Source organism: Lolium rigidum, chromosome 5 (genome assembly GCF_022539505.1).
Source record: "Lolium rigidum isolate FL_2022 chromosome 5, APGP_CSIRO_Lrig_0.1, whole genome shotgun sequence".
Classification (NCBI taxonomy): Eukaryota; Viridiplantae; Streptophyta; class Magnoliopsida; order Poales; family Poaceae; genus Lolium; species Lolium rigidum.
In genome coordinates, this window is record NC_061512.1 from 98,150,227 (window position 1) to 98,282,249 (window position 132,023).

Genomic DNA, 132,023 nt, shown 5'->3' on the forward strand with positions numbered 1-132,023 from the left:
GCATATCTCCTTCATACTCCTGCCCCTAGCTCATCAAAGCCAGAGGTCTAGTAGAATGCCTTATCTTTTTCTATTTTTTATTTTCTTGTTCCTTCTGAAGTTGTCGCCACAGTAACTTTGGCTACAACTATCATAGTAGTTCTTTTGAAGACTCCTCCTGTAATATCTATGTGAATGTCTCGAGAATCAATGGAATTCTTTTTTGCGTGATCATTGATACTGAAATTTTGCTTTTCCAGTTGATATTTGATAACTACTCCGCAAATCCTCATCCTGCCGACGTTTTTCCTGCTTCCTCCTTTTCGAAGAAAACGCTTGTTGCTGATGACCTTGTCGAAGATTCTTCAATTAAACACTCCCCACAAGATTTGCAAGAACTTCGCCAACAACTTCAGTCCATGAAAAAGCAGACTCTTGCGATGATGGAACAATCTCGCAAAGCATCCGAAATGGAAAAGATTGCCCTTCAATAAGCTAAAGAAGCCATGACTTCCAAGGAAGCTGCTATTTCGGAAGCTGAAAAAGCAACTGCTCGAGAAAATTTGATGCTTGATTTGATGATTGAAGCTAGTGCGGATATGTCAGGTATGCTTTTGCAAACCCAGACTCCTTCTGTTTTTCTCGTTATTTCTTTTCCGAAATTCTTATGCTGTCGCCGAATAGGTTCCTTTCTCGACGCCGCTACAGAAGACGAAAGGGTAAATGCAAGGACAAATCTCCTTGTTAGCCTTTCTCTTGACCACGGTTCTCTTTTCTGGGCCACTCCAGAACGTACCCGACAGATTGTCAGGTTCCAAGATCGTTCATGCCACGTTCGGGGATTTCTTGAGTTTTGTTCCAGCACTTTATCCAAGATTTTCAATGCTATGTTTCCTCGGAATGTTCAACCAAAATCTCTCCTCGAACTGATGGAGAAATTTAAGGATGTGCAGAAGATCCATGGCTTTGTAAGGGCTCAACCGATAGCCGGTGCCAAGGTTACCCTTATTATGCTTCAAATCTACCACCCCAAACTTGATATGACAAAGGTGGTGGAGATCGTGCATACTAAGCCGAGGCAACGGCGAAGAGGTGTTGATAAAATCAATGCACGGATCGCCCCAGTAGCTGAGGAAATAATTGATGATCTTCTTCGGATGGACGCCGACTTTTTTTCAGACGGCCATTATGCCGACTTTTTGGGTGCTGCTCCCGAAGAAGCCAGAGTAAATATTGACGACTTGTTGGGTCGTAACTGAGTTTGTATTTGTCGATAAGATCTATATCTTCGCTGTGTGTACATTGTAAGTTGTATATACTTTTCTTCATTCAAGCCCCCGAGTGTTTCGATATTGAATCCTTGTGTTGTATGTGCGAGGTTTTAAACCAAAGCAACCGGGTTTTTGTACTATTTTTGCGGGTACTAGCCCCCGAGTGTTTTGCTCTGTTTTGACTGCTATTTTGTATCTTTGCTTTATCTGGCGAGGTATTTGGTACCAAGGCGACATAGCTTTGTCAGCTGAACCCATCTATATTGTATACTATCATTGTAAGCTTCATGACCGATGTCGACGAACAAATATATGTTTCCACTATCTTTATTATATTGCAGCACCGCGAGCCCGCCTCATTAAAAACCTTTCCCGGCCCCACTCGATGCCCCGAAAAAGGAAAAGAGTGCGTCCGAAAACTCGCGGGCGTTTCAAGCACATTGTATTTTTACAAGGAGAGCTATATTTTGATACTAGGCGTAGAAACGCCTTAGCCGCGCTACGTTCCAGGGGTTTTTCTCAGGAACCCCTGTCTTCTTATCTTTGATCATGTATGCTCCTCCTTTGATTACTTCTGTGACGATGTAAGGGCCAAGCCATGGTGACTCGAGTTTTTCCGTACGATCTTGATTGAGTCGCAGAACTAAGTCTCCAACCTGAAAGGACCTTGGTCGCAAACGTCGACTGTGGTAATTTTTGAGGTCTTGCTGATATTTAGTGACCCTTGACAGTACTTCGTCTCGAGCTTCGTCGAGTGCATCAACGTCGTCTTCCAATGCTCTTCTGGAAGTTTCTTCATTGTATTCCGTGACTCTCGGAGAGTCGTGCTCTATTTCTATCGGCAGTACTGCCTCTGCCCCATGGACCAGAAAAAAGGAGTCTCCCGTGTCGCCGTATTTGGCGTTGTTCGGATGCTCCATAACACGCTCGGCAGCTCTTCCGGCCAAGTGTGTCGAGCTTTTTCCAAAGGGCCCTAACGTACGCTTCTTGATGCCATTGCAGATGATACCATTGGCTTTCTCAACTTGACCATTGGTTTGAGGATGCGCGACTGACGCGAAGTGCAATTTGATACCTACTTCCGCGCAATATTCCTTGAATTCCTTGGATGTGAAGTTACTTCCATTGTCTGTGACGATGCTATGAGGTACCCCAAACCGAAAAACAATGCTCTTCACGAACTTTATGGCTGACGCTGCATCTGGTGAATTTATCGGCTTCGCTTCTATCCACTTGGTGAATTTGTCGACAGCGACGAGCATATACTCGTATCCTCCTGGCGAGGCTTTGTGTAACTTTCCCACCATGTCGAGACCCCATTGAGCAAAGGGCCAAGATAAGGGTATTGGCATTAATTCCGCTGCCGGAGAGTGAGGCTTTGCGGCAAATCTCTGGCACGCATCACAGGTTCGCACTATTTCCTTCGCATCCTCAATTGCCGTTAACCAGTAAAATCCAGCTCGAAAACCTTGGCCGCGATAGCTCGGCTACTTGCGTGATGACCGCATACTCCTTCGTGTACTTCCTTCAGAATTACTTTTCCTTCTTCGGGTGTAACGCACCTCTGTAGCACACCCGAAATACTTCGCTTATACAACTCCCCTTTGACCACAGTAAAAGCTTTAGAACGTCTAATTATCCGCCTTGCTTCAACTGGATCGTCGGGTATTGTTTTCCTTAGGATATATGATATGTACGCTTGCATCCATGGGATTTGCACCATCATAACTAGCTCCTGTTCCTCTTCTTCTTCGTCCAATGATTCTTTTGCAACATCCGAGGGTTTTGCATCCTTCTCCTTCTTTTTTGATTTCATCGGCTTGGTGGATCTCTCGCTTATTTCTTCCCAAAACACGCCTGGAGGAATCACCAGACATTGCGACCCGATATTTGCAAGAACATCGGCTTCATCATTGCTCAATCTATGATGTGATTTACCTCGCATCCATCGAACAGTTTTTCTAGCTCATTATACATCTCCTTGTATGCTATCATACTCTCGTTGACTGCATCACATTGGTTCATGACTTGTTGGGCCACCAATTGTGAGTCGCCAAAGATTTTTAGTCGGGTTGCGCCACAGGCTTTCACCATCTTCATCCCATGTATAAGAGCTTCATATTCTGCCTCGTTGTTGGACGCGTTTGGGAATGTCATCCGCAAGACGTACTTTAATTTGTCGCCTTCAGGTGATATGAGAATTACGCCTGCTCCAGCTCCCTCTAATCTCTTGGATCCATCGAAGTTCATGGTCCAAGTTCTCGATAAATCCGGAGGTCCTGTATTTTGCAACTCCATCCACTCGCGATGAAATCTGGCAAAATTTGCGACTTTATTGCCTTTCTTTTTTCATACGTGATGTCCCGAGGGGAAAGTTCTATTCCCCAAAGGGAGACACGGCCTGTAGCTTCTGGATTGTTTAGTATGTTGGATAGGGGAGCCTTGTTAACCACTATTATCGGATGCGCCGAAAAATAGTGCCGCAATTTTCTTGCGGTTGTAAACACCCCGTACGCTAGCTTCTGGTACTGCGGGTACCGCTGTTTTGAAGGCGATAAAACTTCACTGATGAAGTATACCGGTCTCTGCACTCCGTGGAGTTTTCCTTCTTCTTCTCTTTCGACAACTAGTGTCGTGCCGACCACTTGGGGTGTAGCCGCAATGTATAGCAGGAGGGGTTCCTTCTTCTTTGGCGCCACCAAGATTGGTGGTGTCGAAATTGTCCGTTTAAGATCCTCGAAAGCCCTGTCTGCCTCTTCGTTCCACTGGAACTTTTCTCCTTGCTTGATTAAGGCGTAGAACGGTAGCGCCTTTTCTCCCAGCCTGGCGACGAATCTGCTTAAAGCTGCGACTCGCCCAGTTAATTGCTGTATTTCCTTCAACTTTGTTGGCTTCCTCATTGTTACGATAGCCTGGATTTTTTCGGGATTTGCTTCAATCCCTCTTGCTGAGACTAGGAACCCCAGAAGTTCTCCCGCAGGAACGCCGAAAGAACATTTCGTTGGATTCAGCTTGAGACAAAACTTGTTGAGGTTGGCAAAAGTTTCTTTCAAATCCTCGATCAATGTTTCTCCCTCTTTTGAAGTTATGAAGACATCGTCGATGTAGACTTGTACGTTTTTTCCAATTTGTGTTGCTAGGCATTTCTGCATCATCCGGTGATATGTTGCTCCCGCGTTTTTCAAACCAAAAGGCATTGTTCTGTAACAAAACACGCCATACGGTGTGATGAATGCTGTCTTGGCTTCGTCGTCTTCCTTTAATCGGATCTGGTTATAACCAGAATATGCGTCCAAGAAGGAAAGACGTTCGCATCCCGCCGTGGAGTCGATAATTTGATCGATCCTTGGGAGGGGAAAGTGATCCTTTGGACAATGTTTATTGAGGCACGTAAAGTCGACACACATGCGAAGGACTTTCGTGTTTTTCTTCGGCACCATCACTGGGTTAGCTACCCACGTGGCTTCTGTAGATATCTCTTTAATAAAACCAGCATCTTTGAGTCGATCAATTTCTGACATCATAGCTTTGCGGTTTGGTTCTGAAAACGCCGCAAAGGTTGTTTGATTGGTCTCGCAATAGGATCCAAGTTTAGGTGGTGCTCGGCAAGTTCCCCGGGTACTCCTGGCATGTCAGCTGGACACCATGCGAAGATTTTCCAGTGCTCACGGAGGAACTCGACGAGCGCGCTTTCCTATGCGAGGTCCATATTTGTTGCAATGGACGTCGTTTTCTTCGGGTCCGTTGGGTGAATCTGCACCTCTCTTGAATCCTTCGCCATGTTAAAGGTTGGTTCCCTGAGCGGCCTCCCTGTGTCTGGCAACACATCATAATCAGTAAGCCTTGGCGCCATATATTCTGCTTGCATCCCGAAAGTTTCTGACAGTCGATGAAAATCTTTGTCGCACTTATCAGCTAGCGCGAAACTTTCCTTGACTGTAATTGGTCCTTTTGGTCCAGGCAACCTCCACAATAAGTACGTGTAGTGAGGTACCGCCATAAACCTGGCATATGCTGGTCGTCCCAACAAAGCGTGATATTGCGACGAGAAATCCACGACTTCAAACTCCAATTTCTCTATCCTGTAGTTTTCTCGGGTCCCAAACTGAACGTCGAGATTGATCTTGCCCAACGGGTAACTTGGCTTCTCTGGCGTGATCCCGTGGAAACGTGTATCGGTTGGTGTTAAATTTGGCAGGGATATGTTCATCTTCCTTAATGTATCTGCGTACATAAGGTTTAAGCTGCTGCCGCCATCTATGAAGACTCTCGACACGTCAAAACCAGCAATTACTGCGGGTAAGATAAGTGCGGATTGCCCTGGTCGAGGAACCTGTTGTGGGTGATCCGCAATTGTGAAGCCAATGTCCTGTCCCGACCAATTTAGGTACTCGACTGTTGGTGGAGGCATCTTTTCTGCCATGAATACTTGCCGCGAAATTACTTTCGCGCCCGTTAGATGGCCTAGCTTTCGAATCATCAAGACCGCACCATTAGAATTAGGGTCGACATATGGAGGTGGTTGTGGTGCCGCCGCTATTCCGAGCTGGTGTCGATTTTCGTCCGTAATTGCGGGAGGAGGTGGGAGATGTATCTCGCTCCTTGGCCCCCGGGGGTTTCTATTCATCGCTTGAGCGTTGGCCATTCCTCGCGGCTCGCAACATTGCTTGAAAATTTCGACAATCCTTCCGCAGATGTCCCGATCGCCTCTTCCCATTATTATCAAGGTAGAAATGCATCTGACATGGTCCGTTCATCATTTCCTCGGGAGACACATATGGTCTCTGAAACCTTGGTCCACTATTTTGCCTATTACCACGGTAGTCACCTCTGTTGTCGCCTTGTTGCTCGTTACTTCTTTGGTAATTATCTTGATTGCTTCCTCCAGAGTTTCCTCGGAAACCAGCCGATATGTGGCCAGGAGCATCATTATTATAGAACTGGCGAGAAAATCGCCTTCTATTTTGAAAATTTCGACTGCGGTCCTCCTCTGGCGACCTATGTCGCTTGTTATGTATAGCATCTTCTCCATCTGCCCACTTGTTTGCTATTTCCATTAGTGCTAATATTGTTTTTGGGTTGGTTCTTCCTAGGTCCTCGACAAAATCTCCTCGTCGAATTCCTGCCACGAACGCATCTATTGCCCTCTCGTCAGATATATCTTCTGCCGAGTTTTTGATGATGTTCCACCTCTGTATATATTTTCTCATAGATTCGTCGTGTTTCTGTCTACACGCCCTCAACTCTTCCAATGATGCTGGTTTCTTGCAGGGAGACCGAAAATTTCTCACGAAGATGTCCTCGAAACTATCCCAGTTGTCGATGGAACCTGGGGGAAGTTTCTTTATCCAAGAGCGTGCGGCTCCACTTAGATGTACCTGGATGCTCTGCATGGCTGTTGCCCTGGTTCCTCCTATCAACTTCACCATCTCGAGATAATCCACGAGCCAATCTTCAGGATCCTGTAGACCGTCGAATTTCTTGAAATTTTCCGGTAGCTTGAACCCTGACGGGACTCGAGTTTTTCGGACTCGTCTCGTAAAGCACGGTAGCCCGCACAGATCTTCATCGGCAATTTCTGGTGAATGCCAATGTTCTCTTCTTTCTTGTCGCGCTCTGTCTACCCTTGCTTGAGCCGTTGTATCTCTTGCTCCACTTGTTCTCGGTGGATCTTGCACTGTTGTAGTGGGTCGTGGACTATTTTGCCTTGCGGTTCCTTCGGGAGGTGTAGCCACGAACGCTGTTCCCATGACTCCAACTCCAGCCATTGCAATGTTAAACAATGCTTCTCTCGGGTCTCCGGGGGGTGGCCTGGACGCGAGGATATAAGCTTGCGTTGCCATGTACCCAGCCTTCGGTGTTTTAGGGATAATATTTCCCCCGGTGTCGATAGACATGAAAGACATGTCGAGGTTTTGAACTAAATTCGCCCTCTCCGCTTCGGGTATATTTTGCGGCCGAGATTGTGCTCTCCTTCGAGCTTCTCTGTGACTATCTCCCGAATTTCCTGATTGTCGACTTAGTTCTGCTCTTCGTCTGCTTGACGCGGAAGCTGCTTCCCTTCTTCTGTTCAGGGAAGCTGTTTGTTTTTCCAACTCCCTACTCATACGAGCAAGTCTATATTGATAGGCCTGTAATTCTTCGATAGTAGCAGTTGTGGTCATTGGTTCTGTACCGTCCAGGGCTCTTGCGGCTCTATCCCACGCTGCTTGTGGGAGTTGAACTCTTTCACGAGGCGAAGACCCGACATATTTAGTGCCTAGGCCTCTTCTAAGATCAGCGGGATCGACGTATGGGTTTCCCAAATCGTCGAAAGCCTCTGACGTCTCTGGTTCTGCTCGGCTTGCCTCCTCGATTGCATAGACTTGATGATATTTTGGGTGTTGGTTTTTGTCAAGATTGGTGACACCATCATAGAGATTGGTGAAGACCTTTCCGATGGCAGCAGATTTGTCGATGAAGTTGAAGTCAGTCGACGCCGTCGGAGTCGCTCGCTTATAAAGGAGTCCGCAGACGACCCGAAGGATGTGTCGTCGAAGATCTTGGCGAGCTTTCCGCCTGCCTTGGTGTTGATGAAGCGTGGCGACGAAAGCTCTTCATCGCTTGATGAAAAGTCGAATCGATCGCCGAAAATTCCGACGAGATCGGAACTTCGAGACGATAAGATCCTTCCTTGTTGACGCTAAATCGGAATTCTCCGAACGTCATGACGATGGGCTCCTCCAGATACGCACATGCATCCAAACGGGAGGGCGGGTGAGGAATAAAATCGACTAGATCAGTTTTTTCCCGTTTACCTCGATCCATCGCATTGCTTGCTACCGACGAAGTCGACGATTCTGGACGTGCCATCGAGATCAGCTCCTTGCAATCTCTAGATCCCCATGGTCGGCGCTAATTGACAAGGGATTAACTTGTCAATGCCTACGGATTGTAGACTAGGGTTTAGTTAGATGTAGAGGGCAAGTAGATCTCGAAGGTTTCAGCCGAAAAGTACTCGACGAATATGAAACTAGGGTTGTGTTGACAGTCAATTCGATCCTTTCTTTGTCCCTCGACTCCCCCTTATATAGGAGGCGGAGCCGAGGGATTCGTGATACACAAGTTTGCAGAGTCCGGGAGGGTTTCTAACCCATCTCGCAAGATTACAAACGATGACTCCTATTACAACTCTAGCTTTGCTTAATAATATCTTGGGCTTCCGAATCTTCTTATTCTTCGGATCATGGGCCTTCAGTAAACCCCGGGTACCATCTTCGGCAGGTCCATTGGTATGCCTATGTCACCTGGAGAAACTGTCAAACTGGGTGTTCCTCCGGGGCCTGTCTCGGGGGTGCTTTAAGACCCTTGCTACGCAAAAACGCGACTGAGCCCAGGGAACCAAACGACCCGAAAAATGTTGAGCCAATGCGAGCCAAGGGACGTCCAGGCTACCAAACACACACTAGTTGAATGCTCGTGCATTGCCACGATCTAACATAGTGCATAAATTATAACTTATGACATCATTGTGACCGATGATCACTCTTTAGAAACAGGTCCCTCCTAGATCATGGCCCCAATAATAATTTGGTCCTACGCCAGTGGTCTTACACGCTTAGATTTTCTCCTTTCCGCACATTAAAATAATGCAAGTATAATTATATGCATACTCATGCTTGTGTAGCAAATGATTATGATCTTGTTACGAATCTCTCCAAAAGATACTACTCGTGCTTGTGTAACCAATGATTATGATCTTGTTACGAATCTCTCCAAAAAAAAAAAAAAACCACTCACATGGAGAAGTAGCGTACCAGTTAGGCAGATTCCCTTTACAGCGTTCGACCGCGCCAGCGATCGTTTCTTGCCGCGCCACCTCTTTCTATTTTGTCGCTTAGCTGTAATTAATACCGAATTCCCTTTCTTGCGTGACCCGCCCCAGTTCGCACCAGCGCCAGAAAAAATTACATGCTCCGCGGGGATTCGACCCCACAACCTCTCCCCCGCGCGAGCAATGAGCTGACCGCCTGAGCCACTATTCGTTTTTGCTAGAAAACAGAGACAGATTTCTTTTGTACTAACAAATGTACATGTTGTAAACGTATAAATATTAACTTTTTTTTCGTGAATTCCCTTTTGTGATATTTTTTATTTGTATCAATTATATTTGATTGCGTAAACATATTCCAAATTTAACCTAGCTATGCAAAAAAAATCAATTTCCTTTGTACAATTCCCTTTTAGAAATTTAGTACTCCCTCCGGTTCACATTAATTGACTCTAATATGGATGTATCTAGACACATTTTAGTTCTAGATACATCTATATTGAAGTCAATTAATATGAATCGGAGGGAGTATCATTTTTTCTCCATATTGTTGTTACTTTTGTATAAAAAAATCATGTTATTTGGACTATTTTTTTAATTTCCTTTTTTGGGCTAGTGGTTTTTAAGAGGGAAAAAATAACGGGTGGGAGAACTACTTGCAACTCAAATGAACCACCACTTGCAACTCAAATACGTACACTTGCAACTCAAATAAATATAACTTTCAACTTAATTAGATTTTGGGTAGGTAATTTTTCACATTTAGCGTTGATAAATAATGGGCAGAGGGGTTGATAAATTGTGAGCTAAACATTTCTAATATATTGTAAATAGAATTAACTATTTTGGGTTGATAACTCTTCACATTTGCCATTGCTAAATAACGAATAGAGGGGTTGATAAATTATGAGCAAAAATGTTCGCAAAAATATTCTTGATAAAACTAGGTTTTCGGGTCGATAAGTTTTCACATTTACCTCTGATAAATAATAGGCATAGCGGTTGATAATTTGTGATCTAAAAATGTTCCCAATATATTCTAAATTACATTAACTTTTCGGATCGATAATTTTTCACATTTACCGTTGATGAATAACGGGCATAGGAGTTGATAATTTTGAGAGCTAAAATGTTTCCAAAATAATATAAATGAAATTGGCTTTTTCGGGTTGATAACTCTTCACATTCGTCATTGCTAAATAACGAACATAGGGGTTGATAAATTATGAGCTAAAAATATCCTCAAAAGTATTCTAAATAAAATTAGCTTTTCGGGTTGATAACTTTTTACATTTACCATTGATAAATAATAAGCATAGTGGTTGATAAATTATGAGCTAAAAATATTCCCATAATATTTGTATGTTAAATTAGTTTTTGGGTCGATAATTTATCACATTTACCATTGATAAATAATAGGCAAAGGGTTAATAAATTTTAAGCTAATAAAAAGTTGTCAAGATATATCAACATGGATGCTAGTTTCATGGTTTGCTATCTAGCTTTTTTAGTTTTAGACCGTGTTTTCTTCTTTTTATCTCAGCCGTGTTTAGTTTTAATATAAATATAGTTACGTCCGCATGGATGACACAAACAACTGGTAGCTTAGTTGGTCATCACCACTCTTTGGCCCGCCCGGGCTCAGCTGGAGGTCTCTGGTTCGAATCCCTTCCTTTTGGCGCAGCCAACAACGGCTTCCCCCGCCGGTCGCTGCACGCGTGGGAGGGGCACCTCCTCCACCAGACGGGGTACCCCTGCCCGCCGGACACCAGGCCTCCCGGCGGCGGGTGGCGGCGTGCCAATCCCGCCGCCGCCCCAGGGCCACGCCCTCGACGCCGCCATCGAGGAGGCTCGGATGGCGATGACAGAGGAAGAGAGCGCCGACCCGCGCCACCACCCCGACAATATCACGCGGTGGAATTCCTTTTTCCTCCGGCGATGGGAGCGCGAACTGGCGTCCTACGACGGCCCGCCGCCTCCGCCTCCGCGCAACAACGCCGCGGGTCGCCGGCGATGGTGGAGCGCGCCGAATAGGACGCTCCACAACGTCCTCGAGCACATCGAGGGCGGCAACACCCCGCCGCTCACGATGCCCCCTCCATCGAGGGCATCGGCAAACCACCGCCGGGGAAATAGCTGGCAGCCACGGTGCATGGCTGCCAGCTCGTCGTTTTCCGATACGGCGTCGAGGTCGCTCTCTAGGTCGACGCCATCCTTGGCGCCGGTGAAAAAGGAGCCGGCTTCGCCGCCGAGCAACCGCACGCGCGGTGGCGGCATCGTCATCCGCGAGCCCTCGGCTTCACAAGGACGCCTCCGCCCGAAGCGCGAACGGGACACCTCCGGCGAGCGGAAGCGCAAGCCGGCGAAGGTGAAGGTGGAGGAGGCCGAGAGCGCCGAGGACGCGGCCATCCTCGAGGCCGTCATCGCGAGGTCCCTCCAGGACCTCGTCCCCGCTCGAACGCCATGCCGCTCGACCGAGGCCTGCGCCTGGTCGAGGGAGCAGTGGGAGAAGGAGGAGGCGGAGCGGCAGGCGAGGCTCCTCCAGGACGTCGCCCGCTACCGCCGGCCTGCGACTCCTCCATTCGGCGCCGCCGTCCCCGTCGTCGACCTCGAAGCCTCCGACGACGACCTGTACAGGCCATCGCCGTCCCCGCCTCGCACCAGTGGCCGGTGGGGAGACGCCGGCCAAGGCAGCAGCCAGGGGGCTTCGGCGCCGCCGCAGTTCGACGACGCCAGCTCCGACGACGATGGCGTCGACGGCGACTACACGGTGTTCTACCGCCATTTCGGCATGTAGAGCGCCGTGTTTTAATATTTACAGTTGTATTCCCCTAGCCGAATTCGAAATATAGTCGAATTCGGTCCTCTATGTATGAACTTCGTCCTCTATATAGTAAATATCATTAAATTTAGTCTAAATTCGACCATTTTATGCCGTAGTTTGTCAAGTTTCCGTTTTTCAAATTTAGATCGCTGTCTTCGCCTGAGATCGCGGCTGGGAAACTACTCCTCCCCACGCCAAATTTACATCCAATCCGGACGTAAATTTCCCCGAATTTCGGCGTGGGGAGGGCAAACGAGTGGAGATGCTCATCAAGGCCACTTGCGGCCACCTGATACAGCCAAGGCTAATAAAAAAAATTCTCAATGCAAATTACTGCTTGCCCCTTTTTATTCTTTGAGCAGCTGAATAATACTTAGATTTGTCTGTTGAAAACATTCGGTTAAATAGTATCCACTCCAACTTACTTGACACGAGCACAGAGATCCATGATACAACTACTATACAATCAGGGAAAGAGAGAGAATCAACACTCTTTATTAGTCAAAATTTCAAGTTAAACTTAATTATAACAAAGTCTGGTGGTATGAAATTCGCATCAGCATAGTACTTCTGGTGAATAATGTACATTTGCTCATTGTGATCCTCTATGCGATTAACAGAAGGTGACTCCAGATGCGGCACTGTTTCCACCTTAAAGAAATGCCACAGGATCCTCCCATGCAACACTTTTTTCCTCATGTAACAGCAGAGTGAAAAATTTACGGAGAGATGGTTAGGTATCATGGGTTTGAATTGAATTATAGGTAGAACCTTAGGACTAATGCAATTTTAGTATAGACCAAGTTAAATATTAGAACAAATCATCAAATATTATAGCAGATCACCAACAATGCTTGTCTGTAAATATAGTAGAGATATTTCATAGCTTAAATAATAAATAACCAAGGTCCCTTGTAAACATTGTTTTTGTTACTGAAAGCCGTTGTTCATAATGCATATACATTGGAATTTCCCAACACAAATCACCATAAATACTTCCAATTATTTTGATTAGCGAACAGTAGAAAAGAACCCTAAGCTTGATGAAGAAGAATAGGTTACAAAAACAAGGACAACTGATAAATTAACATTGCCGTCAAATTTAAACTTATGACGAGTACATATAGATTACTGTATATAGTAGCCATACAAATCAGTTAAACAAAGAAAATATACAATTGTTTGGGAATTCATGGGTGTATTGGAGGTTTTAGGTAGGTGTGCTGGAATGAATATGCGGTTTACATGCTTCCTGTGAACACTGATTCACTGCCTTCCTAGCATCACCAGGTTTCTAGCCGTAGGAAGGACCGTTGATGCCCCCATCTTTGCACATGTGACCTCCATAACAACTGAAATATGAAAAAGGAAAATGTGAAATAAGCTAATATGACTTTATTCATTTAGGACTTTAACTCGCAAGAAAACTATACCAGTTAAAAGTAATATATCACTGGCAGAAAACTTCATTTGATACGTACCTAGACCAGAAGGAACGATGATGAACGCCATGGTAAATTTTAAAAAAGAGGAAACTTCTACTGTAATATTTTAAGAAGTTGACGGATACCTGATTCTACAATCCTATGTTTAATCAGGATATCAACAAGTCTGACAGTCCTATGGTATAAATGTATTTCTAAACACGAACAACTGAGTTTCCAGTAGGTGAGCCTTTTTCAGAAATTTTTCAAGCTTTCATGTGAAAAGAGAGCACACGGCAGATGAATTCCGAAAAATGAAGCCTTTGTTTTAACTCCACTGTTTGCATCGATTTAACATAGCATCGAAAGACAGGTGCATTTTGAAAGCTTAACCTAACCTGAACAACAAGCAATATATTCAATCCAACTGTAATCAAGCTCAGAAAGAGTTGATCTCTGAAACTCCTGTCCAGTAACATTACTAATTTAGGTAGGAGTACTTCTAAACCTCTAAGTTACACTTTTGTTCTTGCATGTACTAAGAACATGATGTGATACTTAAGAGTGAAAGGTACAGCAAACTTACTAAGCTGTGTCCTCTTACCAGTTACCGAACACATAATTCAGCATCTCGACTTCTATTGCCAAATCCAGTTTCTTAAAATCTGCAGGTAAGAAACCCACCGGTATTTAGATTGAGCATGGTACAACCTTGTTCTAATCATCACCAAATGGGTAGCCTGCTGAAAACTCACTTGTAAGTGTTCGCTATCTACACAAATAATACAAATACTGTATGTAGTGTCAGATGAAGGAAAACAAGACCAAAGAATATATCGGCGCTTATTTCTACATGGCCATCATGTACTTTGAGAACCGTCTCTTTTTTAATGTATAAGGTAGAAACATTGTTTCACCACCATTTGCTTCAAATATATATCATGATTTCTCTGCCAGATTCGCTTTGAAACCCAGTTATGTAATGTGCATCCTGATTTTAACCATGTAGTAAAAACAGATGCAAGGAAAGCAGAGTGTGCGTCTGTACCGAGTATGCCAGTGATGAGCCGGCCATATCGGAACCGGCCGGTGGGCTTGCCGCTGAGGAAGCTCGTGCCGTAGGTGGCCCTCATCACTGTATGCATCGGGCGGTTGTTGTTCCTGGGGTCCACCGTCGAGTCCTGAAACACCAGCATTGTCGTCCAGCCAATTGAGAATAAGTAAAGGCGCGTTTGGCAGGCTGTAAGCCCTTTGGCTAGCACATGGTGATGGTTTGCAAGACCGTGGCGGACCTCACGTCACAGATAGCCAGACTGACGGTTAAGGCATCCCCTCATGAATCTGTGACGACACGCCTAAGCCCGGAGCCCGGCCAGCCCATATCGTCGTGACGCTAAAATCCGTCATGGTGTCGGTTCCCCCGTTCGGCGACCATTGCGTCAGGTGTGCCAGGCTAATGATTGAGGTGTCCGGTCTGTCGGGTGATATCACCTTTGTCATTTACGATGACATCCGAAATGTGGACGTACCAAGATTAGCCAAATGAGCCAATCAGACTAACACTGCAGCGATTACTGTGTGGGCACGTATCCGTATTGCAGGATGCCACGTGTCACAACTTTCCTGACCGAAATAAGCGTGTAGCTGGCCCAATGAAAGGGTGACACGTGGCTCAGCTTTTTCGCAGATCGGACCAGTAACATGCGCGTACCTGTGCCAATGAAAAATTGACACGTGGCACTAGGGCGTGCTTGCACCGCCCATGAAAGTGCGACACGTGGCACTAGGACGTGCCAGTAGCGCCAATGAAAGTGCGACACGTGGAAACACGAATGCGGCCCAATTAAAATATCTTCCATAAGACCCGTAGATATTAATAAAAAATCAGGCACATTTAAGATTTCTCGTATCAGGCCCATAAATATTAAAGAAAATGTGGCCAATTAATATCACTTACTGGGCCTGAAGATCGTAATGTCAAAAGCAGCCGTGTGTTGCGGTCAAAAACCCACCGGCGAGCAGCGACGGGCAACACAGTAGAGCCGGGAGGCTCCCAGGACTGCGGCTGGCCCTGGTCCCTCCGAGCGACGGCCCGCAAAGACTCGGCACGCACGTCCGATGCTGGTGCAAGGGCGTGCCACCCGACCTATACCCGGTCGGGAAGGTGTTGGATTTTCCTCGCTTAGTTTCCTGCATGGCATACACGTAAACATTAAATACGAGCCTCGATCGGCTCTCAGGTTGTCCTATGAATCGGCTCAAGGAGCCGATCCACCCATGATCCGTACGAGGTGTCCGAATATATGGTGGTCCTGCTTGATCAAAGTAAAGCTAAAACGACCTACTACGATTTAGGGTTTTCACCACATAATCGGAACATCCTACTCGTGATTGAGCCTGGCGGCCACGCACGGTGATCGTAAGCCGACCCTAGACAAGGCCTAAAAATCAACATGAAGTTGATCCCCGGAACATCCTGTCTAGGGCTAGCAAACTACACCCTACGCGCCACTGGATCCTTCAACCCGTTTGTAAGGCCTAACTATGCAGATATTAAACTAATACTTGAAGAACAAGGAGCAATCATAACGGATCGGATCTACTAAATAATGATCAAGCGGGGTGCCGCCCTTACACCTAGGATAGGTGTAAAGGCGGCTAGACGTCTAAGGGTTGCACGGACGAAAGCATATGATACGATGAAGCAATGCTAACCCTAACACATCTATGATAACTACGTTGCTCGCCATCAACAAGGCTTCGAGCACGAGCAACGCATGAGCAACGAATAAACGTGTATCGCCTAGATCGCAAGATGCGATCTAGGCGACATGATGCTTACCCGGAAGAAAACCCTCGAGACAAGGGAGTTGGCGATGCGCCTAGATTGGTTTGTGGTGAACGTGATTGTTGTTTATTTCATAAACCCTAGATACATATTTATAGTCCGTAGACTTTCTAACGTGGGAATAATCCCAACCGGGCACGAGCCAAATTCTATCTAACCGACACGTATCCTACTATATTACAGATACACGGGCAAACTAGCCAAACTTTGCATATAAGGCCGATTCATGTATTTCTTCCATGTATATTCTTCAAGCCCATCTCCAATCGCGGCCCACCTCTGATCCGGTCAAATTCTGGTGATAACACATGCCCCCCTGGTTTTGGAAATGACAATTCCAAAATCACTCTGGTTTTCTTCGTCGGGTCATGTCGTAGCAGAGCAGAACCGTCGCAGTATCCCTCGTAATGATGCCTTGCCTCCTCCACTTCTCCGCAAGATTTGATAGCTTTAACATCACTTCCTCGGAAACCGTAATGGCATTAAATCTCCACTATACCCCCTTTATTCAACTGTGCCGAATGGTTTGCCACTTCATCCCCTTGCTCTGTTCTGGCCATCGGCACCCAAAAAACCCTCTTTCCCTGTAGCAAGGACCAATCTTCCCTGTAGAAATGTCTTCCTCTTCCTCCATCTCATCAGGCCTCTCCTTCCAATCTTCTTCCTCGAGCGAGCAGGAATCGAACTTTGACCACGTGCCAGATGGCCCACCCGAGGCACTCGTCGGGTCAGATGGTGATTTACCTCTGACCGATGGGGAGGACGACCTCCAGTTCCTCATCGAAGGGGAGCTGAAGAGCGAGAGCGAAGACGACCTCCACTCCTGGGCGAACCCCACCTCCTCCGATGAGGAGGAGGAAGAAGAAGAAGCGGAGGAAGAGGAGGAAGAGGAGGAAGAGGAGGAGGATGATTCCTCCTCCTCCGCTGGGTATCCGCCGGCGAAGCGCTTCCGCGCTTGGGCGGACAGTGAGGATGATGATGATGACGAGGAAGAAGAGGCTCCAGCCAAGGGCTGGGGCAGCAGCGACGAGGAACTCTCCGGAAGCAGCGCCGATGGTAGCTACGATGCCGACGACGAGGCCAGCGAAGATTAGTAATGTAGGATTAGTAGTTCCTGAGCAATCGGCTCCTCTTTTGTTCTTCTTTTCTTGAGCAATCGGCTCTTCATTGTAAAAAAAAACCCTCCTATTAATGAAGAAGACATTTCTCAGTTGATTCTGTCCCTTTTCCAATTTTGCCGATTGCTAAAATAAATCCACACATTAAGAGCCGATGGCAGCGCATCGGACCTTGCCATGAAACGCGAGCAAAGTCAACTCTATTGTCCATCCAAATGGTAATCTGCGACTTTGTCCGAAAGAGCAAAACTCAAATTCCCAAATCGCCGCTTGAACAGATCCGACCTACGGCCATATGAACCTCAGATATCAATCGCGCAGGTTCGCAACTGCAATGGATCCACGGGCAACATCATCCAATGCCCACGCCATGGTCTCCGGCCTGGCTCTGACCCTGTAGATGATGACGGCTACCCTTTCAGGCTCCTTTCAGCAGCTCTGGTGGTCTTCTTCTGCAACAACTCACCGCCTTCGAAGAAGGTTATGATGCAGGGTCAGCCGATGACACCCCAATCGGCTTCTAAAAACAGATCACCTGCCAGGTCAGGCTGCCCCCGAGCCTCGGTCAAGGCGAAAACGGTGGTGAGGACACACAATTCGGACCAATGGACCCGAGCTCGAGCAAATCGGAGAAAACCACCATGCAGAGCCAGCCAGAGCCGAACACCTTTCTTCCGTTGAAAACCGATGTTGCAGATGATCACCAACGGCTTAATGAGCAAAAGGCTGCCTTGTACATCAAAACTGACACCTCTGACAGTACTGCTGAACTGGCGACCTTGCGCAAGGGGCTGGAAGTCCTCGAAGAGACGGTTCGGGCACCAAAATCGGCTCATTGCAGCCGAGGAAGTTCTCATTGTTCACTCCCTCAAGGAAGCAGAAGGCCTCGAAGCTGAACTGAAGACCGACTTGCACGGACACACAGCTGGTAGATCCTGTGTAATTTGTACTAGAGTCGATGGCTGTGCATCGGCTTTGTTCCTTAGTTCTAAAGTCGATGTCCGTGCATCGGCTGTACATCATGAGAATTTTTTTTACTGGCCGATTTTCTATCGGCCCCCAATATTTCACTGCACATGTATCGCACATGTTCATCTGATTAGGTGCCCCCCGAGCCGAATCTGCTAGGTAACTGCGGATATCGGCTCTGTGGTTAGCCAAGGCACTGTATTTGGACGTCGGCTCCGTTAGGACCAATGTTGACTTCTTCCAGCTCATCAGCCGACGTAAAACCGCTGCCCATTAGATCGACGTTGAACACGGGCGGTGGTATGGTGAGGATAATTTTGGCCGATTGCTCGGAATCGGCCTCCATGTTGATTGAATCGCTCAATGAAGGTTTTGCAATGTTCGTCCATAGATCTTTGGGGCCGATCACAAGGATCGGCCTCGCCACGTTTGTCCATAGATTTTGCTCTCGTTACACGGTCAGGCCGGTGGATAAGACCAGCCTAACCCCGTCCTTCGTCACGTCGATGCGCTCGCAGTCGTCCAAATTGATGCCCGAGAGTGGCTCTTGGCCTCGTTGTCTCCCAAACGTTCATGCCGGCCGTTGAGATCTCGGCTGAATCATCTCGCATGGACGACCTCTACTTCATCTCCATCCCATCTGTATTAAGCATTGGTGCATTGTGGATGGAATGCAACGATTGGCGTGGATCCAATCTCTTCCTAGTAGGACAGCATAGGTGCTCTTGCTCGTCGACAATAAAGAACGTCGTAGGGATGGTTTTCCTTCTTACGGTCGGATCCACGTTCGGAACACCTTGTGCGTCGGATGCTTGGCCGTTGAAATCGCTCAATGTCACGTTGGTCTTGATCAGATCCGAGCTAGAGCGTCCCAACCGACGTAGCATGGAGTATGGCATAATGTTGACTGCCGCTCCGGTGTCCACCAGCATCTTGTTGATAGGCTGCCCATTGATATAACCTCGCAAGTACAGGGCCTTCAGATGTCTGTAGCTTCTTTCTCGTGGCTTCTCAAAAATAACTGGTCGTGGGCCGCAGTCAAGTTGTGCCACAGGTGCTTCGTCTAATCCTGGAGCACTAAACTCCGTCGGAAGGATGAACACCATGTTTGTGCCGGCCCGATGTCTCATCATCGGTTTTCTTTTGTCCGGGGCGCCACTCTTTCCTTTGTGGCCGACCTTCTTCGTCCGGGGTTCGCTTAATTTTAGCGGCCGGATCAGGCCGCGCCTTCCTCAACGTGTGCGGGTATAACCTTTCGGCTTCCTCCAAACCACGTAGTCGGCCGAACCCTACGCTTTTGGGAACGGTTGAGTCCATCGGGGCACCACCTTGGCCGGTGGTACTTATCTTCTTCTTCATCATCGTCTTCTAGTTCCTCGAGATCTTCTACCCGAGAGGACTCGGCGTGCTTGTTCCGAGGCGGGAGAGGCCCTAGACGTTTGAACACGGACATGTTAGCTGCATCCTTCTTCTTCGTCTACATTACGGGCGACTTGCCGATTGTAGGCAATCGGCTCATTCCTGAATCCCGGCGGTGTACGGAGAAGGGACAGTCCCAGTGCCTATCCACGTCGTCTTGCTCTCTCGACTTTTCCTTGGCGTGGCGCTCATATCTCTCCTCGTCGCGATCATGCCGACGGTGTCTCCTGGCGTTCCTAGCCAGACGATCTCTTTCATCATCGTTGTTATATCGTCGGCGTTGGTCGTATTGACTCACACATTTGTTGAGGAGGTGATCAGAGAGAGGTCGCTGATATCTCACATTCCTCACTTCTCCCTCTGTGATGTAGCGCTTGCCATCGTTCCGGAGCCGATCGCGTGGAACGGCTTCCTCTTTGTCGTTGTCATGAGAGCAGCTTCCCTCGTCTCCGTCCTTACCAGAGTGGTGCCCAGGTCCTACCATGTTGATATTGAACGAGAATCCTGGCTGGCACCCTCCAGGGTAAGTGCACTCCACCATGTTAACGGCGGGGAAGGGGTGTGTGTCGACCTTCATGGCGTATTGGCTGAAAATTAGGCGCCCTTGTTCTATCGCCATTTGGACCTCGCTGCCACCACACCCTGCGGTCGTTGGTGGCATGGGTGAACGTGTTATGCCACTTGCGGTATGGCTTTCCGTTCAGCTCTCGCGCCGTGGGGATCTTGTGGCCTTCGGGTACCTTTAGCTGCTTCTCCTTAAGTAAGAGGTCGAAAATTTGCTCAGCTTTGGTCACGTCGAAGTCAAACCCTCTTGGAGGACCTTGTGGCTTAACCCACTTACAGGACACGGGGCTTGCCCCCCGAGTCCATTCAGCCACTCGCTACCTCTTGATCTCCCGCGAACCTTCATCTTCATCCGCCTCAACCAGGACCACCGCACGCTTGAATTTATCCTGGTATACATCCGGGTGGCGCCGTTCATATGCCGACGGCCTTCGCACCATGTGCGCCGGTGAAGGGTAGTCTCGCTTGGGAGGCCACGTCCTTGATCGGTGATGCGAGACCCACCACCGCCAACTCGATCGCTTCTTTTCAGTCACATGAGCCGAATAGCATCGGTTCCTAACGGTCCCGAAGCGCTGGACGTATTCCGACACCTGTTTCTCGCACTTCGTCGTACTTGTGCTAGATCGGCAATGCCGCCTCGGAAGCCTCTCGAGTGATACCGCATGTGGAACCGCTCTTCCAACCGCTTCCAAGTCCGGATTGAGTCCGGTGGCGGCGATGTGTACCACCCGAAAGCCGATCCTCGTGAGGGACTCGTGCGAAGAACCTCACACGCAGCTCATCTCGATGTTGAGATCGTGCCCAGCTCGTGCCAAATATCGGCTCACATGCTCGATGGAGCTGGAACCATCTCGATCCATTAAACTTGGAGAAATCGGGGAGCCGATATTTGGGTGGTAGCGGGATCAACTCGTACTCGTTGGGGTACGGCTTGGAATAGCCGATTGTCCTCCTTTTCGGCACCATGCCAAACTGGTCTCTCGAGATTGTACCGATCTGATCCGCGGTATCGGGCTGCAGGGAGTCGAACTCCGAAGATTCGCCGGAGTGGCATACTTAGCCAGCCATGCTTGCTTTTCCAGCTCCGAGCCAACCGCAGGAGCTGAGCTCCGGAGGTTTGTCGGAGTGGCATACTTAGCTAGCCACGTCCGCTTCTCAAGATCTGTTCCCGAAGTTCCTCCTGCTCGTTCCGTAGTTCCTCGCTGTGTAGCCTGCGGTTTGTGAGTGCCCAAGTTACTGCAGTCTGGCACGTATGTGCACGTGTATCAGTGAGGGATCTCCTTAGGCGCCTCATGCAAGAACTGGTAGTCACTAGGGTCACCACCGATCTTGTAGACGACGTATGCTGGTGAATTCAGCACTTCTGGTGCTGCCAACGCGAATGGCAGCGGTGGACGGGACTGGAGTGGCATCTCTCCTTGGTGAGTCCCTAGAGCTGGTCGTGACGGAGAGTACTGATGCCTCATGATTTCCTGGATCACCCGAAGAGCGACACGCTCCAAAGTGTTCACCAGGCTCTCAGAATGGCGGTGCGAGCGAATGAGCTACCATGAAGTTAATCTCCCGACGCATGGACCTGGTGCGTTCTTCGACGGGGCGGACAGGTCCACTCCATCGAGCGCGCCTTCGGGTGAGAACCCTTTCCACCTGATGCCATGTGAGCGGGTTCTGTGAAAAGAGCCGATGAGGTCGGCTTCGAGGATTGCTTTGACCTCGTCATACTTCTTCTTGAGCTCCTCGGTCAGATCCTCGTACGTGACTGGAGTGCCTTCCGCCATCTCATATGTACATGGCGATGCGGTTGATGTCGAAGACTGTCCCACCGGGCGTGCCAGAATGTGTTGCGGTCAAAAACCCACCGGCGAGCAACGACGGGCAACACAAGAGGAGCCGGGAGGCTCCCGAGATCTGCGGCTGGCCCTGGTCCCTCCGAGCGACGGCCCGCAAAGACTCGGCACGCACGTCCGATGCTGGTGCAAGGGCATGCCACCCGACCTATACCGGTCGGGAAGGTGTTGGATTTTCCTCGCTTAGTTTCCTGCATGGCATACACGTAAACATTAAATACGAGCCTCGATCGGCTCTCGAGGTTGTCCCGTGAATCGGCTCAAGGAGCCGATCCACCCATGATCCGTACGAGGTGTACGAATATATGGTGGTCCTGCTTGATCAAAGTAAAGCTAAAACGACCTACTACGATTTAGGGTTTTCACCACATAATCGGAACATCCTACTCGTGATTGAGCTCGGCGGCCACGCACGGTGATCGTAAGCCGACCCTAGACAAGGCCTAAAAACCAACATGAAGTTGATCCCCGGAACATCCCGTCTAGGGCTAGCAAACTACACCCTACGCGCCACTCGGATCCTTCAACCCGTTTGTAAGGCCTAACTATGCAGATATTAAACTAATCCTTGAAGAACAAGGAGCAATCATAACGGATCGGATATACTAAATAATGATCAAGCGGGGTGCCGCCCTTACACCTAGGATAGGTGTAAAGGCGGCTAGACGTCTAAGGGTTGCACGGACGAAAGCATATGATACGATGAAGCAATGCTAACCCTAACACATCTATGATAACTACGTTGCTCGCCATCAACAAGGCTTCAGCACGAGAAACGCATGAGCAACGAATAAACGTGTACTGCCTAGATCGCAAGATGCGATCTAGGCAGCATGATGCTTACCCGGAAGAAAATCCTCGAGACAAGGGAGTTGGCGATGCGCCTAGATTGGTTTGTGGTGAACGTGATTGTTGTTTATTTCATAAACCCTAGATACATATTTATAGTCCGTAGACTTTCTAACGTGGGAATAATCCCAACCGGGCACGAGCCAAATTCTATCTAACCGACACGTATCCTACTATATTACATATACACGGGCAAACTAGCCCAAACTTTGCATATAAGGCCGATTCATGTATTTCTTCCATGTATATTCTTCAAGCCCATCTCCAATCGCGGCCCACCTCTGATCCGGTCAAATTCTGGTGATAACACCGTGCTAAGATTATATTTACTGGGCCAAAATTCGAAAATCGGCCCAACTAAAATTCCTTCTATCAGACCCATAAATATTTGAGAAAATGAGGCCCAATTAATATCACTTTTACATGGTCCAAAGATCGTAATGTTAAAAGGGACCTTATTAAGATTACATTTATTGGGCCGAAAGATTGTAATGCTAAAAGAGAGCCCAATTGACATCCCTCCTATCAGGCCCATAAATATTGCCCATAAATATTTAGATAGGCTTGCATGGTCAGCCCCATTCGGCTCAGCTTGCATGGTAAGCACAAATAATACAGCATTTCGATAGGCTTTTTGCAGCCATTTAGTTTTAAGGCTCAATAGCTTAAAAACAACCAACCGTAACCACGTCAGTTAATTTTAAAACCTAACAATGTAAGTTGTTATTAGTTATCTATACCTAATAATAAAGGAGCTAAGGTTTCTACCGAAATTTTTGTTGGACTGTTTTACCCTCCCACCATAATACTACAGATGCCACCTACCGGTTCGTTCGGCCTCGCTCGATGATACCTAATCGTCCCTCACCCACCCGTGCCCGACACAATTTCCTTTCTCCTCCGCCACCGCAAACCACCTCTACTTAGGGCATCTCCAACCGGGCGACCCATCCCGCGCCCGCGCGTCCGGATGGGTCGAAACGGACAAAAACGCGGCCCGGCGCGGACCCATCCCTAAAACGGATGGCCGCGGCGTCCGGGACGACCCAAACCCGGCCCAAATCTTGGACAGGTTTGCGTGGCCGCGGACGCGAAAGGCTGGTCGCTCGCGTCCTCCCCTTGTCCGCCCGGCCCGCCCGTGCTCGCCACCCAAAACACAAGGCCGTCGCACACATCTCCCCACCGCTCCGCCGCCACCCACGGACCGGCGATTTGGGAGCGCGTCGACGCCGGCCATCGTCGTCGAGACGCCGGCAAGCGGGGCGGAAGCATAGGTCGAGGTCCCGCGCTGCTTTCGCCGCGTCGTAGCAGGGTCGGAGGACGCCGCCGCCGGCGCTGTTGTCCTCTCACCGTCGCGACACCTCCCGCCATTCGCATCCGCGCCGTTTCCGCCGGAGGTGAGCTCTCTCCGCACCGTGTTTCCGGACCGCAAGTCGGCTGAGACGGCCATGGCTGCAGGTCCCTAGAGAAGCATTTGGATCGCCTCCGCCTGCGAGGTGTTCGTTCAAATGCTCGAACTAAAATGTGTCCCTTTTCAGATCATGGTGGACAACGACGACGAATACTACTTTAAGAACTTCATCGACACGTCGTCAGAAGAGGAGTCCGACGACGATTTTTTCACGGATGCTGCGCTGCTCATCCACGAGCACATTGTCTCGCAAATCCCCGTGTTCCAGGGGTCCTTGCCGGGCGCGCGGCCGCCTTGGACCGCAAAAGAGAACGCGGCCACGACCAGCTCTACAACGACTACTTCCAACCCACTCCATTGTTCGTGCCGTCCTTGTTTCGCCGTCGTTTCGGATGACCGAGCCGGCTGTTCCGCCGGATAATGGATGGCGTCAAGATCTACGACGACTACTTCGTGCGAAAGTGGATGCAATTGGCAAGGTAGGCCTCTCTTCGTACCGAAATACACGGCAGCGATTAGGATGCTCGCATATGGCGTTGCCGGTGATTTCGTAGATGAGTACACGCGCATGAGTGAGTCAACCGGCTTGGAATCGATGTACGGGTTCACGCAGAGCGGTGATCGGTTCGTTCGGAGAACGAGTACCTCCGGCAACCTAATGCGAGAGGACACGGCTCGTCCGTTGTCTATCAACGCTTCCGGGGGTTTTCTCGGGATGCTTGGCGAGCATAGACCGCATGCACCGGGAGTGGAAGAACCGCCCCTTTGGTTGGCGAGGGGGCATACGGCCGGCCATTCCGAGGGGTGCACGGTCATTCTTGAAGCCGTTGCTTCCCATGACACATGGATTTGGCACTCATTCTTCGGAATGGCTGGCTCGCACAATGGCATCAATGTCTTTGCGGCGCTCTCCGGTGTTTGATAGGCCGGCGTACGGTAAGTCCCCGATGTGGATTTTGAGATCAATGGCCACCACTACACCAAGGGGTACTACCTTGCCGATGGTATCTATCCACCTTGGGCTACACTCGTGAAGACAATCCGAAACCCCAACTCGGAGCAGGAGGCAAGGTTTGCCAAAGAGCAGGAGGCAGCCCGGAAAGATGTCGAGCGGGCGTTTGGCATCCTCCAAGCTCGTTGGGCTATCGTCGGACACCCGCCGCAGCCCGGGATGTGCAAACTCGTGGGAGGTGATGACCGCTTGTGTAATCATGCATAACATGATTGTTGAGGTAGAGCGGGATGATTCACTATTTGATAATGACTGGGAAGGCCAAGGAGAGTTGGTTACTCCTCAAGGTGCTCCGGCATCATTCTAGGACATTCTTCATGCGCACCATGAAATTCGAGATCTAGCCGTACACAACCAGCTTCGAGCTGATTTGGTCGAGCACATGTGGCGAGCATGTAGGCAACAATGCTGCAAACAACAATGATGAAGGAGATCCTTGAGCCTAGAGCATTTTGTATCGTTTTTTCATTTTATTTGAATAATACTTTATCCTTGATTACATGGACTATGTAATGTGTAATACATTTTGAGCATTCGAACTATTTTATATATTTTTTCTATAATTTATTTTGCGTTTTTCTAGTGAATTTACAAGAAAAACATACCATGGGGCGCCGCGACCCAAATCTGGCGCGTTGGGCGCAGCGCGCGACCCAAACAGACGCGCGGACGCGGGGCTCTGTCCGCGCGTCCGCTCGGGCACGCAAACAGCCCAAAACGGACGGTCCAGCGCCGTTTGGTTCGCCCGGTTGGAGATGCCCTTATGCACGCGCCCGACCCCGTCTATCCGTCCAGCCTTGCCTCAATGGCGTACAAGCGGATCCTCGAGGAGCTAGGATTCATCCCCCATCTCCGTCACCTGAATCCTTCACTACACGAAGAAATTGACCCCAAATAGACAGATCTGAGACATGGCGCGCAGCAGACCTTCTGCCCGCATCCCGGTCCTCCGACCACTGCGGCTGGGCGCCCTTAAGTTGCGACAAGGACGGCGGCCAATCCGAACTCCTGCCCAGCTTCTCGCAAACATGAACAACACAGCGCGGTGGCAACGGCGGCCATCGCCAACGGCCGGGCAGCGGCATGGCGACGCCCTCCTGGCTCTTTCCGCGCGCCGCCGCCGGAGGGAACCCATGCGTCGGCCCCTGCCCCTCCGCACGCACGCCGTCACGAGGTGTTCCGCTGCTCACGAGGTGCTCCGTTTGGAGGCCATTGGGGAAGAGCGTGGAGGATGGTGGTAGGGGATGAGGAGTGCAGGCGGAAGATGAGTTGCTCCTTGATCTGGATTCACCGCTTCCTCCTCTTTTCCGGCAGCAATCGATGGGGGAGGTGTTGGACGGGAGCAACATCGGCGCTCTTTCCAGCCAGGAACTGCGAGCACATCCACGCGAACATCGGCCTGCTTCACGGTACCAATTAACTGTAGCAACAACACGGAGGTCAGCGGGGAAATTCTCGAAATCAAACCAAGCAGCTTGAGAGAAACTGATTCGATCTACAGAATCAGTTCATACTAAAGTTTCAAAAACTGAAACGAAGCAGATCCATCGACTTACCAGATAAGCCTCGTGCTATCTAGCTCCGTATTATATATGCCATCATTCCTTGAGTTATTAGACAGTGTCTTCCAAGAACGACTGTAGGTTCGAGAGCTTTGACAATATCTTCCAGGTCCGTCGGCCGAGTTCTTTGACAGTATCTAACGACGACAGCAACATGAAGTGGGAGACAGAATCTTCCAACGACGGAGTATTTAATTAGTTCTTCAGTGTCGTTATTCCCATTTTTCAGCTCCACGAGTTCTCCTTTGTGTATTGCTCTGGTTGCTTTCATTCGATTCAAAACTCAGGAGCATTGCGTCCTATAATTGGATTGCTGAGGTAAGCACCGGAGAGGGAGACAGTAGAGGGGGACAGCCAGCAATTAAGGTCATGGCTATGGTGGAGGAGGAAAGAAGGAGGGACATCATAGTTATAAAGTGGAGTGGTTCAGTGGTGTGGGGATTGAAAAGAAGATATGAGGATAAACCAAATAAAAATATTCTTTCACCGATTAGTAATAAGACTGAGGAAGTAGTATATTTCAAAACATAATTCAAAATAGTTGATTAAGAAACAAAACAACCATGAAGTATAGATGAAATTAAAAAATTGAGGAGTAAGTTTGATTAAATGGGTCAATCGACTTTGAGCCAAAATTTTAGTGACGACAGTTTCAACAAAAAGCTACTTTTAAACTTCGGATACATCGTTTGTAATCATCATCCTTTGATCCGTGAGACGAAGTGTATATTAGACACGAGTGTTACCCACAATCATTGCAAGTATGTGGATTCTCGCAATCTAATATTCTTAGGATAAAATATATGGTCGATGGTAATAAAATGGAGAAATGTCAACACAAATTATTTATTGAAGTGATTGATTTCTTCCGGTGCAACGCACGGGCACTTTTCCTAGTAATAACTGAAGTGGTTAGGATTCAAAATGTCAGATATTATTAATTATCACAAATTCCATCAAAGCACTCGCGTCTTCCCGGTGCTATCCCGACGAGGTTTCTCACTCGAGTCGGTGACGTGGCTGTCGGAGTTGGAGGTGGTGATGGAGCCGCCGGCAACTGCGCGGCCAGCAGCCGGAGCTTCGGCCAAAAAAAAATCAGCGGCATGGATGGCTAGATGTTTGGGGCCGTGGTGCGGTGCCAGAAAGCCGGCGGAGCAATGCGGCGGGATGGGTGCAACACTACGTGGCGAGGCGATGTTGCGTTGGAGGGAAATATGGACGGCGGCGCTGCTAGCTGTGTCAGATACTCAGATAGAAGGGGAGAGGTGGGTGGAGGCGTGGAGCGAGCGAAGACGAAGGCATGTGGAGTGTGCGGAAACGAAGGACAGGATAAGGTATGGACTGTGAGCAGCGTTGGTGGGGTCACACGATCCCCCGGAGGGAAACCAGCATTTTCCATTATCAATTCCATTTTGGACGAAATAAGAGCATCTCCAGCTGCGTTCCCCTAAAGCGTCCCTCAAACTGGCGTCAGATCGAACGTTTGGGGAACGCATTTTCTTCGTGCCACGTTTGGGGGACGTCGCTCCCCAACCGTGCCCCCAAACGCGGCCCCAAACATAAATTCAATTAGTTCACATTCAAAAGAGATCGTTCCCGCCAAAGCCACCACGATCGAAGTAGCCACGATCAAAGTACTGGACGTGCGATCACATACCGGTGGTGCAAGCTAAACATAAATTAGAAGAAGGGGTTCGGTGATGCCGACGGCGTACCCTGAGTCGGCGTAGGCCCGTCGATCACGACGACCTCGTCGTGCTCTGCCCGGTGTGCCTGCTCCGTCGCCAACGCCGAGGCCGACGCTGATTCTGATGCCGATGCTGATGCCGCGGACGCAGATGTACTAGCAGACGATGTCACCGACGCGCCCGCTAGTGCCGACTCTACCTCCGTGGGTGGGATTGTTGCCGCTGCCTCGGCGGCCGTCATTTTGGCTTCGATGTCGCCGAGGATCATGCCTTTGTAGAAGTTGTGCGCCGCCAGCGTCTGGGGAGACATTCCAGCTATCGATGCGGTCAGCAGGGACATTTCCTCCTTGCGTTTCTTGAGCTCCATCTTCTCTTCTTGCCTCTTGAGCAGCGTCGCCCACCTTTCGTCGGTCTTTTTGTCGCGAAAGAGCAGGGTCGAGGAGACCTCAGCGAGGCACTGTGTGATCGACGCCTGCGTCTTCTCGGTCGCCAAGGCGGCCTTGGCAGCCTTGTTGCCGATAGGGCACCCTGCCGATGTTGCGAGCGGCGCATCTAGATCAATGGCATCTTTCCCCTTCGACAAGGAAATACGCATCAACCGTCACTTCTCGTTCATTTTGAGCTTGCTATAGCAATGCAGCAGCGAGTTGTGTTCTTCCGGTAAATCCCCATGGCGCGGTCGACTAATCAAAGGAAGCGCCAATGGACTATCAGATCGTGATTAAACGGGGCGCTAAACTTTTGGTAGAAAGAGGCGTACCGTATCACCGGTGTTCATGCCGTTGTCGCCTCTGTTCTCGAGCTCTCTATGGTACCCCTGGAACATGTTGACAGACGCCTGGATGATGGCCCAGCGCGTCGACGTTTCCTTTTGGCTCCTCTTCATTGTCATCGTGAGGTAATCCTTGTTGACTAGCTTGCCCTCGTCGAACTCTACCTTGATCCTCGCCCAGTACTTCCCATACTTTTGGTTGGCGTCGATGACCGAGTCATGGCTCACCGTCGACAGACACTCGCAGAGGCATTCATCCTCCAGAACCTTCCACTTGGGGCCTCGTGTGCCCGAGGCCGCCTTCTTCTTCCTCTTCTTCCTCACGCCGTCAGCGTCAACCTCCACGAGATCCTCTGCATCCTCGTCCTCATCGTCCTCTTTGTCGCCGCCCTCTTCATCATCGTCGTCGTCGTCCCCCACCCCCTCGTCCTCCCCCTCCTCCTCTTCCTCCTCCCCCCGAACGAACCACCGGCACCCTCGAAATCGAGCAAACCCCTGCGGCCAGTGAACCGGGCGCCGTCTGCACCGGGGCCTGGCTGGCGCTGGGTCTTACGTGGGGGAGTAGAACATGGCATTGGGTTTGAAGCCGCCATGCGGCAGCGCATTGTCGTACCGCGGTGACAAGTTTGGTGTCACGCACCCAGGAGTCGCATATGGGCCCTCGTTGAAGAAACCGGGTGTCGACGGGGACGCCACTCCCGAAATGTACACGACGACCGACGTACTCCATGGGCTCGCGTTGGAAGCAGCGATACACGCGGCCAGCGCGGCCTTCTGGTGCGCATGCACCGCCTCCGACTTCTTCTCCTGCTCCACCACACGCCGTTCTCTCCGCTCCGCCATCGACAACTTGCGCTGCAGGCAGTCTTGCTCCCACCTTTCGTCGGTCCAGCCTTCTGGCTTCTTCCTCACCGTCGGCGCCTTCCGCGGCTTCGCAAAGGGCACCTTCGGCCCTTTCGTTGCTGCCTCATTGCCCGACGGCTTGGTGGCCGCTGTCTTGGCCATTTTTTTGGGGCCTGTCGGCGGCGCCATGGATGGGAGAGGGTAGCGGCGGCGGGAGGGAGAGAGTATCAACGGCGGGAGGGAAAAATGAATCGGCAGGAGAGGCAGTGAAATCATTTGGGTGGGCAGAAATGAGCGACTGGAGGGCGGGTTGTGGCGGGAGAGATGTGATGTGGCGGGAGGGGGGTGAAATTTTTATGTGTGGCTGACGTGTCGGGCCCGCCACTCCCCGACTCGCTTCTCATTGTGTCCGGAGCGTCCCCTGTGGACTGGGGACGGGTTCGGAGCTCTGGACACCGTATTGGGCCATGCCGGGCGGAATGAGGCTTTGAGACGTGCGGCTGGGAACGAAAAATTACCAGACGGGCCCCAAATACTTTTGGGGATGCTTTAAGGGACGCGGCTGGAGATGCTCTAATGGTTATAGCAAATCCACAACAACGTCACTTAATCAGGCATTCAGACCAGTTGCAGAGCTCGGGCTAATTTGCCTCCTATCGCTTACATGTATGACCAAGCTTAATATTGACGCTGCGGTATCTAGAACTGAAGCTTTTTTTTTTTTTTTGAAACCTAGAACTGAAGCTAATGGTGCAGCTGGTGCAATTTGCCGAGACAGCAATGTAGTAGTTACATGGGAGCATCTGTGGTTGTTTTTGACGGGATTTCAAATCCCGCTAGCCTGGAACCTCTAGCTTGTAGCTTGTAGGTATGCCCTTGCCCTAGCTGAAAACCTTGCTCTACAAAAGTTACATGTTACATCCAGCAAGTCAGTCATCACTGACATCAAGGAAGGAACGATGGGGAAATATAGTTAAATCACTAGAGGAATTTCTGCTTTGGCCGAGAATTTCCAAGAGTGCGCCACATGTAAAATATAGTCCATGAAGAGCTTCCAACTTTGAAGCTCATAACCTAGCTAAGCATTTGTTATCACTTGGAGTAGGACGCCACATGTGAATTTTTGGTCTTCCTAATTCTATTTATATCCCTGTAAGCATTATGTTGAATCAACAGAGCTTGGTAGGTTGTCTAAACCAAACCGATATAAAATGTAGGGAGGCCTTCGGACATCCTAGATCCTATCTTTGTGCTTATGTTTGGAATCAAGTCATGGACCATTCAAACCAATGCATAGAAAAGTTCTACGGGGACATGAAGATACTCCGGATGGATCTGGATAAGCAACTGCCAAAAGAAACAGTCTTCTTCAGGCTCTTATTACATGACAGAGTAAACACAAGAGACGTGCTACTACACAGGAAAGCCTTTTTTCTTCCTGATTACAAACAGTCTTCTTCTGGCTCTTATTACGTGTCATGTGGAAGATTTGCCAGGCACTCTTCTTATTAATTGTTCTTGTCCTAAAGTTCACTGGACCTGAATTAATCAAGCATCAATCCATCAACGCTGCTGCTCCTCAATTGAGCACCACCTACAGCACCGGCATCATCATCTTGGCAACCTGGAGGATCTGAGTAACATGAAACAATTCAAAAGAAGTCAGGTGTCTCTGCATCTTTGCAAGCAGTCCTTCGAGAATGAAACTACCTTGTTATCCATTGAGCAAGCTGGAAAAGATTACTAGCCCTTAAGCATGTACATACCATAATCTGTAATCTTTCTTTTCTTTCTACATATGTTCGTACATATTTTATTTTAATATCTTTGCAGTAGCATACCCTCACACTGTTTCCCCTATAAATTGTTCTATTTATGTTCTCTCTCTCCGTCCGAATGAAGCAGATAAACCGCCCCATCGAATGTTATGATCAATGAACTATCTGTGACTGCATATACTTTCATTCTATCCAAATTAGTTGCTACTCCTAACTTATCAGAATATCCTGCCTGCAATTTTTAGTAGTGTTAATTTTTATTTGTCTCCCAGTGTCTGTCTACTGAAATTTTGAGCAATGGTGAAATGTTCTGTCCATTGTTGGATAACCCATGGCATTTGGTTCCTGGACTTGCAAGACAAGAGAGCAGCATGTAAAAAGAGGTCTGTCTACTGAGAGTGCTCCTTAATCATATTAATAACCCTGATGGACCCAGTTGCTGGTTTCGATTGTGAACGTTCAGAGTTTTCGGCTACAAACTCCAGTTCCTTTATGCAATTCTTTCTCACAAGTTCACGCCAAGCTATCAGTACTGATTATTTTCATTTATACCAAATTTTCAATTAGGTGTTATATACAGTGACCTGAGTTAGTCTCTGCATTTTCATAATAAGTATCACCTATTAATAATGGCAGCTACCTTCCAGAATCTACTGGTTAGCAAGTGGCAGTTCGACCGCAATAGGCTACCCATTGATCACCACAATAAGGAGCTTTCCTTTGCAAATAACGCCTTATTGGAAAGGGGAAGTATGACTAGTAGCATAGACAGACATTTAAGGTTTTGATGTTGCATTGGCCACTGATTTCCATTTTTTGTTGGCCTACATTTCTTGATCCAGGAGGCTAATAAACAGAGGCTACGATCTATCAAATTTTGGGGGCCTAAATCCTGGAGGCCTAAATAAATTTATGCCACTTAGCTAGGTGGTACCTCATAATTGTCCTACGAACAGTGTGCTATTTGGCTCTTAACAGCATGGCCCACCTAGGAAACCTTGATGCTGAATTATATTCTTTTGATGGTTCTGAAGATGAAATTTCAGCAATATAGTAAGAACTGAGATTAGATGTGTAAACTAAGGAGAAATGAAAGGATTTGCAACTGGTATTGGTACTGTATATTTATATTAGAATAAAGGAATAAATTTGGTATTTGGTTAGAAATTTTCCTCACCTGCTGCTGGTTTCAACAATCTCGTCGTCGTTCTCAGCAGTGGAACTCAAAGCTTCAAGACTCATCCTCCATTCCACCAACTCATTCAAAAACCGCTTCACCTGATTGACAAAAACATCAGTGACTGTGTTGGAATCTAAGATTAGTGTAATAGTACTCTAGTAGAGTCTAGAATGCTCTAGGGGAATTGGAGATTAGTAGTCTCCTAGGAAAGTCTAGAATATTCCAGTAGTGTGCTAGAATCTAAGTTAGTTTATTAGCAAAGTCTAGAGTATTCTAGGGAGTGTTAGTATAGTAGTAGTGTCTAGACTATTCTAGTGTATGAGTTAACATGTAAGCCTAAGTTGAGCTATATATATGAGAGGGTGTGGAGGTCCAAGTGACCAACCCATCCACAATTTCCCCAAAAGCCTACATGGTATCAGAGCTAGAGGCAGTGATGGTGTGTGCTACGGGCTGCCTGTGGTGATTCGGTGGAGTGAGGTGGAGTTCCGCAAAATCCAGGGGAAATACAACAGACGGGCAGAGGAGTGGAGTGCTGCCCAGGTAGAAGTGTTGATGTGAGCTGCTGCAGAGGTGCGGAGCCAACCGTCTGCAGCGTTCGGAGTGGTGGTGAATCTTGCAAAGTTCGGTGTGGTGGTGAAGGGAGCAGCTGGGTGAGGTGCAGCTGCTTGTGGCTTGCAGTGAAGAGGGAGAAGCAAAGGTGCTGATTTCTGCGTGTGCGAGTAGAGGACAGAGGAGAGACCTAAGCTGCGTGTGCAGCCGGAAGAAAGATCCAGAGGGGTCGAGAGATCTGCAAGAGTAGGTCAAATATAGCAGAGAAGAGAAGAAGCACATAAGCTGGTTTGTTGGTGATTTTCAGCAATATTGATCAATGGGGGAGAATCAAACAATTGAGAAGCTACTTGAGAAAATGACTCAATTGCTCAAGGAGATTGAGAAGTTGAGACAATCAAGGGAGAATGCAGAAATTCCAAAACAAAGTGGAAAAACAACTGTCCTAGGAAATTGTGTGAATCTTGCACAAACGAAGAAGCAATCTCAAGTCGGGCTCCCGCATTAAATGGAACTTGTTCAAATTGGATTCTGGATTCGGGAGCATCAAGCACATGTCACGGGTAAGTGGAGTGAGTTTGCATCATATACTCCACATCCACCCATGCATAAAGAGACAATCCAAACAGCCGATGGAACTTATCAACATGTGAAAGGGGTCGGCACAGTGAAATGCACTCCGTCCATTACATTATCTTCGGTATTATATGCTCCATCGTTTCCGGTGAGTTTGGTGTCTATGAGCTCTTTGGTTGATGATACTGATTGTCGAATAATTGCCGATCGATATAATTGTATAATTGAAGAGAGGAAGACTGGAAGAAGGCTTGGGATAGGTGTGAGACATAAGGGATTGTGGTACTTGGATAGAAGGGAAACCGATGAAGCATTGTGCACTGCTCTCACAGTTGTTACCAATGATGATGAGGCAAGGTTGATACTCCAACATTGTCGATTGGGCCATATGTCCTTTGATACTATGAGTAAGATATTCCCTGAAGAAATGAAGAAGGTGGACAAAGAAAAACTTGTGTGTGATGCATGTGAGTTTGGAAAACACACCAGGACATCATATGTGAGTCGTGGACTGCGGAGCACGTTGCCCTTTGTACTGATTCACTCGATGTATGGACTTCCCCGGTGGTCTCTCGTTAGCGGGATGAAGTATTTTGTCACCTTCATTGATTGCTACTCCCGAATGACTTGGATATATCTTCTGAAACATAAAAATGAGGTGCTTACATGCTTCAAGGACTTCTATGCATATGTCCAAAATCGCTTCAACGCTAGTATTCAAATTATCAGGACAGATAATGGGACGGAGTATGTGAACAATGAATTTGGCAATTTTCTTTCCCAAAAAGGAATACTTCATCAAACTTCATGTCCTGATACTTCTCCACAGAATGGAGTAGCTGAAAGGAAGAATCGTCATCTGCTGGAGGTGGCTCGATCACTTATGTTTACCATGAATGTGCCCAAATTTTTGTGGAGTGAAGCGGTTATGACTGCTACTTATCTCATCAACCGGATGCCCTCAAGAGTGCTTGGGATGAAGACTCCATATGAAATGATCTATGGCCAAAATGAGTTCATCGTTCCGCCAAAGGTGTTTGGGTGTACTTACTTTGTTAGAGACCATAGACCTTCGGTGGGAAAATTGGATCCTCGTGCTGTGAAGTGCATCTTCATTGGATACCCATCTGGACAAAAGGGCTACAAGTGTTGGAGCCCTAGTGAGCGGAGAACATTTGTTAGCATGGTTATGACATTTAGAGAGTCTGAGCCGTTCTATGGAGAGAAGACGGACCTCAGCTCGTTGTTTGACTTTGACTCTCCTAGCACAATCGAAGCTAGTCGAGAGGGGGAGAGTGAACTTTTGAGGACAAAGGAACATGAACCATCCAGAGTTGTTGTTGGTTCAATTCCATCTCCTACGAGTGAAGAGAGATGGACAAAGCCAAATGAGGAAGAAAATCTAAGGGTGTCTACAAGGAGACAAGCTACAAGTGAAGAGAGATGGAGAAAGCCAAACGAGGAAGAGAACTTGAAAGTGTATACACGGAGAAAATCGCAGCATGAGCAGCAGCAACAACGAGTTCCCACGACAAGTGACACACAGAGTGCGGGGGAGAAACATGTGCAACAACAGGTTCCCACGACAAGTGACACACGAGTGCAGGGGGAGCAACATGCTCCAACAGGTGTTGAAACTGATGAATTGTCTGATGACGCAGGTCCATCTATTACGAGGGATTCAATGGACTTGCCCATTGCCTTAAGAAAAGGAACCCGAGCTGCAGCTAGAAAACCTCCAAATTGGTACCAGGAGGAGCATGACATTGCTAATTATGTATCATATGCATCTCTATCTACGAACTACAGGGCCGTCATCGCATCATTGCAATCTGTGGTGATCCCAAGATATTGGAAAGAAGCAAAACAAGACCCAAAGTGGTACGAGGCCATGTTGGAGGAAATGAAAGCTCTTGAGAAGAACAATACATGGGATCTTGTTACTCTTCCAGCTGGAAAACGTCCGAGTTACTTGCAAATGGGTGTATTCCGTGAAGCAATCCCCGAAGGGAAAATAGAACGATACAAGGCAATGTTGGTGGCAAGGGGTTACAGTCAAACATATGGGATTGACTATGACGAGACCTTTGCGCTCGTTGCAAAGATGAGTACTATAAGAACTCTTATTTCTTGTGCTCGCTAACTTTGGTTGGCCCTTGCATCAGCTCGGATGTCAAGAATGCTTTCTTGCATGGAGCTCTCCGGGAAGAAGTTTATATGGACATTCCACCTGGCTTTAGTAACTCCAACACCCGGGGAAGGTGTGCAGATTGAAGAAGTCTTTATATGGTCTCAAGCGAGTCACCAAGGGCATGGTTTGATAGGTTCCGGAGAGCCATGCGCAATATGGGTTACAAGCAATGTAATAGGGATCATACCGTGTTCTATAGGCATTCGTGGCGTCGTATTACCATCCTTGCAGTTTATGTGGATGACATTGTTATCACCGGAGACGATAATGATGAAATAAGCCGATCTGAAGATGAGATTGAGCGAGAGAATTTGAGGTTAAGGATCTAGGACAACTCAAGTATTTCTTGGGTATTGAGATTGCGAGATCTCCTAAAGGAATAGTTATCTCTCAACGGAAATATGTGTTGGATCTACTCAATGAGACTCGGTATGCTTGGGTGTCGGCCTGCTTCAACTCCTATTGAGCAAAATCACCAGCTATGTGCTCAGTCAGGAGATCCAGTTAATAGAGAGCGCTACCAACGGCTTGTTGGTCGAATTATCTATTTATGCCATACGAGACTTGATATATCTTATGCCGTGAGTGTGGTGAGCCGCTACATGCATGACCCAAGAAGTGGACATCTAGAGGCAGCTTATAGAATTTTACGCTATCTGAAAGGAAGTCCTGGAAAAGGTCTATGGTTCAAGGCCAATGGGCACTTGAGTGTGGAGGGATATTGTGACGCTGATTGGGCAAGTTGCCTTGATGACAGAAGGTCAACATCAGGCTTTTGTGTCTTCGTAGGAGGAAACTTGGTATCTTGGAGGAGCAAGAAGCAGCATGTGGTCTCAAGATCAACTGCAGAAGCAGAGTATAGAGCAATGGCGGTGTGTTTGTGTGAGATGTTATGGATGAAAGGCCTCCTATCAGAATTGAAGCTACTGCGGAGAGGGCCATTGAATCTTTGGTGCGACAACAAGTCAGCAATAAACATTGCTAACAATCCCGTTCAGCATGACCGAACAAAGCATGTGGAAATAGATCGATTCTTCATTAAAGAACGGCTTGACGAAGGAACCTTGAAGTTAAGCCATGTAACCTCTAGAGAACAAATAGCAGATTGTCTAACCAAAGGATTAGGTAGTAAGGAATGTTTGTTGGCATGTAACAAGATGGGAATGATAGATATCCATCGCCCATCTTGAGGGGAGTGTTGGAATCTAAGATTAGTGTAATAGTACTCTAGTAGAGTCTAGAATGCTCTAGGGGAATTGGAGATTAGTAGTCTCCTAGGAAAGTCTAGAATATTCCAGTAGTGTGCTAGAATCTAAGTTAGTTTATTAGCAAAGTCTAGAGTATTCTAGGGAGTGTTAGTATAGTAGTAGTGTCTAGACTATTCTAGTGTATGAGTTAACATGTAAGCCTAAGTTGAGCTATATATATGAGAGGGTGTGGAGGTCCAAGTGACCAACCCATCCACAATTTCCCCTAAAGCCTACAGACTGTTTGACTGTACATAAGCATGAGGCTTAGTGTATTACCTCTAACGGATTCTTCAGTGAGTATAGTGCTTTACTTTCCCTTGGTTCTTCTGAGATGAGAACTCCGAACCCAAGTTTTTTCTCACGGAGGACCTGGTGAGAGCAGCACAAGGGTGAAATTATCTTTTACTAAAGCTTTAAGGAATATGAGAATTTATTTTCTAAAATGATTTTCTGATAGAACCTCACCTCAAAAGCATCTTCATCTGTGACATCATCTCCAAAATACATGGGTAGGACTTCTGACCTATCAAGACCAAGTTTGCCGACTATATGGTTGATTAAATACTTAACTGCGGTTCCTTTGTTCAATCTGGTCTGTGCACGGAGCTCTAAGACCTACATAATTGAATAGACATACACAGCGATGAATATAGTAAGACACATTTAGATCAATGGTTAGCCAATTAAATCGCTTACCATATGACCGCGGGTCATTTCGAGCCCCTCGAAAGCAGCCTTTGCATCTTCAACAAGTTTCTCGACCAATGTCCAGTCCTATAGAAAAGATATGCAAAGGTCATACAAAATTTTCTGGACTGAGGAAATTTCACATATAGTACCGAAAATTTGGTCAGTTCAGATATATCACTCAAAGTGCCACTTTTCCAAATGTACCACTAAAATTATGAACTGGTCCAAATATGCCACCACCATCTGTTGAACGGGTGTTGCTTGTCTAACAGAACCAGAGGCTCGCAGGTTTTAAGACATATTGACAAAATATACCATTTGTACAATCTTCACTGGTCTACGGAATGCTGTTTGGAGAAGCACGCATTGATGAAATAATTGTGCCGTTCGGTGGCATCGAATCGATACGCGCTCTGGGAGCTCTGGCGCTCGCGCGGGCGACAGTCCGCCGCAGGCGCTCGACCGCTCGTCGACCCGCGCCGCCCCAACCCTAGCCTTAGGTTCCGTGCCCTCTAGCCTCCTACTACCCACACCCACCACCGTGCACGCCGTGTCGCTGCTGGCTGCGTCGCCGGGCGCCTCCGCCGTCCCCGCGATGGTAGGGGCACTGGTGGCTGGAGCTCCTGATACCGACGCCACCCCTCCGTGCTCGGCCTCCCTAACTAACGTCCCAGGCGATCCCGGCGGTGCAGCACCCAGGCTCGCGGCTGCTCCCGCATCCAGAACTGCCGGCGTGCCGCGCCTCTCGCCAGGTGCGCGCTTCCTCGACTCGATTCTTTCTATGTTTCACTCTATGGTCGCGAATCCGATCGGTGGTTCGTGCGAGTATGTTCGATTCTGGATCATGCCTACTAGACTCTCCCCCTGGATAAACAAGTAATGTGTGGCCAATGCTCTGAATTACAACTTCACGGCCTCGCCGGACTCCTTCTTGGTTCGGAGCCATGGCGGAGCTAGGTTTTCAGCTCTGGCGGCTTCGGAGTTCATTCTCTCGTGTAAAACCTGTCGGCTCGGTAAGTCCATCTTCCTCCTGCACCATGATGGTCGCGCGGCGGCGGCGGTCGCTTCCCTCCCTCCATGGCCGCCGTGCTGGGAGCTGGTGCCATATTGTGGTGGCTAGGATGGTGGTCTCACGGCGAGAGGATCCTCCCTACCTTCGGACGAAGTTTGCGTCGCGCATGCATGCGACGAGGTGGGCCCAGGAGACTCGGTGGTTTCCACCGACAGAACCTTGGACGTGGCATGCGACCGGTCAAACCCCACCGGTCCCGTGCCTGGCCCCACCATCACGCGTGGCCCAACGAACCCTCTTTGGGCATCTCTTGGTCATCCCCTTTCCCCTGCATCCTCGTTCTCTCCCCATTCTTCCCGAAATCGGCTCCGCCCCGAGCCCATCCCCTGCCCTACGCCTACCTGCGAGCTTAGCCCTCATCCCGCGCCTCCACCCAACTTTTCAGAGCAGCAGCGCAGCGAGCTCGCCCGTGAGGTACTGTCCTGGCCTCCCTTGTTTTCTCCACCCTCACAAGGTCAGCGCGTGCCCCCGTTGCCCGACAGCGAGCGAATCCCAGAGGATGGCAACACGGGCACGCTGCACCGGGCGCAGCACTCCAACCAGTCCGTCGCCGGCCCTCCTAGCCCAGATCCAAAACCTCCCTCTCCGCCATCCTCCTATAAGGACGCCCTCCTTTCTCCTCCACCACAGCACCACCGATCTGCAGCGCCGAAACGCCTCGTCTTCTCGCCGGTCAAGGGGAAGCGCTTGTGCTACCGGTGCCTCTCCACCCATCAGTGCGTGGGGGACTGCCGGGATCCGCTTCGCTGCGGCCGCGTGTGGTCGCATCGGCCACGAGAGAAGAGGATGTGAGTTGCCCCCACTCACCTTCTCCCGCTCTGCTCCTGACCTCTCTGCCATGGCTCACCCCTCTCCTCCCTCACCCAGGTTGCGCCGCTCCGTCGCCCGGACCTCACCGCCACCGTCCCCTGGCCGTGCAGCGGCCGCGGTCACGCCGCTCGCTGCTGTCACTGGTCTCCGCCGCGGGTTCCTTACGCATCCACCAACACTGTACCCGCATGGTGCGGCTGATGCCCTGACCCCTGCCTCCAGCGGGCAGCGCGCGGCGGCTGCCAACCACTGCGGCCTGCCCACGTTTGCCCCGCTTCCCTTCCGCTCTTCCCCTGTGCCGGTCACCGCCACTCCGGCTCAAGCGCGGCAGGAGGTCGCGGAGGTGTTCCTGCCTCGCTCCGTTGGAGCAAGCTGCGAGAGGCGCTTCGCCTTTGCGAGTTTCGAGCCGGCCGCAGCCTCGCCGGGGTTCCTCCTGCGACGTGCCCTGGAGCAACGCGGTGGGAACCCGCACGCGGCTCTCGCCGCCAGTGACTACGGTGCGCTCCTGGTCGTCTTCGCCTCGGCGGAAGATCGGGAGGCCACGCTGTCCCATTTCCCCTTGGTGCTCGATAGCCACACCATTGCGCTGGAGAGGCCGGAAGATGGCTGCAACAGGGCGGCCTGGGCCTCGTCGCGCTTCGCCCTCCTGTCTACCACTGGCTTCCCACCGGAGCTTTGGACGAGAACTGGATCCGCGCGGCGTTCTGCACCATTGGGAGCGTCTGCTGCGTGGATCCTCTCTGTCTCATGTCTCAGAGAGCTGGACAACTCGGCGCTCCGCCTGGTGCTCAAGCTAGGGGCGTGCGGCGCCGTGCCTCCGGTGCTCCTCCTCCACGACGCCTACGCCAACAGCACCACTGAGGTGCGGGTGTGCGTTGTCCGCTCCTGGGCTGGAGAGGACGACGGCTCCTCCCCTCTCTGCATCCACTTCGACAATGACATTTGCGGCGCGCCTCTGCCTCACACGACGATCGCTGCCCTTCACGGATGAGCGACATCGACGATGAGGTTGTTCACGGTGACTCGTTGTCGCCGGTGCAGCCCGTACCGGCCCCTAGCTCTTCTGTCCTTGGTCTATGGAGCCGCATCGTTGCTCGGCGCCAAGCAGATGCTGCACGTGTTGTCGTCCTGGACGCCGTGGACGGGATGCCGGCGGACTCCGCCGTCCCCCTTCCCGTGCCAAGCCCTGCTTCCGTGGTCGACCTCTGGGACCGCATTTTGGCCCGTCGCCTGGCCGGGCAGTTCCCGGAGACTGGCTTGAACACCGACCAGGTAACCTCCTCCCCAACCTCCCCTACCACTCCTTGCGCCATGCCCGCTCTCAAACCCTCTCCTCTCCTCCTGCAGTGGTACGACACCTTGCAGGTCCCTGCCACTCCCCTGGTACCTGAGTCCAGCGACGTGGAGGCTTCTGCCCCCGCCCCTCCCGCGCTTCCAGTGGACGCTGGGTCGGTGCGCAGCGACACCGCACCTGCCCTGCCCCTCGACGGCATGGAGAACGTCGACAACGCCCCTGCCCTGCCCATTGACGATGGCGTGGACGAGCACGAGGACTCCGCGCGCAAGCAGCGCGTCCGCATGAAGAGGGCGGTGGATTCGGCGTTCAAGGCGCGGCGCCAGTGGCGGACCTACCGGGGGGGCGAGCAGGGGCGGCCGCCCCGGGTCTCCCGGCGCGGAGCAGGGCACCCCAGCGGTCAGCTCATGGATTAGGAGTTTAGGACGGCCGCCATTGACGAAGAACTGCCCTGTGACATTTTCCCATCGAAGCGATACGTGCAAAGGGGAAGAAAGGAAACTACTGGGCTAGTTAGCTGATGGACTATTGGGCTGAAAGGGCCGTTCATAATTTTTGTACTTCCGAAACGCCACGCACCCAATCGGCCTTGGCTCTATCGTTCCTAATTGGAAAAGTCCCCACACATTTGCCCTCGATTCCCTAGTGCGCGCTCTCACTGCTTGAGGGCCGGCATGCATCGCTGCACACGCCGCCGGCTGGGGCGATGCTTCCAGAAGCTGAGCGTCTGAGCTCATGATCTGGTCGCCACCCATGGATTTGGACGAGGAGCCAGATTAGGTTACAGTTGCACAAGCCGATCTTCCACATGCAGATTATGTTGTGTTTCATGCCTTGAAGAATCGTGGTGGACATCTACTACGTCCTTATACTAGTATAACCTAGTAGTTTCTTCGATTCATATTACTTGACTCTAGTATGGATGTATCTAGACTAAAATGTGTCTAAATCTATTCATATTAGAGTCAATGAATATGAATCGAAAGGAATATTACCAGTGGCGGAGCCACACCTAAGCAGTGTAGTCAATTGACTACACTGTTATTTGGCATTACAGGCTAAATGTATGCAGAAAATAATAAAAAAATCCATACAAATACATGTATTTGACTACATAGTTTCAAACTGACTACACATGGATACTGTCCTGGCTCCGCCACTGAATATTACAATGCAATATTATAGCTACTTCTATAATTGTGTTAGATTTACACATGTTTTTCCTTTTTCACATGTAGAAGGTCTCAGTTTGGACTTGGGGTACTACTTTTTGTTGGCAATGGCGTCTCACGTAGCAAAAGTCCATGCTAGTAGGTTTTAAGTATTCTGTGTTTTTTCATATTTCTAGTTATCTTTCATTGATCATGACATTTGAATATTTTGTCTACTATTTACCCTATGATTTCTATACATTTCTGCGTTAAAAAAATCTACAGAAATATTCGCCCCGGCAAACAAAAATTTCTGGGTCCGCCACTGCGCGGCGCAGCTCCCGCCTCGCGGCCAAGGAGGATCCCATGTTCGTCAGCATGGTCAGCAAGGCCAAGGCGATGAAGGCGTCGCGCTTCGACCTCACCGGCGGCTCGCACCGTCTCCGTTCTGCTGCGGAGGCGGCGGGTTTCGCCTCCTCCTCCGCCCCTGGCCATATCCCCGTGCCGAGGCTCAAAGCCCTGGCCGTCGCCTGCAGTGTCGACCCCGATGCCATCAAGGACGTGCCGGCGGTGTCTTCGGCGTCTCCATGAAGCACACCCCCGCCGTGGACGCGACGAGCGCTGGCGGCGTTCCTTCGGAATGCTTGCCTGCGTACTGTCGGCGTCATCGCTCCCAGATGATGGGAGCCTCTGTGTGTCCTGCTGCTCAAGCTCCTGTAGTCGTGTCGCTGGACTGCTGGGGTCGTGTAGCCGGCCTGTTTTTTCTTTTTTTCCCTTAAGGATCGTTTGGCCCTTAAGCCCTCTAGAGCAGCTTGCCCCCTTTTTTCGTAACTTTCCTTGGTGCCTCCACTGCTTACCAATGAATGGAACCCTCTGTTATTTGATTTGCTCGTGGAACGTCCGTGGGCTTGGAGATCCTACCAAGTGTGATTCTGTGCGAGCTGACCTCTCTCTCTCTCTCTCTCTCTCTCTCTCTAAACCCCATCTCCTGGGCCTCCAGGAATCGAAACTAGGCCCTTTTTCTACTGCGAAAGTCACGACTTTCCTGCCTCCCAATGTTAGATCTTTCCAAGCGGTACATTTTGACGGCGCTTCGGGTGGCTTAGTGTCTGCCTGGAACCCCAACTTTTTCTCCCTGGTTGCGACCTACCCGTCCCAGCACGTCCTGTCCCTCCATCTTTCCCTTACCGACGACGGCTCGAATATTCGCTTCACCAATGTCTATGCCCCCTACGAGCATCAAGCTAAGGCTGCCTTCCTCGACCACCTCCTGACCCACGAACCCGCAGATGGTGTCCCCTGGATCATTGATGGCGACTTTAATCTTACCCGTGACCCAGCTGACCGTAACAACGACAATTTCTCTGCCCCGGAGGCGGAGCTCTTTAACGATGCGATCAACGACCTTGGCCTCATTGAGCTTCCCCTTCGGGACAGGCTGTATACGTGGTCCAATAAGCGGGTCGTGCCTACTCTTGTCCGCCTCGACCGTGTTTTCATTAACCAGGCTTGGAATGACCGTTACCCCTCCTCATCCCTCTCGTCTGCCACTCGGGACACCTCTGACCATGTCCCCCTTGTTGTCAAGGTGTCCTCCCTCACCCCGCGGTGTGGCCTGTTCAAGTATGAACCTTCATGGGGCCTTCATGAGCGTTTTCACGCCTCAATTGCCTCAGCCTGGTGCTCCACCTTCCGGGTGGATCCTACTGCTAGAATTGTGGCTCGGCTCCGTCTATGTAGGTCGACTTGTAAGAAGTGGACTAAAAAAGTTCCCCCCTCCGAGCAAAGGGAGATGGACTGTCGGCTCCTTATCAACCTCTTGGATCTCCTCGAAGAGGGGCGATCCTTATCCGTTTACGAAAACAACCTTCGGGCCCTCACCGTTGATGCCCTTCAACTTTCAATCCGTGAACGCTCTCTCTATTGGAGGGCTCGAGCAAAAATTCGCTACGCCCTCGAGGGGGATGAGAACACCAAGTTTTTCCACGCTTCTGCGACTTGCAGACTGCGTCGAAACTCCATCCCATCCCTGGTTGTTGATGGTGTAAATACCTCTGATCATCAGGGGAAAGCAGCCATCCTCAAAGACTTTTTCTCGGATCTCCTTGGGTCTGTTTCCCATACAACGTGGGCTTTCGGCCTAGACTCTCTTTACCCAGCCGCCAACCCGATGGATACCACCTTGAGCGCACCCTTCACCCCTGCAGAGATTAAGAATGCTTTTACAAGCATGAACAAGCTTGCCAGCCCTGGGCCCGACGGTTTTGGACCAGCTTTCTTCTCCTCCTTCTGGGAGCTGGTGTCCGCGGACGTCATGGCTGTTTTCTCCTCCTTCTATGACGGCACCATTGACCTCTCCAGAATTAACAGAGCCTTTTTGGTGCTCCTCCCCAAGACGTAGTCTGCCAGCCACCCGTCGCAGTTTCGCCCCATCTCCCTTCAAAACTGCATCATGAAAGCTATCACCAAGGTCCTCACGACGAAACTCTAGTTGGCCATCCACTCCCTGGTTGATGCAGACCAAACGGGTTTCCTTTCTGGCAGACGCATCTCGAAAAACATCGTCTACGCTGGGGATTTGCTTAGAGTTTGCCATACTAGAAAATTGCCCACCATTGTCTTCAAAATTGATTTCCGGAAGGCGTTTGACTCCATAAACTGGGGTAGCCTTCTTGCGATTCTCCGAGCCCGCGGGTTTGACGAACGTTGGTGCCTGTGGATAGAACGGATTCTCCAGGCAGGGCACACGGCTATCCTCATTAAGCCTCAATTGCAACTTGATTTGACTATAAGGCTCAATGATCTTATTGCAAAAATCACTTAAAAGAAATGACTTATGATTCTTGATATGTATTTCGAATCATGCCCATTGTTGCTATTTACATCTTGTTTGGTTTTTCACTCCAATGGGTATGCCTAGAGAACTTTGTGTTTCCAACCCCATGTCTATGCTCATCTCATCATCGTCTATCTATCTATATGTACATTTCATCATCTGAGCATTCATACACATTTACACAAAGAATAGGGGCAAAACGAGGCAAAACGAGACAAAAAGTGGGCAAAATAACTCTGGCCGGTCTCTGGCCCGGTTGGACCGGCCTCTGCACCGGGCCATTCGGCGCCTGGCCCGGTCAACCGGGCGGCCGACCGGCCGTGCGGCTGATTAAGTGGGAGGAAGTTACCCCTTGGGGGGTCTTCTTCCTCATTGTTCCCCACCTCCCCAAACCTCCATGGCCGCCGCCTCCACAATCTTCACCACGTCCTAGGCCCTTCCCACCACTAGTTTCCCCTCGAACTTCACCCAAGCATAGATCGGGATCTCTCAAGCATCTCCACCAAGGGATTTGGCTCCTCTCAAGCCATCTTTGGAGATCTTGGGGATTTGGCCCTCAAACCCTATCCAAGTGTTCTCTTGGTTTCCTTGTGCAAAGGGGATCATGTCTTCGGGTAAATCTTTCTTACATTCCCTCTCCCTCTCGCTTTTCTTCTCACATTGCACACTTTTGAGGAAATTTGAGAAAAGGTTAGGGTTAGGGTTAGTAAGTCCTCATGCCATTAGAGTGTCTCACACCACTATACACATTGTTCACTCTATTGCTATAGTATATGTTCAAGTCTATGAGTTTTTGCATGATTTTGTGGTTGAATTTCTGGGCAAACATCACAAATCGACAGCATCCGGTTTATGGCCCGGTCAACAGGCCCCTCAACCGTCCGGTTGGATCGGCCTATGCGTCGGATCGCCCAGTTCTTCGCATAATCTCATCGAAACACTTGAATATATGCTATGCTTTTTGGCCTCCCTATTTACTGATGACATGTACACTTACCCCACTGCTCTCCTCGCTCTATTTTTGTTGATTCACGGATGATTGGAGTGGTGATGACCGTGGCTCTCCTGCCAAGAGAGGAAGGCCTACGGTGCCTCCAGGTCGCCGTTCTAGCGGTTGCATGCCCTCTAAAGCACCTCAGACTACTGCCATTGGCAGCTCCACTCAGGGAAGAACCAAGACAGTTGCCCCTAGGAGGAAAGACAAACAGGCAGCCCAGGAGGATGACCTTATTGAGAAACTACCAACATTTAATGTTGGCACAGTACATGTTGGGGCATGGAGAAGACTTCGAGATGACAACCCATATCGCTTTGTGGACCGCACTTACACTCATGGGGATAAGTTTTTCTGGAGCAAGACACAGCAAGTGTTGTGGGATGAGTACTACAACACCCGCGAGTGCATGAAGAATGGCACCATTGTGATGCCCAAGGTCATCAAGGATGTTCTTACAATGCATGAAGCCACCAAGTATCGCTTTGTGGTTCAGACCTTGAAGCGGATGGGGCTATTTGATCTCATGTGCTTGACGCCTTCTGATGATTGCTATTGTCCAATCCTGGTGAGGCAATTTCATTGCACTGTGTTTTTCCATGATGACGCAGCTCGCACTATGACTTGGATGACAGGAAAAGAGAAATATACTTGCAACTGTCTTGATTTCTGTGTAACCATGGGGTTTGGTGGTGGTCGTGCTCGTGGTTTCAAGATATACTCTCAGAACACGTTCACAAAAGGGGACATTGCCTTCTCCTATCCTCCGGAACCCACAGCTGGCCCTCCCACTATCTCCGGCATGTACTACTCCTACCTTGTACTTGCCAAGCTATTCCGTGAGAATCTCATCAGCAAGTCCGGAGATACAAGTGAATGCCGTGCATATCATCTGAACTTGATGTACTACTGCCACCCTGAGCACCAGAAGACCATTGATGACTGTGATCTCCTCTATTGTGAACTGAGGCGCTCTGTTCGCGAAAGGATGACTCCTAACTATGCTCAGTACGTTCAGCTGCTCATCAACAAGGTTGTGCCAACACCTCTCAATACTCAAGGTGAACGGGTCAAGATGGAAGCCGTCAAGATACCTATCCAAGGAGATAAACCGGATGTCCCTTCCATGATGCCTTCTGAGCGCCGGTCTAAGGAAAGTCATGACCCTGCTAGCTCCAGCTACTCTAGGCGCCCACATCATAGTGTCTAACGGTTCCTCTCCAGCTTGTGGCAGATGTGCAAAAACACCAATGATGTTGCACATCAGAGTCTTGCTTTGAACCAGGAGACGAGGAGGCGCCAAAATGAGTTCATGGCTGCAAGGAATACCCCTGTTCCTCCTCCTGGTCCTGAGATGGAGCCTGTGCATGCTCCTAATTGGGAGATGCCTCCCATTACTGATGAGATGCTCCAGAACTTTGATCCCTCCATGTACACTTTTGGTGGTCTTCCTCCTAGGTATGCTCAGGACCCTGATACTTCTAGGCATAGAAACAATGATGATGAAGACGAGGACCAGTATGATAAAGAGGATGATGCTGATGATGATGATGATGATGATGGTGATGGCAGCTCTCCACCCGCCGGGACCGAGTTCTATTGATGGGAACGCTAGCATCCCTCCTTTCTTCTTCGCCTTTTTGGTGTTCCGATGCCAAAGGGGGAGAAGAGAGTAGAGTCTAGGATTACGGGGTCCTTGGTTGCACAAGCCATGGCTTGACATTTTATTTGCTTCTTATTGGCCTTGTGCTTATTTGGTTGTTTCTTCATTCCAAGAACCATTTGCTACCTTAAGTAATTCATGTATGGCCATGTACTTATATGCTTAGATCTCTATGTTGAGATGACTATGTGCTATGCTTATATATCTTGATATTCACATGTCCATACCATGCTTGTTTCCTAAAGATATTGGGGGAGCTTCTCATATTCCACAAATGGTGCACTCTGAATTCAAACGCAAATTCTCCAAGTGCACACATTATGGGGGAGCTGTCTTAATATCTCATATGGAATCAAGGTTTAAAGCTTATCATAATATCTATATGTGACTCTAGCTCGGTTTGTCATCGTATACCAAAAAGGGGAGATTGTAAGGGTATTTTACCCTTATCCATTATTTTGGTAACTATGACACCGTGCTAGAGTATTTGGACTAATACATGTCTACTAGATGAAAAAGCAACAAGGGTTTTTCAGAGCCTGGCCGGTCCCTGGCCCGGTCAGACCGGCCCTGGCACCGGCCAGCCCGGCGCCGACCGGCCCCAGGACCGGTGCCAACCGGGTGGTGTCCAGTAAGGTCGGGCGCTCGTCCGGTCAGGGCCCGGTCGCCGGCCCGGTTTGGACCGGCCGATCCGGTCGCAGGTCTGGTCGGACCGGATGCAGGACCGGCTGCCCCGGCGCCCAACCGGGCTTGGCGCTTGTGCCAACCGGGCATGATCCACTACGCGAAGGAGCTGCTCCGGTCAAGACCCGGTCCCAGCTCCGGTTGAAACCGGCCGGTCCGGATGCTGGCCAGGTCTGACCGGCCCGTGCGCCGGCCTGCCCGGCGCCAAATCCGGTTGACCGGGTTTCTCGGGGAATCTGATGACGTGTCAAGTGAGCAACGGCCAGAATTCAAGTGACACTATAAATACCCCTTCTTCTACCTCTGAAGGGGTAGGCACTACACTACAAGCTGTTCTTGAGCTCTCTCTCATACTCCATTGCTAGAAACACCAAAAGCCTCAGATCTCCTTCCTCCTCCACCCAAACTCAAATCCTCCAGGGAAACGTTAGAGGACCCGATATATTGTTCTACCAAGCCAAATCTCATTCCCCCTTGTATTCATCAAGAAGCTTGCTCTCTAGGGTTCCTTGGTAACCCTAAGTGAGCAAGAGTGGTCCGGAAGCATCCGGGTTGTGGATTTGCTCCTGACAAGATTGTGAAGGTTTGGAGGCTACCTCAAAGTCTACCACAAGTGAGTGAGCTATTCCTTCGTGGGATAGGCTCCGGAGAATAGGGTGAGCCTTCGTGGCGTGGGGAATCCTTCGTGGGACCTCCACCCCTCCAAACGTGACGTACCTTCTTGCAAAGGAAGGGAACACGGGAATAAACCCTCGTCTCCGCGTGCTATCGGTTATCTCTAACCGAACTCCTTACTTGTGTTATAACTGCCTGTGAGAGCCTTCGTGCTCGAGTTACTTGTATCTTCATATAGGTTCTCTCTCCTAGTTTGCATTAGGCTCACCTTTATATTCCGCAAAGCCTAACATTGCAAAGAAAGAATTAAAATCTGGTGAAACCTATTCACCCCCCTCTAGGTTTACCATCTCTGAACTTTCACACCCGCTCAGTATCTCATGGGCCCTGCATCTCCCTTCGAAGGTGAAGCTGTTCGCCAACCTCGCCGACATCGACCGTCTAAGTTCTCGTGCCAACCTCTTCGCCAAGAGTTGTGCGCCATCTGCAGGGTGTGCAGCCTGCCCCTCGGCGGAGACTGCTAGGCACTTATTCTTCGACTGCCCCGTCTCGGCGAGGATTTCGAGACGGCTGGATGTCCCAATCCCAGCTGGTCGGTTTTCTGTCTGGGAACTGCCGGCCCCTGTCTCCCTCGCGTTGGATATTTGGTGGGCTGGCGTCGCGGTGATCCTCTAGAGCATCTGGAAAGCGCGCAATGATCTGGTGTTCAACGCCAAGAGCTCTACCTCGACTTTGGTTCTTAGGCGGGCTTGCGATGACCTCTCACTTTGGCGATAGCGGTATCGGGTGGTTGACCGTCCCATGATAGACTTGCTTTGATCTTTCATCCTCTCCCGCTTGTGGGATAGCTAGGATGATCACCCACTCCTCTCTCTCACCCTGTACCTACCCTTGTGTACATATAGATCGGCTCCTTGTCCTTTTTCGAGTAATGGAATAACAAGCCGTGGGGATCACCCCCCCCCCCCGTCAAACTCGAAAAAAAAATTGTGATGGTATGCTGAAATGAGGAGTTATGCATAAGAAATTTCCGTGTGATCACTCGGATTGTATGCTAAAATGAGAAGTTTTGCTGCACAATTCTCTCCAGATATGCATAACGAGTGAGTGAGATATTGCTAGAGAAAAAGATTTGGGAGTTAATATTATTGGGGATCTGCCAACAGGCCCAACACGGAGCCTCCCAATGCCCAGAAATTTTTTTGGGAGCCTCACAAGAACTGGTTATTTGGGAGTTCAGTTTTGGTGATCTGCTATAGATGCTCCTATGTGGCTAAAATGTGCTTTAAGTATCATACTCAAATTACGCGAGATTATTCACCTATTGTAATATGTTTCAACTTTATTTTAGAGAACACACAAAAGCTATGTGTGTCTCAGTGAATTGATAAAAAAGAAAATTATGCACAAGCCCAATAGAGGACTACAGCTGAGATTAGAACACGACACCCATAAGAATTAGGTACCATGGGGACTAGACTCGCAAGCCCCTTGTCGCCCTCTGTTGCCCAATCCCTCTGTAAGACGGCCCCTCCTTGAAGCCAGTCTACGACCTGACGAAGAACTTCACCCCGGGTGGCGCCCAGTACTCCCAGTTCAGCTTTCAAGTGCTTGATTGTATTTATCCTTCGAAAAGGACCTTGTAGCAAGACTTGGAAGAATACTGGTCGTCAGGCATCCAGCGCCAAAGGAGGACATCCGGCACTACACCAAGGTGCACATTCCTAACCTAACTCCAGAGCACCGTGTATTGCCACATGGTAAGCAGGCTTAAGGCACTACGGATATCAAAGATCCAACATCGCTCCAGGATGGCCTTATGCGCTATTACGAGCACAACTGGAGATTACCTCCATTAGAGCGGGTGCCATTCGGGGACTGTAAAACCATCCAACCACCGGTCCTCCCAAAAGAGGGTGGAGGCGCCAGTCACTAAGCACTGTGGTGGTGGATCAGGCAAACACATGTCGCTTATTCCTTGTGAATCGCATCTCTAAGCCCCTCCAAGGATGAAGCAGGTCAGACGCATCCTTCACAGCCAATGAACCAGAAGGCTCGTTGACACCTGACCAAGGTCCGGGACACCCAAACAACCAAACCGGAGGAATCGGCAAACCCTGACCCAGTTGACATGGCTAACATGGCAGTGTCCACCCTGGCATCGGCTCTCCTAGCCCAAGAAAATCCTTGGACAATCTTATCCTCCAGCCTCCAGCCATCTGGCTTTCTTGTTCAATCTGAGGACCAACAGATGGTGCAGGGGGGTGGCCATCAGACTGACTTGACCAGCCTGAGCCGTCCGGCATTTGACATCATGCGGACCCTCCAAGTGGGCATGCGGTCTGCGATGCTATCAACCAAAGGGTTGAAAGCCTCGTTAGAAGACTTCCGGGTCCCCAGAAGAACCACCAGGTGTTTCACCGGAAAGGGGGCACCATGCAAACAAGTTAATTTGCGAACTCTTTTTGAAACAGGGTTATTTTGTACTGAATTTGCAAGAATATATGTTAGTTCTGTCGTTTTTGCCTGGAGAAGGAGACCTTCTCGAGAAACCGATGACCCCCCACTTAGCGCTTTCTACCTCACCATGGACCCCTCCGTCCATCTTGTCTCCTCACCGAGCCCTAGAGATGCTCTGCCGGTTGGTGCAACCTGTGCATCAGCAGCGGCCAGCCATGGTACGCGCTGACGCCGCCATTGTATTTCATTTTCCTTTACCACTTCTCTTTCTCCACTTTTGATTTCATTATATTTTTGCGATTTTCCAGCTGCCACGATCGTCAACTAGCATAAGTGACATATTTGGAGCCAGAGCAGAATTCGAGTAGACTATTTTGAACTGGGAACTTTTGAGTGATATGTCTGGAGCTAATAAATAAACTGAGGGTCTTCAATTTTATCTTGAAACTAACAAAGACACGAGAATAATTAGGCTTTATATTAAAATATACCTTTTGGTCAACATTTCGGAAATGCAGTGAAACAGCGTACTTGTTGTTCTCCACTATCGCGCCCTCAATTTTGCTGCTGCCATCTTCTAGATAGTGAGTTACCTGTTGTGCAAATAATGTGTTAGACTTTACGTACTATGCAATTACTTATAATATTCCAACATGTTAGTTCTAAAAACTGATATAAAATGGTTCATACCGCAGTTACCCTCTGTTCATGGATCCCTACAGGCGCGTAGGATGGTACAGGTTCACCGCTCTGCAATTAGCACAATTTACAAGAATGAGAAAAAGCTCCACTAGCAAAGAACGGTCATGCACCAGGCTGAGGTAGAAAAAACTGCACGTTTCTAGGCGCACCCGGAAACCCTCCCCACATCCCCTCGCCCTGAGCCACTTCGGCTCCGGTGCCCACCCCACCTCGCCATCGGCTACTCCGGCGACGGCGCCCAACCCTCCAATGGCCTCTCCTTCCCCCTCCCGCAACCCCTCCTATGGCGACAGCAGTGTTAGAATAGGCTTGCGTTTCCGGGAGTGAGTCGCCGGGAGGTTGTTCTCGGGTGACTGATGTTTTCTCTCTCCAGGAGGTTGTTCCCGGAATAAAGTCCCCGGCAACACCCCTCCCAGGAAGTCACCTGAGGAGTCTTGTCGGCTGTACGGGCATGTACATGTTAGGTAGACTAGGACATGGCAGACGACATGCACAGTGGTAGGACGCTTTCAAGCTAACCAAGAGTCGTCAGCGGCGTGTCAGCGGCGTGACAGACGTCATGGACCCATCACATCAGTCCGATGTGATGTTACTTTTTGGCTTTGTAGTCTCTTGAGTCCCTATATAAAGGGCAACTGATGAGGGACAGTAGATAAAATAAAATAAAAATTAGGAAGTAAGATTCAGTACTAGCTTCTATACACATCTACTATATTCTACGTAATATGGTACTCTAGTTATGCGTGTTGTAGTGGTTTACAGAGTGTTATAGTATAAGTTGTAACTAGGATATTAGTAGTTCTTTCCCTAGCTTATGTAGTGTACTCTAGAACACTCTAGTTGTAAGTAGAGCTAAGTAGTGAAGGCGCATGCAGCCTATAAATAGAGGTCCAACCTCTACCTATGTAAGGGGACTATGTACCCACTACCTATCAATAAAGAGAACTTTGTGTGTTCTTGTTTTAGATCTTGGATTAGATCCTGTGTGTTGAGAGTTTTGGACTGAACTCTTGACAGCCCCCACCCCTAAGTGATATCTGTCTAGCACAGCACGTTGAAATGGTTCCTTCAACATTTGTGCTATCCACGTTATAGCAACACGGTGGAGTTGTTCCTCCACAACATTGTGCTGCTTCAGCAACTTAGTAATGAGAAAAGTATGGCAAACCATTCACTTGGTCACCCCTTACTCTCTTCCTCGTTTCATACCCGGAACGGGAGATCTACTTTGGGGCCAACAATTGGTATTAGAACCTATGTTTGTGAGAGATCGGTGGATGGGGTGACCGGCGGCAAGGCTAGAATGACACCGGGAGCTCGCTGGTAATCCAGCAGGTGATCAGGAAAACCGGTGGTTCGTGACCGATGTTGAATCGCACGAACTACACAGATTTGGCCCTCCTCATGCAGGTCATGCTGGAGACGTGTCAGCTTAGGGTCGCCGTCAACGACGGCATGCAGGAGCGCGAGGTGGACTGCACGGCCATGGAGTGCCTGCTGTGGTCTTTCCAGTCGGATATGGTCTCCACCCTTGCCGTGAAGGAAAGGGCGAACAATGCTTGGGAGGCGATGAAGACGATGAAGCTAGGGTAACTCGGGTGCAAAACGCGAATGCGGCGGGGCTGAAGAAGCAGCTCGAGGCCATCAATTCGGCGACAACAAGGAAATCGACTACTTCGTCATGTGCCTTTCGTCACTCGTGTCACACCTAGGTGTGCTCGGCGTGAAGATCAGCGAGTTGAACGCCATTCATAAGTTCCTCTTAGTTGTTCCTAAGAAATTCTCACAGATGGCAGAGTCCATCGAGACTCTGGTCGACCTCGACACTCTCTCGAGCTCATCGGCCGGCTCAAGGCAGCCGAGGAGCCACATGAGCAGGAGCCGGAGGCCAAGCATGCCGCCAAGTTACTCCTCTTTGAAGAGGAGTGCTCGCACGGCTGAGCCTGCGAGATGGAGGCGCATCGTCCAGCCAAGCCGGACGCGCAGGCGCATCGTCTAGCCAAGCCGTCACGGCAAAGGATCCCCGGGTGTGTGAGGCATCGGGAACTGTGAAACGTCGAAAAACATGTGTCGGTACTCGTCTCGATCGGTGGTTGAGTTAGTGACTTGACCGACGGCGGAATCAAAGGGCGAGCCGGGCCCTCCGAAGGAGCCCTCCTAGATCTGGGATTTGCAGACTCAAGAGGAGTCGGAGCCACCTCAGCTCACATATTCGGAGGCGACACGAGAGCAGAGGCCCTTGCAACTGGCAACATAGACTCGTGAGGCCTTTGAACCTAGCCAACGGGTAATGAAGCCGGCTGCCTCGGATTCAATCCTCTTCCTGGTGGAGAAGGCGTAGGTCAACCTAGCGCAAGAGGGGAACACCAAGTGGGCCGTCTGGTACCTCGACTCGGGTTTCACCAATCACATGACTGGTGACCTCGCCGCGTTTGCAGATCGCGACACAAGCATCGCACCATCAAGTTCGGATCCAACGTCGACATCTGTGGGCACGGGGCGGTGTTGTTCATATGCAAGTCAAGCGAGCGCCGGTCCATCACCGGGGTGTACTACATACACACATCATCAGTCTAGCCAGTTCGACGCGAAGGGCTACCACGTGTTGATCGAGGATGGATTCCTCCGCGTGCGAAACAGGCAGCTGGTGTGTTTGGACATACACACTGGTGCCGACTCGGCATGGACTTGGCAAGCCCGATTCGAGCGATTCAACTTCGCTAGCTTGTGCCGAGTGGCAAAAGGTGAAATGGTGTGTGATCTTCCCCTTGTGGAGCACGTGAACCAGCTCTGCGATGCCTGCCTAGCAGTGATGCATGCCTAGCAGGGAAGCAGCAGCGACCCTCGTTCGCGCAGCAGGCTCGTTACCAGGCAAAGGAGCGACTTGAGCTGGTCCACCGCGGCAATCCCAAGCAGGAAGAGGTACCTCCTTCTCCTAGTCGACTGCGGTACATCTGGCTCGCCCTTCCCGCAGCGAAGGACGAGGCCATAACCGCCATCATCCGATTCCAGAAGGGGGTGGAGGCAGAGTCTACTGCAAGCTGCGGACTCTACAACCGGATTGCGGAGGCGATTTCACCTCCGTCTCCTTCATGGTGTAATGCACGGGACTCGGCGTGGAGCATCACCTAATGGCTCTGTACTCATTGTAGCAGAACGGCGGCGTCGAGCAGCGCAACCAGACGATTGTGGGCATGGCCCGCAGTCTCATGAAGGCCAAGAGAGTCTGTGTGAGTTCTGGGTCAGGCGGTGTTGCCGGCTATGTTCATCTTGAACCGGTCGCCGACTAAGAGCGTGGATGGCATGACGTCGTTCGAAGCCTAGCATAGCCGCAAGCTGGATGTGCACTTCATGCGCACATTCGGATGTGTGATACACGTCAGAGAGACCCAACCAGGGCTGAAGAAGCTCGATGATCGGAGCCAGTCGATGATCTTCGTGGGCTACGAGCCTGGCACGAAGGGTTATCGGGCCTTTGACCCGACAACAGGCTGAGTTAACATCACCCGCTACGCCGTGTTCGATGAAAGCGCGCGCTGGCACTAGAGTTCCGTGGACTCGCCTGTGAACACCTTTGGAGCGGACTCGTTCACGGTCGACGCCATGGTGCTTGAGAAGCTGCCGACTCTAGGAGATGGGAGTGCGGGTCCTGGATTCGACTCGCCTCCATCATTAGCTCCACCATCGCGGAGTGAATCTCCCCCAGCCGGCTCGACATCGAAACCAAGGCACCCGATAGCGGAGTCCGCAACTCCCGCTGCCATTGGCGTAGAGTTCGCCACACCACCATCAACGTACGGGAGTACGCTTGGCGCAAAAGAAGACTCTGCGCTCAAGCACCGGTTTCGCACCTAGCAGAACGTGCTTGACATTGGCCCGGCAATGGAGCCGGATGAAGAGCTACAATTCCTCGCCACTGAAGAGCTTGGCTCGTCCAGTGAGGCTAAGTCGGACGCCAGCTAGAGGCTTGCGATGGAGGAAGAGGGATGAAGACCATCGAGGAGAACTCGACTTGGCACTTCACCACCTTACCACCAGGTCGCCACGCAATCGGCCTGAAGTGGGTGTACAAGGTGAAGAAGGACGTACATGGTGCGGTCCTTAAGCACAAGGCATGCCTCGTGGCGAAGGGGTACAAACAGCAGAACGAGGCCGGCGCTTCCAAGGGTGGAACGCCGGTCGGAGGGGAGTGCTTCAAGTGCGGTCGCGAGGGGCATTTCCAATTGGAGTGCACCTTCGAGCCTCTCTGTGTGATCTGTAGCGCCGAGGGACACACTTCGGCGAACTGTCCGTCGAGAGGGAAGACTCTGCGGCTGCAGTCCATGGGTCACGCGATCACTGGGGGCGGGTTCTACAACATTGATGTGGAGCCGCTGAGGGGTAGCCAGGCACTGGGGGAGGTGGTTGCGGCGATCATTAGCTTCAAGGGGAAGCCGCTGTCGGAGGAGATGCTATCCGATGAGCTCAAGCACCTCGTTGATGAGCTTTGGGGTTGGCAAGTGCGCAAGCTTTCGGAGGTGGAATTCTCTGTGGTCTTCCCCTCCCGTGAGACACTTAGGCTGAGCACGGGTAGTGGCAAGCTTTACCTCCCGTTGAGCAAGACGGATACGGCGCGGGTCAGGAGGTGGTCAAGGACCTGCTGCGGGAGACGCGGGAGGCGACTCCGGTGGCGCGAGGCCCACGGTCGGAGGCTATCCCCTACGCGCGGACGACGACGAGCAAGCCGGCCGCGGCAGTGCGCAAGAGTGCAAGGCACGGGAAGGGGGGCGGTGGCCTCGACGATGATGGAAAAGGCGCAGCAGCTCGCGGCGGACAAGAACCTGGAGTCGGTCATCACCAACAAGGACGTCGACAAAGGTACGGATTTCGCCATCTTGGACATCCTTCCCGACTCTCATCTCTCTTCCGTTGTCAAGGACAGCTATATCGTTTTTTCGCCGACTTTGGGGAGCCCAGGTGAGGCTTTGACCATTGTGCGGGCCAAAGAGCGTGTCCAGGCAGCGCTTGCGGCCACGACACGAAGGTTGCGGTTGGAGACGGAGGCCCGCAAGATGGCGGAATCTAGCCTCGCGGCCAATGAGCAAGAGCAGCAGGGAGCGCTCGAAGGTCAGGACCCAGACCCCTGGGATGGGGATACCTCTCGGGGAGAGAGGAGCAGGGACTGATGCCTCTGAGGGGGAGGAGGGTGACCGGGTGTGGGGGATGCACTCGACGGTGATGGTGGAGCAGGACTTGAGTGGGGCGAAGGGTTGCACCACTCTGGCTCCCAAGCGGAGGAGGAAGAAGTCCTCGCTCACGGTCAGGAAGGGCTCGAGCAAGCGCTGGGGAACTACATGAGGTTCCTTATCCAAAACATCCGAGGCTGGGGGCGCCGGGGCGGCGGACCCAGTTGAAGGACATCTTCAAGACGGAACAGGTTGACATTATTGGATTGCAGGAAACCATCAAACAGGACTTTTCGGCACAAGAACTGCGTTGGCTCGAACACGGTGGCCAATTCAATTGGAATTGGGTACCGGCTACGGGGCACTCGGGCGGGCTACTGCTAGGATTCAGTGATGAATTCTTTGAGGTTGGGTTCTGGAGGAAGGGCTCCTTCTTTATCAGCGCTGACATTCTACAGCGAAACAACAACCTTAAGTGGCGCTTCATGATGATGTACGGCCCGGCAGATCACTCGCGGGCGTCTGAGTTTCTGGGTGAACTCGAGACGGAGGTTGCCAACTGCCTGTTACCAATTGTGGTAGCAGGGGATTGCAACCTCGTCCGCAGGGCGGAGGATAAGAGCAATGGGGCGGTCAATTGGCCACAGGTGCGCCGTTTTAACGAGGTCCTGGCTCGCCTGTCCTTGAGGGAAATTTGTCGGGCGGGGGCTCGCTTTACGTGGACTAACAACCAGGCCTCTCCGATCCGGTCGGTGCTGGACAGGGTGTTCGTCTCGCCTTCCTGGGAGGTACTCTTCCCCGTCGCCTCACTGGCGGCAGTCACGAGGATTGGGTCTGACCATTGCCCTTTGATCTTGGACAACGGGGAGAGAGGTCTGGTGCGTTCCCCACGTTTCTTTTTTCAGACGTGGTGATTCGGGGTACCGGGCTTTGGGGAGCTGGTACGGGGCAAGATTGACACTGCCATTTTGGCTGCAGGGAATCAGAGGTCAAGTATTGACCTGTGGCAACATATTGCTCGAGGGCTCAGGCAATTCCTCAAGGGATGGGGGGCCAATCTATGGAGTGCGCCGGGTGTTCCGAGAAAACTTGGTTAAGCGGATCCAGGAGTTAGATGCGAAGGCGGATGCCGACGGGCTGGATGAGGAGGGATGGGCTCTCCGATACAGCTTGGAGGATCAAATCATTGCATCGGACAGCCTTGAGGAGGAGTATTGGAAACAGAGAAGTCGCGTGCAGTGGACGCTTAATGGAGACGCGTGTACGGCCTATTTTCATGCTTTCGCGATCGGTAGGCGCCGGAAATGCATGATCCCCCGCCTTATTACGGGAGACGGGGAAATCTCCGTACAACAGGACTTGGTGGACCACATTTACGGCTTCTACCAGGGGCTCATGGGGTCGGTGGGGGAGGAGAAAGTCTTCTCCTTAGGCCCGGACCTTTGGCCGGTGGAGGAACAGGTTTCTCAAGGGGAGAATGATGATCTGCTACTTACTTTCACGCCTGAGGAGCTGGATGAGGTGCTTGCCGAGATGAAACCGGACTCGGCACCTGGACCGAACGGGCTACCGGTGGTGTTCTTTAAGAGGTTCTGGGAGAGCCTTAAAGGACCCATCCTCAACATCTTGAACGATTTTGCTCTAGGGAGAGTAGACATTGCGCGCCTTAACTATGGTATCATCTCCTTAATTCCGAAGATTAGAGGGGCGGACGAGATTAGACATTACAGGCCTATTGCGCCCATCAACGTGATTTTTAAATTCATAGCTAAAGCATATGCGACTAGATTGACCCCGATTGCTCATAGGACGATTGACAGGAGTCAGACGGCCTTCATTAGAGGTCGTTACTTGCACGAGGGGGTGCTGGCACTTCACGAGATTGCTCATGAGCTACGTGTTAAGAAGCTCAAGGGCCTGCTGCTTAAGCTGGACTACCTCTGACCGCTGAGCTACTACCTCGGCATCGAGGTACAACAAGGGCCAAGCAGGATCGACATCTCGTAGTCGGCCTATGCCCGGAGGCTCTTTGGAGAAGGCGGGGATGGCACCCTGCCATGTGACCATGAAGCCTCTCTTAAAGCTATCCAAGCGCAGCATGGCGCCCGCGACTGATGCGACCAAGTATAGGAGCATCGTCGGGAGTCTTCGGTACTTGGTGCACACTTTGCCGGATATGACCTTCGCAGTCCGATTTGTGCCGCGCTTCATGGACGCTCCAATGGAGGAGCACCTCGCTGCCGTGAAGCGCATCCTATGCTACATTGCTGGGCCCGTGCAACTCGGCTGTAAGTATGGCAGAAGCTCAGGTTCACCACGCCTAAGGTAACGGCGGAAATGAATGATTTTCTGCTACAGGAATTCCAGGAGGAGGAAGTGATGCGGGCTCTGGACTGTATTGGTGATCTAAAAGCCCCGGGGCCGGATGGTATGCCATCTATTTTCTACAAGAAGCACTGGGAGATAGTGGGACCTCAGGTGGTTAAGGAGGTGCTTGCTGTGTTGAATGGAGGACCTATTCCGGAGGACTGGAATGACACTTGGGTGGCTCTTATTCCCAAAGTGAAAAATCCGGAGGCCATGAAGGATCTCAGGCCAATTAGCTTATGTAATGTGGTGTATAAATTGATCTCAAAAGTGTTGGCCAATCGTCTCAAGGAAATTTTAGATGATTTGATTGCTCCAAATCAGAGTGCATGAAGACACATCTCGGACAACATCCTACTCGCGTATGAGGTTACCCACCATATGCATAATAAAAGGGCGGGTTCGGTGGGGGTGGCTGCTCTGAAGCTGGATATGAGCAAGGCGTACGATAGGGTCGAGTGGAGTTTCCTGGAAAAAATGATGAGGAAGCTGGGGTTTGATGATAGATGGACGGCGCTGATCATGAAATGTTGTTCCATAGTGAAATACAGATTCAAAATAAATGGCAGTCTGATGGAGGAGGTGATTCCGGAGAGGGGCCTGCGGCAAGGTGACCCAATATCGCCCTACCTATTTCTGATTTGTGGTGAAGCCTTCTCCTGTCTCCTCAATGCTGCAGATGAAGATGGTCGTTTGGTTGGAGTACAAGTGGCGGAGGCGGCACCAAGTTTCAATCATCTGTTATTTGCGGATGACTCCCTTATCTTGTTGAAGGTCATGGAGGAAAGTGCTCAGCACCTGTGTGATATCCTGGCTTTGTATGAGAACTGTTCGGGCCAAACTGTGAATATAGACAAATCATCTATCTACTTCAGTAAGAACACAAAGGAAAGAGATAAACGAAAGATGATGATCGCACTGGGTATTGCTAAGGAGGCTCCAAACGAGAAATACTTGGGTCTGCCGGTTCATGTGGGCAAATCAAAAACAAAGGTCTTCAATTACCTCAAGGACAGACTTTGGAGTAAGATTATGGGTTGGATGGAGAAGTGGTTGTCGAAAATGGGGAAAGAGATTTTAATCAAGGCCTGTGGTCAGGCCATCCCTTTGTTTGCTATGTCCTGTTTTGATATAACCAAGGAGATCTGTGACCAAATGAGCTCAATGGTGTGCAGATTTTGGTGGGCTCAACAAGATGACACAAATAAGGTCCATTGGCTGAGTTGGGAGAAATTGGTTCGTTCCAAGAAGATTGGGGGTTTGGGATATAAGGATTTGCACTCTTTTAATATTGCCATGTTGGCAAAGCAGGCGTGGAGACTCCTCACGGATCCCTCCTCCCTATGTGCAAGGGTCTTGAAAGCAAAGTATTTCCCAGAGTCTGATGTTCTAGGGGCCACTCCTAAGGCTGGCATGTCGTATACGTGGCGGAGTATTCTTAAAGGGGTGGAGTTGTTGAAAGAGGGGCTGATTAAGCGTGTGGGTAATGGTGCTTCCACCAATATTTGGAACGACCCATGGGTTGTTCGGGAAGGCAGCCCCTATGTGATCTCTCCAAAGCATAACAATCTGGTTGATCAAGTGGCTGACCTCATTAACTCGGTTTCTGGTGATTGGGACGAAGAGCTGGTCTGTGACTATCCCCATAGATGCAACATTGCCAGGAAAGGTATTGACATTGACCCTCTCTGCTTGGTCTGTGGTAGGCTAAATGAGGATGGGGCTCATTTGTTTCTTAAATGCAAAGGGGTGAAGCAGATTTGGAGGAACATGGGGCTGGAGGAGACTCGACAGGCCTTGCTCCTTGGTGAGGGTCCGAAGGGGATGCTGACTCAAGTCTTCAAACTTGAGCAGAGTAAGAAGATTACTTGTATTGCTGTGTTGTGGGAGTGGTGGAAACATCGGAACAAAATCAATGCTGAAAATGCTAAGCTAAACTGTGAAGGGGTTACTCTCCAGGTGAAGCGATGTGTCCAGGAGTATGGCAAGTTCTGTGTACCTCGCCCACAAGCCCAGGTACAAATCAAGAAAAGGTGGAAGCCTCCTGAGGGTGACCGGCTCAAAGCCAACATTGATGGAGTTCCTTTGCTTTGTCAAATATGGGTGGCTGGGGCTTTGTGCTGCGTGATTGCAAGGGGCAGGTTTTGGACTCGGCTGCGGGGAAGATTGATAAGGCAAATGATGCTCTTTATACTGAAGCAATCGCCTGCTTCAAGACCATTCAGCTGCTGTCTGATTGGGGTATTGATAATGTTGAAGTGGAATCTGATGCATCCATGCTCATCAAGGCTGTTACCTGCACTGATCCGGACCTCTCGGTGAATGGTATCCTGTTCAAGGAGATTAGAGCCTTTTCTTTGGCTAAGTTTACTAGTATTTCTTTCTCCTTTAGCCCAAGGGCTTGTAATGTGGTTGCAAACGCTTTGGCGATGCACGGGGCTAAGCTGGAGTATAATCCCCAAGCCGTATGGCCGGGATATGCTCCAGGTTTTGCCCATGTTCTTGTAGCCAGCGATCAGGCTATACTCTCTGGTTAATAGAAGTTTATTTCCAGTGTAAAAAAAAAAGGTTCACCACGCCTAGTAGGCTTCACCAGATCATTGTGCTCGGCCTTAACAAGAAGACCCTCAAACAAGTGAAAAAGATTGTCAAAGGCTTATTATGTCTAGCAGGGCGAGCGCAAATGGCAGTCCATGTCAACTAGGCAACGGTGTGTCGGCCACTGAGATGTGGAGGGCTGGGGCCCCGACTTGTCTCGCACGACACTCAGCTTCCGGACACGCTGGTTATGGAGAATGCGCGCCGACCGACTGCGACCTTGGCGTGGCCTTGGTATGCAGTTCTCACAGGCCAAACAGCAGGCGTTCGACGCCTCCACTAGATGGTGGCTGGCAACGGTGAGACAACCCTATTCTGGATGGACAGATGGCTTGATGGGAAGGCCAACAGGGAGATAGCGCCGGAGCTTTTCGCGCAAATCCTGAAATGCGGTCGAAAGTGCCGTACGATAGGCAGGCGTTGCTTGAGCGCCAATGGATTGCCAATATTCAGGGCGCGCTTAGTTCACTGACCCTTCGGCAATACGTCCAGTTATGGACCATAGTGCAGGATGTGCAGCTCACCGCAACGCACGACTCACTCCTCGGCAGACAAGCATTGTTCCTCCAGTTCTTGTTGTGAGTTCCTCTTCCAATGAGCCATCGTATAGAGGCCGTGAAGCTCAACTAGTGCCCATGCCCCCTCCCTCCCCTCGCGAGTCAAGTTCTTCATCTGGCTTGCCTGCGTTGACTACTCTAGGATGGGTGAAAGGCTAGCCACACCCCCCCTGCCCCCTATGTGACCAGTCGGAGGAGACCATGCAACATCTTCTCACCGGTTGCCCTTTCTCTAGGTCAATCCAGTACGAGGTGATCCACGGCAGTGCCACCGGTTGCGGAGGATGACATCATGGAATGGTGGCTGGCGGCTGCCAAATCTACCCCAGTGCGCTACGTAGGAGCACTTCGTCGCTCATTATGCTGACGGCGTCGTGGATCTGGAAGCATCGCAATGCGGTGGTCTTCGACAACGCATCACCTAGCACGAATAGTCTCCACGACACGATTCAATCCAAAGCTCAATCTTGAGCCACCACTGGTGCGATTGGCTTGCAAGCTTTGATCCCCGTTGGTTCGTAGGTCTAGAGATCCTTTAGGTCGAGTTGTATGGTGGGGTTTTGGCTGGTCCTGAGCTTCTACATACTTGTAAAAACTCTTTTCTGTCAATGCTTTGAAACGCAAAGGTTTGCGTTTTCGCAAAAAGAAGAATTAGAAAAACATTAAAGAGGTAGCATAAATACATTAAGGAATTCAAGGGTTCAAAAATCACTACCATCACGATTTCCTGCCCGTGACTCCCTGCATAGTGCACATTGTCGAGCTTTACAAAATTCTTTAGCTGAACAGAAACGGAAAAAAATGAATCAGCTTTAAGTTTCAGAATGAGAAAAACAAATCTGAAAGTCTAAACTAGACACTTGTTCTACCTTCTCAATGCGCCTTCCGCTGACGATGGAAGTCGGGAAGAGCTCTGCGGCCTTTTGAACGGCTTCTCGTATCTGATGGTTAAATTTGAAATAAACAAGTTTACGACACGTGAACTAACATGTTGGTACTGGTCTACTGGAAGATCATTGAATTTACGTCAGAGGGAATTGTTGCTTCGGCAGGAATATCATTTATAGGTGAAATAGTGCCATCGTAATCCAGAAAGATTAAAATCTTCTTTCCCCGTGCATTTTTTGTGATTTCACTGAAACACACAATTGCTGAAGGGCATTGAACCTGAAGTAAATGAAACATCAGAAAAACGCTTCCAAAAGTCAATTATCTCATGATACAAACTGAAGGTTGAATATCTCCTATCTGAAATAACCTTTTCAAAATGGGGTGATAATTTAGTGGAAAAATTGGCAGTTGTTAACTTCCAAAATAAAAGTTAGTCCGTTGATACAGGAGTGAATACATGATCCAGCTAGAAGGAATACATGACTAGATGCCCGGAAATATCCAAACATCCATAATAGACTTAATTCTAAAAGGCAACTTGGACTACATCCAATTGTGGGCATGGAATCATGAATAGCTTGGGAAGAACAATAATAAAGTTGCATCATTAAAACTTCTAATATGTTACTAAAGAACTTACTATATCCTTGGCAGAAAGAATGTTCTCCTCAGGTGCTCCGGGTGCTCCGTCCTGCTTAAAGTTAAAACAAGCCATAATTTCAATACAAGATATAGTCCGCTTTCCTCATAGCTTTGTAAAACTGGATAGAATCATAAATAGCAGGTAGAGTTTCGGTTAATAGATAGTAGACGAATAAAGATAGCATAGAAGAGTTGAACAAATTTCGATGATCAATGCATCTGTAACGTTAAAATGAGTAGTGTTTCCACTTAAGGTCTGTTACAACACTATGGTAAATCAACTGAAGAAAAAAGTGTATGCTATGTCTTACTATCTGTTCTTTCCAAACAGGGAATTAGTCACTGCATGGTCGCTACTACCGCCGCCGCAACCAGCGCTCCTCCCCACCGTCGCCGCCGCCCGCTCCTCCGGCCAGGCCAGTCCCGGCGGACCTCTGGGGGCTCTGTTTCAACTGCTGCCGCTCAGGTCACAAGGCTGTGGATTGGTGCATGCACTGCCATGGGGAAGACCACCGCGCGGCGACATCGCTGTGTGCATGCGCACCCGGTCTCCGCCGGCCATGGAAGATGCCACGCCTACCCAACGCCGCCGGGTGGACTCGACCCCACCTCCACGTCCACAGCAAACACTGCAGATGCCCGGGCCGGTGCCGCCCATGAGCATCCTGGCACGCTGCCCCCACAACAGCGGCCAGGGTAGCCGCGAGTCGCTAGGCCAAGCCGGAGCGCCTACGCCTGCGCCTGCTCGCCCGCCGCTCGACTCTGCCCGAGCCAACCAGGTCATCTCCTACTCCGATACGAGCATCACGCGCCGCCCAGCCTCGAGGAGCTCATGCTGTTGGATAAGTCTCTGTATTATGGTCTTTGTGGAGATGCTGCTGCACATGGTCCTTGTGAATGACTGGAGCTATTAGGATAGGATAGCCCCTTGACTGCTTTTAGGGGCATCAAGGACTGGCAGTTAGACTAGCATCTAGCATATTCATGGCTGGCTAGCAGCAGCTATATATCTGTATCCCCAACCCTCACGTTGGTCGTGGCATTATGCGAGAAATAAACCAGAAAATTGCCCCAACTCCTGGTGTCATCCTCTCACTGGATGAGAGTAAGATTTCAGCGACTAACAAGTGGCATCAAAGCCAAGATATCCTGCAGTATGAGCATTTCCTGCTCATCTCTTTCCCCGGGCGCGGTAGCAGCAGCTCTGGCTGCCCCTGGTTACTTTCCTCCCTCCGGGTTGCCGAGACAAGCTGCTCTCAGCCCCCTAGCAGCGAGCCATGTCCGACGGCCACTCTCAGCACACGGCTACCTCGAGCAAGCGGCGTCAGCAGGAGGCCGAGCGCACCACGGCAGAGGAGCGTGAACGAGTGGCTGCAGCAGCCCCTGCGGCGGCAGCAAGGGCGTCGAGGCTGGCACCGACGGACCTGGCAGCAGCTAGAGCGGAGGTAGAATCAGCAGCGGTAGCGGAGGCAGCACGTGCGACGGCGCGGAGGTCAAGGTATTGCGCGTCAGCGCCAACAACGTTGCTTCTGCTGACGACAACGCCGACGCAGACCACAACGCCGCAGCGCGAGAGCGGGTGGTGCACTAGGCAGCCGAGCACGCCCGCGCACACGACGGTGGCGCAGCCGGAGGAGGCGCGCACAGCGGTGGCGCAGCCGGAGGAGGTGCGCACGACGGCAGCGGCTGGGACGACCAAGACCACGGCCTCTACGGGGTCCGAACTGTGGTCATGGACGTTGGTCCCGGTACTGGGTGGCCTACCCTCACCAAAACCAACGACGTCGAGTGGGCCGCGGTCATGAGGATTTAGCTCCAGGTGCAGCACATGTGGGAGGTGGTACTAACCCTGCCGGTATTAACCTTGCTGCATACATTCTAGGGGCCTGGAAGGGCTCCACCGTGACTCAAGCTGAGATTGATTGGCTCTACCGGTCCCGCCGGATACCGGAACAGGTATTCAGCCGGATTCCCGGCAAAGAGCTAGAGCCTGTGCCTCGGCCAGGAGAAATCGTTGTCTTCGCCGCTCATTTTGAGCGCGACTTAGGCCTCCCGGTGTCAGATTTCTTCCGGCACTTTCTTAATTTTTATGAACTCCAACCCCACCACCTTCCGGGCAACGCCATTTTCTACCTTTCTTCCTTTACCTCATTCATGGAGGGTTTCGCCGGTCTCTCCCCTACCGTCGGTAATTTCGCTTTTTTCTTCAACCTTCGGAAGAACTCTCTTCAGGACAAGAAGCTTCCGCCCCCCAAACCTCTCGTGCGATGTGGGGCGTGCATCCTTGCACCCCGCCAGGGGAGCATCTTCTACAAGTTTGCCGGCCTGGAATCCGTTCGGGCCTGGCAAAAATCCTTCTTTCAACCTGCCGGCATACGTTCCCGGGCCTCCCTCCTGTAATAATTGGTTGTATAACCCCAAGGACCACGAGGAGTCCAAGCGGATCGCCCGGTACATCGAGAGGCTCAACGCCAAGACCAACATCTGCTCCGATGATATCATCCGGTTACCCATCACGCGTCGGATCTTGCCTCTTCAGCGCTGCGCGCACAAGATCACCAAGATGCACGGCTTCAAGGATCCGACAAGGATCACCACCCACCAGCTAAGTAAAACTCATGTGGTCCTTAAGGCCAGGCAGATTTGCCGAACTGAGATGCCGGATAACTGGAAGTGGGGCATGCGGCCCTTCAGCCGCTCAAACCCTCCTGCGCCCCGAGTAAGATCTCAGGATTTCCGGAAAATCTCTTCCGGCATGCTTATAAACCATTGTTTTAACTTGCCTTTTTCTAATGTTGCAGAACTTCACTCGTATAGCTTCCGAGGAACCAGCCTCCTACACTCCCAAGCGTATCTTCGACGACGACGTGGACGCCGACCCTTACGTAAAGGGAAAGCACAAAATGGGTCCGACGCACTCCCGGCGCCCCGGTAACTTCTCTCCCCAGAAACCGGCAAATGCCTCCGATTCTGACGACGACGAAGTTGTTGTCCTTGAGCTACTTTGTACACTTTCTCTCTCATATATTTTTTCTTTGTGACATACGTTTCAGCTTACCAGAACTCCCAGGTCCTTGAGCACGTGACTCCCCTCGCCGCTGAGGTGGGTCCAGAATTCGGAAGGCCTCAAGCTCCCACAGTTCGAAGGACTCGGGAAACTCCGGCCTCGGAAGCCAGCGCCAGCACGGAGCCGCCTGCTAAACGCCGGAAGTTCACCAGCTCCGGACCTCCCAGGCCCAAGAAGAGGAAGGAGATCCCGAAGGGCTCCAGGTAACCTTTCTGTCCGAACTTCCCTGTATGAACTTTGCTTTTTGATGATCATAATGGCTAACTCTTTTTCATTTTACAGGCCTGCTCTTGTACTGACCAGGAGCGCGCCCGATATGCCGTCGGAGGCCTCCCAAGACATCAGCACGCACCAGCACTCTCTGCAAAGTCCGGCACACTCTGGTGCCGGCAAATCTCACTCCTCCCCTCGGGGAGGCAAAACAAGTTCGGGAGCGCGGCCCCTAAACAGGGACATTCCCGCGCAGAGGATTTTGCTTCCCCTCCAGATCTTGAAGGCACCGGCGCCGGCAACATGGGCGCCGGTTCAGAACCAACCGAACGGTTGGAACCTTTGGTTCCGTCCGTTCCTGATAAAACGGAACAAGCACCTGCCTCCCCACCTTCCAAAACTCTCGCTACAACCTCCAAACCTCCATCACCGGCCAAGAGCGCAGCTATGCCGACGCCGGCCCCTGTCAACAAGCCTCCTGCCCCCGAGGTGACTGCCAAGCAACTCTCTGTCGCAGTTGCGGCTGCAGCCGCTCCTGTCTCCGGCTCGCAAGCCCAATCCCTGGTCCTCCATGCCGGGCGCGCTGTCGTGGCTGCCGGCGAAAAGGTCTTAACAGGTCTCCTTCCCGGAACACCCTCGGGTTTACCTTCCGGCTATGATAGCGTCTGAGGTTTTGATGGTATATGGCTGATCTCGCCAAAGCCATTTCTCTTTGCTCTTCGAGCAAATCAACATCATTTTCTCTGGCCTATTTGACCTCTTCTTCGGTATAGAGTTGAACTCGTGGTGAGTCATGGAGAATGTCGGTTGGTATGACCGCTTCTGCTCCATATACCATGAAGAATGGTGTGTACCCGGTTGACCGGTTTGGTGTGGTTCTTATGCTCCACAGCACAGATGGTAGTTCATCAAGCCAATATCCTGGCGTTTTTTCGAGTGGCTCGATAAGCCGCGGTTTTATACCGGACAACACGAGTGCATTCATCCTTTCCACTTGGCCGTTAGCCTGCGGATGTGCCTCTGAGGCTAGATCCAACCGGATTTTGTTATCCTCGCAGAACCACTTGAATTCTCCTTCGGCAAAGTTTGAGCCGTTGTCTGTGATGACACTGTGCGGGTAACCATACCGGAGAATGATGTCCTTTAGAAATTTGACGGCCGTATGCCCATCACACTTCTTGATCGGTTTAGCCTCCACCCATTTGGTAAATTTATCGACCATGACCAGAACATGGGTCATACTTCCTCTTGCCGGCCGGAATAGTCCGACCATGTCCAGACACCAAACCGCAAAGGGCCAAGTTATCGGTATTGTCTTCAAGCCGGAGCCTGGGGTGTGATTTTGTTTGCTGTATCTCTGGCAACCATTGCACTTCCGGACTAAGTCCTCAGCATCTTCCAAAGCCGTGGGCCAGTAAAATCCATGCCGGAACACTTTCGCTAACAAAGCCCTTGACGAAGCGTGGTGCTCACACTCTCCTTGGTGAATTTCCCGAAGGATTTCTTTTCCTTCTTCTGGTTCCACACAGCGCTGAAGTACTCCGGTTACGCTCCTCTTGTACATCTCACCATTGATGATGGTGTACGCTTTGGTCCTCCTTTGGATCCCCCTTGATTCCACTTCATCCACCGGCACACAACCATTGACCAGGAATTCCTTAATAGGTTTTACCTAGGTTGGTGCCTCCCGAACCACGAAGACCGGCATATCGACCTCCATGCCGTCCACCGGTATATTTTGTTTCGGCTTAGACCCCGAAGTCCCCGGGTTAGATGCCGCAGTCCCCGAGCCAGAGGGAGCAGTCCCCGAGTTTTGGTTATCAACGTCCATCGGGACAATGTGGGATTCCGGTACAAAAATTGACTCAGATTTCGGGCTCGGTTTGATTGAAGGCTTCCTTAGGTGGGATAGGGCTATTCCGGTGGGTATTTCTTGCTTGGATGAGCCCAACTTGGACAAAGTGTCCGCTGCATCATTTTCCGCGCGAGGTACATGGTGAAACTCGCACCCTTCAAAGAAATCGGCAATCTGTTGCACGTAGAAACGGTAGGATGCCATGTTCGCATCTTTTGCGTCCCAATCTCCGGAACATTGTTGTACCACAAGATCCGAATCACCATAGCATATAATCTGGCGCACTCCGGCCTCTTTTGCCACCTTAAGCCCATGAACAAGAGCTTCGTACTCAGCGACGTTGTTTGATGCCCTGAAGTGTATCTGCAGGACGTACCGCAGGTTATCTCCCTTTGACGAGGTGAGTACCACACCGGCACCCAGTCCTTCCTTGAGCTTGGATCCATCAAAGTGCATCTTCCAGTAATCGAGTTCCGGCGGTGGCGGCTTGTATTGCATCTCAGCCCAGTCTACCAGAAAATCCTCCAATGCTTCTGACTTAATCGCGTCTCTTCTTTCATATCGCGGCACATATGGTGACAATTGAATTGCCCATTTTGCGATTCTTCCGCTGGCATCTTTTTTAGGGGAATTTGATGGAAACCGGAATAAGCATCCAGGAAAGACAACAACTCACAACCAGCGGTGGAATCGATCACCTGATCAATCCGGGGTAGCGGGAATGGATCTTTAGGGAAAGCCTTGTTCAAGTTGGTATAGTCGACTCACATGCGCCAACCCTTGGGTGCTTTGGGGTCTTCCTCCTTTTTCTTCTCGACCAGCACAGGGTTTGCCAACCATTCGGTATGCAGGACTTCAACGATGAAGCCGAAAACCAACAGCTTGATTACTTCTTCTCCAATGATCTTTCTTCTATCCTCAGCGAACCGGCGCAAGGGTTGCTTTACCGGCTTAGCGTCCTTCTGGACATTCAGAGAGTGCTCAGCCAACTCCCTCAGCACACCCACCAAGTCATCAGTAGACTAGGCGAAGATGTTCCGATTCTCACGGAGGAAGTTGACGAGCGCGCTTTCCTATGCCTCACTCAGGCCGGCACCGATGCGAACGGTGCGCTCTGGGTGAGTCGGATCCAGCACAATGTCCTTGGTTTCTTTTGTCGGCTTAAAAGCCGCCCCGCCCAACGGGCTACTCATTGCTGCTAAGTTCAGCTGGGAGGATTGAGCCAGCGCGACAGCAGTTTGGATTCTCCTTTTTTCTTCCGCTATGACCAACGATTCGGCCAAGTTTAAGCCAGCTGACGCAGTTTCCAGCGACACTTTGTAGTTTCCCACCACAGTTAGGGTACCCTTCGGTGCCGGCATCTTCATCTTAAGATATGCGGTATGAGTCGAGGCCATGAACTTGGCCAATGTCGGCCTACCCAGCAGTGCGTGGTAAGGGCTATCCAGATCGACCACCTCAAACAGTATGTTTCCAACACGGCAGTTATCCCGGCCGCCGAATAACACATCAACCCGAACTTTTCCCATGGGTGAGCAGGACAATCCCGGAACTATGCCATGAAAAGTCGTGCGGCTTGGCTCGAGCATGTTTTCAGTTATACCAAGCATGTGCATGTTGTGTCGGTACATGATGTTTATGCTGCTACCATTGTGCACCAGCACCTTGCTGAATCGGACTCGCGTCGTTGCTCCATGCATGATTGGATCCACTACCAGAGCATAACCGCCCGGATTAGGCATCACCTTCGGATGGTCCTTGAATGACCAAGTGATCTCCTGTTCAGACCACGGCATGTACCTCGGTACTGCCGGCATCACTGCGTTTACTTCCATCGAGCGGCGAAGTACACTTTGCCGGTCTCTTGGCTCGGTCACAAAGACCACACAACACACGTCCGGATCAAAGTAAACGTTTCGGCCTAGCGGCGTGGGGGCGGGGCTTGATTGTTGTTCCCCTGCACCACCTGGTGAACTGCCTCTTGCTGCTGCGGCTTGTTTTGTTGCGCGAAAATCGGCTGCGCATTTGCCCCGGCTAGCGTTGGCGGCGGTAGCAACGCGTCGGTACCTTGGTTTGTGGCGTCTTTCACTGCGCCTCTCAGGAACAAGTGTTTAGTCCAAGAGCAATCTTTTGTCAGGTGGTTCGCCGGCTTCGAGGGATTAGGATTGTGCCAACGACACGGTTGCTCCATTGCCGATTCCATAGTGTACTTCGGCTGATCTTGCCAGGGTTTTTCTCTACCCATTGTTTTTTCTGCCCTGCCCATGGTTGGCTTCCGGTTTTTTGCCTCTGGAAAGCCAGCTTCAGAGTTATCTTGCACTACTGCTACGTGGTGCCCACCGTACCTCCTATCTGGGAAATCTTCCCTTCGTTTGTTCTGATGGTTGTTCCGGTACTGATCTTGGCGCAACTGATTTCTTGGCGCGAGATCAACCTCGATCGCCGGTTGCATCGGATCTCCCAACGCGTAGCTATCTGCTATACGTATCATCTCAGCCAAGGTACTTGGCATATTTCTTTGCAACCTTTGCCATAATGGCGAGCCTCTCCGGCATCCATTGCAGAACCAGGCAATAGCATGAGCCTCAATCACACCTTCACAAGAGTTTCTCGTTGAACTCCATCGGGTCAGATAATCCCGGTCTGTTTCATTGTCGTGCTGCTGGCACAAGGCGAGCTGCTGCGGCCTGTTTGGTCTCCGGTAGGTACTGCTAAAGTTGCTCACAAACGCTTCCTCAAAATCTAGCCATCCGTTGATGCTTCCGGCCGACAGATTGTTAAGCCAAATACGAGTCGGTCCAACCAAGACTGACGGTACGAATCTTACCGCCCAGCGCCGGTTTCCTCCGCCAACTGCGGTTCCTCCGCCACCAGCGACATATACCGCGGTGACATAATCCGCGGGCCAATCTTCCGGCTTAGTCGTGCCATCGTACGTTCTTGTATCCCGGGGCAACTGGAAGTTGCGAACCGGTGGTTCTTCCCTCATGATACGAGGTCCAAAGCACTTTGGGCCTGGTGGACCCTCAGACTCAATCATCTCGGAGAGGTGGACTCTGTCCAGCCTTTGCCGTGCATCCCTCTCTGACAAACATCTTTCTCGAACCCGTTCTCCTAAAGGATTTCGGTTGTATCCGGTTCTCTCCAATCCGGAGTCAGCTTCATCGTACCTGTTCGGTTGCCTGGGTGGTGGCATTCGATCATCCGCATACGCCGCTCTGGGCGCGCGATAGTTTTGCCCAGTTTCGTCTCTTCCGGCGTAAGCGTTTCCGGCATAATCTTTCCCGACATAACCGTTTCCGGCATAACCATATTCTGTCCCTTGGCTTTTTCTACAAGGCTTGATACTGCCTGGCTTTTTGTTTTCCGGCCAAACCGGATCATACACAGTCATTTTCTGCACATTGGCATCTTTTTCTCTTCTTCTGTCCGGATGGGGGGACGAGGTCTGCCCATGGGACTTGCTACCGGCATTCCTCGCTGAACGCACGAACTGCGATGCCGCGGCTGCTTTGTTGTTCCGGGCTAGCTCTGCATTTTGTGCCTCAATAATAGCAAGTAGCTCTTTCACCCGGTCCTGCTGTTTTGCTAGAGCCTCTCCCGACAAAGATTCACATGCCTCTACTGCAGCCCTAGCAGCTTTCAGAGTTTTGTCCAGACTTCTATACTTAGGTTTTTCTATGGGACCTAAGGATGCCGACATAGATTTTCCGGAAAGAACTTCCCGGCGCAGATCTTTTTCTAAGTTACGGCCCTTGAGCCGGTTTGCTGCTGCCCTAGTGTGGTTTGCGCTAACAGAAGCAAAGCCATGTGCTGCATTATACTCACGTAGGGTTAGGTTGAGCTCTTGCTGGGCTCGAAGAACATCTGCTCCTCCACTGAGCAGCGCCTAACGATGCACTTCCAGCTCTTCCCGAGCAGCAGCTGCATCCACGTTCTGCGCGATGGGCGTTGCCAGCACGCTCATGGCAGCTTGAAGCGGCGTTACCGGCGGCGGCATGCTGGAGGTGCCGGCGGGAAACTCGTTACGCTCGGTGGGTGGTTTTGCCGGGCGCGAGGATTTGGTTTGCGCATCGCCCTCCTCCACGGCTCCTTTGCCCGCGTCAGCTGCGCCGGCCATCATGACCTCGACGCTGCCGGCGGCGTGGCCGTTGCGCGCTGCAGAGCTTGGTGGATCCGGTGCCACCAGCACCCATGATGGATACTGGCGCACAGGCACGGTGCCGAGGTAGACACGGTGCGCGCCGAGCTCGATGATGCGGCCGTTCTTGGCGAAGCGGCCGCCGTTGGCGAAGCAGCCGGCGTTATCGCTAACGAAGTCCAGCGAGCCGAGGCGCTGGACGAGGCCGGACACCACGCGTTCGCCGGCGACGGTGAGAAGACCCGCCCGGATATGAACCCCAGCAAACGCAGCTGCTGGCCCACGGTGGGCGCCAACTGTCGTGGTGGTGTCAAGACAGATGCCATGGGTAGGCTTAAGTTGGGGCTGGATGTACGCAAGGGGATCCAGGTGAGGGGTAGATGAGGGGAGAAAGAGCTATGAACTCAAGAACTTCTATTGATGAACTTGGCCAGAATGGCCAGAGGTTGAAGATGAACAGGACTACAAGGTGAGCACCTCTATCCTAGCAATATTCCTCCTGTGAACTCTCCCGCGCAGGGATGTGCCCCCTCTCCTTATATAGGGGTTATATAGGGGAGAGGGTGGCTTACATGGGAAGAAACCCTAATGGCATCTTTCGTGACCTAAGCTACTTTATAAAGTTACTTTGGCCCAAGATGACACCGGTATCTTCTTTAATCAGGAGCAGATGACCTCCTCCGGCTTCTTTTACGTCATCAGCTTCTTTGCCGTCATAGCTTCGTTTAAAGTTGCAGTGCTTCGCTCATAAAGTACCTTTGGTCCTTGAGGAATCTTTGACTGGAATGCCGACATGCTACAGTTGAGCTTATGCCGGTCCTCCGGTATCCCTACCTTGGAGCTCCGGCATCTTTGCCTCACTCTTATGTTTAGCGAACTCCGGCACACCCTCCTGGTATACCGGTTCGTACTTTCTCAAACTTAAGCATCCAGTTTAATCATTAATCCGGTACATCAAGGCCTAAACATGGCTAACTTGCCATACTCTTGGCCTACCGGGGGCCATCCCCCGACACTGACCAACAATGAAAGTTGTGCGCTCAGGATTCAGAATCCATAGCACATCTCTTGATGAAATGCTCCTTCTCGCAGCAAGTCTGTTCGATATTTGTAGCAGACTAAACTAAACCTCCAGACATGCATGCCAAACCCCAACAATGAGTTCAACACCTGGTTTCAGACCGCTATTGTGAATGCAGAAAGATCAGTTCAAAAGGGTGGATCATTATCCAAACCATGTGGAGACTCTGGAAGGCTGGAATGATGCAATTTTCAAAAACATAACGCCCAACAGGCATGATCTGGTCGTGTCAATCCTTGAGGAAGCCAATCTGTGGATGATGGCCGGCGCCAAGGCTCTACGCCGGCTACCCTTACATGCTAGACCTCCCGATGCTGCAGCGCCCTAGAGTCCCTACGCCTAACGAAGTTAGCCTTGTATAGTTTTTGTTTCTTTTTCTTTTTCTCTGAACTTCTTTTGTAGCTCTGCTACCCCCTGTATGCTCCCGTCTTCTCGACGGCTTCTTCTAATATACAATGACACATGCTTTGGCATGTGTTCGAGAAAAAAACATTTAATTAAATATCTTAGAAAAATATATAAAGACTAAAATACGCTTGCACTTAAGCAGTTTTACAAAGTTCAAAAAATTACGGTTCATAGATTTAATTGAACACTTTCCTAGAAGCTACAATCATCTAAAATATGCGAAAGTATACAGTTCGCCAAAAATAACCTTAGCTTGCTTTTGTATTGGACTTCTATAGGTAACTTACGTTGAAACAGTATTGAAATCAATGTAATTCAATAATATGTAAAATCAAATTATATTCTATTTACATGAATTTTGAGCATTTGAATTTAATTACTTCATAAACCGTATTTTCTCATTACTTTCAAATTCATCTTCCAATACTCTTTGTTGGAAACCTCGTTATGAATTAACTCTCCTTGTGGAAAGATCCGAGTTTCTCATATATTAATATTACGCATAAACATAGTTTTTTTAAAAGGGCTATTTTAGCAACAAAAAAATCAAAAAGTAGTCAAAAAGACCCAAATTTGGAAAAGGTTGTTGAAAGTACATAAATTTGTAGTTAAATCTCGGGCCAAAGAGTTCTCTTGATAATGGCATGGGATGGTGGTGTGACTACCTCGGAGGCTAGATATCTACAATCAAATAATATTAACTTGGAACAGAATGTTGTCCAAAATGCAACCAGTAAATAACCATAAAAGTATTTTCATAACTAATAACCTTTTCAGTATGTGGTGATATTTTTAGTGAAAAAATGGCCCTTGTAAACTTCCAAAAGTAAAGTTAATCCCTAGATACAAGAGTGGATACATGATCCAACAAGAGGGAATGCATGACTAGTTGACCGGAAATATCTAAAAATCCTTAATGGATTTAATTCTAAAAGGAAATTTGTAATACATCCTGTGGCCATGTTATCACGAATAGCTTGGGAAAGAACAATAATGAGATACATCATTAAAACTTCAGATTTTTTGTTGAGGAACTTACTGTATGCCCGGCTGAAAGAAGGTCCTCCTCAGATGCTCTGTCCTGCTTAAGGTAAAACAAGTCATAATTTCAGTACAAGATATAGTTCGCTTTCCTCAAATCTTTGTAAAACTGGATATAATCAGAAATACTGTGTGGGGTTTCGGTAACACAAAGTAGACGAATAAAGATACTATGGAAGAGTTGCACAAAATTCGATGTTCCGTGCATATGTAACATTAAAAGCGAGCAGTGCTTCCATTTCAGGTATGTTACAACACTATGCTAAAAGTTGTTGTTTTCTTATGAACTATGCTAGAGTCAATCAACTGAAGGAAAAAGGCTGCTTCCATACATCAATGACAGATCAGATGCTAGGGTGGGGGCTGGAAAGGACAGGGGCTCTCGGAAAAGAGCAAGGAAACTCTGGTAAAATCAGTTCTGCAAGCAACGCCCACATACCAGCTGAGCTGCTTCAAATTTAGTAAGAGGCAATGTAAGAAATTAAGCTCCATCTCTTCAAACTTCTGGTGGAACTCCACTACTGATGGTTTGAGGAAGGTACATTGGGTTTCTTGGGAGAAGATGTGCGTCTCAGAGAGAGGAGGGATGGTTTTCCGGGATTACGAGGCATTTAATCAAGCTTATTAGCTAAGCAAGCCTAGAGAATTTGTTCGGTACCTGACTCCTGTGTGCTCGGGTACTTCATGCAAAGTATTTTCAGAATTCTAACCTCCTACAGGCAACCTGTCCAGCCAGGGGTTCGTTTACATGGTGGAGCATCTTATATGGCCGTCTGTTGAGTCGCGGTCTTATTTGGCGGCTAGGAGATGGCTCTCAAGTTGACAGCTGGGGCAGCAACTGGATCCCAAGAGCAGGGACACAAAGACCACTGGGTCGGAAGTGTCAAACGAACATTGTCAATGTTGTGGAACTTCTTGATTACCACGGTTTGAGTTGGAATGAAGCAAAGCTGCATCAATTTTTTCAGAATTTTGACGCTGGGGATATAAAGAAAATCCTGGTGGGTGGCATAGGGACAGAGGATTATCATGCATGGAACTTCGCCAAAAATGTAGTCTTCTCGGTGAGAACTGCTTATCATCTTTGTATAAGCTGAGGCGATCCAGGATGGGTACGGTTGAATCTTCCACTTCAGCTGATGCCCATAAGGGTTGACTTGCCCTGTGGGGTGCTCCGGTTCCTGGAAAGGTAAATATTCGGGCAGGAGATAAGCGGACTCGAACCGCTGACATCCACCACAGGGTAAACAACCGCCTCTCAGGCCTCCCCGACGGGTTCTACCATAGACGCCAACGATAGAGAAAATGATTTGAATTTCTGTCTATAATAATAGAAATTAGACTATGACAATTGTTTGTTTATCTCTTATTCCAAAACTCACCTGAAAATCGAATTCCATTTTTCAACGGGATTATTACTCAATTGAAAAATTCTATAACAATCTCTTGATTCAGAATTAGGGACTCGTGTATCATCTGATGAATCTACTTTCTTGTGTCTGGCAAACTCGGAATGGTTTAGCAGTTAGCTAGGAACTTCGGCTTCGTAATATCAAGCAGGGCATTGTTTGTATTGCCTGTGGACGAGAGGACACTAAATTCTGACAATGCCTGCACTCCAAACATGTATGGGAGCAAATGGGTAGCTTTGAGGCTGGAAGTGTTGCCGATCCTCCAGAGCATGTGAGATCCTCCCAGGATTTGTTGCAGTGGTTTTTGGAATGGCTAGGAAAGATGAAAGATTCTGAGCTGGACACTACCATGATGACTCTGTACCACTTGTGACTCTCAAGGAATGATGCCAGGGATTCCCAGCGACTGGAAGATCCAGGGGTGCTGGCCAAGTGTGTAATGCACCTGACGGAAGGATAGCGCAATATTTAGCCTGCAAAAACCCCCAAACCACCTGTGCAGAAGGAGCACTGGCCTGGCCGCAGGCAGGTTGGACGAAGCTCAATGCTGACTGAGAAATGGTGGTGGAGGTGTAGTTGTCCGTGACCATCATGGAAGCTTCCTTGCGGCAGCTTGCCATTTTTTCACTCCGGTGTCTGATCCTGATGAAGCTGAGCTCCGAGCATGCAGAAGAGCTGTGTCCCTGGCGAATGAGCTAAACCTGTCGAGAGAGCTAATGGAAATGGATAGTCCGGAAGTGGTGTCGAAGTTTCTGAATAGAGAGAAAGACAGTCCATGGGCCGTTTATTGAAGAGATTAAGGGAGAACTTCGACTCTTCGATGACCATGTAGTCAAATGGGCAATGAGCTCAGCGAATAGCAATGCTCATAAGCTAGCGAAGGATGGCTGCGGTTTAGGAATTTGTAATTCGTGGTTCAGTACCTCCTAGTTGTATTGTGGACTTGTTGGACTCGGATATGACTGGGCATTAAAAAACGCAGCCCTTTCCTCTCAAAAAAATGTCTTACTACCTGTTTTGTCCAAACAGGGAATTAGTCACTGCATTTGCCACATATGCATCTAAAAGACCAGGTACTCACTAGACCAAGCGCTCAAGCAGATCTTTCTCATTATATTTCTCCAGCACAAGAACTGGCATAGCTGATCAGTTACAGCATATAAGATGGCAATAATTCAAGGTAGGCAGCAACAGACAGAAATGGCAATCACACAAGCCAGGGCCACATAGAATACAACAAGAAAATCACCAGCCTTACGGACGGTTTCAGGCCTACGCCAGCTGAAAATATCCAGAAGCCCCCCAATCGCAATCTCACGAGTGCACGGCAGTCCACTCTCTTCAAACGGTCCACGCTAAAGTCACATATCTCAGCTACCCCGACTGAACTCAAGCTTGATGAGCAGGTAGTTATCCCTGATGTTTCTCTGCTCCATCACAAGCCAGCCCCTAATCTACCGGTTGAGACCCTGCGCGCCTTGGGGACAAGGTTCTGTGGCATCTCTCCTGAGGAGGTTGCTGATGATCAGCTGCAGCATGTGATTGTGCCTAATGAAGATGTGGATTAAAGATGAAGAACGCCAAGGTTGGCTGGAGCGCGGTCTCTCCAGCAACTATCTCTTCCTTTTGTTGGAATGTTTTTTTCTCTGCCGCATCTATGATGCTAGTGATCCTTTATGCTCCCTTTACGTAATGAACCTTATGTGAGGATCGTTTACCCTTTCTAATCTACCTTTCGGCCTGGGTTGGGCATTTAGGATTTTTATGCATTGTCTGGCTCTGGAAGCCGCTGAGAGTTGTTGGTACGCTGAACTCTCCGACCTTCTTTTATCTCGGTGTATTCTCATGAACGACAAAATCAAATGGTTCATCCTTGAATGGAACATTAGAGGGATAGGCTCTGACATCAAATGGGACGCGATTAGTGAAAAAATAAACGAATCCAATTGCTCAATCCTATGTTTCCAAGAGACAAAAGGAGAATTCTTTGATCATTCGTACATTAGAAAATTTGCCCCAAAGCGTTTTGATCATTTCGCCTATTATCTATCCTTTGGGAGCTCGGGTGGCATTATCACCATCTGGAATGGTCCCTCTTCCATGGACGGGTCATGGAGTCGTCGCAATTCGTTGTCCATGTCAAATTCACCTCTCTGCTTTCTGGACAAAGTTGGCACTTGCTTAACATATATGGTCCTTGTGCTAGTGAAGCCCGGGAATTTTTCATCGATTGGATGATGAACTTGGAGATCCCAGATAGTGAAGCCTGTGTGCTCTGTAGGTGAATGGGGGAAGTCTCACCATAGGACTCCCAGTGAAGAAGTTGTAAAGCTCAAATCTGTAGCTACACCAGGTCGTAGCTTTCCTATGAACCATTTGTCCAGCTAGACTGCAGCTAACCCTCAAGTGATCAAGACATATACCACATTCGGCATTTGTCATCTCTCCTACACACTGCACTAGGGCGTAAGCCTCGTAGCTGGTGCCATAAGCGTATATCTTTTCCGATGCGCTAACAAAGCTGTGTGAGGAGTTTGCCATTCTAGTCACAGCTGTGTATAGTGCATTCACACCCATCTCCAAGTCTGTGATGTCAGAACTGTCAACCTTAATTGCCATTCTGTCCCTGAAGTTCTCCACATCTGATCTCCAACTGAGCGTCTCGTTGGAGAACCGAACAGTGCACAGGTCAGCATATAATGCTGCAGCTTTCTTGAAAGCACAAAAAACGTCTGCTTCATGTAATGCCTCAGTGACACACCTATTGCAAGCAGAAGCGTTCGCATCACCTCGGCAATGTGCCACCGCATAGATCACCTCTGTATCAGAGTTGACAGTATCCCTGGCAAACAGCGTCGATGAACTGGAAACCTTCTGAGGCAGACCAGAAAACAGATACTTCAAACTTTGCTCATAGCTGCTGTTTGCCGTGTAGTTACCAGGAGAGCAATAAGAATACCAAAGGCTCGTGCCCAAGGCTCCTGCAACTGTGCCCGAGGATTCTGCAACTGTGGCCGACAGGAGCAGCAAAGTAACCACATTGACAATAGGCATTGTCTTCATGTCTGAAATCTGCAACTGGAATATGAAAGAAGAGTTAGTACCAATTGGTAATTGTAGCTGTACTAAAAATGGGTTAAACAGTGTACACACATGAGAGATAAGAAACCTACACTGAAGAATATAACAAAGAAGACACAATAAAGAACTTAGGTAGATAATCATGAAAGTAAGCATGTCCAAACCACAGTTTGGAATACTTTCTGCAATTAAATCTTTGTAAGTATCATAGGCTATGTGCTATTACAATTCTGAAGAAAGGATAAAGTTTTAAAATATGGATCTTCCTTAACGGAACCAGACTGCATGTTGTCCATCAGAACAAGGATTTTCTTCTGTGACCTGTCGGCAAGAATTTAAGCAACCAACTTTGAGATGTGTGATAGGCCAATAATACGTGATTTGATTTGGTGCATCAGTTTTGACTGTTTAGTGTCATATACGCAGTCTTGACCTTTTGTAACTCTAGAGATTCAGAGTGTAGGTCTTGAAAGAGTCGCAGGAGTTCAGAATTCATGTGATTCGGCATGTCTCTGTAGTTTGACCATTTTTTCAAAAAAGGGGGAAGCCCCCAGCCTATGCATTGGTTGATGCACTCAGCCATCTTTATTGGAGCTGGGAATTTTCTGTTTGGAGCTCTCAGCATGGCCAAGAGAGCCGATGGGTTCTGGAGATTTATTGACAGACTTGGACCTGATACAACGTCTGACAGTTTATAGGCTGCAGGCAAAAGATTGTTCTACCGAGAGAAAAAAAAATCATGTAGTGAACTGTAGAAATATGCAACTTGTCAATTTTATATGATGGCTGTTTTCATTACTTTCATTTATCAGGGAATATAATGATATTTCCAGAACTAGTCGGTACTCGGTAGGCTACTGTTGACCTGACGCATTGTCTGATGGCCAAAAAAATACCATCAAATCGTTTCATGGTCATAAGTTGGGGGTGAAAGTGCTGTTCAAGTTGTGTCAAGAAAAGCTTGGCTCCATTCAGATCCTGTTACTTAGCTACTACAGTGTGAGACCTTCTTTTGATGGAACATGTCTAGCTCCTACTGGGATGTCAATGGTTACATATATTGGTTATTGTTCTTGAACCAGAAACGTATATGTTAAAATACATGGTCTTGGCATGAATAACCTTGTTTGCTCCGTTTCCCCAAAGTTTCAACAAGGGCGCATCTAGTGTAGAACGAAAATGCTGAGGAAACCAGGAAATTTTGGTAGATGACAGGAAACTGTATGTTTCAGTTTTATCTCAAGAAAAATCATCCCTCATAGTGGACATCAAATCAAAAAAAGAAACGCTTAAGTATTGTATTAACAACAATCTACTAATTCTTTTATTCCAGTTAGTAAGAGGGATCTTGAACTAAGAAAGAAATAGACCTAGCAGCTAAAAGAGGGTATCCTGAGCCATTGCAAGAATGGGGTTCATTGTAACCTGATGGTGCTCATACATACTGTTGTTCGTCTGGCAACAGGATACTGGCTGTAACTTCGGGCAGCAGAGAAGATATGCCACGCAGACCCAAAAGGAGAAAGGCTACTCGGCATGCCCACCGGCTAAGGTTCATATAAATTTTAAAAAAAAAATCAGGAATGCATACATGTAGACAAAACCGTGTGCACAAACTATAACCTGCTGTAAACATAACAGCTGGGTCGGAATGCAGATCATCCTAAGCTAAAAGAAACAACCTAAATGGGTATGGTTTGTTTCTGCAGCTGCATGTGCTTTATTTTCTTGGTGTCCATCTACTATTGGGTTCTATGGTGAAATTTATTTTCTAATTGCATACAAGGAAGCATTTGGGAGCACAACTACCTTATGGTTGTAGTTAGCTCATTTGGGTAATATTTTCCCGAGTCGAGCTTTCTGCTGAGTAAAGTTTCAAAAGACATAATATAGCAGTTATTATTAGTAACACTTTTAGATTTCTTTCACATAACCATCAGTAATCAGTAACAGGCTGCACCAGGTTTACCTCTAAATTGAGCTATCGAGCCATCAAGCTATGTCTTTAGCTCTGTGCTACCCGCCTTGTCTGACATGGCCAAGAGGCGTCCTCCCATCCTTTAGTTACCTCTCATGGACTTAGTGCCATTGTTGCTTAGTGCAACCAGAGCTCCATTTGGCCGATAAGTACAACACGATCTTCACATGGACAGTCATGACGACTGAGGAGCCTCAAGATCATTGCAATCAAAACAAATTGTGTCCCTCTTCCAGATCTGCTCCCTCACAGGGCACACATATGGATCGACGCACATCTGTGCACCCTGGCTGAGACTGCATTGCAAAGAAGCGTATCCTCCAACGGTCGAACTGCATCTCTTCTCTCTTCAACCGCATCAGATTCACCAGCACCACGTGGAATAACTTCCCCGCCTCTGCAATCTCTCCACAAATTTGACATTCCGCAGTAGCCACAAACATGGCCCCCACCCCGGAAATCCCCCTCCTGCTCTGCCGTTTTCCACACCGCGTCCTCCACTCCAGTAGCCAAATTGGAGAGCCGGCTTCCCTGCTGCGCTGCGCCTCCAAGAAACGGTGTTGGGGCGGCACATTTCGTCGAACACCCTCAGGGCGGCTGAGGGGGGAGGTAGGGCATTGGGGCTTTTGGGTGGGGAATGGCTGCCTTGTGGTGGCTTTGGCACGCGTCAGGCAAACAACAGCAAGTGAAGCGGTAAACACGTCAGCTCATTTTATAGGTCAATCTGGTGCAGCGCGTTCCTAGTTAACGTCCGTGTAATTTTCCACTGTAACGTCAGCTTTTTCGATTTCATCAGGGTAAGTAAGTATCTCGCTTATGTCCGGTTTTGCTCTAACAAATAAGGTATCTCAAAATGTGCATTTTTATGTACTTAATATTAACTAAAAATTCTCCCAAAATATTAACCAGATGGCAGATGATGATGTTTGGATTTTATTGTGAACCTAAATTTAGACAACACAATGCATTGAGTTTGTATGTGAGATATACATGACATGGTAAATGTATATGAATTTCTGGTCAGCACCACAACTGTGAAAGGAAGGCAAAATTACCTCTTATCTATTATTTGGGAAACCCGGTAAATTAGTGAAAAACTAGACGAAAATCATACAACAAAGGTTATATCCAAGCGAACACCAATACCGCATGACCAAGATCAATCAACACCGGAGAATAACATGAGCACGGCAACTTTCGTCGAGACAAAGGCCGCCAAAGACGCAAATCAAACAAACACAACAAACGGTGACCCAAACATTTCATTATTCGAAAAGGTGTCAAGAAACACCGCATGGTGCTTAAGAGACCCACACATCAGGGGAAGAGGACAATCACACCAAGGCGAGATGGTATTAGTGTCAACACGTTGGGGCCGACGGACCAGCCAAGGTAAATGGTCAATGGTCAGAGAAAGGGCTGGGACTATCTAAATTTTGATATACCGAAGAAATTACGTGCAGACTTTAAAAAGTGGCAGCTTATTCATAAGAGTGCACGCTGAGAGGAGAGAAAGAGGAAGAGGCAAGCTCACCAGTCAGTTAGTGCGTACACAGTTTGCCCTGGCTTACAACTTTTGCTTGACAACAACACCTGGGAATAACATGAATGTGATGTCAAACACTCAGTTAAGACAAAACAGTACACCTAAATACAATTTGCCTACACTTCTGTTTCGACTCTCTTTTTCCCTTGTACTTGTCAGAAATGAAACCCTTACCCTTTATTATAATAATGCATATACAATTATTGTTCTCAAATGGTAAGGAAATTTATTTTACATGATTTTAATAGTTTAACATAAATTCTCAAGCACATTGTGTAATAGTTTAGCATTATGTTATCTTTTACAAATGATGACCAAGTAGTTTAACACATTATGCGGAATATTTTAGATGACTAGCACCAAACCCGTGCGTTGCTATGAAAACTATACAAAACTGTAAGGAGTTATGCAGGCCATGGATGTGACAATTTTGGGAAGAGCCTTGGTGTCATGAAACCTGTTGTGCGGTTCCGGCTTAAAAGGATTGATTTCTATGAGAGTGGAGAGTATATATTTTTGTGTTGTCTGTGCCTAAAAAATGTTGGCCCTATCGGCTAAGTATAACTGCATATTTTGTCTAATGTCTTTTACATGAATGATGGCCCCATATGACAGAATAGAGAGGGTGCTTACACGTCTACAATCGTCTGAAGTATTCCCTGCCCAGCTCACAACTTCTACAGAACTCTGGTACCTGCCAGAGCCCATGCATGTGAAATGAATTGAATGTCGGATTCAGAACGAACCAAGAGTAAAATGCAGCTTGAGTTTTTTCCTGGTTACTAAGATAAGTACATTGATTTGTTACTTTTTTCCCTATATTTTGTAGTCAAACAAGTGCAGAGATTCTCACAGGCATATGCTTCCGACACCACCCTTCTCAGACAGTACATGGATCATGAATCACATAGGTAACACAATGTAAATAATACAACAGCAAACACTCATATAGGAAAGGCATTCCGTTTAGTGTTAACATGAGAATAAAATAATATATCCTAAATATATATATCTAAGGAAATCATAATATTTAATTAGCAGAAGATGCCCATTATATAAGTATAAACAGAAATCAAGTTGGACCAACATAAAACGAGGAACAACATGACTGTGGTAACGCCTAGAGTCGACTGCCCCAAACTAATTAATCTTCAAGGTATCAATTTGGTAGGTTCCATCGCCATATATTATCCCCAGCATTGCTAGACCTGGACCCTACAATCGTACAGTCATGCTGGATTGGGCCTGGCTTGGTTGGGAGCTAGCTCTTCAGTGAGAAGAAAAGTCACAGAAAACTAAGAAAGTAAAGTCAGGGTAGACTGCCATTAAATACCTAATTTTATACTGTGGCTAGTTACGGTAGCAGATTACTATAGCATAAATCATCTAAACTACTGTTTTTGCACCATGATTTTGGTTGCAAGTTATAACCGTGAATACATACCTTAAATTTGTGCGCCATGATTTTGGTTGCATGTTTCATGACAGTGTTAAGAAAATTGCTAAGAAAATATTTCATCCCTATATTAGGGGTTAATGATGAAATAATGCCGATTGGATGATGTCTGCCTCGAATCCTATATTGCACGTCCGTGAAATTACTAGACTATGTATCGGTTATACATAATTATCCCAGTTCATTATCACGGCGGATACTGAATAACTTAGGTTTACCTAAACACTTTTACCCATTCATGCTGATACAATATTTACAAAAGTAATAAAATGTTACAAGAATATTCAACCCCCAGTTCCAATTACTGAAGTGACATACAAGTTAGTAAAATCAATACTCATACAAAAAGTTACTGCAAAATATCGTTGAAAAGACATGTAAGATAATTGTGATGGCAGTTCAGCACAATGAAGTGATAAATCCGATATAGCTATGTCTGGAAGTTTGGCAAGAATAATTTCTATATATTTTGGAAAACTAAAAAATGACTACAACAAATACAAAATTTGCATGTATTTTTTTATGAATATCACCACATATTTTTGATAGGGAGATTTAATTTGAACAAGCCACTCTCTGAAGCACAGATGGTATGTTTGGAGCTGTTAGGTGTTCTAGCCTTAATCATAGTTCAGCTGATAATTTTTCTGAAATCAGCCAAAAGATCGATGATGTTTTGAGATTGAATATAGTTTAAGTGTTTCCAAAGTTTGAGTCAAATTTTCTTGTTTTAGTCAAAAGTATTATAAGTTATGTTTGGGTTATTTCCTGTCTCTAATGTCATGGTTTTCCTACTTATATAACTCTTTGGGGTCCATACCACACTTGGGGACGAGATATGATTACTTCCTTAAACAAACCTTTTAGCGTTGTCATATTAGTATCTTACCAGCACAGGACTCAGTAGTAAGGACTGTCACTGCATTGATATAGCTCATCGGAGACAAGGATGATATGATGGGACTAGAACAAACAAGCAGAGCAACGTTCTTTTTGACAGCAGAGGACAACCGTAAAATAGTCCCAGCCACCCCCACACAAGATGTGACACTGAACTGACATTTTAGTCAGTTAAATGCATAGTTGATGTTATAAAACCAAATAAATGAATTTATTGCAAAATATCAATTGAGAAGGTAGGTAAGGTAAAATGATGGCAATTCACCACAATGAACTGATAACCTGCTATATGTTAGGCATTTTCTACTTGCATTTGATAATACAGAATGTTTATCAACGAGAGCAAAATATCATACCAAAGACAAAATTCACCGAAAAAATAATTATCCAACAAATATTCCACATATAAGCTACTTGGACTACTTAATCTTTAGAATTATATAATTGTGTATTACACATGCTATGCATATGGGCAGTTTGGTGACAGTTGTACTTGTACTAAGTCCACAAAGCCAGTGACTAAAGATATTCTTGGACAATTAGTGTTAGATAGTTGAGCATGGTCAGTAGCAAATTTTGAAGTGCAACTGAACAATCATAGGTCATAGAGAGACTTCAGTCTATGTAAAGTCAGGAATAACTTGCCTCCGCAAAACTCCAGCCTATCAGGCTATCACAAGAAGAAATACTATCATAGGTCATAGAGACACTTCGATCTAGTTGGAAGCCAAGTTGATTCTACAGGTAATTAGTTTGAACTAAAAAGCTGGCAATTGGTCTACAACGGCACATGCACAAGGAATAAGAAAACCCATGTGATTTCATTCAGCAGACCCAAAAAGAGAGGGCAAAAAAACATTGTAATTTCATTCCTTGCAAGCTACTCCATCCATTTTTGTTATAACACATAATTTGATCAAGCATGGATTGTGGCGGCATAAAACAACAGTAAAAAAATAGATAAATAATCATACATGGTACATGTAATATTAATTTTTAGGTTATTAAGCAGGATTAATTTTCTGTAGGGTATGCATGGAGATGCATAACTTATATTTTTTGGAACAAGCCTCTAAAGGGGTGGATGCTTGACGGTTTACACACTTGTGCATCTTGAGGGCTTATTTGATTCGCGGGATAGAAAAACTTAGGTTTGCAATGTCATATGCTCACTACAATCCTACAGAAATTCATATGAACCATAGTTTGTTTGATTCTACCACAAGAAAAGCAAAGGATTCTCAAAAAAAAGGTATGAGTTGATGTTAGATTCCCTATGAAACTAGTGCAAAGAATTTATTAGGAAAAATTCCTATGAGAATGAATTGTACAAATCAAACAACCATCATAGGAAAAAATTGAATCCTACCAATTTCCTATGCAAATCTTTTGAATCAAACATGCCCAAGAGAAATTATAAAAGTAATCATGGATGTGTATCATGTGATATTATGCACACATGTAAGCAAGCCTGCAAAAACATGATCAAATAAACCATGCGCTGAAAAGCTAAAAGATTGATCATATTTTTCTACTAAGTACAAGCCTACAACGATTTCCCATTTTCTTCTTTGTGTGAATCTGTTGGGTATTTCATTCACAATATAGCAAACAGATCCACAAATTTGAATATCGCATGGACCTTAGACTTCATTTTGAGTACCCGCCATTGTATGTACAATTTTTTTATGTAAAGCCCTTCAAAATGATGATCTAGTAGAGAACAGAAGTAGTACTCCCTCGGGCCGTAAATTCCTGTCGCGGCTTTAGACAAAATGTAGGCTAAAATGTGTATGGGTTCATTGAACCCGCAACAAGTATTTAGGGTTGGAAGGAGTATTAGATTAGAGGTGGTGTGGGCTAATCGGCATGCCACTTTATAATAAGACAGTTAAAATCAAGGAAACTAATACTCTTGTAAGCAAAAACAAGTAACATATTACATATGCACTTTGTTGTAACTGATGCTAACTGGGCCGCACATCCACTCCTTGTATATTCTTGAGACGAAAATATGGTGGTTTATTGGTAGCTTGCCCATTTCCCTTGCGAACTATCGAAAAGAAAGGCTCCCGAAATTAAAACTGAGTGAATGGCCCACGCGGGTAGGTTCGACCTTTTGTGCGTCCTGTTACTTTCTTGTTCGTTTCCCAAGAGTGTGCAAACACGAATTCTTTTGTCTAGCTCAGTTGGCTCCTCTCATGGAGCTAGTTACATATATCTTGTCCTTTTTTTTTTGCGGAAGACATATATCTTGTCCTTTAGCAAGTCTGGTGCCACTTTAAAATTCGTCTTTACGAACTGTTCTGTTTTGACAGATTCTGCCTTTTATTTCGCATTGCCTCTTTTGCTATGTTTGATGGATTTCTTTGTTCCATTAACTTTCAGTAGCTTTGTGCAATGTCCGAAGTGTTAAGAATGATTATGTCACCTCTGAATATATGAATTATGCACCGACCCTCTAATGAGTTTGTTTCGAGTTTGGTGTGGAGGAAGTTTTCAAGGGTCAAGAGAGGAGGATGATACAATATGATCAAGAAGAGTGAAAAGTCAAAGCTTGGGGATGCCCCCGTGGTTCATCCCTGCATATTTTAAGAAGACTCAAGCGTCTAAGCTTGGGGATGCCCAAGGCATCCCTTCTTCATCGACAACTTATCAGGATCCTCTAGTGAAACTATATTTTTATTCCGTCACATCTTATGTGCTTTACTTGGAGCGTCTGTTTGTTTCTATTTTTGTTTTTGTTTGAATAAATTCGGATCCTAGCATTCTTTGTTTGGGAGAGAGACACGCTCCGCTGTTTCGTATGAACAAATATGTTCTTAGCTTCATCTTTAATGTTCATTGCGAAATTTGAATTACTTCATTCATTGTTATATGGTTGGAAACGGAAAATGCCGCATGTGGTAAATGGTAAAATGTCTTGAATAAAGTGATACTTGGCAATTGTTATGCTCATATAGATCTTTTTTAAGCTCTTGCATCATGTACCTTGTACCCATTAATGAATAACTACATAGAGCTTGTTAAAATTCGGTTTGCATGATTGATCTCTAGAGTCTAGATATTTTCTGGTTGAGGTGTTTGAACAACAAGGAGACAATGCAAAGTATTATAGTAGTTACGATATGTTCATATGTGAGCTTTGCTGCACCCTTTTATACTTGAGTTTGCTTCAAACAACCTTGCTAGCCTAGCCTTGTATTGAGAGGAATTCTTCTCGTGCATCCAAATCCTTGAGCCAATAACTATGCCATTTGTGTCCACCATACCTACCTACTACATGGTATTTCTCCGCCATTCCAAAGTAAATTACTTGAGTGCTACCTTTAAAATTTCTATTCTTTGCCTTTGCAATATATAGCTCATGGGACAAATAGCCTTAAAAACTATCGTGGTGAAGAATATGTACTTATGTGTCTTATTTCTTAATAAGTTGCTTGTTGAGCGGTAACCATGTTTCGGGGACGCCATCAACTCTTTTACCTTTGTTGAATATCATGTGAGTTGCTATGCATGTTCGTCTTGTCTGAAGTAAGGGCGGTTCTCACAATTAAATGGTTTGAGTATGCATACTGTTAGAGAAGAACATAGGGCCGCTAACTAAAGCCATGATTCATGGTGGAAGTTTCAGTGTGGACAGCCAATCCTCAATCTCTTATGAGAATATTAACTATGGTTGAATGCTTATGCATTAAAGAGGAGTCCATTATCTGTTGTCTATGTTGTCCCGGTATGGGTGTCTAAGTTGAGAATAATCAAAAGCGAGAAATCCAATGCGAGCTTTCTCCGTAGACCTTTGTATAGGCGGCATAGAGGTACCCCTTTGTGACACTTGGTTGAAACATATGCTATGCAATGATAATCAGTGTTTATCCAAGCTAATTAGGACAAGGTGCGAGCACTATTAGTATACTATGCATGAGGCTTGCAACTTATAAGATGTCTTATACATAACACATATGCTTTATTACTACCGTTGACAAAATTGTTTCTTGTTTTCAAAATGAAAAGCTCTAGCACAAATATAGTAATCAATGCTTCCTCTGCGAAGGGCCTATCTTCTACTTTATTGTTGAGTCAGTTTGCCTATTCTTTCTATCTTAGAAGCAAACACTTGTGTCAACTGTGTGCATTGATTCTTACATGTTTACTTATTGCACTTGTTATATTACTTTGTGTTGACAATTATCCATGAGATATACATGTTGAAGTTGAAAGCAACCGCTGAAACTTATATCTCCTTTGTGTTGTGATACGTCTCCGACGTATCGATAATTTCTTATGTTCTATGCCATATTATTGATGATACCTACATGTTTTATGCACACTTTATGTCATATTCGTGCATTTTCTGGAACTAACCTATTGACGAGATGCCGAAAGGCCAGTTGCTGTTTTCTGCTATTTTTGGTTTCAGAAATCCTAGTAAGGAAATATTTTCGGAATCGGACGAAATCAATTCCGGGGATCTTATAATTTCGCGAAGCTTCTAGAGCACCGGAGAAGGGCCAGAGAGGTGCCAGGGGGGGCCCACACCACACCCCGGCGCGGCCGGGGGGCGCCCCCCTATGGTTTGGGCAGCCCGTGGCCCCTCCGACTCCGATTCTTCGCCTATATAAGCCATCGTGACCTAAAAACATTGACATAAAGAACCACGAGACGGAAAACCTTCCAGAGCCGCCGCCATCGCGAAGCCAAGATCTGGGGGACAGGAGTCTCTGTTCCGGCACCCTGCCGGAGCGGGGAAGTGCCCCGGAAGGCTTCTCCATCGACACCGCTGCCATCTCCACCGCCATCTTCATCACCGCTGCTGCTCCCATGAGGAGGGAGTAGTTCTCCATCGAGGCTCGGGGCTGTACCGGTAGCTATGTGGTTCATCTCTCTCCTATGTGCTTCAATACAATAATCTCATGAGCTGCCTTACATGATTGAGATTCATATGATGATGCTTGTAATCTAGATGTCATTATGCTAGTCAAGTGAGTTTTACTTATGTGATCTCCGGAGACTCCTTGTCCCACGTGTGTAAAGGTGACAAGTGTGTGCACCGTGTGGGTCTCTTAGGCTATATTTCACAGAATACTTATTCACCGTTGAATGGCATAGTGAGGTGCTTATTTATATCTCTTTATGATTGCAATGTGTTTGTATCACAATTTATCTATGTGCTACTCTAGCAATGTTATTAAAGTAGTTTTATTCCTCCCGCACGTGTGCAAAGGTGACAATGTGTGCACCGTGTTAGTACTTGGTTTATGCTATGATCATGATCTCTTGTAGATTGCGAAGTTAACTATTGCTATGATAATATTGATGTGATCTATTCCTCCTACATATGCATGAAGGTGACAGTGTGCATGCTATGTTAGTACTTGGTTTAGTCTTTTGATCTATCTTACACTAAAGGTTACTAAAATATGAGCATTATTGTGGAGCTTGTTAACTCCGGCATTGAGGGTTCGTGTAATCCTACGCAATGTGTTCATCATCCAACAAGAGTGTAGAGTATGCATTTATCCGTTCTGTTATGTGATCAATGTTGAGAGTGTCCACTAGTGAAAGTCTAATCCCTAGGCATTGTTCCTAAATATCGCTATCGCTGCTTGTTTACTCGTTTTATCTGCGTTACTACTCGCTGCGTTACTACCGCTTGTTTACTCGTCCCGGGCAAAGCACTTTTCTCGGTGCCGTTGCTACTACTTATTCATACCACCTGTATTTCACTATCTCTTCGCCGAACTAGTGCACCTATTAGGTGTGTTGGGGACACAAGAGACTTCTTGCTTTGTGGTTGCAGGGGTTGCATGAGAGGGATATCTTTGACCTCTTCCTCCCCGAGATCGATAAACCTTGGGTGATCCACTTAAGGGAAACTTGCTGCTGTTCTACAAACCTCTCGCTCTTGGAGGCCCAACACTCGTCTACAAGAATAGAAGCTCCCGTAGACATCAAGCACTTTTCTCGGCGCCGTTGCCGGGGAGGAAAGGTAAAAAGGCACTCATACTCCGGTTCCGGGTAACGAGTACTTTTCCGGCGCCATTGTGTTTGTGCTCGAAGCTATTTCCTTTAGATCCCGCAATTGCATCTTTTTGTTTCTTGTTTACACTAGTTTGGCATAATGGACAACAATGAGCTTCTTATTCTATTTCCTGATTTAAAACATGGATTGTTTGATGCGAAAATTAAAAAACCTATGAAATCTTATTTGCATGCTCGGTAGTAATATTAGTATGAACGCTTTGAACACCATTGTTGATAATAATATAGAAAGTTCTAAGCTTGGGGAAGCTGGTTTTCATGATCTTTTTAGTCCCCCAAGCATTGAGGAGAAAATTTTCTTTGATGATACTTTGCCTCCTATTTATGATTATAATGATAGTGGTCTTTTGGTGCCACTTACTGCGGAGAGCAAATTTTGTTGTGATTATACTATGCCTCCTACACTTGATGAGAATAATAATGATAGCTACTTCGTTGAATTTGCTCCCACTATTACTAATAAAATTGACTATGCCTATGTGGAGAGTAATAATTTTATGCATGAGACTCATGATAAGAATGCTTTATGTGATAGTTATATTGTTGAGTTTGCTCATGATGCTACTGAAAGTTATTATGAGAGAGGAAAATATGGTTGTAGAAATTTTCATGTTACTAAAACACCTCTCTATGTGCTGAAATTTTTGAAGCTACACTTGTTTTATCTTCCTATGCTTGTTACTTTGCTCTTCATGAACTTGTTTATTTACAAGATTCCTATGCATAGGAAGCATGTTAGGCTTAAATGTGTTTTGAATTTGCCTCTTGATGCTCTCTTTTGCTTCAAATACTATTTCTTGCGAGTGCATCATTAAAGCTGCTGAGCCCATCTTAATGGCTATAAAGAAAAGAACTTCTTGGGAGATAACCCATGTGTTATTTTGCTACAGTACTTTGTTTTATATTTGTGTCTTGGAAGTTGTTTACTACTGTAGCAACCTCTCCTTATCTTAGTTTTGTGTTTTGTTGTGCCAAGTAAAGTCTTTGATAGTAAAGTAAGTACTAGATTTGGATTACTGCGCAGTTCCAGATTTCTTTGCTGTCACGAATCTGGGTCTAATTCTCTCGTAGGTAACTCAGAAAATTATGCCAATTTACGTGAGTGATCCTCGGATATGTACGCAACTTTCATTCAATTTGGGCATTTTCATTTGAGCAAGTCTGGTGCCCTTTTAAAATTCGTCTTTACGGACTGTTCTGTTTTGACAGATTCTGCCTTTTATTTCGCATTGCTTCTTTCGCTGTGTTGGGTGGATTTCTTTGTTCCATTACCTTCCAGTAGCTTTGAGCAATGTCCAGAAGTGTTAAGAATGATTTTTTCACCTCTAAACATGTGAGTTTTTGATTATGCACTAACCCTCTAATGAGTTTGTTTCGAGTTTGGTGTGGAGGAAGTTTTCAAGGGTCAAGAGAGGAGGATGATATACTTTGATCAAGGAGAGTGAAAGCTCTAAGCTTGGGGATGCCCCGGTGGTTCACCCCTGCATATTATAAGAAGACTCAAGCGTCTAAGCTTGGGGATGCCCAAGGCATCTCCTTCTTCATCGACAAATTATCAGGTTCCTTCTCTTAAAACTATATTTTTATTCGGCCACATCTTATGTACTTTACTTGGAGCGTCTGTGTGCTTTTGTTTTTGTTTTTGTTTGAATAAATGCTTGTGTGGGAGAGAGACACGCTCCGCTGGTTCATATGAACACATGTGTTCTTCGCTTTACCTTTTAGTGTTCATGGCGAAGGTTAAAACTGTTTCGTTCATTTTTATATGGTTGGAAACGGAAAATGCTACATGTAGTAATTGGTAGAATGTCTTGAATAATTTGATACTTGGCAATTGTTGTGCTCATGTTTAAGCTCTTGCATCATATACTTTTCACCCATTAATGAAGAAACACTTAGAGCTTGCTAATTTGGTTTGCATATTTGGTTTCTCTAGAGTCTAGATAACATCTAGTATTGAGTTTTGAACAACAAGGAAGACGGTATGGAGTCTTATAATGTTTGCAATATGTCTTTTATGTGAGTTTTGCTGTACCGTTCATCCTTGTGTTTGTTTCAAATAACCTTGCTAGCCTAAACCTTGTATCGAGAGGGAATACTTCTCATGCATCCAAAATCCTTGAGCCAACCACTATGCCATTTGTGTCCACCATACCTATCTACTACATGGTATTTCTCCGCCATTCCAAAGTAAATTGCTTGAGTGCTACCTTGAAATAATTCAAAAATTTATCACCTCTTATTTGTGTCAATGTTTTATAGCTCATGAGGAAGTATGTGGTGTTTTATCTTTCGATCTTGTCATTTACTTTTGACAGACTTTCACAATGGACTAGTGGCACATCCGCTTATCCAATAATTTTGCAAAAAGAGCTGGCAATGGGGTTCCCGACCCCGAATAATTAACTTGCATTAATAATTCTCTTCACATGTTTTGCTCGATTCATCGAGTAAGCAACTTAATTTTGCAAATAGACACTCCTTCATGGTATGTGATTGTTGGAAGGCACCCGAGGATTCGGTTAGCCATGGCTTGTGTAAGCAAAAGGTTGGGAGGAGTGTCATCCATAAATAAAGAAAAACTAAACTAAAGTACATGTGTAAACAAAAGAGAAGAGGGATGATCTACCTTGCTCGGTAGAGATAACGTCCTTCATGGGAGCCGCTCTTGAAAGTCCGGTTGATGAGGTAGTTAGAGTGCCCACTACCATTCGTTGACAACAACAAACACCTCTCAAAATTTTACTTTTATGCTCTCTTTATGTTTTCAAAACCAAAGCTCTAGCACAAATATAGCAATCGATGCTTTCCTCTTTGAAGGACCATTCTTTTTACTTTTATGTTGAGTCAGTTCACCTATCTCTCTCCACCTCAAGAAGCAAACACTTGTGTGAACTGTGCATTGATTCTTACATACTTGCATATTGCACTTGTTATATTACTCTATGTTGACAATTATCTATGAGATATACATGTTACAAGTTGAAAGCAACCGCTGAAACTTAATCTTCCTTTGTGTTGCTTCAATGCCTTTACTTTGATTTATTGCTTTATGAGTTAACTCTTATGCAAGACTTATTAATACTTGTCTTGAAGTACTATTCATGAAAAGTCTTTGCTTTATGATTCACTTGTTTACTCATGTCATTACCATTGTTTTGATCGATGCATCCACTACATATGTTTACAAATAGTATGATCAAGGTTATGATGGCATATCACTTCAGAAATTATCTTTGTTATCGTTTTACCCGCTCGGGACGAGCGTAACTAAGCTTGGGGATGCTTGATACGTCTCCGACGTATCGATAATTTCTTATGTTCTATGCCATATTATTGATGATACCTACATGTTTTATGCACACTTTATGTCATATTCGTGCATTTTCCGGAACTAACCTATTGACGAGATGCCGAAAGGCCGCTTGTCGTTTTCTCGCTGTTTTTGGTTTCAGAAATCCTAGTAAGGAAATATTTTCGGAATCGGACGAAATCAATTCCGGGGATCTTATAATTTCGCGAAGCTTCCGCAGCACCGGAGAAGGGCCGCAGAGGGTGCCGGGGGGCCCACACCACACCCCGGCGCGGCCGGGGGGGGGCGCGCCCCCCTATGGTTTGGGCAGCCCGTGGCCCCTCCGACTCCGATTCTTCGCCTATATAAGCCGTCGTGACCTAAAAACATCGACAGAAAGAACCACGATACGGAAAACCTTCCAGAGCCGCCGCCATCGCGAAGCCAAGATCCGGGGACAGGAGTCTCTCGTTCCGGCACCCGCCGAGCGGGGAAGTGCCCCCGGAAGGCTTCTCCATCGACACCGCTGCCATCTCCACCGCCATCTTCATCACCGCTGCTGCTCCCATGAGGAGGAGTAGTTCTCCATCGAGGCTCGGGGCTGTACCGGTAGCTATGTGGTTCATCTCTCTCCTATGTGCTTCAATACAATAATCTCATGAGCTGCCTTACATGATTGAGATTCATATGATGATGCTTGTAATCTAGATGTCATTATGCTAGTCAAGTGAGTTTTACTTATGTGATCTCCGGAGACTCCTTGTCCCACGTGTGTAAAGGTGACAGTGTGTGCACCGTGTGGGTCTCTTAGGCTATATTTCACGGAATACTTATTCACCTGTTGAATGGCATAGTGAGGTGCTTATTTATATCTCTTTATGATTGCAATGTGTTTGTATCACAATTTATCTATGTGCTACTCTAGCAATGTTATTAAAGTAGTTTTATTCCTCCCGCACGTGTGCAAAGGTGACAAGTGTGTGCACCGTGTTAGTACTTGGTTTATGCTATGATCATGATCTCTTGTAGATTGCGAAGTTAACTATTGCTATGATAATATTGATGTGATCTATTCCTCCTACATATGCATGAAGGTGACAGTGTGCATGCTATGTTAGTACTTGGCTTAGTCTTTTGATCTATCTTACACTAAAGGTTACTAAAATATGAGCATTATTGTGGAGCTTGTTAACTCCGGCATTGAGGGTTCGTGTAATCCTACGCAATGTGTTCATCATCCAACAAGAGTGTAGAGTATGCATTTATCTGTTCTGTTATGTGATCAATGTTGAGAGTGTCCACTAGTGAAAGTCTAATCCCTAGGCCTTGTTCCTAAATATCGCTATCGCTGCTTGTTTACTCGTTTTACTGCGTTACTACTGTTGCGTTACTACTGCTTGTTTACTCGTCCCGGGCAAAGCACTTTTCTCGGTGCCGTTGCTACTACTTATTCATACCACCCGTATTTCACTATCTCTTCGCCGAACTAGTGCACCTATTAGGTGTGTTGGGGACACAAGAGACTTCTTGCTTTGTGGTTGCAGGGTTGCATGAGAGGGATATCTTTGACCTCTTCCTCCCTGAGATCGATAAACCTTGGGTGATCCACTTAAGGGAAACTTGCTGCTGTTCTACAAACCTCTGCTCTTGGAGGCCCAACACTGTCTACAAGAATAGAAGCTCCCGTAGACATCATGTTGCTTCAATGCTTTTACTTTGAACTTATTGCTTTATGAGTAACTCTTATGCAAGTCTTATTGATGCTTGTCTTGAAAGTACTATTCATGGAAAGTCTTTGCTATATGATTCATTAGTTTACTCATTATCTTCATCATTGCTTCGAATCAGTGCATTCATCTCATATGCTTTACAATAGTATGATCAAGATTATGATAGCATGTCACTTCAGAAATTATCTTTGTTATCGTTTACCTACTTGAGGGCGAGTAGGAACTAATCTTGGGGATGCTTGATACGTCCCAAACGTATCTATAATTTCTTATGTTCCATGCTACTTTTATGATGATACTCACATGTTTTATACACATTATATGTCATTATTATGCATTTTCCGGCACTAACCTATTGACGAGATGCCGAAGAGCCAATTGCTATTTTCTGCTGTTTTTGGTTTCAGAAATCCTAGTAAGGAAATATTCTCGGAATTGGACAAAATCAACGCCCAGGGGCCTATTTTTCCACGAAGCTTCCAGAAGTCCGAAGAGGAAACGAAGTGGGGCCACGGGGCGACGACACAATAGGGCGGCGCGACCTGGGCCCTGGCCGTGCGGCCCTACTGTGTGGGTCCCCCGTGGCGCCTCCTGACCTGCCCTTCAGCCTACTTAAAGCCTCCGTTGCGAAACCTCCAGTACCGAGAGCCACGATACGGAAAACCTTCCAGAGACGCCGCCGCCGCCAATCCCATCTCGGGGGATTCAGGAGATCGCCTCCGGCACCCTGCCGGAGAGGGGAATCATCTCCCGGAGGTCTCTTCATCGCCATGATCGCCTCCGGATCGATGTGTGAGTAGTTCACCCCTGGACTATGGGTCCATAGCAGTAGCTAGATGGTTGTCTTCTCCTCATTGTGCTATCATGTTAGATCTTGTGAGCTACCTATCATGATCAAGATCATCTATTTGTAATCTTTCATGTTGTGTTTGTTGGGATCCGATGAATATTGAATACTATGTCAAGTTGATTATCAATCTATCATATATGTTATTTATGTTCTTGCATGCTCTCCGTTGCTAGTAGAGGCTCGGCCAAGTTGATACTTGTGACTCCAAGAGGGAGTATTTATGCTCGATAGTGGGTTCATGCCTCCATTAAATCCGGGACGAAGTGACGAAAAGTTCGAAGGTTGTGGATGTGCTTGTTGCCACTTGGGATAAAACATCGATGCTTTGTCTAAGGATATTTGTGTTGATTACATTACGCACCATACTTAATGCAATTGTCTGTTGTTTACAACTTAATACTGGAGGGGGTTCGGATGATAACCTGAAAGTGGACTTTTTAGGCATAGATGCATGTTGGATAGCGATCTATGTACTTTGTCGTAATGCCCTAATTAAATCTCATAGTACTCATCATGATATATGTATGTGCATTGTTATGCCTTCTTTATTTGTCAATTGCCCAACTGTAATTTGTTCACCCAACATCTCGCTATCTTATGGGAGAGACACCGCTAGTGAACCGTGGACCCCGGTCCTATTCTTTACATCTCGAAATACAATCTGCTGCAATTGTTCTTTACTTGTTCTTCGCAAACAACCATCATCATCCACACTATACATCTAATCCTTTGTTTACAGCAAGCCGGTGAGATTGACAACCTCACTCGTTACGTTGGGGCAAAGTTCTGTGATTGTGTTGTGCGGGTTCCACGTTGGCGCCGGAATCCCTGGTGTTGCGCCGCACTACACTCCTCCGCCATCAACCTTCAACGTGCTTCTTGGCTCCTACTGGTTCGATAACCTTGGTTTCTTACTGAGGGAAAACTTGCTGCTGTGCGCATCACACCTTCCTCTTGGGGTTCCCAACGGACGTGTCATCTACGCGCATCAAGACTGTTTTCTGGCGCCGTTGCCGGGGACCTGAAGAAAAGTTACACCACAAAGATTACTAACTCCCACGTCAACTTCACGCCAGCAGACACATGAGTAAACTATATGTTCATGTTTAAGTAGTAGTACTGATCTCTGTTATCAATATGGGTTATATAACCTTTCTTGTGTCTGTTTGGTCGATCTAGTCCATGATATGATTAAAACAACTTTTCATGTTAATGTTGTAGGTGATTAGAGCTTAATTAATACTCCCTCCATCTCATTAAAGATGTCTTAAATTATCTAAATTTAGATGTATTTAGACAATATTTACCGTCTAAATACATTCAAATTTAGTCAAAATTAAGACATGCATCTCTCGTCGGATGGACGGAGTAATTATTTTAATATAAATGAGTAGCAAATCCACAAGATCATCTCCAAGAGACATCCTAATGTGGATTCCTAAAATTGGATTGCCCTAAAATTGGATTGCCCAATTATGCTCTTCAGTTGGGCGATTTTGGGTTGCTCACTATATAATATGTTTCTTTTTGGAGAAGAATCAACAAAAATATATAATAGTGTCATCATTAAAATAGATCCATATAAGTATTATATGTAGGAGAAAACTTATATGAAGGCCAGTGTAGCACTCCATTGCAACGGCACGGTGGTGACCCAGGGTGCCTTCATCATTGGTGTTGTCGGGGGATGGCCCCCGGTAGGACAAAGCTATGGCAAGTTAGCCATAATATGGTAATGGTAAACCGGATCAAAGAGTGTTCCGGATTATAAACTTAAGTCCAGCTAAGCAAAGCTGGTACGAACCGGTATCCTGAGAGGGGTATGTCGGAGTCTAGGCAACGAGAAGTTTGTACCACCCCAGATGTAAAGATACCGGCAAACCAGTACCAGGGGTCACTGTAGCCTGTCGACACTTTGGTCAAAGATTCCATCAAGGACTAGTGGACAAGGATGAGCGAAGCACTTCAGCTTTAAATGAAGCTCTGGCGCCACAGCAGAAGATGACGTAAAAGATATCAGACGAGGTCATCGCTCCCTGTTTAAAGTCATAACCGGCGCCAGGTGGGCCAAAGTAGCTTTATAAAGTAGCTTAGCTCATCTTAGATTCTATTAGGGTTTCTTCCCTTGTAAGCCACCCTCTCCCCTATATAAGGAGAGGGGGCACACCTCTGCGCGGGATAGAGGAACATCGGAGAACAAGAGATAGAGAGAGAGAGAGGGAGATTGTACCGTACTGTCTTCAACCTCTATCCTTTTGGCTAAGTTCATCAATATAATCCGGTTTCTTTTCCTCTTTCCCTGTAACACAAACCCTCCCCCGAATCCTCTAGCGCATATTCGTCCCCAACTTAAGCCATCCTATGGCATCTGTCGTTCCACCACGACGACAGTTGGCGCCCACCATGGGGCCAGCAGCTGCGCTTGCTGGAGTTCATATTCGGGCGGGCATCCTCACCGTCTTCATCGAGCGTGTGGTGTCTGGCCTCGTCCAGCGCCTCGGCTCATTGCACTTCATCGACGACGGCGCAGGTTGCTTCGCCAATGGCGGACGCTTCCCGCAGAATGGCTGCATCATCGAGTTAGGCTCCCACCGCATCTACCTCGGCACCGTGAAGGAGCGCCAGTACCCCTCACAGGTGCTGGTGGCGCCGGACCCGCCAAGGTCTCCATCTGTTCGCGGGCCACGCCCCGACCGTGCCGCCGGCAGCGTGGAGGTGATGATGGCTGGTGCGGGAGACACCGGCAAGGAAGCTGCAGGGGAGGGTGCTGGGCTAACCAAGTCCACGCGCACGGCCAAGCCTCCAACCGAGCGCGACGAGATCGTCGCCGGAACTTCTACCGCGCCGCCAGAAGCAACCCCGCTCGAAGCGGCCATGAGCGTGTTGGCCACTTCCATCGCGCAGAACGCCGACGCTGCGGCCACCCAGGTCGAACTGGAGGCGCAACGGCAAAAGCTGCTCTCCGGTGCGACTAACATCATCAAGGCTCAGCAAGAGCTCAACCTGACCCTACGTGAGTACAACGCTACATGTCGTTGCCTATTCGACGGTGCCTCGGAGGAGGGATCCTCACGAGGGGGAAAAGAAGTAGGGGCCATAGGGCGGAGTGCACACAGGACGGTGGTACGCGATTTACCCAGCTTCGGAACACCTGCACGATGACAGGACCTACTGCTGCTTGTCTGGAATTATCTGGGCGCTTTCGCGTTGTTACAATGAGTTGTGGTTGTGTCTCTAGGGCTCCCGGGATCCGGCTTATAAAGGCGCACAGATCTAGGGTAAACATGGAGAGTCCTAGCTGGATTACAGGTTGCCTAACTACGGTACAATGTCTTGCCGTGCACGTCAAGGATCCACCTTCCTATCTACGTCGTACTGGATCCGGGTTCCATATGGGCCTTGATGTCTACTCACGCTTCTTTTCCTGTAGATAGTGTTGGGCCTCCAAGAGCAGAGGTTTGTAGAATAGCAGCAAGTTTTCCCTTAAGTGGATCACCCAAGGTTTATCGAACTCAGGGAGGAAGAGGTCAAAGATATCCCTCTCAAGCAACCCTGCAACCACAATACAAGAAGTCTCTTGTGTCCTCAACACACCTAATACACTTGTCAGATGTATAGGTGCACTAGTTCGGCGAAGAGATAGTGAAATACAAGTGGTATGAATGAATATGAGCAGTAGTAACGGCACCAGAAAATAGCTTGCTGACTATAACTGGCGTGCAGTTGATTGTGGTAATATTGCAGGAAATACAGATGCAGTAGAATAGTAAACAAGCGCTGATTGCAGTATTTGGAAACAAGGCCTAGGGATCATACTTTCATTAGTGGACACTCTCAACATTGATCACATAACTGAATAGATAAATGCTATACTCTACACTCTCTTGTTGGATGATGAACACCACTAATTGTGTAGGGCTACAAGAGCACCTCAATGCCGGAGTTAACAAGCTCCACAACATTCGATATTCATATTTAAATAACCTTAGAGTGCATGATAGATCAACACAACTATACCAAGTACTAACATAGCATGCACACTTGTCACCATCACACTATGAAAGGAGGAATAGATCACATCAATACCATCATAGTAATAGTTAACTTCATAATCTACAAGAGATCACAATCATAAACTACGCCAAGTACTACATGATGCACACACTGTCACCATTACATCATGGAGGAGGAATAGAGTACTTTAATAACATCACTAGAGTAGCACATAGATGAATAGTGATACAAAACTTATATGAATCTCAATCATGTAAGGCAACTCATGAGATCATTGTATTGAAGTACATAGGAGATAGATTAACCACATAGCTACCGGTACAGCCCCTTAGCCTCGATGGAGAAGTACTCCCTCCTCATGGGAGATAGCAGCGGTGATGAAGATGGCGGTGGTGTCGATGGAGATGCCTTTCGGGGGCACTTCCCCGCCCCGGCGGCGTGCCGGAACAGAGACTCCTGTCCCCCAGATCTTGGCTTCGCGATGGCGACGGCTCTGGAAGGTTTCTCGTACCGTGGCTTATTCGTACCGAAGATTTAGGTCAGGGGGCTTCTTATAGGCGAAGAGGCGGAGTCGGAGGGGTTACGGAGGCGCCAAACAGCAGGGCGGCGCGCCCCCCTCCTGGGCCGCGCCAGCCACATGTGTGGGCCCCATGTGGCCCTCCTCTGGTCCCTCTCGGGTGTTCTGGAAGCTTCGTGGAATTATAAGATACTAGGCGTTGATTTCGTCCAATTCCGAGAATATTTCCTTACTAGGATTTCTGAAACCAAAAATAGCAGAAAACAGGAACTGGCACTTCGACATCTCGTCAATAGGTTAGTTCCGAAAAACGCATAAAATCATCATAAAGTGTGAACAAAACATGTAGGTATTGTCATAAAACAAGCATGGAACATCAGAAATTATAGATACGTTGGAGACGTATCAGCATCCCCAAGCTTAGTTCCTACTCGTCCCGAGTAGGTAAACGATAACAAATATAATTTCTGAAGTGACATGCTACCAACATGATCTTAATCATACTATTGTAAAGCATATGAGATGAATGCAACGATTCAAAGCAATGGTAAATACAATGAGTAAACAATTGAATCATATAGCAAAGACTTTTCATGAATAGTACTTTCAAGACAAGCATCAATAAGTCTTGCATAAGAGTTAACTCATAAAGCAGTAAATTCAAAGTAAAGGCATTGAAGCAACACAAAGGAAGATTAAGTTTCAGCGGTTGCTTTCAACTTGTAACATGTATATCTCATGGATATTGTCAACATAAAGTAATATAACAAGTGCAATAAGCAAGTATGTAGGAATCAATGTACAGTTAACACAAGTGTTTGCTTCTAAGACAGAAGGAAATGGGTAAACTGACTCAACATAAAAGTAGAAGAATGGCCCTTCGCAGAGGGAAGCATGGATTGCTATATTTGTGCTAGAGCTTTTATTTTGAAACAATAAAGAGAGCATAAAAATAAAGTTTTGAGAGGTGTTTGTTGTTGTCAACGAATGGTAGTGGGCACTCTAACCCCCTTGCCAGACAGACTTTCAAAGAGCGGCTCCCATGAATTTTTATTTTTGGGTGGCACTCCTTCCAACCTTGCTTTCACAAACCATGGCTAACCGAATCCTCGGGTGCCTGCCAACAATCTCATACCATGAAGGAGTGCCTTTTATTTTAGTTTTATTTAGATGACACTCCACCCCACCTTTGCTTTCTCAATCCATGGCTAACCGAATCCTCGGGTGCCGTCCAACAATCACATACCATGGAGGAGTGTCTATTTGTAAAATTATGAAAGTTAATTAATTTGGGGCTGGGAACCCCATTGCCAGCTCTTTTTGCAAAATTATTGGATAAGCGGATGAAGCCACTAGTCCATTGGTGAAAGTTGCCCAACAAGATTGAAAGATAAACACCACATACTTCCTCATGAGCTATAAAACATTGACACAAATAAGAGGTAATAACTTTTTAATTGTTTAAAGATAGCACTCAAGAAATTTACTTTGGAATGGCAGAGAAATACCATGTAGTAGGTAGGTATGGTGGACACAAATGGCATAGTTTTTGGCTCAAGGATTTTGGATGCACGAGAAATATTCCCTCTCAATACAAGGCTTAGGCTAGCAAGGTTATTTGAAACAAACACAAGTATGAACTAGTACAGCAAAACTCACATAAGAACATATTGCAAGCATTATAAGACTCTACACCATCTTCCTTGTTGTTCAAACCCTTACTAGAAAATATCTAGACCTTAGAGAGACCAATCATGCAAACCAAATTTTAACAAGCTCTATGTATTTCTTCATTAATGGGTGCAAAGTATATGATGCAAGAGCTTAAACATGATCTATATGAGCACAACAATTGCCAAGTATCAAATTATTCAAGACATTATACCATTTACCACATGTAGCATTTTCTGTTTCCAACCATATAACAATAAACGAAGCAGTTTCAACCTTCGCCATGAACACTAAAAGCTAAGAACACATGTGTTCATATGAACCAGCGGAGCGTGTATCTCTCCCACACAAGCATTTATTCAGAGAATGAAAATAACAAAATGAAAATAAAAGCACACAGACGCTCCAAGTAAAGTACATAAGATGTGACCGAATAAAAATATAGTTTCAAGAGAAGTGACCTGATAATTTTGTCGATGAAGAAGGGGATGCCTTGGGCATCCCCAAGCTTAGATGCTTGAGTCTTCTTGAAATATGCAGGGATGAACCACGGGGCATCCCCAAGCTTAGAGCTTTCACTCTCCTTGATCATATTGTATCATCCTCCTCTCTTGACCCTTGAAAACTTCCTCCACACCAAACTCGAAACAAACTCATTAGAGGGTTAGTGCATAATCAAAAATTCACATATTCAGAGGTGACACAATCATTTTTAACACTTCTGGACATTGCACAAAGCTACTGGAAGTCAATGGAACAAAGAAATCCATTCAACACAGCAAAAGAGGCAATGCGAAATAAAAGGCAGAATCTGTCAAAACAGAACGATCCGTAAAGACGAATTTTTTAGAGGCACCAGACTTGCTCAGATGAAAATGCTCAAATTGAATGAAAGTTGCGTACATATCTGAGGATCACTCACGTAAATTGGCAGATTTTTCTGAGTTACCTACAGAGAACTCTGCCCAAATTCGTGACAGACAGAAATCTGTTTCTGCGCAGTAATCCAAATCTAGTATCAACCTTACTACCAAAGACTTTACTTGGCACAACAATGCAATAAAATAAAAATAAGGAGAGGTTGCTACAGTAGTAACAACTTCCAAGACTCAAATATAAAACAAAATTGCTGTAGTAAAATAAAAACATGGGTTATCTCCCAAGAAGTGCTTTCTTTATAGCCATTAAGATGGGCTCAGCAGTTTAAATGATGCACTCGCAAGAAATAAGCGTTGAAGCAAAATAGAGCATCAAGAAGCAAATTCAAAACAAATTTAAGCCTAACCCACTTCCTATGAAAAGGAATCTTGTAAATAAACAAGTCATGTAGGCATAATGCAATAAGCATAGGAAAACTAGACAAGCGCAACTTCAAGATTTTCAGCATATAGAGAGGTGTTTTAGTAACATGAAAACTTCTACAACCATATTTTCCTCTCTCATAATGATTTTCAGTAGCATCATGAACAAACTCAACAATATAACTATCAAATGAAACATTCTTATCATGAGCTACATGCATAAAATTATTACTACTCCCAACATAAGCATAGTCATTCTTATTAATTGTAGTGGGAGAAAATTCAACAAAGTGGTGATGTCTACGGGAGCTTCTATTCTTGTAGACAGTGTTGGGCCTCCAAGAGCAGAGGTTTGTAGAACAGCAGCAAGTTTCCCTTAAGTGGATCACCCAAGGTTTATCGATCTCGGGGAGGAAGAGGTCAAAGATATCCCTCTCATGCAACCACTGCAACCACAAAGCAAGAAGTCTCTTGTGTCCCCAACACACCTAATAGGTGCACTAGTTCGGCGAAGAGATAGTGAAATACAGGTGGTATGAATAAGTAGTAGCAACGGCACCAGAAAAGTGCTTTGCCCAGGACAGTAAACAAGCAGTAGTAACGCAGCAGTAGTAACGCAGCAATAGTAACGCAGTAAAACAGTAAACAAGCAGCGATAACAGTATTTAGGAACAAGGCCTAGGGATTACACTTTCACTAGTGGACACTCTCAACATTGATCACATAACAGAATAGATAAATGCATACTCTACACTCTCTTGTTGGATGATGAACACATTGCGTAGGATTACACGAACCCTCAATGCGGGAGTTAACAAGCTCCACAATTCAATGTTCATATTTAAATAACCTTAGAGTGCATGAAAGATAAATTCGACTAAACCAAGTACTAACATAGCATGCACACTCGTCACCTTCATGCTATGTAGGAGGAATAATACATATCAATACTATCATAGCAATAGTTAACTTCATAATCTACAAGAGATCATAATCATAGCATAAACCAAGTACTAACACGGATGCACACACCTGTCACCATTACACCGTGCGGGAGGAATAAAACTACTTTAATAACATTGCTAGAGTAGCACATAGATAAATTGTGATACAAAATACATTGCAATCATAAAGAGATATAAATAAGCACTTCACTACGCCATTCATAACGAGTGAGTAAGTATTCCGTGAAGTATAGCCTAAGAGACCCACACGAGTGCACACACTCGTCACCTTTACACACGTGGGACAAGGAGTCTCCGGAGATCACATAAGTAAAACTCTCTTGACTAGCATAATGACATCTAGATTACAAGCATCATCATATGAATCTCAATCATGTAAGGCAGCTCATGAGATTATTGTATTGAAGCACATAGGAGAGAGATGAACCACATAGCTACCGGTACAGCCCCGAGCCTCGATGGAGAACTACTCCCTCCTCATGGGAGCAGCGGCGGTGATGAAGATGGCGGTGGAGATGGCAGCGGTGTCGATGGAGAAGCCTTCCGGGGGCACTTCCCCGCTCCGGCAGGGTGCCGGAACGAGACTCCTGTCCCCCGGATCTTGGCTTCGCGATGGCGGCGGCTCCGGAAGGTTTTCCGTATCGTGGTTTTTCGTATCGGGGTTTTCGCGACGGAGGCTTTAAATAGGCGGAAGGGCAGCCTCGGAGGGGGCTCGGGGGCCCACACCATAGGGCGGCGCGGCCCCCCTCCGGCCGCGCCGGGGTGTGGTGTGGGCCCCCGGGGCTTCCCTCCGCCGGCTCTCGGGTGTTCGGAAGGCTCCGGGAAAAATAGGGACTCGGGTCTTGATTTCGTCCGATTCCGAGAATATTTCGTTACTAGGATTTCGAAACCAAAAACAGCAGAAAACGAGAAGCTGGCACTTCGGCATCTTGTTAATAGGTTAGTTCCAGAAAATGCACGAATATGACATAAAGTGTGCATAAAACATGTAGGTATCATCAATAATATGGCATGGAACATAATAAATTATCGATACGTTGGAGACGTATCAAGCATCCCCAAGCTTAGTTCTGCTCGTCCCGAGCAGGTAAAACGATAGCAAAAGATAATTTCTGAAGTGACATGCCATCATAACCTTGATCATACTATTTGTAAACATATGTAATGAATGCAGCGATCAAAACAATGGTAATGACATGAGTAAACAAGTGAATCATAAAGCAAAGACTTTTCATGAATAGTACTTCAAGACAAGCATCAATAAGTCTTGCATAAGAGTTAACTCATAAAGCAATAAATCAAAGTAAAGGTATTGAAGCAACACAAAGGAAGATTAAGTTTCAGCGGTTGCTTTCAACTTGTAACATGTATATCTCATGGATAATTGTCAACATAGAGTAATATAACAAGTGCAATATGCAAGTATGTAGGAATCAATGCACAGTTCACACAAGTGTTTGCTTCTTGAGGTGGAGAGAGATAGGTGAACCGACTCAACATAAAAGTAAAAAGAATGGTCCTTCAAAGAGGAAAGCATCGATTGCTATATTTGTGCTAGAGCTTTTATTTTGAAAACATGAAACAATTTTGTCAACGGTAGTAATAAAGCATATGAGTTATGAAAATTATATCTTACAAGTTGCAAGTCTCATGCATAGTAAACTAATAGTGCCCGCACCTTGTCCTAATTAGCTTGGACTACCGGATCTTTGCAATGCACATGTTTTAACCAAGTGTCACAATGGGGTACCTCCATGCCGCTCGTACAAAGGTCTAAGGAGAAAGCTCGCATTTTGGATTTCTCGCTTTTGATTATTCTCAACTTAGACATCCATACCGGGACAACATGGACAACAGATAATGGACTCCTCTTTAATGCATAAGCATGTGGCAACAATTATTATTCTCATATGAGATTGAGGATATATGTCCAAAACTGAAACTTCCACCATGATTCATGGCTTTAGTTAGCGGCCCAATGTTCTTCTCTAACAATATGCATGCTCCAACCATTAAGGTGGTAGATCTCTCTTACTTCAGACAAGACGGACATGCATAGCAACTCACATGATAGTCAACAAAGAATAGTTGATGGCGTCCCCAGAAACATGGTTATCGCACAACAAGCAACTTAATAAGAGATAAAGTGCATAAGCACATATTCAATACCACACTAGTTTTTAAGCTATTTGTCCCATGAGCTATATATTGCAAAGGCGAATGATGGAAATTTTAAAGGTAGCACTCAAGCAATTTACTTTGGAATGGCGGAGAAATACCATGTAGTAGGTAGGTATGGTGGACACAAATGGCATAGTGGTTGGCTCAAGTATTTTGGATGCATGAGAAGTATTCCCTCTCGATACAAGGTTTAGGCTAGCAAGGTTATTTGAAACAAACACAAGGATGAACCGGTGCAGCAAAACTCACATAAAAGACATATTGTAAACATTATAAGACTCTACACCGTCTTCCTTGTTGTTCAAAACTCAATACTAGAAATTATCTAGACTTTAGAGAGACCAAATATGCAAACCAAATTAGCAAGCTCTAAGTATTTCTTCATTAATGGGTGCAAAGTATATGATGCAAGAGCTTAAACATGAGCACAACAATTGCCAAGTATCAAATTATCCAAGACATTTTAGAGTTACTACATGTAGTATTTTCCAATTCCAACCATATAACAATTTAACGAAGAAGGAACTTCGCCATGAATACTATGAGTAGAGCCTAAGGACATACTTGTCCATATGCTACAGCGGAGCGTGTCTATCTCCCACAAAGTGAACGCTAGGATCCATTTTATTCAAACAAAACAAAAAACAAAAACAAACTGACGCTCCAAGCAAAGTGCATAATATGTGACGGAATAAAAATATAGTTTCAGGGGAGGAACCTGATAATGTTGTCGATGAAGAAGGGGATGCCTTGGGCATCCCCAAGCTTAGATGCTTGAGTCTTCTTAGAATATGCAGGGGTGAACCACCGGGGCATCCCCAAGCTTAGAGCTTTCACTCTTCTTGATCATAGTATATCATCCTCCTCTCTTGATCCTTGAAAACTTCCTCCACACCAAACTCGAAACAACTCATTAGAGGGTTAGTGCATAATAAAAATTAACATGTTCAGAGGTGACACAATCATTCTTAACACTTCTGGATATTGCATAAAGCTACTGGACATTAATGGATCAAAGAAATTCATCCAACATAGCAAAAGAGGCAATGCGAAATAAAAGGCAGAATCTGTCAAAACAGAACAGTCCGTAAAGATGGATTTTATTAGCCCACCAGACTTGCTCAAATGAAAATGCTCAAATTGAATGAAAGTTGCGTACATATCTGAGGATCATGCACATAAATTGGCTTAATTTTCGGAGCTACCTACAGGGAGGTAGACTCAGATTCGTGACAGCAAAGAAATCTGGAACTGCGCAGTAATCCAAATCTAGTACTTACTTTACTATCAAAGACTTTACTTGGCACAACAAAACACAAAACTAAGATAAGGAGAGGTTGCTACAGTAGTAAACAACTTCCAAGACACAAATATAAAACAAAGTACTGTAGCAAAATAACACATGGGTTATCTCCCAAGAAGTTCTTTCTTTATAGTCATTAAGATGGGCTCAACAGTTTTAATGATGCACTCGCAAGAAATAGTATTTGAAGCAAAAGAGAGCATCAAGAGGAAAATTCAAAACACATTTAAGTCTAACATGCTTCCTATGCATAGGAATCTTGTAAATAAACAAGTTCATGAAGAGCAAAGTAACAAGCATAGGAAGATAAAACAAGTGTAGCTTCAAAAATTTCAGCACATAGAGAGGCATTTTAGTAACATGAAAATTTCTACAACCATATTTGCCTCTCTCATAATAACTTTCAGTAGCATCATGAGCAAACTCAACAATATAACTATCACATAAAGCATTCTTATAATGATTCTCATGCATAAAATGATTACTCTCCACATAGGCATAATCAATTTTATTAGTTGTAGTGGGAGCAAATTCAACAAAGTAGCTATCATTATTATTCTCGTCATCAAATATAGGAGGCATAGTATCATCAAAGTAAATTTTCTCCTCAATGCTTGGGGGACTAAAAAGATCATGAAAACCAGCTTCCCCAAGCTTAGAACTTTCTATATTATTATCAACAATGGTGTTCAAAGCGTTCATACTAATATTACTACCAGCATGCAAATAAGATTCCATAGGTTTTTTAATTTTCGCATCAAACAATCCATGTTTTAAATCAGGAAATAGAATAAGAAGCTCATTGTTGTCCATTATGCCAAACTAGTGTAAACAAGAAACAAAAAGATGCAATTGCAGGATCTAAAGGAAATAGCTTCGAGCACACACACAACGGTAACGAGAAAAGTACTTATGCCCGGGACCGGAGTGTGAGAGCCTTTACCTTTCCTCCCCGGCAACGGCGCCGGAAAAGTGCTTGATGTCTACGGGAGCTTCTATTCTTGTAGACAGTGTTGGGCCTCCAAGAGCGAGAGGTTTGTAGAACAGCAGCAAGTTTCCCTTAAGTGGATCACCCAAGGTTTATCGATCTCGGGGAGGAAGAGGTCAAAGATATCCCTCTCATGCAACCCCGCAACCACAAAGCAAGAAGTCTCTTGTGTCCCCAACACACCTAATAGGTGCACTAGTTCGGCGAAGAGATAGTGAAATACAGGTGGTATGAATAAGTAGTAGCAACGGCACCAGAAAAGTGCTTTGCCCAGGACAGATAAACAAGCGGTAGTAACGCATCGGTAGTAACGCAGCAATAGTAACGCAGAAAAACAAGTAAACAAGCAGCGATAACGGTATTTAGGAACAAGGCCTAGGGATTACACTTTCACTAGTGGACACTCTCAACATTGATCACATAACGGAATAGATAAATGCATACTCTACACTCTCTTGTTGGATGATGAACACATTGCGTAGGATTACACGAACCCTCAATGCCGGAGTTAACAAGCTCCACAATTCAATGTTCATATTTAAATAACCTTAGAGTGCATGAAAGATCAATTCGACTAAACCAAGTACTAACATAGCATGCACACTGTCACCTTCATGCTAAGTAGGAGGAATAATACATATCAATACTATCATAGCAATAGTTAACTTCATAATCTACAAGAGATCATAATCATAGCATAAACCAAGTACTAACACGGATGCACACACTGTCACCATTACACCGTGCAGGAGGAATAAAACTACTTTAATAACATTGCTAGAGTAGCACATAGATAAATTGTGATACAAAATACATTGCAATCATAAAGAGATATAAATAAGCACTTCACTACGCCATTCATAACAGTGAGTAAGTATTCTGTGAAATATAGCCTAAGAGACCCACACGGTGCACACACTCGTCACCTTTACACACGTGGGACAAGGAGTCTCCGGAGATCACATAAGTAAAACTCTCTTGACTAGCATAATGACATCTAGATTACAAGCATCATCATATGAATCTCAATCATGTAAGGCAGCTCATGAGATTATTGTATTGAAGCACATAGGAGAGAGATGAACCACATAGCTACCGGTACAGCCCCGAGCCTCGATGGAGAACTACTCCCTCCTCATGGGAGCAGCAGCGGTGATGAAGATGGTGGTGGAGATGGCAGCGGTGTCGATGGAGAAGCCTTCCGGGGCACTTCCCCGCTCCGGCGGGTGCCGGAACAGAGACTCCTGTCCCCCGCATCTTGGCTTCGCGATGGCGGCGGCTCCGGAAGGTTTTCCGTATCGTGGTTTTTCGTATCGGGGTTTTCGCGACGGAGGCTTTAAATAGGCGGAAGGGCAGCCTCGGAGGGGGCTCGGGGGGCCCACACCATAGGGCGGCGCGGCCCCCCCTCTGGCCGCGCCAGGGTGTGGTGTGGGGCCCCCAGGGCTTCCCTCTGCCGGCTCTCGGGTGTTCTGGAAGGCTCCGGGAAAAATAGGGACCTGGGTCTTGATTTCGTCCGATTCCGAGAATATTTCGTTACTAGGATTTCTGAAACCAAAAACAGCAGAAAACAGGAACTAGCACTTCGGCATCTTGTTAATAGGTTAGTTCCAGAAAATGCACGAATATGACATAAAGTGTGCATAAAACATGTAGGTATCATCAATAATATGGCATGGAACATAAGAAATTATCGATACGTTGGAGATGTATCAAGTGGCTATCATCAAATATAGGAGGCATATTGTAATCATAATCAAATTTATCCTCCGTAGTAGGCGGCACCAAAAGACCACTATCATTATAATCATCATAAATAGGAGGCAAAGTATCATCAAAGAAAATTTTCTCCTCAGTGCTTGGGGGACTAAAAATATCATGCTCATCAAAACCAGCTTCCCCAAGCTTAGAATTTTCCATACCATTAGCAACAATGGTGTTCAAAGCGTTCATACTAATATCATTACTACTAGCATGCAAATAAGGTTCCATAGGTTTTTCAATTTTTGCAACACACCATTTTTGTCTTAACTCAGGAAATAGATTAAAAAGCTCACAGTTGTTTTCCATTATGCCAAACTAGTGTTTAACAAGAAACAAAAAGATGCAATTGCAGGATCTAAAGGAAATAGCTTCGAGCACTCACCCAGAAAATAGCTTAGTTGCCGAGATCCGGAGTGTGAGTACCTTTTACCTTTCCTCCCCGGCAACGGCGCCAGAAAATAGCTTGCTGTCCAGGACTGGCGCATGGTTGACGAGGGAGGAAATCTCTACTGTGTAGCTTTTCGTTCCCCGGCAACGGCGCCAGAAAATAGCTTGATGTCTACTCACGCTTCTTTTCCTGTAGACAGTGTTGGGCCTCCAAGAGCAGAGGTTTGTAGAACAGCAGCAAGTTTTCCCTTAAGTGGATCACCCAAGGTTTATCGAACTCAGGGAGGAAGAGGTCAAAGATATCCCTCTCAAGCAACCCTGCAACCACAATACAAGAAGTCTCTTGTGTCCCCAACACACCTAATACACTTGTCAGATGTATAGGTGCACTAGTTCGGCGAAGAGATAGTGAAATACAAGTGGTATGAATGAATATGAGCAGTAGTAACGGCACCAGAAAATAGCTTGCTGACTATAACTGGCGTGCAGTTGATGGTGGTAATATTGCAGGAAGTACAGATGCAGTAGAATAGTAAACAAGCGCTGATTGCAGTATTTGGAAACAAGGCCTAGGGATCATACTTTCACTAGTGGACACTCTCAACATTGATCACATAACTGAATAGATAAATGCTATACTCTACACTCTCTTGTTGGATGATGAACACCACTAATTGTGTAGGGCTACAAGAGCACCTCAATGCCGGAGTTAACAAGCTCCACAACATTCGATATTCATATTTAAATAACCTTAGAGTGCATGATAGATCAACACAACTATACCAAGTACTAACATAGCATGCACACTGTCACCATCACACTATGAAAGGAGGAATAGATCACATCAATACCATCATAGTAATAGTTAACTTCATAATCTACAAGAGATCACAATCATAAACTACGCCAAGTACTACATGATGCACACACCTGTCACCATTACATCATGGAGGAGGAATAGAGTACTTTAATAACATCACTAGAGTAGCACATAGATGAATAGTGATACAAAACTCATATGAATCTCAATCATGTAAGGCAGCTCATGAGATCATTGTATTGAAGTACATAGGAGAGAGATTAACCACATAGCTACCGGTACAACCCCTTAGCCTCGATGGAGAACTACTCCCTCCTCATGGGAGACAGCAGCGGTGATGAAGATGGCGGTGGTTGATACGCGTACAGCACGCGTCCGTTGGGAACCCCAAGAGGAAGGTGTGATGCGTACAACGGCAAGTTTTCCCTAAGTAAAGCTAGCAACTAATTTTTTTGTGTTTTAATATAATGCAGCAAACAAGAAAGTAAATAAAATAAAGCAAGACAAAAACAAAGTAAAGAGATTGGATTGTGGAGACTCCCCTTGTAGCGTGTCTTGATCTCCCCGGCAACGGCGCCAGAAAAAGAGCTTGATACGCGTACATCACGCGTCCGTTGGGAACCCCAAGAGGAAGGTGTGATGCGTACAGCGGCAAGTTTTCCCTCAGTAAGAAACCAAGGTTTATCGAACCAGTAGGAGCCAAGAAGCACGTTGAAGGTTGATGGCGGCGGAGTGTAGTGCAGCGCAACACCAGGGATTCCGGCGCCAACGTGGAACCTGCACAAGACAACCAAAGTACTTTGCCCCAACGAAACAGTGAGGCTGTCAATCTCACCGGCTTGCTGTAACAAAGGATTACATGTATAGTGTGGATGATGATTGTTTGCAGAAAACAGTAGAACAAGTATTGCAGTAGATTGTATTCGATGTAAAAGAATGGACCGGGGTCCACAGTTCACTAGAGGTGTCTCTCCCATAAGATAAATAGCATGTTGGGTGAACAAATTACGAGTTGGGCAATTGACAAATAGAGAGGGCATGACCATGCACATACATGATATGATGAGTATAGTGAGATTTAATTGGGCATTACGACAAAGTACATAGACCGCTATCCAGACATGCATCTATGCCTAAAAAGTCCACCTTCGAGGTTATCATCCGAACCCCTTCCAGTATTAAGTTGCAAACAACAGTACAATTGCATTAAGTATGGTGCGTAATGTAATCAATAACTACATCCTCGGACATAGCATCAATGTTTTATCCCTACCGGCAACAAGACATCCACAACCTTAGAACTTTCCGTCACACGTCCCGGATTTAATGGAGGCATGAACCCACTATCGAGCATAAATACTCCCTCTTGGAGTTAAGAGTAAAAACTTGGCCGGAGCCTCTACTAATAACGGAGAGCATGCAAGATCATAAACAACACATAGGTAATAGATTGATAATCAACATAACATAGTATTCTCTATCCATCGGATCCCAACAAACACAACATATAGCATTACAAATAGATGATCTTGATCATGTTAGGCAGCTCACAAGATCCGACAATGAAGCACATAAGGAGAAGACGACCATCTAGCTACCGCTATGGACCCATAGTCCAGGGGTGAACTACTCACTCATCACTCCGGAGGCGACCATGGCGGTGAAGAGTCCTCCGGGAGATGATTCCCCTCTCCGGCAGGGTGCCGGAGGCGATCTCCTGAATCCCCCGAGATGGGATTGGCAGCGGCGGCGCCTCTGGAAGGTTTTCCGTATCGTGGCTCTCGGTACTGGGGGTTTCGCGACGAAGACTATATGTAGGCGGAAGGGCAGGTAAAGGGGCGTCACGAGGGGCCCACACACCAGGGCCGCGCGGCCAGGACCTGGGCCGCGCCGCCCTGTTGTGTCTCCACCTCGTGGCTCCACTTCGTAAGTCCTCCGGTCTTCTGGAAGCTTCGTGCAAAAATAGGACCCTGGGCGTTGATTTCGTCCAATTCCGAGAATATTTCCTTACTAGGATTTCTGAAACCAAAAACAGCAGAAAACAAAGAATCGGCTCTTCGGCATCTCGTTAATAGGTTAGTGCCGGAAAATGCATAAATATGACATAAAGTATGCATAAAACATGTAGATATCATCAATAATGTGGCATGGAACATAAGAAATTATTGATACGTCGGAGACGTATCGTTGGTGTCGATGGAGATGCCTTCCGGGGCACTTCCCCGTCCCGGCGGCGTGCCGAACGCAGACTCCTGTCCCCTAGATCTTGGCTTCGCGATGGCGGCGGCTCTGGAAGGTTTCTCGTACCGTGGCTTATTCGTATCGAAGATTTAGGTCAGGGGGCTTCTTATAGGCGAAGAGGCGGAGTCGGAGGGGTTACGGAGGCGCCACACAACAGGGCGGCGCGCCCCCCTCCTGGGCCGCGCTAGCCACATGTGTGGGCCCCCTGTGGCCCTCCTCTGGTCCCTCTCGGGTGTTCTGGAAGCTTCGTGGAATTATAAGATACTGGGCGTTGATTTCGTCCAATTCCGAGAATATTTCCTTACTAGGATTTCTGAAACCAAAAACTGCAGAAAACAGGAACTAGCACTTCGGCATCTCGTCAATAGGTTAGTTCCAGAAAACGCATAAAATCATCATAAAGTGTGAACAAAACATGTAGGTATTGTCATAAAACAAGCATGGAACATCCGAAATTATAGATACGTTGGAGACGTATCAGGCCTCCACGGATCCGGCTTCCTCCGAAGGTCGGTTGGAATCCGGCTTCCCTATCATGGGCTGGACTTCATCCTTCAGGATCAATAGCAACTGGGCCGCCCAATGGGCCGCATGCCACATCACCATCTATGGGCCACCCGGGCTTGCCAGATCTAGGCACTGTCGATGGTACACCCATGAAGTATACCCACAACAGTAGCCCCCAGAGTTCTCCGAGTTTCACCTCCTGTTTCCGCCTTGCTAACGCTTCATGATTTCCGGCAATTTCGGTAACGCGGAGAAACTTGAAGAACTCCAACTTCACATTTTCTTCTTTCCCAACTCTTGGTCGGAAAATCCCCCCATCCTGCGGGACTTCATCCATCGACAGCATACGGCATGTCTCTGGGTTACTCCCCTGCTTGCGGACAAGAGTCTGCTTATCTTCACGCTGCAACCCGGAACCTTAAAAGGTTCAAACGGTTCCGCCAATCCTGGCGCCATTTTCGCGTGATTTGAGCGGTAATTTATCCTTAGCCGTTTTTACCGCTTAGGGTTTTGACACTTGTCGTGCATCCAACGGTGCGACGCTTGCGTTCCAACCACAGGATGCGGAGCACGAATCTCCTCCTTCGGCCTATAAATATCCGCCGTTCAAACCCTAATCACCCCATTCTCCCCCTTTTCACCTCTTAGCGCAGCGCCGCCTCCGAGCTCCTCCTCCACCGTACCGGAGTCCGCCGGAATCTCGCCGGAGTCGTTTCGCCGCCGCGCCGTGTTCTTCGTGTTCTTAACTTCAGCGAGCCACCAGAACTAAACCTCGTCGCCGGCGACTCCGACCACCGTGGAAGCCATTCCGGTAAGATCTCGAGCTTCGTCTTCGCACCGTAGTTGGTAGGGTTGAGGTAGGATTTCAACATTGGATCCGACTAAGTTAGATTTTCCGCCATCATTTCTCTTTAGATGTCTTCTTCGACTCTGCCTCCTACTTCCGAGCCGATCATGGCAACGCCTCTCTCCTCCGCCCCTCGCCCCTTTGTCCCCATTCAGTTGGATCCTTCCAAGGATTCCGGCAAGAACGTCGAAGGAACATCCACTAACCCGGAGAAAACCTCCGGAGCAGATCAAGCAGAGAAGAAGGCGGAAGAGGCAGCCGCCAAAAAATCCAAGGCTCGCCAGCGAGACAGCGAAGCCAAGGGGAAATGGTGGCCCTGCACCACCACTGAAACAGAAGTCAACAACCTCGAGGCGGAGGGCTTCCTAAGACCCGGGTCCTGGCGGACACTTCCGGGTTCTCTGGCTCCAGCTCTCGAAGCCGGAGAGATGGTGGTGACCAAGGCGCTTGTGGAGCGTGGCTTCTCATTTCCGCCAAGTGATTTCTTCTCGGAAATCTTGAAGGCGTATGGGCTCCAGCCCCACAACATATCCCCCAACAGCGTCCTGGCCATCAGCAATCACGTCACTCTATGTGAAGGCCACCTCCGGGTACCCCCAGAACTTTCTCTCTTTCAGTACTACTTCTCCGTTAAAAAGGAGAAGGTTCCTCAGACCTCCGAGTTGGCCACTTGTGGTTCAATCACATTCATGCTCCGCCCCGGCCGCGTCTATCCTCCCACCGACCGCCACGAATCCGCGCGATACTGGTCCGGAGGCTTCTTCTACCTGAAAGACGTTTCCGACCCGGCGAGCGAAAGGATGCTGCCGCCCTTCAAGAACAGCCCCGCCAGCGAGACTCCGGCCTGGACACAATGTCCTCACCTTTTCGAGTCGCCTCAGCTGACTCGCGCAGTTAGGCGGATCTGCAAGCGGACGGAGGAAGGTCTGTCGGGGAAGGACCTCACAATGTCCTGGTTCACCAAGCGGATCCAACCACTTCAACATCGGGACCGCCTGATGTTCCAATACACGGGGCGCGATGATCCTATGCGCGCCTCTAAGGACAACCTTTCTGCCGACACCATCGACAAGCGGATCCGACTTCTCATCAAGATTCCGCGTGATCTTCGGATTCACGTGTGTAACAAGGACATCCACACCAACGGCTCCGGGACCGCGGTACGTTTTCTTGACCCAACCGTCGATTCCTTTATATTCTGAATTTCATCTAAGTGTTGGCTTGGTAACGTAGCTCGAAGCCCTCGAGGAGGGCGAACTCGGAACTCTCCTCCGGGTTCCTCACGCGGGCAACACCGACCCGGAGGTCGCATCTGACGCAGAAGCTCCTGAGGCTCCGCGCCCCTCCAAGAGAAAGAGGGCTGCTCCCTCCAGCCCCGCAGCCAAACGTGCCCGCGAAGTGCTTAGCACCGCGGCTACCCGTAAGGCGGTGGCGGAGAAGAAGCGCCTCAAGCTCATCGACACCAGCAACCGAGCTCAACCATACATGCATCATTTTTTCAAACCATCCGGGTAAGTGCTTGGTTTCCGCCTTTAAAAATCCTCTGTCATCATGAATCGGCATGTGCTTAAATATTATGCTTTTTCTTTTGCGCAACAGAAGCTCCGGAAGCCAGCCCCCCAAGGTCCCCAAGAAGAGAACGAAGCCATCTCCGGCTTCCGTACCAGTCACACCGGAAGTCGAGGTTCCGCCCAAGGCCTCTTCTACCGCCAAGCCGGATCGTAAAGACGTCATCAACCTTGATGACCTCCCCGAAGACCCAACTGCCGAGACTGGCCACGGCGAATCCGGAAAGGGCGCATCCTCGTCTGCACCTCCACCTGAGCAACCAACCGCCACCTCAGCAGAACCTTCGGCTGATCAATTTGAGCAAAAGTTACAACTAAGTCGTGCCACAGGCACGCCCCAAACTCATCCTCACCTCTTTCCGACTTTGCAAAAGGTCCCCCTCTCACAGCGCCATGCGGAAGTCTCCACCATGATGGACAAAGTGTGGGGGCCTGCGAACACGGAAATACAGGAGCTCTCAGACCTCGAGAGTGAACTCAAGGTTTTCTTTGCTAAGCACAAGAACGTGCGCCAGGTAACACTTCTCAGAACACGCGGAAGCTGCACGAAGACCTGCGCGTCCATGTGCTGGAGCAAATGATGGAGATAGAAGGGCTGCACCAGAATGCTGAAAATAGCCAAAAGGCTATAAAGCACTTGGAGACCCGCCTGAATGGTAAGAACTCCGGGTTGGATTCGAATCTTTCCATGAACAATCATGATGCATAACTTTTGTGATTTTCCGCCTACATAAGAAACTGCCAAGCGCCCCGCCATCGACGACCTGTCCGCCAAAGTCCAAGTGCTCGAGGCGGAGAATGAATCCCTCAAGAACTTCATAAAAGAATCCTCCGAGAAGGAGAATTTGGCGAAGAAGGAGCTCTCGGAGAAGCACGCACGCGACATGGCGGAACTTGCAGACAAACTTAAGAAGAGCCAGCAAAGGGTATCAACCTTAGCGGCTAAAAATAAGAATCAAGAGGTGGAGGCGGAGGCTATCAACAAAATGATCTTCCGTAATAATATTTCTTGTTTAATTCCGACTTCCTCATACTTTGCTTTGACCGCGGAAGAACTGGTCATCATTTTCGCAGCGAGTCTTGGCTTTGAATGGACCAAGGATTCAACCCTCAAGAGGACGGAAGCATATGATGAAGCGCGGAGTTCAATCGACGAGATGGTCGAGGCATGTGATACGTCTCCAACGTATCTATAATTTCTGATGTTCCATGCTTGTTTTATGACAATACCTACATGTTTTGTTCACACTTTATATCGTTTTTATGCGTTTTCCGGAACTAACCTATTGACGAGATGCCAAAGTGCCAGTTCCTGTTTTCTGCTGTTTTTGGTTTCAGAAATCTTAGTAAGGAAATATTCTCGGAATTGGACAAAATCAATGCCCAGTATCTTATAATTCCACGGAGCTTCCAGAACACCCGAGAGGGGCCAGAGGAGGGCCACAGGGCCACCACACAGGTGGCTGGCGCGGCCCAGGAGGGGGCGCGCCGCCCTGTTGTGTGGCGCCTCCGTAACCCTTCCGACTCCGCCTCTTCGCCTATAAGAAGCCCCCTGACCTAAAACTTCGAGACGAATAAGCCACGGTACGAGAAACCTTCCAGAGCCGCCGCCATCGCGAAGCCAAGATCTGGGGGACGAAGTCTCCCGTTCCGGCACGCCGCCGGGACGGGGAAGTGCCCCCGAAAGGCATCTCCATCGACACCACCGCCATCTTCATCACCGCTGCTGTCTCCCATGAGGAGGGAGTAGTTCTCCATCGAGGCTAAGGGCTGTACCGGTAGCTATGTGGTTAATCTCTCTCCTATGTACTTCAATACAATGATCTCATGAGCTGCCTTACATGATTGAGATTCATATGAGTTTTGTATCACTATTCATCTATGTGCTACTCTAGTGATGTTATTAAAGTAGTCTATTCCTCCTCCATGATGTAATATTGACAGTGTGTGCATCATGAAGTACTTGGTGTAGGTTATGATTGTGATCTCTTGTAGATTATGAAGTTAACTATTACTATGATGATATTGATGTGATGTATTCCTCCTTTCATAGTGTGATGGTAACAGTGTGCATGCTATGTTAGTACTTGGTATAGTTGTGTTGATCTATCATGCACTCTTAGGTTATTTAAATATGAATATCGAATGTTGTGGAGCTTGTTAACTTCGGCATTGAGGTGCTCTTGTAGCCCTACACAATTAATGGTGTTCATCATCCAACAATAGAGTGTAGAGTGGTTTTATTATGTGATCAATGTTGAGAGTGTCCACTAGTGAAAGTATGATCCCTAGGCCTTGTTTCCAAATACTGCAATCATCACTTGTTTACTGTTCTACTGCATCTGTACTTCCTGCAATATTCCCACCATCAACTGCACGCCAGTTATAGACAGCAAGCTATTTTCTGGCGCCGTTACTACTGCTCATATACATTCATACCAATTGTGTTTCACTATCTCTTCGCCGAACTAGTGCACCTATACATCTCACAAGTGTATTAGGTGTGTTGGGGACACAAGAGACTTCTTGCATTGTGATTGCAGGGTTGCTTGAGAGGGATATCTTTGACCTCTTCCTCCCTGAGTTCGATAAACCTTGGGTGATCCACTTAAGGGAAAACTTGCTGTTGTTCTACAAACCTCTGCTCTTGGAGGCCCAACACTGTCTACAGGAAAAGGAGTGTGCGTAGACATCAAGCTATTTTCTGGCGCCGTTGCCGGGGAGGAAAGGTAAAAGGTACTCACACTCCGGATCTCGGCTACTAAGCTATTTTCTGGGTGAGTGGTCGAAGCTATTTCCTTTAGATCCTGCAATTGCATCTTTTTGTTTCTTGTTAAACACTAGTAAGGCATAATGGAAAACAACTGTGAGCTTTTTAATCTATTTCCTGAGTTAAGACATAAATGATGTGTTGCAAAAATTGAAAAACCTATGGAACCTTATTTGCATGCTAATGGCAATCTTATATTTACTAATTGGAGGCCCCGTACGAGACACCACGTTAATCCACATCATCAAAATAATTAAGATAATTAGATCTGTAATTTACGGTCAGGATTAGCCGAGAAAGTTGTGATTTATAATGTCACGTATACAATTACGTAACACGTGGGCACGTACATTTAATTATAGTACACAATTAAAGGAAACCAAATATAGCTGACACGAGGATTAACAAGTTTGTTTCACATACGATTGATCTAATCACTTCAAGAGTTTTATCTAGAACCCCGGAAACGTATGGGAATGTAGTCCAAACAAAGTTCTCTTCGTGAGAAAAAAAAACTACACGTTAATTGTTTCTCTAGGTCCAAGACGCCACCTACATTTAAAACGAACCTATGCTTCTTATCCAATCGATCTCTGCCATATTGGTTATGATGCCTCTCAAAAGAAGCTCACGCATGCGGCCTGGATCGCTAGGGACGCCGAAGCTTGGATGTGGCAGGGAGATTCACACGGCCGGTGACGACGGAAGCTCGACGCGGCAGGGGCATCTGGCCACCGTAACCACGAGAGCCACATTTGAATCTTCTAATGTTCGTTGTCTCGATTATGCTTCAAACATGGCGATGCTGCAGGTACAATAATAACTACTCGAATCGTATGCATGTGCATGTCGCTATTTCCATGCCACGGTATCGAATATGAACTGAATCTGACTTCTTAATTATTTTAATGAATTATGCCTACACACAGGAAGTTTCAGAGCATCCATCCGTGACTGTTAGCGGTGGCTGAACATGGACTGCAACCTCAACTACATTTAATCGAAGGCAGTCTATATACAAAAGTATCGGCTCACAGCTGCAAGTAACATGACGTGAGGGGTGAGGTAGAGTTCGGCAAAGAAAAGAAGACCACTACATGCTCATCATCGCTAGACAGTACATACATCTCCCTCTCTGTGTATTATTTTTTCCCATTCCATGCATCATACCTTGCGTGCCTCATCTCTCTGTTATTTCAGGTATCTTGATGTGCATCTTATTAGACTACGTACACAGCAAAGATTTAGCTAAAGCCCTCAAGTTTGATATCGACATGGAACCTATCTACTTTTATCCATACTGCATGCAGCTAGCACGTTATATTTGCATGCATATAGTGTAGTATTGAGTTCAACAACTCATTCAACAACTACTATCATCTTTCTCTCATATTTTTGTGGCTTTTGGTCTAGATGCAGCGTGTCTGTGCACTGGCAAGCTGAGCGAAGGATGCAGTGCACAACAATGACACAAGCATGACGGGAGCATGGCGGAAAAAAGCACATTGGCAAAGAGCTGCACCACGAACAAGGTTGCAGCATACGGGCATGCCAGCGAGTCAGAGGTTAGCCATGAGAACGCGAGCAGGCGCGGACCGCGACACCGTCATGAGGGCTGCGACATGCATGCTAGCGAAGTGTACGGCGGCAAAAAGCGTAGTGGCGTCTGGTGAGTCGTAGTACACGGGTGTATCCTGAGCATGCTGGCGAGGTGTAAATCAGCAAAAGCCACGTCGGTGAGTTGCGCTTGGGTGACAAACAAGCATGCGACATGCATGCCGCCAAGGCGAACATCGGCCCACAAAACGCCGGAAGGTGCACGTCGACCGCGAGCAATGGCTGTGATGCCGGCTGGTGAGAGTAGATATTTTTAGCAATGAAATACTGAAATATACTACACAAATTGTGGCGAAGTGTAGCAAAAAGCGCACCGGCGTCCGGCGAGTCGTAGTACACGGGCGTATCGTGAGCATGCTGGCGAGGTGCGCTTGGGCGACAAACGAGGCTGCAACATGCATGCCGCCAATGCGAACATCGGCCCACAGAATGCTGGCAAGGTGCACGTCGACCGCGAGCAATGGCTGTCCATGCCGGATGGCGAGGGTAGATATTTTTAGCAGCAAAATACTCAAATATACTACACAAATTGTGGTGTAATATTATAAATGTGGGTCGTTGGATCAGTTCAAATAGATGGCCCAAAATGATTTGATGACTGCAAAATGACTTTTATTTTATTACATGGTCTATCTACTTATCAGAATAGTCATAATTAATCTACATTAGTCTAGACCATTCGTTGGTAGTACTATTATACTACCTTCATCCATAGATCTATGTCACAATATCACAATTAAATTAACTGTATAGTTAAATATTTGGATGAAAATTAATGGTCAAAGTGATATACTAGAGAATATGTACATACACCATACCTATATATCTGGGCCGAAATATATTCCATGTTAATAATGTCAAATCCATTGGAAATCCGATAATCCCGACACAACCATCCAACCACGAATGATCAGATGCGTACGATTGACAAATTTTATATTTATACTATTACTTCAAAATCTTTAAAATAGCTAGACCGTGCAGGGGCACGGGCTAAAGACTAGTGTTATTAGTATGAATACTTTGAACACCATTGTTGCTAATGATATGGAAAATTCTAAGCTTGGCGAAGCTGGTTTTGATGAGCTTGATATTTTTAGTCCCCCAAGCATTGAGGAGAAAATTTTCTTTGATGATACTTTGCCTCCTATTTATGATGATTATAATGATAGTGGTCTTTTGGTGCCGCCTGTTATGGAGGATAAATTTGATTATGAATACAATATGCCTCCTATATTTGATGATGAGAATAATAATGATAGCTACTTTGTTGAATTTGCTCCCACTACAATTAATAAGAATGACTATGCTTATGTTGGGAGTAGTAATAATTTTATGCATGAGACTCATGATAAGAATGCTTTATGTGATAATTATATTGTTGAGTTTGCTCATGATGCTACTGGATATTATTATGAGAGAGGAAAATATGGTTGTAGAAGTTTTCATGTTACTAAAACACCTCTCTATACGCTGAAATTTTTGAAGTTACACTTGTTTTATCTTTCTATGCTTGTTGCATTATGCTTCATGAATTTGTTTAATTACAAGATTGCTATGCATAGGAAGTGGGTTAGACTTAAATTTGTGTTGAATTTTCTTCTTGATGCTCTCTTTTGCTTCAACTATTATTTCTAGGGAGTGCATCATTAAAATCACTGAGCCCATCTTAATGGCTATAAAGAAAGCACTTCTTGGGAGATAACCCATGTGTTTATTTTACTACAGCACTTTTATTTTATATTTGAGTCTTGGAAGTTGTTACTACTGTAGCAACCTCTCCTTATCTTTATTTTATTGCATTGTTGTGCCAAGTAAAGTCTTTGATAGCAAGGTTCATACTAGATTTGGATTACTGCGCAGAAACAGATATCTGTCTGTCATGAATTTGGGCAGTGTTCTCTATAGGTAACTCAGAAAAATCTGCCAATTTACGTGAGTGATCCTCAGATATGTACGCAACTTTCATTCAATTTGAGCATTATCATGTGAGCAAGTCTGGTGCCTCTAAAAAATTCGTCTTTACGGACTGTTCTGTTTTGACAGATTCTGCCTTTTATTTCGCATTGCCTCTTTTGCTGTGTTGGATGGATTTCTATGTTCCATTAACTTCCAGTAGCCTTGGGCAATGTACAAAAGTGTTAATAATGATTGTGTCACCTCTGAACATGTGAATTTTTGATTATGCACTAACCCTCTAATGAGTTTGTTTTGAGTTTGGTGTGGAGGAAGTTTTCAAGGGTCAAGAGAGGAGGATGATACAATATGATCAAGGAGAGTGAAAGCTCTAAGCTTGGGGATGCCCCGGTGGTTCATCCCTGCATATTTCAAGAAGACTCAAGCATCTAAGCTTTGGGATGCCCAAGGCATCCCCTTCTTCATCGACAAAATTATCAGGTCACCTCTCTTGAAACTATATTTTTATTCGGTCACATCTTATGTACTTTACTTGGAGCGTATGTTTGTTTTTATTTTTGTTTTATTTGAATAAATTCATGCTTGTGTGGGAGAGAGACACGCTCCGCTGGTTCATATGAACACATGTGTTCTTAGCTTTTAATGTTCATGGCGAAGGTTGAAACTGCTTCGTTCATTGTTATATGGTTGGAAACGGGAAATGCTACATGTGGTAATTGGTATAATGTCTTGAATAATTTGATACTTGGCAATTGTTGTGCTCACTTGGATCATGTTTAAGCTCTTGCATCATATACTTTGCACCTATTAATGAAGAAATACATAGAGCTTGCTAAAATTTGGTTTGCATGATTGGTCTCTCTAAGGTCTAGATATTTTCTAGTAAGGGTCGAACAACAAGGAAGACGGTGTAGAGTCTTATAATGCTTGCAATATGTTTCTTATGTGTGTTTTGCTGTACTAGTTCATACTTGTGTTTGCTTCAAACAACCTTGCTAGCCTAAGCCTTGTATTGAGAGGGAATACTTCTCGTGCATCCAAAATACTTGAGCCAAACACTATGCCACTTGTGTCCACCATACCTACCTACTACATGGTATTTCTCTGCCATTTCAAAGTAAATTGCTTGAGTGCTATCTTTAAACACTTCAAAAGTTATTACCTCTTATTTGTGTCAATGTTTTATAGCTCATGAGGAAGTATGTGGTGTTTATCTTTCAATCTTGTTGGGCAACTTTCACCAATGGACTAGTGGCTTCATCCGCTTATCCAATAATTTTGCAAAAAGAGCTGGCAATGGGGTTCCCAGCCCCAAATTAATTAACTTTCATAATTTTACAAATAGACACTCCTCCATGGTATGTGATTGTTGGACGACACCCGAGGATTCGGTTAGCCATGGCTTGAGAAAGCAAAGGTGGGGAGGAGTGTCATCTAAATAAAACTAAAATAAAAAAGCACTCCTTCATGGTATGAGATTGTTGGCAGGCACCCGAGGATTCGGTTAGCCATGGTTTGTGAAAGCAAGGTTGGAAGGAGTGCCACCCAAAAATAAAATCTTTCATGGGAGCCGCTCTTTGAAAGTCTATCTGGCAAAGGGGTTAGAGTGCACATTACCATTCGTTGACAACAACAAACACCTCTCAAAACTTTACTTTTTATGCTCGCTTTATGTTTTCAAAATAAAAGCTCTAGCACAAATATAGCAATCCATGCTTCCCTCTGCGAAGGGCCATTCTTCTACTTTTATGTTGAGTCAGTTTACCCACTTCTCTCTATCCTAGAAGCAAACACTTGTGTTAACTGTGCATTGATTCCTACATACTTGCATATTGCACTTATTATATTACTTTGCATTGACAACTATCCATGAGATATATATGTTACAAGTTGAAAGCAACCGCTGAAACTTAATCTTCCTTTTGTGTTGCTTCAATACCTTTACTTTGAATCTATTGCTTTATGAGTTAACTCCTATGCAAGACTTATTGATGCTTGTCTCGAAAGTACTATTCATGAAAAGTCTTTGCTATATGGTTCAATTGTTTACTCATTGTCTTTACCATTGCTTTGAATCGCTGCATTCATCTTATATGCTTTACAATAGTATGATCAAGATTATGTTGGTAGCATGTCACTTCAGAAATTATCTTTTTATCGTTTACCTACTCGAGGACGAGTAGGAACTAAGATTGGGGATGCTGATACGTCTCCAACGTATCTATAATTTCTGATGTTCCATGCTTGTTTTATGACAATACCTACATGTTTTGTTCACACTTTATATCGTTTTATGCGTTTTCCGGAACTAGCCTATTGACGAGATGCCGAAGTGCCGCTCCTGTTTTCTGCTGTTTTTGGTTTCAGAAATCCTAGTAAGGAAATATTCTCGGAATTGGACGAAATCAACGCCCAGTATCTTATAATTCCACGGAGCTTCCAGAACACCCGAGAGGGGCCAGAGGAGGGCCACAGGGCCACCACACAGGTGGCTGGCGCGGCCCAGGAGGGGGGCGCGCCGCCCTGTTGTGTGGCGCCTCCGTAACCCTTCCGACTCCGCCTCTTCGCCTATAAGAAGCCCCCTAACCTAAAACTTCGAGACGAATAAGCCACGGTACGAGAAACCTTCCAGAGCCGCCGCCATCGCGAAGCCAAGATCTGGGGGACAGAAGTCTCTGTTCCGGCACGCCGCCGGGTCGGGGAAGTGCCCCCGGAAGGCATCTCCATCGACACCACCGCCATCTTCATCACCGCTGCTGTCTCCCATGAGGAGGGAGTAGTTCTCCATCGAGGCTAAGGGCTGTACCGATAGCTATGTGGTTAATCTCTCTCCTATGTACTTCAATACAATGATCTCATGAGCTGCCTTACATGATTGAGATTCATATGAGTTTTGTATCACTATTCATCTATGTGCTACTCTAGTGATGTTATTAAAGTAGTCTATTCCTCCTCCATGATGTAATGTTGATAGTGTGTGCATTGATACGTCCCAAACGTATCTATAATTTCTTATGTTCCATGCTACTTTTATGATAATACTCACATGTTTTATACACATTATATGTCATTATTATGAATTTTCCGGCACTAACCTATTGACGAGATGCCGAAGAGCCGATTCTGTCGTTTTCTGCTGTTTTTGGTTTCAGAAATCCTAGTAAGGAAATATTCTCAGAATTGGACGAAATCAACGCCCATGGTCCTATTTTTGCACGAAGCTTCCAGAAGTCCGAGGGAGAGACGAAGTGGGGCCACGAGGCGCCGCCACAACAGGGTGGCGCGGCCAGCAAGGGGCCCGCGCGGCCCTGTTGTGTGGGTCCCCCGTGGCGCCTCCAGACCTGCCCTTCCGCCTACTTAAGGTCTTCGTCGCGAAACCCCCAGTAACGAGAGCCACGATATGGAAAACCTTCCAGAGACGCCGCCGCCGCCAATCCCATCTCGGGGGATTCAGGAGATCACCTTCGGCACCCTGCCGGAGAGGGGAATCATCTCCCGGAGGTCTCTTCATCGCCATGATCGCCTCCGGATCGATGTGTGAGTAGTCCACCCCCGGACTATGGGTCCATAGCAGTAGCTAGATGGTTGTCTTCTCCTCATTGTGCTATCATGTTAGATCTTGTGAGCTGCCTATCATGATCAAGATCATCTATTTGTAATCCTTCATGTTGTGTTTGTTGGGATCCGATGAATATTGAATACTATGTCAAGTTGATTATCAATCTATCATATATGTTATTTATGTTCTTGCATGCTCTCCGTTGCTAGTAGAGGCTCCGGCCAAGTTGATACTTGTGACTCCAAAAGGGAGTATTTATGCTCGATAGTAGGTTCATGCCTCCATTAAATCCGGGACAAGTGACGTGAAAGTTCTAAGGTTGTGGATGTGTTGTTGCCACTAGGGATAAAACATCGATGCTTTGTCTAAGGATATTTGTGTTGATTACATTACGCGCCATACTTAATGCAATTGTCTGTTGTTTACAACTTAATACTGGAGGGGGTTCGGATGATAACCTCAAAGTGGACTTTTTAGGCATAGATGCATGCCTGGATAGCGGTCTATGTACTTTGTCGTAATGCCCTGATTAAATCTCATAGTACTCATCATGATATATGTATGTGCATTGTTATGCCTTCTTTATTTGTCAATTGCCCAACTGTAATTTGTTCACCCAACGTCTGCTATCTTATGGGAGAGACACCGCTAGTGAACTGTGGACCCCGGTCCTATTCTTTACATCCGAAATACAATCTACCGCAATTGTTCTTTACTATTCTTTGCAAACAACCATCATCATCCACACTATACATCTAATCCTTTGTTTACAGAAGCACGGTGAGATTGACAACCTCACTGTTACGTTGGGGCAAAGTTCTGTGATTGTGTTGTGCAGGTTCCACGTTGGCGCCGGAATCCCTGGTGTTGCGCCGCACTACACTCCTCCGCCATCAACCTTCAATGTGCTTCTTGGCTCCTACTGGTTCGATAACCTTGGTTTCTTACTGAGGGAAAACTTGCTGCTGTGCGCATCACACCTTCCTCTTTGGGTTCCCAACAGACGTGTCATCTACGCGCATCAAGACTGTTTTCTGGCGCCGTTGCCGGGGACCTGAAGAAAAGTTACATCACAAAGATTACTAACTCCCACGTCAACTTCACGCCAGCAACTGTTTTCTGGCGCCGTTGCCGGGGAGATCAAGACACGCTGCAAGGGGAGTCTCCACTTCCAATCTCTTTACTTTGTTTTTGTCTTGCTTTACTTTATTTACTGCTTTGTTTGCTGCATTATATCAAAACACAAAAAAATTAGTTGCTAGTTTTACTTTATTTACTGTCTTGTTCTCCATATCAAAAACACAAAAAAATAGTTACTTGCATTTACTTTATTTAGTTTGCTTTATTTACTACTGCTAAAATGGGTACTGTCGAGAATACTAAGTTGTGTGACTTCACTAGCACAAATAATAATGATTTCTTATGCACACCTATTGCTCCACCTGCTACTACAGCAGAATTCTTTGAAATTAAACCTGCTTTACTGAATCTTGTTATGAGAGAGCAATTTTTTGGTGTTAGTTTTGATGATGCTGCTGCCCATCTTAATAATTTTGTTGAACTATGTGAAATGCAAAAGTATAAGGATGTAGATGGTGACATTATAAAATTAAAATTGTTTCCTTTCTCCTTAAGAGGAAGAGCTAAAGATTGGTTGCTATCTCTGCCTAGAAATAGTATTGATCCTTGGACTAAATGTAAGGATGCTTTTATTGGTAGATATTATCCTCCCGCTAAAATTATATCTTTGAGAAGTAGCATCATGAATTTTAAGCAATTAGATAATGAACATGTTGCTCAAGCATGGGAGAGAATGAAATCTTTGGTAAAGAATTGCCCAACCCATGGACTGACTACTTGGATGATCATCCAAACCTTTTATGCAGGATTGAATTTTTCTTCGCGGAACCTATTGGATTCAGCTGCTGGAGGTACCTTTATGTCCATTACTTTGGGGGCGGCAACAAAACTTCTTGATGATATGATGACAAATTACTCTGAATGGCACACAGAAAGAGCTCCACAAGGTAAGAAGGTAAATTCTTATGAAGAAACCTCCTCCTTGAGT

The 132,023-nt window shown here is 47.2% G+C and overlaps 1 protein-coding gene across 1 annotated transcript; it reads right to left on the reverse strand.

Moving 5' to 3' along the window:
• Nucleotides 1-31,420: 31,420 nt before the first annotated feature.
• On the reverse strand, nucleotides 31,421-83,749 carry LOC124656201 (cysteine-rich receptor-like protein kinase 25). The gene is made up of 15 exons (XM_047194988.1): nucleotides 83,197-83,749; nucleotides 80,390-81,224; nucleotides 79,233-79,288; nucleotides 78,641-78,829; nucleotides 76,733-76,777; nucleotides 64,930-64,983; nucleotides 64,425-64,565; nucleotides 64,268-64,339; nucleotides 64,114-64,179; nucleotides 52,709-52,759; nucleotides 52,501-52,602; nucleotides 38,206-38,514; nucleotides 38,017-38,109; nucleotides 33,169-33,269; nucleotides 31,421-31,846 (listed from the first exon to the last, which is right to left on the reverse strand). The coding sequence occupies exons 2-12, from the start codon at nucleotides 81,207-81,209 to the stop codon at nucleotides 38,416-38,418; spliced, it is 1,695 nt and encodes a 564-aa protein (XP_047050944.1). The 5' UTR covers nucleotides 81,210-81,224; nucleotides 83,197-83,749; the 3' UTR covers nucleotides 31,421-31,846; nucleotides 33,169-33,269; nucleotides 38,017-38,109; nucleotides 38,206-38,415.
• Nucleotides 83,750-132,023: the final 48,274 nt, after the last annotated feature.

Coding starts and splice junctions, on each gene's coding strand:
- LOC124656201 (XM_047194988.1), bottom strand. CDS start 81,209: ATGAAGACAATGCCTATTGTCAATGTGGTTACTTTGCTGCTCCTGTCG. Junction 64,566..64,929: donor TTCTTTCTGCCAAGGATATA/GTAAGTTCTTTA, acceptor CATTTACTTCAG/GTTCAATGCCCTTCAGCAAT. Junction 52,603..52,708: donor TAGGGATCCATGAACAGAGG/GTAACTGCGGTA, acceptor TTTGCACAACAG/GTAACTCACTATCTAGAAGA.